This window comes from Dendronephthya gigantea, unplaced genomic scaffold, assembly GCF_004324835.1.
Source record: "Dendronephthya gigantea isolate DGI-Jeju-01 unplaced genomic scaffold, DenGig_1.0 000001F, whole genome shotgun sequence".
In the NCBI taxonomy this organism is placed as follows: domain Eukaryota; kingdom Metazoa; phylum Cnidaria; class Anthozoa; order Malacalcyonacea; family Nephtheidae; genus Dendronephthya; species Dendronephthya gigantea.
Window position 1 is genome coordinate 440,277 of NW_021163011.1, and position 129,514 is coordinate 569,790.

General features: G+C 36.3%; 14 protein-coding genes across 16 annotated transcripts; 8 read left to right on the forward strand and 6 right to left on the reverse strand.

Annotated features, from left to right (window-relative positions):
• Positions 1-863: 863 nt before the first annotated feature.
• On the reverse strand, positions 864-6,552 carry LOC114525511 (transcription initiation factor TFIID subunit 9B-like). Its single transcript, XM_028546892.1, has 6 exons — positions 6,128-6,552; positions 4,654-4,838; positions 3,850-3,986; positions 3,306-3,440; positions 2,346-2,651; positions 864-1,666 (listed from the first exon to the last, which is right to left on the reverse strand). Exons 1-6 carry the CDS (start codon positions 6,142-6,144, stop codon positions 1,454-1,456), a joined length of 993 nt encoding a protein of 330 aa, XP_028402693.1. The 5' UTR covers positions 6,145-6,552; the 3' UTR covers positions 864-1,453.
• On the forward strand, positions 4,866-17,812 carry LOC114525521 (mediator of RNA polymerase II transcription subunit 4-like). The gene is made up of 9 exons (XM_028546904.1): positions 4,866-4,963; positions 5,912-5,990; positions 6,693-6,747; positions 7,170-7,285; positions 7,501-7,558; positions 7,698-7,784; positions 14,957-15,139; positions 16,538-16,587; positions 16,807-17,812. Exons 1-9 carry the CDS (start codon positions 4,875-4,877, stop codon positions 16,942-16,944), a joined length of 855 nt encoding a protein of 284 aa, XP_028402705.1. The 5' UTR covers positions 4,866-4,874; the 3' UTR covers positions 16,945-17,812.
• On the forward strand, positions 9,279-11,031 carry LOC114525501 (synaptic vesicle 2-related protein-like). The gene has a single exon (XM_028546881.1). The coding sequence runs from the start codon at positions 9,454-9,456 to the stop codon at positions 10,945-10,947; it is 1,494 nt and encodes a 497-aa protein (XP_028402682.1). The 5' UTR covers positions 9,279-9,453; the 3' UTR covers positions 10,948-11,031.
• A 17,769-nt stretch (positions 17,813-35,581) lies between the features above and the next one.
• LOC114529021 (lysophosphatidic acid receptor 3-like) lies at positions 35,582-36,790 on the reverse strand. The gene has a single exon (XM_028550751.1). The coding sequence runs from the start codon at positions 36,681-36,683 to the stop codon at positions 35,685-35,687; it is 999 nt and encodes a 332-aa protein (XP_028406552.1). The 5' UTR covers positions 36,684-36,790; the 3' UTR covers positions 35,582-35,684.
• Positions 36,791-43,144: 6,354 nt separating this feature from the next.
• LOC114530420 lies at positions 43,145-49,062 on the forward strand. The gene is made up of 5 exons (XM_028552041.1): positions 43,145-43,212; positions 45,270-45,764; positions 46,194-46,499; positions 48,657-48,947; positions 49,001-49,062. The coding sequence occupies exons 1-5, from the start codon at positions 43,152-43,154 to the stop codon at positions 49,060-49,062; spliced, it is 1,215 nt and encodes a 404-aa protein (XP_028407842.1). The 5' UTR covers positions 43,145-43,151.
• Positions 49,063-58,759: 9,697 nt separating this feature from the next.
• LOC114528043 lies at positions 58,760-64,473 on the forward strand. The gene is made up of 8 exons (XM_028549641.1): positions 58,760-58,897; positions 59,340-59,645; positions 61,088-61,378; positions 61,648-61,723; positions 61,838-62,138; positions 62,336-62,390; positions 62,527-62,841; positions 64,026-64,473. The coding sequence occupies exons 2-8, from the start codon at positions 59,363-59,365 to the stop codon at positions 64,358-64,360; spliced, it is 1,656 nt and encodes a 551-aa protein (XP_028405442.1). The 5' UTR covers positions 58,760-58,897; positions 59,340-59,362; the 3' UTR covers positions 64,361-64,473.
• A 2,606-nt stretch (positions 64,474-67,079) lies between these two features.
• LOC114528657 lies at positions 67,080-74,303 on the reverse strand. Of its 3 annotated transcripts, XM_028550340.1 has the most exons (6): positions 74,143-74,303; positions 72,794-72,880; positions 68,970-70,180; positions 68,369-68,423; positions 67,820-68,262; positions 67,080-67,524 (listed from the first exon to the last, which is right to left on the reverse strand). In XM_028550340.1, exons 3-6 carry the CDS (start codon positions 69,002-69,004, stop codon positions 67,230-67,232), a joined length of 828 nt encoding a protein of 275 aa, XP_028406141.1. In that variant the 5' UTR covers positions 69,005-70,180; positions 72,794-72,880; positions 74,143-74,303; the 3' UTR covers positions 67,080-67,229. The 3 variants fall into 3 exon arrangements, with proteins under 3 accessions (XP_028406141.1, XP_028406133.1, XP_028406150.1); XM_028550332.1 differs by having other exon boundaries at positions 72,794-74,303; XM_028550349.1 differs by lacking the exons at positions 72,794-72,880; positions 74,143-74,303 and having other exon boundaries at positions 68,970-69,142; positions 70,118-70,690.
• A 126-nt stretch (positions 74,304-74,429) lies between these two features.
• On the forward strand, positions 74,430-76,022 carry LOC114528578 (cannabinoid receptor 1-like). Its single transcript, XM_028550246.1, has one exon. It carries the CDS (start codon positions 74,701-74,703, stop codon positions 75,634-75,636), a length of 936 nt encoding a protein of 311 aa, XP_028406047.1. The 5' UTR covers positions 74,430-74,700; the 3' UTR covers positions 75,637-76,022.
• A 1,055-nt stretch (positions 76,023-77,077) lies between these two features.
• On the reverse strand, positions 77,078-85,141 carry LOC114528137 (WD repeat and FYVE domain-containing protein 2-like). Its single transcript, XM_028549739.1, has 11 exons — positions 84,934-85,141; positions 84,741-84,808; positions 83,791-83,864; positions 83,296-83,350; positions 82,119-82,269; positions 81,311-81,423; positions 80,636-80,868; positions 80,257-80,358; positions 79,635-79,765; positions 78,690-78,798; positions 77,078-78,368 (listed from the first exon to the last, which is right to left on the reverse strand). The coding sequence occupies exons 1-11, from the start codon at positions 85,086-85,088 to the stop codon at positions 78,327-78,329; spliced, it is 1,233 nt and encodes a 410-aa protein (XP_028405540.1). The 5' UTR covers positions 85,089-85,141; the 3' UTR covers positions 77,078-78,326.
• Positions 85,142-85,314: 173 nt separating this feature from the next.
• On the forward strand, positions 85,315-95,077 carry LOC114525940 (deoxyhypusine hydroxylase-like). Its single transcript, XM_028547403.1, has 14 exons — positions 85,315-85,482; positions 86,455-86,534; positions 87,742-87,803; positions 88,829-88,857; positions 89,442-89,484; positions 90,998-91,078; positions 91,352-91,431; positions 91,840-91,956; positions 92,135-92,180; positions 92,515-92,566; positions 93,108-93,160; positions 93,500-93,571; positions 93,641-93,697; positions 94,309-95,077. The coding sequence occupies exons 1-14, from the start codon at positions 85,430-85,432 to the stop codon at positions 94,414-94,416; spliced, it is 933 nt and encodes a 310-aa protein (XP_028403204.1). The 5' UTR covers positions 85,315-85,429; the 3' UTR covers positions 94,417-95,077.
• A 5,823-nt stretch (positions 95,078-100,900) lies between these two features.
• On the reverse strand, positions 100,901-106,923 carry LOC114529940. The gene is made up of 8 exons (XM_028551510.1): positions 106,205-106,923; positions 105,091-105,482; positions 104,083-104,249; positions 103,093-103,259; positions 102,583-102,740; positions 102,217-102,349; positions 101,829-102,036; positions 100,901-101,236 (listed from the first exon to the last, which is right to left on the reverse strand). Exons 1-8 carry the CDS (start codon positions 106,550-106,552, stop codon positions 100,977-100,979), a joined length of 1,833 nt encoding a protein of 610 aa, XP_028407311.1. The 5' UTR covers positions 106,553-106,923; the 3' UTR covers positions 100,901-100,976.
• Positions 106,924-108,886: 1,963 nt separating this feature from the next.
• On the forward strand, positions 108,887-110,166 carry LOC114528679. The gene is made up of 2 exons (XM_028550359.1): positions 108,887-109,380; positions 109,625-110,166. Exons 1-2 carry the CDS (start codon positions 109,326-109,328, stop codon positions 110,101-110,103), a joined length of 534 nt encoding a protein of 177 aa, XP_028406160.1. The 5' UTR covers positions 108,887-109,325; the 3' UTR covers positions 110,104-110,166.
• A 2,797-nt stretch (positions 110,167-112,963) lies between these two features.
• Positions 112,964-114,441, forward strand: LOC114527909. The gene is made up of 2 exons (XM_028549629.1): positions 112,964-113,194; positions 113,857-114,441. Exons 1-2 carry the CDS (start codon positions 113,140-113,142, stop codon positions 114,306-114,308), a joined length of 507 nt encoding a protein of 168 aa, XP_028405430.1. The 5' UTR covers positions 112,964-113,139; the 3' UTR covers positions 114,309-114,441.
• Positions 114,442-119,621: 5,180 nt separating this feature from the next.
• LOC114527381 lies at positions 119,622-125,513 on the reverse strand. The gene is made up of 7 exons (XM_028549015.1): positions 125,243-125,513; positions 124,553-124,719; positions 124,236-124,402; positions 122,957-123,114; positions 122,697-122,829; positions 121,341-121,554; positions 119,622-119,966 (listed from the first exon to the last, which is right to left on the reverse strand). Exons 1-7 carry the CDS (start codon positions 125,494-125,496, stop codon positions 119,707-119,709), a joined length of 1,353 nt encoding a protein of 450 aa, XP_028404816.1. The 5' UTR covers positions 125,497-125,513; the 3' UTR covers positions 119,622-119,706.
• Positions 125,514-129,514: the final 4,001 nt, after the last annotated feature.

Genomic DNA, 129,514 nt, shown 5'->3' on the forward strand with positions numbered 1-129,514 from the left:
CTTGACTACAGCAAAATGTATCCATTCTCTTTGGTAATTGCACGATGAAGAGGCGGAGAATTACTTGCCTACGAGAAAAACTTTCGCGTTCTTGCAATGTATAATGAAAAAATTTGGCGCATGCACGTTAAAAGGATCATATCAATTGATGGCATTGAATTGGCTAACTGAGGAGGAAAGGCCGGTGCTTGCTACTTGCTAGCGTGCATGAGTGCCCATGATTTTTTGTTGATGCTTATGGTTTATCCTATATAGTTTATGGCTTTATATTTGATGTGTTGGGTTGGTATAACAGACGCTTTTCTTAAAAATATGATTACATCGTGAGAGGGAGTTTCCTTGATAAGCCTTGCCCCCTGCCCCTGGCTATAAATTACTATTGAAGTGTGTTGATTTTATCAATAATAATATATCGGTTGCACAAATCACAATTGCATGCCAGCAAGCCTACATTTCAATTTCTGCTCAATCGTTTCCTATAGTTCACACGATGCCAGTATACGAACTACTTCACAGTAGCAAAATGCAAGTCTCACAAACGTAACAAACTTTCCATGTACTTAAAACTCGATAAAACGAGTCTCCCTCCATTCCTCTACTTGCACACTACCATATATTAACGTTATCTACAAATAATCAAATAATGTACGAAAGTAATAAACTTACTATTGTAGCGGCAATAAAGTTATTATTAGCAAGCTTTAGCAGTGACTACGAGTACGAATACGAGATTCGTCATTCTCGTGCGTTGTTTGCTTACGCCATCAGTCAAAACTCGTAGTCGTTAGGCTTTCGAGTACGAAGTTTATCAAAAAACTCGTACTCAAAAGCCCGGCGACTACGAGTTTTGACTGATGGCGTAAGCAAACAACGCACGAGAATGACGAATCTCGTACTCGTAGTCGTACTCGTAGTCACTGCTAAAGCTCCCTAATTGCCGCTACGGCAAATAACTATACGTAAGGAGCTACTGCAACGAAATTTTCGCTCCCCGCTTTATTGGCTCAACTTCTCGCTTTCTTGTTATATTCACGTACAGCATGCATGTTATAGTTTTTCTTATATATTGCATGTATTTAATGGTGAAACTTTTCAATTTTAGTGTAACCCAACAGAGACATCGTGCAAGGTAGTGCTGTTTTGAGCTTTTTGATTATGTGAAATAACCAAGGTTTAAAAAGGCTTACATCTACATGTATATTTATCATTTCTTTTCCATTTTCAATCAAGCAAACCAGGCTTTAATACTGCATAAGGTAATGTAAGATTGAGATCATGGACTTGTTCCTCAGTTGCATGATCCTTCACATGCAAGGACAATATATACTTATTCTCCTGTCCATGGCCAAAATTTGGTTCTATTTGTCAAATCCAAGTTTGTAGGAGCAAATTATTCCAAAATACACTAAAAAGAGGTCTCTCCTGTTATCCTCTAAATATTTGGTTTCTGCAATCATGCATCATAGTCGTCATCGTCTTCTCCCTCTCGTTTCCTCTTCAGCGATGAAATCAAAGCCTGTTGTTGTAAGCTGCTCGCTACCGTTTCGTCCATACTTGGTAGAGCCGACACAGTTGTCATCGATTTATCGGGTCGAGGAGTTGTCGTCGTGGAAGTGGCACCTGCGACGTTTCCTTGCCAGGTCGCGGCGGGTTTGCCACCACTGACCTGTAAAAATAAGAATAGGTTGATGCTAATTATCACTCAAATACTTGGAATCTTATATACTGTATCGTTTGGGTTGGTGAAGTTTGATGAAGTGTTCAGGAGCACTTCTGAAAAAATGGACGCCTCAAATTTGGCAAAATTTTCAAACTTTGTTTACATCAATCATAAGAGAAATATCCCAGAGTAAAGAGTAAAGTATAACGGTGATTTTTTGTTTTTTATTAGCATGATAAGAATTAAAATCGTAATTTTTAAATTTTTTATAGGCTTTATAGCGATCTTTTCGGACATAATTTTGCACCAGCCTTTTATTTTATGCTTTTGCTAGTACTTTCGTTTAACTTTTCTATCCTTTTTAGTTTCCCCAGGGCTGTTAATTTGTGTGCAAGTACTGCTCCTCCATTTTGTTTATTTTGGCAAAATAATTGACTGTGTTGCAGTGCAATTGATGAAATAAATGAACTCATCTCGACCAATCAGTATCAAGTAATTTTAACATGCATGCCAATAAAAGGACACTTATTTGAAGAGAAAACTATTTTCGAGCGAAAGGTTGATCTCATTTAGAGCTGAAAACCTTTAATTATGATGTTACATGAAAGACGAATCTTCCGATCTCCCTGCGAGGCTTTTCTTGCGCAGACCAAACTCAGTGTGGCCGTAAATCGTTAATACATACCCGAGTAACTGTTGAAGTAGCTGTTGGAACAGCAGTGGTCAGGTTTGGGCTGGGTTTGTTGATGGCGTGGGTAATGCTCACAACAGGCTTGCTTGCACTTGCAGCTTGTGCGGTGAACGACGGTTGTACTGTTTTCACAGTCAACGAGGACGTCGGAGTTAGACTGGTCGCGGAAACACTCTTAACTGACGGCGACACGTTGAATATGGGTTGCGTGATTTTGATTCCCGGGGTAGGACTCGATATTGGGTAATGGGGAAGTGTCCGCGCAGGTACAATGGGTACTGGTCGGGCCTGCTGCTGTTGCTGAAAGCGGAATAAATTTAAAAAGTAAATTTTTACCATGTACAGTAATGCATGTGATTATTGCATGCAGCGATCATGACTTTAAGCTCCATTGTCGACAAGCTCATAGTTGTCTAATATTGGTCGATCTTACGTTGATCGATATAATGGCATTTTCAACATAGCCAAACAGGAATAATCATGAACTTTGACTCCAAATATCAGTTTTACCTTAGGTAAACCAAAATCACCTAATAAATTAAACACTATACCTAAATCCTACTAAAGCTACTCTTTTATAGTTTAAAAACTACGGTGACTCGAAAAATCGACAACACCTTTATTTATTAGTATTTTTTTTATTTTGTAAAATTTTCACGTCGTTCAATAAAATTTCCTTTGAAGTTGCTACTGGCACAAACGTAATAATTTTCGTCCCCATTTCCAATGGTGGTATTTGAAGCCGAAATTTGAAAGATGATAAGGATTCTACAGTAGATTTTGCAAGAAATAATGTTTAAGAGGAATACCAAATTACCACATAAGCTTTGATTGAAAAGTAGTCATCCATGGTCCCAGGTGGCATAGCTATAAGCTGTCGTACGGTTTATGTGTGAAACGCAACCATACTGTTGCACTAAAACCAAATTGATGTACAGTGTATTGGTTCAATACCTTCTTTTGCTGTTGTTTCACGCGGTAATTGTTGGACAGCAAACAATAGCGATCGGGAGGCAAACGTAAACCACTTCGTGGTTGAATAAGGGGTAGTGGTGTGCTGTTCTTTTGTCTTGCAATCTCCATTAAAAACTACAGCAGGAATTCAAAGTGTGTACATATTAATTCATTGCTTGAATATTAAAGTGAAGCATCAAATGTGGTACAAGTATTTGTTTTTCATTTTATGAAGTTAACTGTTATACCACATTGATGCACCCTGGTTATATTGAAACTGTGAAAGCAATAAGCAGTTAGAGGAGCAAGGAATGAGGATTATTAATTATTCAAGTCTTGGTTGAAGTCTATAGGGTACTTGGTAATACAACAGTATCATGTCAAAGAGAAATAGAAATATCCCAAAATAATTTTCATTAAAATGAAGTTGTTATTGCCCATTTGGTATTTGTCAAATGAGATATGTAAAATGGTCGGTGTATATGAAAGTTAAGGACACCTCAGTACCTTGCTAATAGCTTAAAATTACAAGTTTTAAACCTACATCTCTGGGTGGAGGACTAGTAAATGAATTATCCATTCTTATTTGAACAGCCAGTTTAATGTCATCTGCATCTATCTCTTTTTTATTGGCATGGTTACAATAAACCCTGGCATCTTCCAATACATCAGTAACATATCCTAGAAGTATAATTCAATGTAAATTACGCACAGGTGATCAGAATAGATTGATTCCAACAATATAATAGCATTGGCAACCATTGAACTTAGCCAGTCTAGTAAGACAGCATTTAAAGTAATTTTACTAAAAAGAACTAGTCAATGAGGTACTTTCATTTTTTGCAGCACTACACAAATTGATTGTGAATTAGGACAATAAGTTCCTGAATAAAAACTGTTATGTAATTTGCAGACAAAGCATGTCCCTGATTGGCCAACTGGTGTGTAATCTTTCTTCTTAAACTATATGTTGTAATGCAATTTCCTGACTTACTAGTCACCTTAACTACTTTGTCCCAACACATACTCTTTTTGAAGGCTTAAAAGGAATAGAGAGTAGGGCCACCCATGACTCAGCCAGTCATACTTAATATTTTCCTTATTTTTATGCAATTGAATTGACTAGCCATGGTGGCCATAGTAGTTTATTAGAACTGCCTGCCTTCATGATCATGCTGTTTCCATTGTTTCCATTCGAGGCATAAAAACAATTAATTAAATACATTTTTACTAACATATAACTGCACTCTGTAATATATTACACTAGCTTTTAACTGCTAATTTGCTATTATAGTCTATAGACTATAGGCAATAATATTGCCATTACAGCTTTCCCCGATGTACTTACGATAGGTAAACTCCAGCATCTGATTTATTACCCTAGGCTCATAGTCTTCTACTCCCATTTCTTTCAAAATCGCTTTCATTGCCCTAGCATCCCTGGGAGTGCTTTTTGCATTGTTATCCTTGTTCTCTGCCGATGTCTCACCGGACGCCATGTTGATCTTTAGACGAAATCGGGTAAAACGTAGCCTGCAAATCCCCGAATTCGGGCAAATAAAATGGAATATGGAGGACGAAGCAGAGAGGAAATTAGAGAACCGAAGTACAAAGGAAATATTGCTTGAGCTCCTAGACGAATTTGAGCGCTGTTCTGGGTGAGAAAATGAAAGATTTGCTAAATTTGTTGCTGCAAGTCATTGTATAGAAAATAACTTTGGCCAACTGAGCCAAATAGAGCCAACTGAGCCAAATAGAGCCAACTGAGCCATTTTACAATTTGGACTGTTGACTCTGTTGAGCATGTTCGAAGCTCTGGCCGTTAGATGATGATGGCAGCAGGCCAGTTATTGTTGCCCTAAGCAACTTAAGGGTGGTATCTTGCTATAGCTTACAGCCTTTCACTACTGTGATTACTCTCAATTTATTGGCATGGCACAGCTAAAATGGGTACCCATACCTGAATTTTATCCGTGCTTTGTCTTAGTACTAGTAGCCTGAGCGCAGGTGAAATGCAGTATGGCTACCTATTCTTGCTGTTCCGTGTTAACTAATTTAGTCTAATTAAGTTTAGTTTCAGCAGGGCTGAGTGCAAGGTTATATGCAAATTGTAAGCTTAACATTTGAAAATGGGCTCATGCTACTTACTTGACACATACTTGTAAAACTGTTACCAGTAAAGATAAAAAAATCTTAAGCACCTACCTTACTTATGAGGTGTGAATGAGGGTAACATATGTTCAGTTCAATGCATTATAATCACCCACTTTTTCATTGAAAGGAGAAAAAATTCTGTCCCTTGCTAGGTAGTGGGACAACATTTTGAGGGAGGGCATTTTGGGCCCCTGACTTAAGAAAGAACCTAAAATTACAGCAGCTTAAAAAGTGTTAGGCTCGGTGTATTATTCGCACACTAGTCGAAAGTACCAGTGACAGTCACCAGATTTTTATATCTAAGATACGTTGATATTGTTTGTAAAAAAGTTTGCCCGGGGCCCCACATTTTCGCTCGGCGGCCCTGCCCACACAGTACAGTTTTCTTGGAAATAAGTTGAAATAAATTTAGAAAATTGTATTTATATGATGCTGCATCTCTTATATTTCAGTGAGTTTTTTGAGGATGTTTCCAAAGTTGCCACCCAATATGTTCCACCAAAACAGCCAAATGAGCTGTTTCATTCGAAGGTGAGTCTGCCAACAGGGACATCATTAACAAAACATTTTTAAGGACTAAAATTTTGTGTAAAATACCAACCTCAGAAAACTAAATGTCTTACAGCTATCCAAAACACCCTATGTAATAGATGTAATAACTGTCATACTTGTACTTGTACTGCATATATGAAACTGTGAAGACTTCGTCAGCTTGTGTAAAACTCCTCACTCTGTTTTCCGTAGTTAAATCATAGTTAAATGCACCTTGCTGCAATGGTAATTCTGTAACAATGATATTTGAAGTTGGCCTTTAATATTACCAGCCCCACCTTTTCTTCGTTTTCAGCTAATCAGGCCTATTAAATCACTGCATGTGTGTTTACATTTGGCTACAGACCATTCAGAACGCGTAAAATGATGTTTTCGCATAGGTTTTTGGACATAATTTATAATGCAAGCATTTCAGTTTCTTATCAAAACACACGCCTGCCAGACTTTTTCCAATATTTTGTACTTTTGCCAGTATTTTCGTTTTCCTTTTTTTAGTTTCTCCTGAATGCAAATATCTTTTCGCTATTTTGTTAAATAACGAAATGACTGTACTGTATCTATATATATATATATGTAGCTCATCTGTGACCGTAGTTATACTCTACTCCTCTTGACCATGCAGTCAGCATCCAGTAATTTCATTTTGTTACTAATAGTAAGATAATTTATTTTATATTTTAGGCATTAGAAGGGTTGATTGAAAAACACAACCAGCTTCAAGATGTTGCTCAGAAAGGTAGTTACTTCTGACTTGCAACCGCACAGCAAAATTAATGAACAACATTATCTTTAAAGTAAATCATCAAATCATAGAAAGACCACGTATATTCTTTTATGTGCATGCAGAACTTTCGGTCATTTACCAGGGCCTTCACGAGTGTCTGACAGTGATGAAGTTGTACTGCCAATCACGAAAGCCGGGCTGACGGACCGAATGCTCTGCAGTCTGCATATATAAATCTGCGTGGTGATGCTACAAATTGATGATTGCACAATTTTAATAGTATAAAATTGGTGTTTATGACATGTTTTTCAACCCGACATTCGGCTGTATACTTTGCATGCATAAATCAAACAGCGGAAGCCGCGGAATATTTGTCAAAATTAACACTAAAATGACGCAAATTAATATCATTATGCTTGTCTTTCCAAATGAAGCCCAAGACCAGCAGAGTCGACATGTTGAGATCACGAAAGCGAAGGAAGAGTTGGGAAAGAAAAATCAGGAAATTTTACAACTTCACTCGTTGCTGAACGAAACAGAACAATTACTGGTATACATGTACACCTACGGAAACGTTTTATAATAAACATACTTGCAGTGAGGTGTGTCCGGGATTAACGCACCCTGGGAGGCTGAAGCTAGCTTACCTGCTCGGGGCCAATCAGAAAGCCGCTTTTACACAAGGCAGGATATAAGAATGTTTGCCATTTTGTCTTCTGGCTTTTCACGTCTTCCTGTACCAAATTTGCCAACTTTCTTTTTTAGTCCAATGCTTTATTCCAAGCAAGGAAGAAATTCACGGCGATCCAGACGGCGACGAAAAGTAAGACTTTGTGATGGTTTTCCACTAGGCTCGATTTTTCGACAAAACGAGAAGATCGAGATAAAATGTTCCATCGCAAAATTCGGTCTAGTGGAAAACTGCCCTAAAGCGAGCTCCTAGCTGCATCTTAAATTTCTAGATAAAATAACGTCTGAAGAATTGATCAAGTATGCTCACAGAATCAGTAGTAGTTGTGCTGTCGAGGCTCCATCGAACTGGACACCTGGTAAGTTTATTTCAAATAGTTACGTTTTATTGCAGCGATCGAGTCTTCGAACGATGTACTATATATAAGGGAAGGGAGCTCTGAGCTTAATCTGTGTGACAGGAATGCGCAAGAGAGAGATCCCAGCAATTTTTCCACAACTGAAATTTATTTTAAAATATGTGCCTCCTGTATTTTAAAGGAAGGCTATCGCAACATTCTGCATGGAATCTGCCTGGCATATATTTTAGGGGTTAGGTGTCAATTGGGACGAAAGTCCTGTTCCTTTCCCCTGTCACAGACACAGTATTGTCTGTCTTGTTGTGTGTACTTGTATATGTAGTTGTTTGTATTTTTTAAAATGTGACAAATTAGGGTGACAATGTGATTAATGCGACACAATTCGAACCAGAGCATGGCCATGGCATGTCTGCATCACGTAACCAATCCTCATCTGCACAACTGCAGCATCGCGCTTGAATGATTAACTTGCTGTATGCAAATTTGAAATAGTGTCACATTTACTTATCGAGGACAATGCTCTGTGGAGGAGGTAGAGGACAATAGTTCGTGTGAAATGGTAATAAAACTAATCAGGTTAAGCCTTTGATGTGATGCGCTTTTTACTTCGCCTAGCCGTGATAACTTCATGGATAACTCGCTCCATGTAAACAGGCTCTCACTCGGCTCAGAGATTTGGAATTAAGGCATTATCTCATTGTTTTAAAGTCATTAGTTCTTGTCGAATACGCTACGAAATACGCTACGAAATACGCTACGATATGGTTGAAGCGCAAAACAGGCCTTACACCGTCCTAATTCAATGTCATGTCACAAAGAAGTACAACAGGGCACTCATTCCAAATTGAAAATGTGCAAAAGACAAAGCAAGAAAATTTTCTTTTAAAATTATTTTGTTTTGTCTTGTGTTTATGCCGATGCTTGCGTTGCCCGTTTTATTGCATCTATCGTTTTGCCCTGTACCACAGTGACTGCTAGTTCCAACCTTGACACCTTTGTCTGTCGATTGCAATACATATTATAGTTTACATTGTGGCTGTATCAAAACCAAAATGTTTTTAAATTTAGAAGCTCTACTCGTTTAGGCTTCCATATTCATTTATTCAATTTTTGCATGACTGATTTCTTCGACAGCGATTATTTATTTCCGTCAGGCATGAATATTTTAATATTCAGGTAGCGTCTTGTTTCGATTTCTCTTCAAATATTTGGTTTTTGCCCGTGGCCTTTCGGTTGGGTATGACTGGAAATATTCGAGAAAGCGATCCACGGAATGAAAATCAGTCTAAGAGTTCTATTTTATGAGAGAGGAAATTTTGTCTCATAGACTCAACTATTTTTTTTTTAAATATGTGCACTCAAGTCTGTATTTTAAAAGAAGCGATCGCAAGAAGTTGATCGCGCGACATTTTGCACTGGAAATCCGCTTTAAAGCAGGCATGCCGCTATCATATATGACATATTGACCTATAGGTCTAGGACATCTGAGGACCGTGCAGAAATATTAATTAATAAACCAACCTCGAGTGCACAACTGTTACTTCACGCTTGAATAATTAACTTCGCTGTATGCAAATTTGAAAAGTGTCACATTACTATATTCGTTTGGTTTATTCACCAGCTTTATGTGAACAATATTACACGTTTTGATTCAACCAAACGATCCAAAATGGATCTCCGGGCTAAACTCAAACAGCTTTCACAATTTACACGGCGCTCAAGAGCGAGTTCTGAGACGAGGGCAAGGCAAAGTTCGGATGATGTAAAGTACAAACCTATCGATAACACAACAGACAACGATGCTTCAGATGTGAACGGTGATCTTTTCAAATCACGTTCAATCGACGACATTCTAGATGATATAGGTTTGAGGTTCTTTCATTTCAAAGCATTTGTGATACTAGGGTTGCTGAATATGACTGATTCACTCGAATTGTCTATGTTGTCGGTCATACTTCCAAATTTAAAATCGATGTGGAATATCTCGTCGTTGCTGACCGGCATATTGACATTCGCGTTGTCAGCTGGACTGGTGGTAGGATCTCCGTTATGGGGCTGGGTCACGGATACGTACGGCAGAAAGAGAGGATTTATCGGTAGTTCAACCTTCATCATCGTTTTCGCAATCGCAAGCGCGTTCTCATTCAATTATTACTGGCTATGGATGAGCCTTTTTTTTGTTGGGTTTGGTGTGGCCGCCGTCTCGCAGATATACGTTATGAGCATGGAATTATTTCCGCCCAAATACCGGTCGATATTTTCGACGCTAAATTCCGTTTTCTGGACATTGGGCTTTCTGATTTCATCGCTTGTCTCGATTAAACTATCGGTGATCGGTTATCGCTGGGCGCTAGCTATCGTGTGTTTCCCGACCGCTATTTTCCTTGTATGCGTTCTTTTTCTCCCAGACTCGCCACACTATCACCTGGCAGCCGGAAATGAGCAGAAAGCTCTGGACGTTCTGCAGGATTTTGCGCCCGAAATGGACTTGAGTTGCACGACGCTCAGCCATGGTCCCGAGTTAAAAAGGGCGGATATCACCCGGCTATTCCGGTCGGGTTATTGGAAGATAACAACGTGCCTTTTTGTCCTTGCTTTTACCAGTATGACGACGTATTACGCTTTCGTATTCACCGCGTCTGATATGGCGAACGTTTTGAATAATGCGAACATGACTATTGGCGCAAAAAACACTGAAATCGTGTATTATTCCAGCGGTTATTTTTACTCGATAATGGCTTGGATGAATTTGCCCGAATTGGCGATTTTGTTTATAACTGCACTAGGATGTCACATTTTTTCTGTAAAATATGTGGTGCTCGCGCTATTCGCCCTCGCAATTATGTTACAGATCGTTGCCTTGTTTCTCGTTAGCCAACGGACTGCATTACTTATTGTCACGATGTTATCTCGAAGTCTGCTTATGTCGGAAACCACTGCTTTGTTTATATATGCTTCGCTCCTATACCCAACAGAAAACCGTGGGATTGGTGTTGGAACTTGCCTATCTGGTGGTCGTATGGGCACACTTGTAGGACCTTTTATATTCGAGACACTGTTTGAGCGAGCATATCACAATGGAATTGTTTTTAGCATTGGTATCTTACTATTAGGCTCTATAGCAACTGCATTATTGCCGTCGCATAGCGCTACACTGAGTTAAAACTCATCATCGTTTATTTCCCATTTACACTACACTCCAATTACACCACACTCAATTTATTGGCACGGCACGGCTAAAATTGGTACCCGTACCCAATTGTTTCAAGCTACCAAAAAAAAAGGCCGAGCACGACACCGCGGAAATTGGTATAGACTTAGTCGCAATTCTCAATACTTAGACTTCAAACTTGGTGAGAAAAAAGTTTATAAATATTCAAGAAAATAGATTTGAATCTTGTACACGGTAAAAACGAATTGTCTGAATTTATAACTTTAAGCCTCAAAATGGTCGTTTCACATGCAGCGGTCAGATGTGTATGATGAGCTGGGTACCCTAAAATGGGTACCCGTGCCCATTTCATCCGTTTTGGTAGCCTGAGCGCTAATAATTTTGGGCACGGGTATCCATTTTAGCCGTGCCGTGCCAAATGAATTGAGTGTAGTGTAAACGGGGCTTAGATGTGCCTTAATTTTTGCGCACATTTAATTTCATATAATATATCTATTCCTAATTATACTTATTCAGGTACCTACAACCCCAGTGTGTTGTGCGCATTTATCTATTTTATTTATGTATTCATAATTATATACTTATTTTATAATTATACTTATAACTCTATTTCAACTGGAACGATATTTAGAATAGAATTAGACTGGAAATGTGTCCCTGACGGTTATTTGGTAGCAATCTTTGAAGTCAATTTGAAGCCGAACTCGGGATCGGTACTTCAGTGCTATAAAGATGACAGCACATGCAGATATCGCTCCAAACTTAAAATCTGACAACGTTAATATATGCATACAATTGTTACCCTTGTCGCTGTTCTTTTATGCCAATGAGTACAACACACAGGATATATAGAAATGCACTCCAAAGTTCTTTTAATTATTACAAAATATCTGACTTCGTCTTAATCAAAGGAAGGCTTGTTTTTCGCTTCTAGAGCCTATCACACAAAACTAGCGTCTACACGCAGTCGCACACACATGTGTTCTTCTATATCATCTATCATATATCTCATGCCTTTTCGTCTCTTCATCAACATTCAATATTTCCGGTTCGAAACCCTAGCATCAAGACCTAACACAATATCAACGGTTACACATTAAAATAAGCATAATTACTATTACTAAATACTGATATTACTCAATATTATATTCGTACAGTCATAATTTGTACCCCCCGTCCACTTTTCCCGGTAAATCTAAGATAGTCTCAAAAGTGATATCTGGGACTGGCGGGCTCCATGACTGGCGGCATCCTTTCAATCCATGGCGATGTTATATACTTATTCCGCATAAATCATTTACAACATTACTGAAGAATGTAATTTAAAAATAGTGTTGGCTTGAGTAAAATGAGCTTATTTCTGCTCATAATGAGTGAGTATATTGTTTCGTAAAGTTCTTCTATTCCAAGGACGGCGGAAGATCGTTAGGTGGCGGGGTGAGGGGGGGGGGGTTGGGGTGAGTCTAATATTCATATATTCATGTTAGCAGACCGTAAAAACAATTAATTTCAAAAGGTATTAACGTTCTAACGGATCCTAAGGCTCACATCAGTACGATAGCACACCAGCACTTACACTATATTTTTTGCCCGCTGCCGATCGGTAGGGATGGAGGCGGTATCCGAGCGAAACGATCGGGCTAGGGGTGAAACGGTGTTTCTTTTGAGTTTGCTGTTTTCGGCGCAGATAATAACTCAACGAACCATGCTATTTTAACGGTACCTCCTCCATCCCGTGATCAGCTGTCACACGTGAGTCACTGAAGTGAAACCGTGGAATAAACGATACGAACATCAAAGTACACACACACACAAAAAAAATACCTGTAAATGTGGCGATCATTATTGAATTTACCTTTACCCCAAACACCAATTCCACGACCAAAACGGGTGTGAAAAGAACTGTGCTTAATCCTGCAAAACAAACTAACAAAAAAAACAAACCCCAGCGAGATTAATAAGACGCTTCTCCCGTAGAGTTCACAACATCGCGTGAAGTCGTTAGGGAAACGGGAGGGATGGGTCACGCAAGCAACTAACAACTCGATCAGGCAAACTGGGCTCATATTTATACTCACCGGAGGGGGCAAGTAGCCGACCGGACAAGCGTCCTAAGACCCGAAACACTACGATACGAAGACCCGTATAACATTAACTTCCTTTATTATTTAATAATAAATACATTTAATAATGAATATTATCTTCCGCCGTCCTTGATTGGTCGAATTTTTCATTGCTTCATTTTATTAAACGAAATCTATCAATTTCCGGTTGATTGGACGGCTATACTACTATATTAAGCACGTCACACAAGTAAATTATAGTTGTTGATGAACAAGGTGGAATTTCGTTTGAAACTAACTAGAAAGTAAAGTCTGATGTCGTTAAATCACTTCTTGTGGTTTCGGAAGCGTTCTTTGAAGGTTGTCGAGAAGACACTTGTTTTCGAATGGGCATTGATCAGGATTTCTGCAGTTGCATTTCTTTTGGTTCCGGTTATTCTTTTGTTCAGTCCGATCTTTTCGAAAAACCTGTTTGTTATGTTTCGAAATAATGCTTTTCACGTTGTTTAGACAGCAGTAGCTAACTTTAATGGAGTTACGGTTGAAAAATTTGTGAAGGGTGGATGTTGGAGGAAAATGTTTATCGACTAGCTTAAGGAAATCTTTCCCAACATTCGCACGTACGTTTTTACTGAATGGAGGGTTGAACCAGATGTGTTTCTACCTCGCTTGCATCTTTTTGGTGCATGTTGATAATGGTGCATATGGTTGTGTTGATTCTTTGTGGTAACGAATTTCGATATTATAGTTGCTTTCCTTCAGAGCTTTGCTGTAAATAGCGGCAACCGAGTTAAATGCTTGTTGGTTGGATGACAGCGATAAAATCCTTCGACTGATGGATAAAGATAGTTGTTTGGTAATACACGGGGGAGGATTTGACTTTTTATGGATATACAGCGGGCGTTGTTTGGTTTTCGGAAAGGCTTCAAACACTCAGTTTTGAGGTTCAGAGTAACGTCGAGAAAATTAACGGTTTGGTGGTTGACTTCGGCAGTGATTTTAAGTCCAAATTCTTGGTAGGCCTAGACGTCCATCTGCTAGACGTCTATTGTTGCTTTTGATTAAAGTTAGCCCGTGGTCTCTGTATAATCCGATATTATTCTTTCCGAATTTCAAACTGAGGGAATTTAGTGCAAAAATAGTTATATCGCGCTTATATAGTTATAGTTCCTGTGCAAACTGCGACGTTTCAACGCACCCATACACGACCACGTTTTGTTAAACGGCGAAAAAGCAGCGATATTATTAAAATAGGACCAGAATCTACATGTATTAAATATATTCTTACCCCAATTAAATCTAAATTTAATGGTTTATTTGTTCCTCTTGGAGGAATTTGCCGTATCATGCGAGCGAAATCAAATCGCGCATTGGAAAATTAGCCAATGATTTCGAGCTGATTTGCTGATTTGTCCCTTAAATCAAAAGTTGGTCTATTATGCAAATATTATAGCCAAATATTATCTCTTTTTTTGTTTTACAATACAATTTATTGATTTATCACAATACTTGGTAAATAGTACAATTTGAAATTATTAGAACTTAGCGTAATTTAAAATTCACATTTTGTATCCTGAATGGTGATTGGCTATAGTTGTATATACTGGAGTGATTTTTATTGGCTGTAAGCAAGAGCGCAATTACAACTGGCAAATGGTGCAATTAACTCCTCTTATCCAATGAAATTGCAGCATTTGCTAAATATTACAGAAGATGTATAATATATAATTAATTGAATATCGATAATTAAGACGATACATAGAATATTGATAACAGTTTCTTTACTTGAACAAGCCAAATTTTCATTTCCTTTGGTGATTAAAATCCATGCCCTAACAAAAATACCTCCTGAACTCATTCAAAACTTCTGTGTGAAAGTTGTGCGAAAAACGTCTGTTACATACTTAAATTTTTGGGTCTATCAAAACTCTTTGTAGGTGATCCACGACGTCCATATCCACTCGACATTGAGATGCGCTCTGGATTGTTGGGCAAAATGCAAGAGCGGCATGTTCCTGGGTCGCAACCGATGGAACAAAATATTACCACGAATCCGACATCATCCGAACTTGACAGGGCTTCACCTTCGCTTCCGCAGAATGGAGAACAGGATGTTTCGGGTAAATAATGTTTTTATTATTTTAACTGTACGAATGTCCTTGTTTTAATGAAATCTATATTTTCAAACTGGTGAAGCGACATGCATTTTGTGGCGTGTATTATGCTGCATGGCTTCAATATGTAGGTAACTGCGAATAGTTGTGACCTCTGACTGAGTTAAACTACATGCATTTACTCAGCAATTCACTCCTGTGTGCATTGTGTACCATAAAGCGGCGCTCAATTACCAATATGTTCCATTCATTTTGAATTCAACTTCAGTTGTGTCCTGCATTCTTATGAGTTGCAATGTCTAATTGACATTAAATGAGACGAATCCCATCTTCAGCAGTGCAGTTTCACAACAGTAAGTTGTGAAATAGTAATGTTGATTGAACGGAATGCATGTAATTTCTCACGCGAATTGCAAATGTCATGGTCAAACCTCGACGTTTGTTGCCATGATACATATGGGATTATATCGTATCTCTATTAATAGCAAGTATAAAAACCCACACAGACCGGACGCGATATGGCAATGCGCGCAAAATTTTAGGTTTCTAGAAGCTTAAAAAATTATTCTATATTGTTATATTTTTCAAGATTTATATAGGTTGGATTTCCGCTTGCAGAGAAATGGTTCGCTAACGAAATATTTTCATGCATATTTTCTTTATGACGTTTCGACTCATAATTTGCTGAATTCGCTAAATCAGTTTATTGCCTTTTGAAACTGAAAATTCCCGTAGCGTTGCCGAATCACATCCGCTGTGTGGACGTTAACGCCCTTGTTTCCACGAAACATATTATATAAATATTGAAATGGGTATAAAAACGTGGTAATTGCACTCAGTAGCGTAGCCAGCCTGACGATTTGTCCCGCCATGCTAATACAGGGTGTCCCAAAAAAAAGTCCCCCCTATTGAAATGAAGCCTTTGTTGATTTGAATGCATGATCAACGCAGTAGTGTGTAAATAGCATAGTTATTAGGTTGAGGCATTCAAATAAAGCGTCTTGCTTTCAATTGGGTTTATCATAATAATAAGGCAATCAGATTCTAACAAAGGCTTGATTTCAATAGAGGGGACTTTTTTTTGGGACACCCTGTATTTTGGTGTTCACTGACTGTGAAAACAATACATTTCTAAAGAAATGAATAATTATGATAACTCGAAATTTACATAGCGGGACAAAATCGTCAGGCTGGCTACGCCACTGATTGCACTTCGCGGCGTGCAGTCTAGCCGTGATATTAAATATGTGCTTATAACAGTTCACCCGGGAAATTTTGTAATCATCTGTTTCATTTCAAACCAAACTATATTTTGCATGTTAATACGTACTACGTATCATTAATTCTAGTCTACTTTACATGTTTGGAGAACTTTTTATATTCTTTGCTTGATTGCATGCTTAGATGTTGGAGGGACAACTTGGCGGTCGGCGTTGAATTCCGCACAAAGTGAGGTATGTTTATTATGTCGTTTTTTATGACCAAATGAGTTGGTTTATGTGCGATTATTTTATTATAATGTAACACCCATTTCATTAATAATTTTCACACCACTTTCGAGAATACTGCAAAGTATACCCTGCTTCGAAGTTATATATTTGTGACTGGAGTCTTTATAGCCCCAATTTTACTTTTTGGTAAACGAATTTAATGCTCCATATTATATTTCATAGACGAACACCGTAGGACAGTCAAGTTTTTTAGACACCGGTATGCACATTGATATTTCTAATGGATTGATGGGAACCACCCGCGATGAACTTGAACAAATGAGTACATCGTCATCATCTACATCTAGTGACAGTCCTTGATCTAATGCCACCAATGGACAAACCCATTACCTATATAGACATCCGCATGCTATATTATACATATAGTCATTCTTTCATGTATAAAACCCATTACCTATATAGACATCCGCATGCTGTATTATATATAGTCATTCTTTTAAACATACGCGGCACGTTCATATGCTTGGGAATCTGCCGTTATAATACGAACTTATGACAGATTAAATCTTTTACATCTGTCGAAGAGATGCAGATGCTAATTTTATGTTACCTAACTTTATAGCTACTAAATTTATTTTTTACTTCAGCTGATAATATAACAACAGAAGATATGTTTCGATGATCTGCAAACATCGAGTCTTATGTTTGGCTAAGGCAATTAGAAATATCTTTAAGAAAATAACTGTGGCCCCATGTTAGATCCTTGAGGAATGCCACTTTTTCAACAAAACTTGTTGCTTTAACAGTATACGTGCCTCACTCGTCTGCTATAGGTAGGATTGGAATAACCTATAAGTTCGTTTACTTTAATTTCTTCGAGTTTTAACTTTCCCTACGCGGGATTTATGCACGGGTATAACCGTGTCAAATGCTTTTCTCAGGTCAAGGTATAAAACTCAAGGTATAAAAAATGTATTCATTAAGCGTCTGACAGTTATTATTATGTACCTATCCATCGGTCATTAGGGAGCAGTATCTGTGGAATTTGTGAAGATTTTCGTACTACATGTGGTTCAGGAAGTCTACTCTATATCCACACTCATTTTAAAGATAAATTGTTTCGTCATTTTTTGTTAAAAATTGGTAAAACAAATTAAATTTGGACTATAATTTATATGATTCTGGATCAAGCTTTTTTACCCACTGAGTGCAGGATATTGATCCTCAATACAAACATTTTTTTTACTGTCTAGCGACAACTTTTTCTAAATTAATTTTTTTGAAATAGAAGTTTCGATGCTCTAGTTGCTATAAACAAGTTTTTTCTACTAGTTAAATTTGTTAACACTCGCCCTTAATCGCGTCAAGTGCTTGGAAATTACAATTTCTTGAACTTCCTGCCTATATAGATACACTCCTTAAATATGTAGTTCTGAAAATGCATGTTTCTTGGAACGCTCGAAATATACGGGGTGTATCAACAAAGAAATACCCCGTGTTAAAATATGTGGAATTTAGCCAGTTGAATGCCTTTATTATTTTGCTAAACCCGCGGATTCGTAAAATTTTCATCGTCAGCAGTCACTATACATAATAATACATCGACTGCGACTATCGGTGATTAATGTCAACCTGTCTATACAGAGTGTCCCGAAATAAGGTATCCTTAACAACGCGATATATTGTAAAGGCACACAAAAAAATCACCTGCTGCATCTGTACCTAGTTACTATACCTTCGTATAAACGTTCGCGACTAACCTATACTAGTCAGGTTGAAGCATGTACAAACCTAGCGCTTTTCCGCATTGCTTAAAAGTTAGTTTGGTTGGATCGTCAAATTTTGTACTTTTTCATCATGCGCCAAATTTTTTTAAATTATGTAATAATAATCAGGGAAAATATATTTTCGTTTTATGTCCAATAAACCTAAACGGGATAATGATATCATATACTGAGTTTGTTTATTAAGCAAAGATCAGTTGCTTTGCGGAACCAAGGCAACATAATAAGCTGTTAAAACAAGAGGAAGCAACTGATATTAACGAGGAAGTAAGAATATATGAGATCGCAAACATTGAGTACAGATTTACATACTTATAGCATGCGGTAAATTGTTTAATACATACCAAGCATTTGAGTACCCAAATATACTTTGAGTACACAAATATGTACTGAGTGATAGTGAAACATTTTCCTAGAACTGTGATTTAACCTTTTCGGTTTCCATACAGCGAATTTTCTGGCAGGGAAGTTATGTTGCAAAACAAAAAAGATTTAACAAAAATATAGAAGATCAATACAAATACACTCACATAGAGCAGTATATATATATATATATATATATATATATATATATATATATATATATATATAATATATATATATATATATTATATTAATATATATAATATATATATATATATATTAAACATATTTTAAAAAACAATTGTTGAATAGAACTAATTACTTTGACTTTGTGCACGGCTATTATTTGATAATGTCCTGCTTATATATTTACTCATACTGCTATTTCTATAGGCATTTCATTCATAACAAAGTTGTCAGACACTCACGAGTGTCTTTGGAAATATATTTTCAGGCTATATAGATCTGTGGTCTCCTAGGTTTTTTACGACTAAATAAGGCCTGTTTCAGACGTCGAACTTTTCATGTTCCGAGTAGAATGCCAATTTATTTGAATGCAAATCAAAGACTTTAACCCATTAACATTAGATTCGGCACATGAAAAGTTCGACGTCTGAAAGCTTCTAAGGAACAACTATGTTACGGTGAGTATACATAGAGATACAGCCGACGTCTAACTTATATAGGTCTACTGGTAAATAAGTATATTCGTGATGTTTCACTAAATCATTCTCGCTATTGCGAGATTATATTTGTTCAATATTAGCATAATAGAATCATAATTTTGTCGAAATCTTTCAGATTTATGCGTGATTATAGTTTTGCGTAAAATACAGTTCTGCCAGACATTATCGGTTATTTTGTACTTCTGGAAGACTTCTTCGTTTACCTCTGGTATTTTTTAGTATACTGCAGTTCAGTTAGTGAAATAACTGTACTCCTCTAGACCAGTCAGCATCCAGTAATTTTATCATGCTTATAATAGCAATGCATGCATGGTAATTATATAAATTTGACAAAGTTTAGACAATTTATAAATTTGACAAAGTTACCAAAATGCTAATTAAGCAAGCTGGTTTATTTAAGGGGTTGCATAGTTTGTTATAGAGTTTCCAAGAAATGTTGTTATGTATATAGAACAAGATTATATGATATCTGTGATGGATATAATTGTTCGTGTCATTAGGGTTATATTTCCACATTTTCCTATAGTGAAGTTTTAGATAAATAGCATCGCAACAATGGGCGACTTGCGCTTTAGACTAATTTTTGATAAGAGTAACAAGAAGGAAATAAATCATGACAGCTAGAAAGAGCATACTTAAATTAGTGCAAATTCAAAGTTTGCGAAATTCTGTAAATTGCAGCAAATATATAGCCATGCGAAGTTGGCTTGTTCTATATACTTTTGCGTGTATTAGGTGCGGAAATGTGTAACTTGTTTAGTATACAAAATTAGTCGACTTCCCTTGGCTATATTTTGGGTAATTTACAACGATTCGCAGCCAAACTTGTCAGTTTTACTAATTTTAATAAGCTCTTTCAGAAAATTTCATTTTTATCGCAGTCTAAAAGATTTAATCTAAAGCGCAAGTAGAAGTCTGAACCTCTCAACTGGTTTACATAAGTCAGTTTTCGATGGGTGAAGCGTTTAAAAAATTTCTCACCAACAATTTTTTATACATATAAAGATATAATTATAGCGATGTACCATTTGTTATTTTAATATGACATTTTGAAGTATAATACGCTTCCTTTTTTGTGGCAGTGTGAGACAGGTTGCGCGTGTTAAGGTTAACATAAGGATGATACCAGTTATCCATATGACAAAGCAATAAATCTTCAGCAAATCCTCAGCGTTGAGATAACGTAAAGGTTATGGGTCACCAAAATTAGCAAGTCAAGTTTTAGATAATAGCGATATTGAGATATTTAAGTGGTTATCGTTATCGTTTACTATTTATGTCACACAGTTTCCTTTGAAAACTTTGGTTTTCACTAATTCCTTATATGGGAACATCTATTTGATTGTCACGAACGTTCATATGTAAAAGCTTTTTGCACAGTTTCCAACCTTTGTTGCGTAGTGGTGGATTTGCCCAGAAGAAAATAAATGAATTCACTGTGGAGTTCATTAAGATCAACGTGAGTGTCCAAATTTTAGCATGAGCTACGCCCTCAAGAGCCTCAACCCTGCCGCTAAACGCGGCTAGAACTAACGCGTTTGGCAGGTTAAAAAAAACTGTTGAAAAGACAACAATTACGCACATTTTTGCGAGGTGTAAATCGTGAGAAAAAGGGACTGATTTCAGCGGTCGGATAAAGTAGCGTGGCTCAACTGGATTTAGCGTCGATGAACGTAACCGCGAATTCCGACTTTTCTTTGCTTTTCGATAGATTGACAAATATATGAAGAAAATTCCTCCCAGGGCGAACACTGTAATGGCTGTGACGAAAAATTGGATGTCCATGCCAAATATTGGGGCGATTGCTGTTCCTATGCTGATGAGCCACAGGCAAGCACAGAGCATGAAGCATCTCTTATTGGTCACGTGTCCCATGTGATAAAACGGTCGGCATATTGATAGGTACCTTTCGATATTCATCACAACAAACGTGAGATATGACATTCCTGATAACATGACGGCCGAGGTTTGGTAAACCATTTTGTAAAGACATTTCGAATTCTGAGTTACCTCGGCCATCGCATTCATCACAAATAGTGGATGAACTATTATTGTCACGCACATGTCATTGCAAGATAAAAGCATTATCATAAAATAGGATACCTTGTTTCGAAGACACGGAGATTTCCAGAAAACCGCCACGACCAGAGCATTCATGAATGTTCCGAGAATAGCTAAGATGGCGTTCACCAGACAACCGCATGCGCTGTTTATGATATACGACGTCGTCGGCCTAAGAACGGTGTAAGTCTGGAAACAAAATTCAGTCACCTGCCCACTCGAAGAAACATTGTTTGCCATTGTAGATTTTGGTTCTGTCGTGTCGATTGAAGTCAGATAACAGGTCTATATGACTGCTTCTGTGTTATATCATCCAAAAACATGTTATTATCTCGTTATATATAATGTTCACGTAACTCTCATTAGAGCTACTACATACACTAATCAGCTATCCTACAGTCTGATTGGCTGAGCTTACGTATATATCGGCTTGTTTATGGTGGGTGGCAAAACACAATGGTCAGTTGTTTTGCTCTTTCTGTAAGCCGAGGACAAACATCTAAAAAACGCTTCCGGAGATCACAGCGCCAAGAGAAACATACCAAATCAACAAGATTTTGGAAGGAAATAGAACTGGTAAGTAAAACTGACGAAACAGGTTTTACTTTGTTGAAGTAGGCTTTGAATTGAAATACATACATGCGTCACCTGTCTTGTGCCTTGCCCCATGACCATGTGAACTTTCGATCGAAGCATGCATGTGTTCGCCGGAAAGGTGAAAGGGGCGACATCGGGTATGACAAGTTCAATGTTTTTCTTTTGTTTCCAAAACATCCGAATTGCTTTTTATAGATCTATTGTACCAGATTAGCGTGAGTCAAACGGGGACGATATGTGAATGTAACGACCATATCCATGGCCTTGAAATGCGAACATACGATGGCATCACGAAGGCAAATGGCTATTATAGATTGAGGTATATTTTCCATGAACAACGTTTTGTAAAAGCTACAAAATAACAAGTACTTCGATAAACAACAGATTGTTTGTAAGTTGGGCAAAGCCAACTCGAATAATAGCCATAAACATGCCCTTGGAATTTAATAAATCGCAAATGCCGTCTTAATCTTTCAGTTGCATGGTAGCGCGTTGAAGATTTTTCCTACTTAATTTAAAACACTTGACGGATTATGGTGTCTGAGTCTTGGATTACACGAGCGAATTTTCCTGAAATTTATTTATTAATTACATAATATTAAAAAAATGTCCAGTCTTGAACTCGTTAACCACACTTTATGACACTGCTGTATAGTGTCTAGGTCAATTAACCAAAGCAAATTGCATGGTTTTACGAATCAATTCAGCAGTTAAAGCTTGCTAAAACCCCCCGTGCTAAAACTAGGCTGATAATTTCCTATTTACGACGCGATTTTAAGTCAGACTATATTTATACTAAACTATATTTAGCGATATAAATGTTGCAAACTACAATACTGATTATGTATAGTTGTTTATTTCGACCCCGAAAAGTTCGTAATTATCCAATGCAGAAATTCTTTTCCACGCGAAAAATGTCAAGGCTTTCATCAGGGAGACGGGGAGAGCCTTTTCTAAGAATATTGATGTCAAAGACAAGATGCGCAGTGCAACACAAGACATTTATCTTTTCCAAAAAATTTTGTGTGCTTTCGCGAACACACGAATGGAATTATCATACATGAAGTACCGACAAATTGTTTTCATTCCTGACAAACGCGATGTCAAGATCCCCGAAGGTCTCGTTCACCCAACACACGAGCAATTTAATTCAAACAACGCATCATGATCAAAGAACGTACATCATATAGGATGGACGTTCAATTGTTATTTTTTATTTTTCGCCTTTGCAAAATTTCCATTTCGATTTTGCTCCCCAAATCCATGAATTACAGATGGTTATGAATTGTAATATCTGCGACTGCACGTTAGCAGATTTAGTTATTAATTTGTAGACTGACCCCCAGTGCGTATCTTTTTGATAGTTTTTGTTTAAATCTTTTTGTAAATTTGGTTATTACTGAAGTGAGTACAATGTTTTAGTAATGTGCAAACGATTTAGGCCGAAGCAGTGCCAAATGCCAATGACATTTTTCTTTTCCGAAGCACAGAACAATTGCAACTCCATGATTTGCAATTTAGCTATGCTGCCGCTAGGATTTAGAATGAAATGACAAAGTTAAATAATTAGAGTGTTTTCTTTGCATGATATAGCGTATATTGTAAGTATATTGAATATCTACTAACACACGTAATGCTTAATGAAAAACAACCGTGCATGCATTTCAATTTTTGAAATATTTATTACTTACATTTTCTATCTAAGGTGGTTGATTAGCTACCGTGTTTATATAATAATTATTATGTTTTGATAATAATTACATTGTAAAAACAAGGATTCATTTCATTTCATCCTCCCAGCTTTAAAGTATTTAATGCATTATAATTATATTGATATTATCGATTCAATTTTTACGTAGGATGATCGTGTGTTAAGAATGCAAGTCGAAAGCCTCTCTCCTCCATTGCTATAGGAATGGAAATTACATATTGGCGCATACGGTCATGCATTTGCTTTGTTTTGCATTCAATTGGACAGATTGCCATCACTAATTTTTAATTTAAAAATATTCGAACATTTCATAATAAAAAAATTGTTGCTTTGAAATAAAGTGTTTCACCGAAAAACAATGATTGATAATGATTGCTCTTCCATACCAATCTTCCATGCAAATAATTGCTCTTTCATACCATGCAAGGATTTCTTTAATAAATTTTCGTATTTCGTTTTTTTTTCAAACTTATGGTTTGCACGTCTTCATCCAAACTCTGCGCTTTCGAAGAAAATCAAAAAGACTATACTTATGCCCAGGATTTATTTGTCCACTTGAAAGACAAGCAATAATCGAATGTATGGATGTCAACAAATCGTTTATTTAGAAAAAGATTCATCCAATGTCAACCTCTAACGCTAAAGTTAAAGTTTAAAACATTTCTTGCACAATTTCCAACCGTCGTTCCGTAATGGCCCATTGGCCCAGAAGAAAATAATTGAATTAAACGTTGAGTGCATTGAGATTAATGCCAGTGTCCAGAGTTTGACATGAGCTATACCATCAACAGCCTTGACCATGCTGCTAAACATGACTAAAACTACTGCGTTTGGCAGATTTAAAATAAGTGTAGTAACTACAACAATTACGTACATTTTTGCAAGTTGTAGTTCGTGAAACAAGGAAACTGTTTTATCAGGGCGACGTAATGGCGAATTTCTACTTTTCATTGCCACTCGATACACCGACGAATATATGAAGAAAACGCCCCCCAGAGCGAGAACTGTTATGGCTGTGACAAAAAATCGAATGTCCATGCCAAATATTGCGGAGGTTGCCGTTCCTATGCAAATGAGCCACAGACAAGCGGAGAGAATGAAGCATCTCTTTTTAGTCACGTGCTTCATATGAAAGAAGGGTCGACATATTGATAGGTACCTCTCGATGTGCATGACCACAAATGTAAGATATGATATCCCCGATAACATAATCACCAAGGTTAGGTAAATCATTTTGTAAAGACATTTCGAATTGTTAGTAATCTCAGCTATTGAATTCAGTATATAGAGCGGGTGAACAATTACTGTAACGCATAAATCATTACAGGATAAAAGCATCAACATGAAGTAAGACACTTTTTTTCGTAGTCTCCGAGTTTTCCAGAAAACGGCCACGACCAACGCGTTCAGAAATGTCCCAAGAATTGCTAAAATGGCGTTTACCAGGACTCCGAATACGCTGTTTATGATATAGGCTGTCGTCGGCTTATTCACGATAAAGGTGGTAAAGCAAATCTTTATTACTTGCCCGCTGTTAGAGACATTGAGTTCTGTCGTGGCATTTTCATCTGTTGTCTTCATTTCGAAGTTCTGTCGATCTCTCATCGGATTTGGCAAGAGTGAGCATGTACAGCTGATCAGAGCTTATTGCATTAAGCTTTTCAATATTGTGATTATATATCACACATATATGCTTTGTTTATAATTATAATTATACACTTCTCGCCTATGGGACGAGCAATACAGCTTTGTTTTAGCCGGAAGAGGGCATATATACATAGTATATTATTAGCTATAGTATATATTATTACTTGCACTGTAGCACAAATATTTTACGTACTGTATTATATGCCACGCATGTGATCGAGTTTTCCTCCGTTTAATAGTATGCTTTCTTTCGCCTTTAGGGATTTAATAACATTTTCCCTACAGATTTATTACTTGGGATTAGGTGAGGATTACATTTTAGGTTTAGGGTAAGAGTTAATGCTAATCACCATAAACCTAATAATTTATAAGACCTAATTCAAATCCTAACCTGATCTCAGGCATTAAATATTTACTGAACATGGAATTATTACCCTTTTTACATGTTACCTTCGCCTAAACCCTGGCCTTGATAAGTTTACACGTGGAGAGCCTTTAGCTTTGTAATAGAATTGTATATTGGGTACTTCCGATCTTTAAGGCTGGCAGAAAAGCCCCGCAGCTTGGTAACTATCCGAGGGGTAAAAGACTTGGGGGACTTGGTATAGTGGTGTTGTCAAAGAATTGGTATAGGAATATATAATGTATTATGTGAGCTATGTAAATGATACTGTGCGTTACAGGCATTGAATCAGTACATCACCAAAAGTATTTAGTTTGACTGTGTGGAGTCTCATGGAGTTTTGTTTTGATGCGTTTAAACAATTTAGAATGACTCGTGAATATTCAGACACTATTGGGGGTATTAAGCACTCATATTAATTACACGGTATATTCATTATGAAGCGATACTGTATCAGATGCTAGACAATAGTAGGCCTTTCCCGATTGTGCTCGGCAACTGTTAAGCAACTTTTTAAGATTTGAATAACTGTTCTGGTTTCCAACTACCTGGAGCAACTTTCGATTTTTTGGTTAACAGGAAGCAACTTTTAGGCTTATAGATGTCATGATCCATAATGCTAATTGCACACTATTTAATTATTAAATAAAATCTAGACTATTAAACTAATTATTTATTCACTAGCACAATCGGGAAAGGCCTGGACAATAGCATGTACCACACTGACAGCTATATTGTTTTGTTTTTTCGATATTAAGATCGATTTTTAAGACCATTTTGGAGTACCAGGATTGAATTAAGATGGTTTAAACCCTAGCTACATTTCTATTAGGAAATTGGTATGTTTTGTTAATGGAAACAACGTCCAATCTTAGGGCCGTTATTGCCTTCACTTTAAATCATGCAATAATCCCAAGACTGTCTTTAAATATACAGCTCCATACATGTATGCCGATAATACGCAGGTATTTGCACCTGCTAACCGTGAAAATCTCGCGGCCGTTTTATCATTATACCTGGTGCATTTAACATTATACGTGCATGGTAGTTCTATTGTTATACGTGGTGCTTTCAACAATATACGCGGTAGTTTTATCACTAAACGTGGTGTATTCAACATTATACGCGGTGATTCTATTATACTATACGCTGTATAGTTCTATCATTATACTTGGTGCATTCAACGTAATACGCGGTTGTTTTATATTTAAATAATGCGTGGTGCTTTTGATATTATATGTGGTAGTTTTATTATTATACGTAGTGCTTTTGACATTATACGCAGTAGTTTTATTATTATACGTGGTGCTTTTAATATCTATATACCTGATAGATCACTCATTGCTCTCATGTTTTCAATCGGGCTTCCGAACCAAACATTCCACATTGTCCTTATTAATACAAATGCATGAGTGATAAGTGGATTGAAAATATAGACAGTGGAGAAATAACCGGATTAATTTCAGTTGATATTAAGAAAGCCATTGGCTCTATTGATCATAAAATATATTACTAAAGAAGTTGCACGAGCAATCTAACGTTCAAAATTTGGAGCTGCAGTGGTTCCAATCTTACTTGTCGAAACGCAGTCAAGTCTGCGTGGTTGATGGCTATACATCTTCAGCCAAAGAAATTTTTATGCGGATTCCCACAGGGATCTATTTCGGGACCCCTCTTGTTCTTATTATACATAAATGATTTGCCAGAATGTTTAAAAAACACAACTCCTGGCCTGTATGCCGATGATACGCAAATATATGCGTCTTTTTCAAGTTTCTCAGAACCAATAACAAAACTTAATCAGGATCTAGAAAATATAGTCAAATGGCTCTCCCAAAACAAATTACAGCTTCATACAAAAAAGACAAAAGCAATGTTTATAGGATCTTCTTATAATTTGAAACACAAAGTTGAGAGTGATCAAGTAATGATTAATGATAAACCTGTTACTCGCTACTCCTCTTTTCGTTGTTGGGGAGTAGAACTAGACGAAAAAATGAGCTGGGATAAGCATATAGATGCAACATGCAGAAAAGTTGCCTCCAGCATTGGAATTATTAAAAGAGTAAAACAATTGTACCGTACGAAACTTTACAAAATTTTCATAATTCTCACGTGCTCCCATATTTTGATTATTGCTCTCCTTTATGGGATAATTGTGGAAGCCTTACTCATTGAAAAATTGCAAACACTACAAAACAGGGCGGCAAGAATTATGACAGGGGCCAACTACGATGTTAGATCAACAGATTTGCTCTATGTTATGTCGTGGAAGAATCTGAATGATAGACATAAAATGAATAAATCTATTTTGATGTTTAAAATACTAAACAACCAATCATATCCCCTAACTTAAAACATAAATTTATTACCAGGGAGACAAATATGAGCAATTATGATCTTAAAAATGGCGACATAAATCTCTCCCTTCCTAAACCAATTAAAAAAGAGTTTTGGTTACAGTGAGGCTGCGCTATGTCTACCAAAGCAAGCAACGCAACAGAAACAAAATCTTTAGGTATCTTTAAAAATATGATAAAATAATGTAACTACTGAGTCAGACATCGATTATTCCTAGTTTTTATCTTCTTTAATACTTACATTGCACGTTTATTCATTTATATTATAATACTATTTTTAATACTTGCACATATGTATCTTTAATCTATTGTAATTGTGTGACGCCCCTCACGAAAACCATCGATAGATGATGAAGGTAGCGTGGTTAAATAAAGTTTTATTGAATGATTGATTGATTCATTGATATGCATTCGCTCTGCTTTCACTATTATATGCGGTAGTTTTGTTACTTAATGCAGTGCCTTTGTCTTTATTTGCGATACCAGGACGAAAACCAGTGCTTCCATAAATTGAACAAAAATTTCACAAACAACATGTTTAAATTTCCATAAAATTTCTGACGAAAGGAATCAATTGTTTATTCGGAATCAAGAAGAGGCAGTATATTTTAAGGCATTAAAACTGTTTTCTTTCAGTTTCTAATTTCAATTTATCAATAGTGTCATAATAATTCCAACAATTATTACTATTGTTTATTCACTTTCAAAATTGATTTTCTAAAATTTTCTAAAATGTGTTAACACGCTGAAAAAGCCTTAAAATGTTTACTAAGACGATTTTTTTCGTTTTTAAGCGCATTTGAGCGCATTTTTCAAACCGCCATTCGAGTCGAAGTACGTCAGGTTATTCTTTATGCTTTGACGAAAAGGATAAAGTAAATCAAATAACCATAGCCTAATGGCAAAGACAATGGTTTCCCAAGGGATATATCGATTATTCGAATCCCACCATCGCTGTTTTTCACGATGAACTTCGTGAAAAGGATAAAGTAAATAAATTAACCATAGCCGTTCTGGACAAGTTCTTGTAGTCTAGTGGCGAAGACAATGGTTTCCCAAGTGGTAAATCGATGGTTCGAATGCTACCATAACCGTCTCTCATTATGAACGTTGTGAAAAGGATAAAGTAAATTAAATAAAGGTAGCCTTTTCATTTTCAGCACAAAATCTTGTAATCTAGCGGCGAAGACAATGGTCTCCCAAGTGATATATCGATGATTTGAATCCTATCATCCTTGTTTTTTTTATGAACTTTGTGAAAAGGATAAAGTAAATTATATAACCATAGCCGTTCAGCACAAGTTCTTGTACCCTAGTGGCGAAGACGATGGTCTCCCAAGTGGTATATCGGTGGTTCAAATCCTACCATAACCGTTTTTCATTATGAACTTCGTGAAAAGGATAAAGTAAATTAAATAAACATAACCGTTCAGCAGAAGATCTTGCAGTCTAGTTGTCAAGATGTTGGGCCCATGTGTCGACTGTCGAAAGTTCAAATCTCTTTTTAGATGGAAATTTTCGTTACTTATATTACGTGATAAGGTTATGGAGAATACGTTGGTGCAAGCTTCCGGCAATCGCCATTTAGCCTTGTGGTAAAGTCGTGGGCTATCAAGTACAAGATCGGGGTATCAAGAACAGGATGGTGCGTTTCTCGTAGCGAAAAGAAAAAAATGGCATATTGCTCGTGGGAGGTTTATACTCGATTTAATCTTTGGAAATCAAAGTTAATGTTTAGGGAAATCAGGGGATAAGTAGGGTGAATTTAGGGGTATATGAGTAAATTTTTTTTGTTTCTAATATCAATTTAAGTTGTTTATTCACTGTGAAAAGTGATGATCTAAAATGCGTCAAAATGCTGAAAATGCTTTAAAATGTTTACTAAGACGAATTTTTTTCGTTTTTAAGCGCTTTTGATTTGTTTTTTATTTGAGCATTGAAAAATTCGTAAATTTCAACGAAAATTAACGATTTTCGAAAATTTTTTAAACCGTGTTACATGCTAAAAATGGATTCAAATGTTTACTAAGGCTAATCTGTTTCGTTGCTGAGCATATTTGTTTTGGAGCAATGAAAAATTCAAAAATATAATTTCGACCAAAATAGTGAAGGATACGCATCCCTACCATTTTGGCCAAAATTGATGATTTTTGAAAATTTTCTGAAATGTCTTAACATACTGAAAACGTTATACAGCCCTTACCGAAATTTCGAAGTTAATGAAAGACAGTGCAGTTTTTTTAGTTTCCGAGCCCTGAATAAATATGCCAAATCTATCAAATCAATAAGCATTCACTAATCGTTGCTTTATAATGGAAACGAAGACGTTGTGACGAGCGGATGGTACAGTGTAAACGCAGCTTAAAAGTTCTTCGAAGAAACGATTAAGTGAAATAAAGAACAGTAGCATATTGACAAACGATGTGGTCGTCAAGTAGTTGTTAAGGCGTTGGTCTCTTCAGTCCAAAGGTTTCAAGTATTAGATTAGCGTATCTTATATTCGACGAACCGGCTAGACCAGCTAGTATTTCGACTTTTTATACAACAACGTCTTGAAATAAATAGTCAATGTCTGTTTAACTGGATATTTGCTTCATTTGCGATTTCAGATGTAATGCTTGTTGCCTCATGTCATGATCATACGAGTTATATATACATTTAATCGAGTTCATATATTAGAGACAGGAAATTCATCGAAGACGGGAAACTCGTCTGATGTGAATTACAGACGGGTTTCTGTCCGAATTTTCCCGTATAAATAAAGAGTCGGGTAAGTTGAACAGGAATCCCGTGTGGAAGAGAAACTCGTCTTCAATTCGCAATTAGATGGATAAATCAGACTGAGTTTCAGAAATATTAGCACGGTCAAGGACGGAACAAGGCTAAGAAAAATAAACACAATTATTATCGTAATGATTAGGCATTACCCGAACCAAGCATCACAGGTATAAATTTTCCAGATCCCAATTCACATTCAGACCGGTTTTTACGGCTATCAACTTTCCAGTCTCAGTAACATGAGTATTCGGCTTTTCTTAATTCTTGTACTTTACTTTGAATCTACTTCATTAAAAATACCAAACAATCGCACCGTAACCATTAGCTTCACTTGGCTGCATATAACAACTAACTTATGGAAACAATAGTGCTTAAGGCACTTAATATATACCTGTATGTGATATTTTAGCGAGAACACAAATGGCTACAATTAGGTTATAAGCTACGCCTAAGATACAATTGTGTGCGTGTTTTAGACAAGAAAATAAATCATGAACAATAAAAAGAACTCTTTTAAATTGCTATTTCATTTGAGATCTTACCCATAAGGTATTCAGTAATATAAAAAAGTACAACCATTCATCGCAAAATCGTGCGGTCTACTGGTAAAGGCATTGCTCTCCGAGTTTAAGGGCGAAGGTTCGAGTCCCAGATGGGAATGTTTTTTTCTTCTATTTCATTCAAGATCCTTCCAAAAAGGATTAAGTAAAATAAAAAACTCTATGCTTGCACCACAAGAACTGGTGGTGTAGTGGTGAAGACGATTATCTGCCACGTATACAGTCGATGGTTCAAGCCCTGGATAAACCGAAAAAGAACAAGGTAATAAAGCGAGAATTTGTGAGTGTGAGAGGAGTAGAACGAGAGGGCGAATATGCCCTCGCCTTGTGCGAGGAGTAAACTGAGGGGGGTTGTCTTCTGCTGAACGGCTATGGTTATTTAATTTACTATATCCTTTTAAGGAAGTTCGTTATGCAAAATGGTTATGGAAGGATTCGAACCACTGATTCAGCGCTTGGTAGACCATTGTCTTCGCCACTCGACAACAAGATCTCGTGCGGATAGGCTATGGTTACTTAATTTACTTTATCCTTTTCACGAAGTTCATGATGAAAAAGGGTTATGGAAGGATTCGAACCACTGATTCAACGCTTGGTAGACCATTGTCTCCACCACTAGACTACAAGATCTTGTGCTGAAAGGCTACAGTTATTTAATGTACTTTATCCTTTTCACGAAGTTCATAATGAAAAACGGTTATGGTAGGATTCGAACCATCGATTTACCACTTGGTAGTCCATTGTGTTAGCCACTAGACTACAAGATCTTCCGCTGAAAGCCTGTGGTTATTTAATTTACTTAATCCTTTTGACGACGTTCATAATGAAAAACGATTATTGTAGGATTCGAACCATCGATTTACCACTTGGTAGTCCATTCTGTTAGCCACTAGACTACAAGATCTTCCGCTGAAAGGAGGTGGTTATTTAATTTACTTTTGACGAAGTTAATGAAAAACATGTTGTAAGATTCGAACCATCGATATACCACTTGGGAGATCATTTTCTTCCACTAGACTGCAAGATCTTGTGCTAAACGGCTATGGTGGTTTAATTTACTTAATGCTTTTCACGAAGTTCATAATGAAAAACAGTTAAGGTAGGATTCGAACCTTCGATTACCACTTGGGAGGCCATTGTCCTCGCAACTGGACTACAGGATATTTAACTGAACGGCTACGGTTATTTAATTTACTTAAACCTTTTCACGAAGTTCATAATGAAAAACGGTTATGGTAGGATTCGAACAATCGATTTACCACTTGGGAGACCATTGTCTTCGCAACTAGACTACAAGATCTTGTGCTGAACGGCAATGGTTTTTTAATTTACTTTATCTTTTTCACGAAGTTCATATAATAGAATACGATTATGGTAGTATTCGAACCATGGATTTACCACTTGGGAGACCATTGTCCTCGCCACTAGACTACAAGATCTTGTGCTGAACTTTTATGCTTAACGTTATTTAATTTACTTTATCCTTTTCACGACGTTTTCGAACCATTACAATGAAAAACATTATGCAAGCATAATTTAATCCTTCCGCTTATAATTAAGACATGCGTCTTCTCGAAACAGGACAAGAGAGCGAGAATCGATAAATGTGTCACACAGTGGATGCGACTACAAACGCCGAAGGCTTAGTGTATATGACATTGATCTATGCGGTGATTGTGGTATTATCATTCGTTCACTGCGACTGCGCGGGGTTTCTTTCTTCTAAATTCGACTTTTTTATCGTTTTCCAATAGCGTTTAATAACCGTAAAGTGTCCTTTTTCACTCACTGCATTTACTATAAGCTAAAACAGATTGATTTAGTTAAGAAATGATGTGAATAAAGAACAGTCTTTATTCTTGATTTAATGCAATAGTACACACATCACAAAGGTTGATAATTAAAGTAAATATATTTACTTTTTGTACTCATATACCCCTATATTCACCCTACCTATCCCCTGATTTCCCGAAATATTAACTTCGATTTCCAAAGATTAACCGAGTATAAACCTCCCACGGGCAACATGCCTACCATTTTTTTTCTTTTACCGCCACGAGAACGTATCATGTTATATTAATAACGAAAATTTCCGTCGAAAAAGAGATTCGAACTTTCGACAGTCGACACATGGGCCCAACATCTTGACCACCAGACTACAAGATCTTCTGCTGAATGGTTATGGTTATTTAATTTGCTTTATCCTTTTCACGAAGTTCATAATGAAAAACGGTTATGGTAGGATTCGAGCCATCGAATTACCACTTGGGAGAACATTGTCTTCGCCACTAGACAGCAAGAACCTACGCTGAAAGACTATGGTTATTTAATTTACTTTATCCTTTTTACGAAGTTCATAATGAAAAACTGCTATGGTAGGATTTGAACAATCGATTTACCACGTGGGAGGACCATTGTCTTCGCCGCTAGACTACTAGATATTGTGCTGAAAGCCTATTCTTATTTAATTTACTTTATTCTTTTCACAAAGTTCATAATAAAAAGACTGTTATGGTAGGATTTGAACCATCGATTTACCATTTGGGAGACCATCGTCTTCGCAACTAGACTACAAGAACTTGTGCTGAACGGCTATGGTTATTTAATTTACTTTATCCTTTTCACAAAGTTCATAAAAAACAAAGATGATAGGATTTGAATAATCGATATATCACTTGGGAGACCATTGTCTTCGTTATTAGACTACAAGATTTGATTTACTTTATCCTTTTCTCGGGAGCATAGAGACAAACGGACATACTTGGATTCGGACCCCCAGAGTGAGACATGGGAGAGCATTACCTTCGCCATTAGACCAGGAGAACTTCTGGCGATTTACTACACTATTTTATTTTACTCAACCTTTTTTCAAATATTTTACATAAATGTATACAAGTTTACACCCAATGACATGACTTTAGTCCTTCGCCTCATGAATGCGTTACTTGCCAGTCTAGATTTCATTTTATTGCGGTTGTTGTGGTTACTCCTATGAATTCTGGTTGGTGCTAAACTAGTATTTTTAATGTTAAGGCCTTGGCATGATTGTTCGGTTCATCGGCTGATACGACAGGTGGACAGGCCGCCGTTTTCGACCGTTATATAAGAAGAAATAAACATGTAAATTCATCTTGCATACTCAAGATTTAAGATAACAATGACTTTCGAATAAAATCGAAATGTCACCATGCAACATATCTGTGCATCATTGCACTAATATGAAATTTAAAATAATCCAATTGTTAGGGTTACTATCAGGTGCGTTTTATTACACAAATATTGCTAGCGGCAACAGTGGGGATCTAGGGGTGTGCACAATAAATTACTACGGCTTAAAAACGGAATCGCATTGGTAGATTTTAATGTAAAAGTATTCTTTTCAAATCTATAACCAATAGCGTTGTTATTAAGGTGTTTTGAATTTAAATGAAGCTGTGTAATTTATTCTGCACACCCCTAGATCCCCTACTGAGCAGCAAGCCAGGGCTTCTTGGAAATTTTTTTGAAGGAATCGGAATGGGTGGATTCCAAAATGTTTTTACTCTATTCTTTCTAATAAAGTTTAGGCTATATCTTTCAGAAAGTCTTACGAATGTTAGCCGTGCAAAAAGGCTAAGTCGGGCACGTGCCCCAGTGCCACCTGGTTATAGGCGAAGGTGATTATATGCATGGAAATTCTCCATGCATTCACTTTAGTTAAGTTTCCTGGAGAGCAGTTTATGAATAGGACTGCTGTACTGCTTACTTATTCTTCGTTAATAGTTATTGGGAAAGATTTATTAAATTAAATCAAAGGTAATTGTAGAAAATTCGGGCCTTTTAGGCGATAATTACGGTTTTCAAAATGGTGACGAGTAGTTTCTGTCTGTGAGAGATATGAAAAACAATGAATTTTATGCTTCGCGATCTTGTTCTTCACAAAAGACCATGCTTAAAACATCTCAAAACTCGATTTCGAATATTAATTTCCGCTTATATATATCAGCTTATTTTACAACACTGTTAACACGAGTTCTAAAAATGTGTTTTCTAAAGTTATCTTTTTAGAACACTCGTCTGATGAACTCACGTTATTAGCTGGATCTATTTACTATGTATAACTGCATCCTAATTATTTTATTTCAATTTTCAGTTTCGTCCCAGGAAGCACTCACTCAGTGTCACTACCTCTAACGTTAAAGTTGTAAATCTTCTTGCATAACTTCCAACCTTCGTTTCGTAATGGCCCATTGGCCCAGAAAAAGATAATTGAATTAAACGTAGAGTTCATGGATATTAATGTGAGTGTCCAGACTTTAGCATGAGCCACACCATCAACCGCCTTGACCCTGCCGCTAAACATGACTAAAACTACTGCGTTTGGTAGATTTAAAAGAACTGTAGTAAAGACGACAATTACGTACATTTTTGCAAGTTGTATATCGTGAAACAAAGAGACTGTTTTTTCGGGTCTGGTGGATTCTTCTGATTCAAACGTGTGTGTTGTTGAGCGACGCAACGGCGAATTTCTACTTTTCTTAGCCACTCGATACACTGATACGTATATGAAGAAAACGCCCCCCAGAGCGAGTACTGTTATGGCCGTGACAAAAAACTGAATGTCCATTCCAACTATGGGGGCGATTGCTGTTCCTATGCTAATGAGCCAGGAAATAGCGGAGAGAATGAAACATCTCTTTTTAGTCACGTGCTTCATATGAAAGAAAGGTTGACATATTGATAGGTACCTCTCGATATTCATGGCAACAAATGTAAGATAAGATATCCCCGATAACATAACCGCCGAAGTTTGGTAAATCATTTTGTAAACGCATTTCGAATTGTTCATCATCTCAGTTATCGAATTCAGCATATACAGTGGGTGAACAATAACGGTAACGCATATGTCGTTACAGGATAAAAGCATTATCATAAAGTAAGACACTTTGTTACGTAGTCTCCGAGTTTTCCAGAAAACTGCCACGACCAAAGCGTTCAGAAATGTTCCAAGAATTGCTAGAATGGCGTTCACCAGGACTCCCAATGCGCTGTTTGCGATATACGCGGTCGTTGGCCTATTCACGATATAAGTCCTAAAGCAAATCTCAGTTGCCTGCCCACTGCTAGAGATATTGAGTTCTGTCGTAGAGTTTTGATCCATCGTGTTCATTTGGAGGTTCTCTCGATCTGTGGATTTCACAAGAGTATATGTTATAGTGACCTTATAGTTTATCACAGCTTATTGAAGCGTTCAAAGTTGTGATTATATCAAGATTGTCTTAAGTCTATGTAATAATACGACTCTTCGCCTGTCTACGGGCGATGTAGTTTTGATTTAGCCGGAAGTTAGCAATTAAAGGCTCATTCAGCTATGACGCAGTGAGTTATGTTTCGAATATAACCAGGAGCAGGGTGGCAGCGTCTTCGAACAACTTCGCTCCGAATGTGGTATAACAACTGCCTATATATAAAATAGACAAAAACACTTCTCGACGTTTCGATTAACTAGCATTAATTAGCGGGGCAGATTAATTAAGGTCGAAACGTCGAGAAGTATTTTTGTTTACTTTAGCTTTTCTTGTATTTCTGTATTTTAATGAAAGCCCAAACCTATTATACCTATTATATGGACTTGTAGTGAAGTGAATGAGACCCTTCCGGTAATCACGTCAGAACTTCACCGTTTCCAGTTTAGAACCACCTTATTAAATGAAACGGTTTTACTTTTACTTTCAAAAAAGTTTTACTTTCACGAGCTATTTTGGAATTCGTTATAATCGGTCACACCTATAAGCGTGACATACGGAAAATATCCGCACTTGCAATGTTTTTGTGTACAACCGAACCCTGCATGTATTGGGCGAAATGCATGTGTTCGAGTCTCACGCCCTCGGTATATTCCTCCATGTCACCTAACCTTCATTGGAATTTACATTCGAAGAGTCCTTCGTTTTGAGGAAGAAAGCAATCGAACCGTATATTGGTTACTTGCATGTAAGTAACGTCATATTTCATATATTATTGCCGTCCGCTATATCTAACCTCGTACGAGGTTGCGCTGTGTCTTGGACGGCGTGCAACGTTTGTCTGCGAATTGTTGAAAATTACGGAAAATATAGCCACGCAAAGTTCACGAATTTTGTATACTTTTGTATTACGACCGGAAGTGTGTAACTAATTTAATTTGCCAACTTCGCATGGCTATATTTTCCGTAATTTACAACAATTCGCAGCCAAACTTTGGATTTGCACTATAATTTAAGTAAGATCTTTCTGACTGCGATGATTTATTTTCTTCTAGTTTATTATACTTCGATCAAAAATTAGCCTAAGCAAAAGTCGTCCATTGTAACAATGCCGTATGCGCGTACAACCTAATTTCCGGTGTTAAAGGTTGGTATAAAAGCGCAAAGCCTGTTAACAATAAGAAACTAAAACATGGCGAACTTTAGAATATACAACCAAAGGCGTTTAGAACTAGGTTGGCTATGATTCAAATCCTACAAGCACGCGTCGCACATTCTTCATATATTCATTCAGCTACACCAAGAACTGACTTCTTTATGTTTTGATCCATGGTCTTGGCATATATATTATTGTTTCAGGAAATACAACGGCAACCGCAACGCCCGCATTTATTTAATTTGTTGATCCGCTACGTTAAGGCCCACGCAGACAGGACGCGAATTGGAAACGCGGCGCAAATTTTCAACGTTTTTTATTTTTCAAAATCAAATAAATTTTAACCTATCATAATATTCTTGTATAATAACATAGCAATAATACATTTTGACTGACTTCCAGAACTTAATTTATATTCTTCAAAAGTGCAAAGTAAATGGTCAGCTCTCAAGCTCTACCTCGTTAACCTGTGGAGTCCCTCAGGGTAGTAGTTTGGGGCCATTGCTATTCCTTATCTATATTAACGACCTACCAAATTGCTTGAATGTATCTAAGCCCAGAATGTTTGCAGACGATACGAGTATAAGTTATTCCGCTTATTCATTGGACAAAATGCAATTTGTTATTAACCGTGAATTAGAAAATCTGAATAACTGGCTTACAGCTAATAAGCTTAGTTTGAATATTGTTAAAACGGAATTCATGATAATAGGATCGCGGGAAAGAATTAATACTACCGATAACGATATATCTATTTCCATTAACAATCGTGAAATAAACAGGGTCAATGTTTCCAAATCTCTAGGTATGTATATTGATAGTCACCTCTCGTGGTCAGAGCATATTGACAAAATATCCAAAAAGGTTTCTTCGGCTATTGGAGCGTTAAAGCGCGTAAGACCCTTTATATCGCGCAAAAGCGGCAGTTCAGCTTTATTTCGCTTTAATACAACCACATTTTGACTACTGCTGCTCGGTTTGGAATGAATTAGGGGACACACTTGCAAAAAATTACAAAAATTACAAAACCGAGCAGTTCGAATCATAACGAGGTCAAGTCATGATGCCAACGCTTGTGCTCTCTTAAATCACTTGCAATTAGATAATCTCTTTATACGACGTAAAAAATTGAAGTCTCAGTTGATGTTTAAAATGTTAAAAGGAAATATGCCTCCATATTTACAAACCTTGTTTTCTATTCGAAATTCTGAGTATGACTTTAGAAATAATCAATTTAAATTAAATTTACTAAAACCACGAACGAACTATACCTAAAACGTAGCTTATATTCGCGTCAGGTTGCCGCATCGTGTCCGATCTGTGCATGTTGGCCTTAATAATTTATAAAGGTTTTAGGAGCACATAAATTAAATTCCGAAAGCAAAATTTGGAATCTATGGACGCCAGAGCAGTCAAAATGTATTATCGTTAAGTAATCTACAACAATGTAATGATAGTTTTTGACTTTGAAAAATTAAAAACCTTGAAAATAAAGTCGCTTCGCGCGAAAAATATCGCTCATGGAAAACCGGCTTTAAGGCGGATTTCCACTTACAGCGAAATCGTTCGCTAGCGAAATATTTGCATATTTTCTTTTGAATTGAGAACAGTCAAGTCGAACTAATTTATTTATGCTGTTAAAATTCAAAAGAAAACATGCAAATATTTCGCTGGCGAACGATTTCGCTGTAAGTGGAAATCGGCCTTTATTCGTACTTTATTTCGCGCGACTTTAATTTCACGCTTTTGCCGAAGCCACATTCGCAATTTTTGATGGACGAAAAAAGGGCAATAAACTTCGCGAAATATTTCAGAAAAGCGTTAAAAATTTAAACTATACATCTTCTCAGTTAAGCAATTCCACAACAACAGAGTCTCGCACACTCCGTGGTTATTTAATAACCTAATAATAAAAGGCTAATCCTTTTCTCGAAAGTCATAATGAAAAGAGGTTATGCTTAGATTCGAACCATCGACCTATACCGCTTGGGAAAACATGCATCGCCTCCACCAATACACTACGACATCTCCTGCTGAACGGCGATGATTATTTTTTATTATTTATATTATTATTATTTAAAAAGTTCGCATTTAAAGTTGTAAGAAATACTAAATTACAATGCGAACTAACAATTAAAAATGGCGTGCATAGACCTCGACATAGACTACGCTTACACTTATACTATGCACTACTTTAGAGATAGCTAAAAATGATTGTATTTGTTAATTCCATATTCAATTCCACTATTTCTAAATCTTTGAGCTCTACAGTTAAAATGATAAAATTTATCGCCATTCTGTCTTGTTATTCTTGAGTGAACTTTAGGTGCTATGCATTTTATGTTCATGATTACTCAACGATGTGATAAGATTTACACAAAAGTCATCGGTCATCCCTTCGACTTTCCAGGGTATTAAGATTACACTCCTCCAAAGCCTCCTCATACGACAGTCCTGGAAGGATTATTCGAAGAGCCAAATTATTAAATGCACTGTATTCAAGTGTTGATTTTTACATTTGCATCACTCTTTAGATTAACACTTCAAGATGGTGCATGTAATTCACTTTCCCTTTTTCCTCAAGGCCATCAGAGAAAAACATTTATGCTTAGATTAAAAGCATAAACTTACCGACGGCATGGGAGACCGTTATCTTCCCAACTACACCACGAGATATTTTGCTGAACGGCGATTACTTTGTGTATTCAGAATCAGTTTAAGCTTCGCAAAGGATTAACAAAGATTTATTCTTTGACGTGAGAGAGATTCCAATTTCGAATGTGATAATGCATGATCATAAAACATCCCTGGGAAAATTATTCTGAGTGCACGTTTTCTGTATATTCTCGATGAGATCGGACTGGTTCACCGTCAGATTCGACCAAGCAGGTGCGGCGTATTAAACGAGCAATAGATTTCCACCTGTTGATCTTATGAACGAACAATGCATTTCCACCATGTCCGATTAACGAAGACAAGCCCATCGTCAAATAGAGGCAGAACGCTAGGTGAACAACGGGGAATGATTTCAACCGTAGCGTCATCCACTTAATTTGTCTTTGCTAGTTTTTTATCAGCGGGTTTTTGGAGGATCTAGATTTAGATGTGGAGGATCTTGGAGGATCTAGATTGAGATCTGTTCTAAGATTGGATTCTAAGATCTAGATTTATTAACGATAGCATTATGATCACTTGAATCTATTGGAGACACTGGACTGAGACCCTGTCCACACGTATCCGGATATTTTTGAAAACGAAGGATTTTTTCTCCGTTTTTAAAAAAATTCGCGTCCACACGAAGCGTATTCGAATCGTATTTGCCCGTCCACACGTAAACGCTAAAACGAAGGAAATTTGATATCGCCATGCATGGAGTATGCGCATTTCTAAGTAACATGAGCGCTTTCAAACGATCGCAGATAAAAACTATGTTAACTTGACGGAATTTAAAAAATTCCGCGTGCTTGCTTTGGGTTCGCTTTATGCTCGCTCTTTCTTAAACTAAAATGACTATGCTCGCTCTTTCTTGAATTAAAATGACTAAATGACCAAATCTTCGTGGTCTAGCTGGTGAGACGGGAACATAGGCGTACGGGCCTAGAAATTTTGGGGGGGGCGGGGATATTCTGCCCGACGAGCGCCGAGACCGAGAAAAACAAGCATAGTCCAGAGGTCTGCTCCCCCGGTATTTTGGAACGTATAAACGCTGAAATACCATTTTCTGCTTGGGTACTATGACGAAACTTTAACAGCCTTCACATTATTTAGGCAATTTGATAAGTTGATTTCCACTCATAGCGAAGATTCGTTTTGCCGAGTTTAGGCAGCGGCGTAGTCAGTGTTTTTTGTCACTGCATTTTCCGCGTGAGATTTTGCAGAATAAAGTCAGGATTCTGAGGTCTATCAACTTCGATTAAATCTCGGATTAAATTTTGCACAGTTGCTATAAAAGTTAGTAAAGTTACAAACTTACAGAACGATAGATTTGTTTCGTAACTACATGGTGAGTTTTGCTGCGCCAATCAGTTGTGGCACATAGGGTAGCCAGTGGCACAAACGGAAAGCATGTTTATTTCAATTATTTTCGTTTCCTTTAATTCGGGTTTACGTAAGCTGCAAGCATATATATTCTACCATATTCTACCATATTTGAGGATTCTTAAAAATTTTTATGTAGTTTGTAGACCAAATTCACTTAAGTATAAATTGCCCGACTCGTAAATACAAATTGCCTGACTAATTAATATTTCTGACTAAACTGGGGGTGCTGCCGCCCCCCCAGCCCCCCGCCTCGTACGCCTATGGACGGGAAGCATCTTCACCATAATTATTCATTCGCTTTTTTAAATACTCTCCGTATGTTGAGGTTTAGCATAGTTACATGAACCTTAATGCATGCTATTAGACTTGAAATTATGAAATAGGCAAAAATAAAACAGCCAAGCAATTTTAGTTCACCATATTGAAGAGATACAGAACACGCGCCGTTAATGGCCCGGTATAGACTGGATCCGATTATAAACGTCATCGAATTCGAAAACCCGTCCACACGTAAGCACGAAACCGGCGTTTTCGAAAAACTCCACTCAGGAGAGCGTTTTTGAAAACCTCCGTTCTTGGTTGGCGAAAACGCCGGTTACGTGTGGATGCAAGGCCAAAACCGGATAAAATACCATCCGATTTTAAAAATATCCGGATACGTGTGGACGGGGCCTGAATTGGCTGGATCGTCAGCGTGGAGTTTAAGCTTCGCGTTCATATGCCATACGAATAAAAACGTTCACGCTATTAAAGAATAAAGGGAAAAATCAATGCTGCTTTCAAACTGTAATACATCGTTTGGCGATAAGGAGAATAGTACGAAGCAAACGCGTGGAGAAATTCAAGACATTTTCGACTCTGATGTACAAACTCTTTATTATTAGCCGAATTCATGTTAGAGACGGGGAACTCTTAGACGGGAAGTTAAGATCACCCGTTAAGGTTTAACCTAAGCGTATATTTTGTTGATTTTACAATTTCATTTGCCTATTCATAGTAATTGGGTCGAACACATAAATTCCAGAATCTACTCATATAGAGACCACAATTACCAACAAATAATTATTTTGCATCGCTTCATTAGCGATCGACCTCCTGTTATGCCTGCCATACGCAGCTGTGTTTATATATACTTCCGCATACATACATATAACTTCCCACGACAAATAACTTGGCCAAACTGTTATTCCTTATTATGAAGTTTTCATCATTTCACATTCATTTTGTTGAACTGATAATAACGTTCTCTTTGCAAGGTACGTATTTTGCTTTTGCACAACCACTATTTGCATGTATAATGGAATTATACCGTTCGAGCATACGAATAGATCAAGATACGGCGTGTGGTATAATTCGTATATATTCAAGATTCAAGAACTCGAACATTAACTAACGTTCTAAATAGGATTGCAGGTAAAATAGAGAATGGTGGGAAATTGTCAGTAAAATATCACTGACATGAAAACAAAATCGTCAACATGAGGTTAAAGCTTCGCGTTCATATATGCTCATAAGATTTAAGCTTTGCGTTCTTATAAAAAAATCACAAAAAAATCACCTTATGAGAATATAAAGAGAAAAACTCAATGTTAAATGCTTCTTTAAAACTGCCTTTAACTTCCTTAAAATATATTGTATCATGTATGCGTATTTATTTGATTCTTGGATGTGTAACAATTATTTTCATTGGCAACATTTCCGTGAACTAAGAAAACATGTTAATAACCAAATCAAGTTCGCTAAATCTATTCCAAGATTCCGTGAATCGAAATAAAGAGAAGCTCTCCGACCTTTGGAAAACATTAAAATTAATGAACTAAGTAACATCTCGCAATAAATCGGGAACACACCCGTCGTGTATAATCTCTAAAGGCAAACCCGTCACTAATCAAAAATCTATAGTAACAATTTTAAACGAGTATATTTCACGACTATATATTGAGACACATTATCAAGCTTCAATAGACTTTAATAAGCTGGAACATGAACTAAAAAACGCTATTTCATTTCTTTACTTTAAGAACCTATTGAAAAGACGGTGATCGAATAATTTTATACAGTTTGGCTATAGCTCCCTTTCCTTCTTCATTCCTGTACCATTTTCCACTCAATATCTTTCTTCCACATCATATTCCAATTTCCTCATTGTATTGTATTATATATATAGTATTATATTGTATTGCGTTGTCACCTACAGCATTGTATTGTTTGGCATAGTATGGGAAGGTATCGTTGAGCATTGTATTGTATTGTGTTGTGTTGTATAATTATATGTGTTGCTGTAAATAATGCATGTTTAAATTTTGAAATCATGTAACATATAAATGGAGGAACCCACTGAAAAACACCTCGGTGACGTGGGTATCCTGGTTAAATATGAAGTTAATAATAATTATTATTATATACTACTTGTCAAAGTTTTGTTTTCGTAGCGTTTCATTGGTCGAGAGCGAAATGCGAGAGTGACGAAATTTTGATGTCGTCAGTGCGACCCCCTGCGGTGCCCATTTAATGCCCACTTCATTATTTTGTATAATTCGTCCATGTTTGAATCAGTTCTATTTTTAAACATGCAGTTTTTTATATATGAATAAATCAGCAGATGTTATGTAAAAACAAAAATTTCGTTAAAAATAATCTGTACGCTTCGTTGGCGAATAAATTCGTTTATTATAAATCACTTGTCAGTTTGGTGCCCGTAGCGTTTCATTGGTCGAGAGCGAATCACACGAGAGTGACGAAATTTTGATGTCGCCTGCGCGACCCCCCGCAGAGTGAGATAACGTGTTATATCATGGGAAATAACAACTTTTATCCATTCGAAATTATGTCTTTTATGAATAGATATTTCGTTGTTTACCTTGTATTTTGGTTTTTCTTTGACAAGTGGTATATAATAAAAATCTTATTTACCAAAAACTCAGAAAACATTATGTTTTGTGGACCCTCGACCATCGATATTTCACTCGGCTTCGCCTTGTGAAATATCGACAGGTCTCGGGTCCACACAACATAATGTTTCCTTCGTTCGCAGTAAATAAGTGTTAATTGTCTTTACGGACTGTCAGATAGGTGATAATCATAACCTAGGGTGATACAGGATGCGATCACAAAAGATCGAACATTCATGTTTATTATATGGGCATGGTAGCTACTATGCATTTTCACACACATTGGATGAAAACTGAGTTCGTTCCTGAACCTGTAGCTGCTGCATGCTTCGCGACGACATGAAGGATTTCAAATGTTGTACAGTTCGTGTCTTCCGCATGTAATTTTTATAACATTTATTCGTATGATTATTTTGTTTCAGGTTCTGCAGGTTTCTTTGTGAAACATGTAAACTCAGGAATGTGCATAAATGATACAGGACTAATACAGAGCAAAAGCGCCAGTTGGGGAAGCGTGTCACTCTTAACATTTTCAAACCATTGTTTGGATCCAGCTTCGCAGTTTCGGTTTCGGGAAAATGGCGCAATGTTAAATTTGAAAAGACAAGGATGCCTCGCTGCTTATTTTAAATATGGTGAGCCCGGCTATCTTCTAGATATGCTTTACCTTTACGTTAGCGAAAATTTGAATTTTTCTGCTTGTGCTTATGATCCAAGCCGAAACATTTACCGTCCAATCAATCAGACCTCTTGGGGAGGTTTATCTGTGTACTATAAAGGACATGAAAAGAGCTCATTTCAGACATGGTGTGTCGTCCCTAAATCTCACGCAGAACTCGCCAAGAATTATGGGATAGAACCATATATCGTCCTGACAACTTCATGTGTTGAAACGACAGATAAACGATTTAATTTTGGTGAGTTTTGCTAACTTTTGCAAAAGCGCCCTAGCTGAGTCTTATATTGCTTTTGCATATATTACATAATACTCGCGAAGTATTGCCAGTGGGAATCATTAATATTTTGCACCATTTTAAGGGTATAACAGTATAAATTCTCGAATATCCATTCTTAGTAGGTGCTTAAGCACGCATCGTAGTGAATAATAGTTTTTCAACATACAAGCGTTGAACAGTACGCTAGCCTTCAACATGAATTAACTTGCTATTCTTTTTTGTTATGAGCAAGAGAAGCGTCAATGAAATCCATCAAAGTTTCGTAGTAATTTGCCTATCCTATGAATATTACTTTGCTTTGCATGACTTCCCCAGATACCAGTCGAATATTATAGCTTATGTTTGAACAGTTTTGTAACAAAAAATAAATCAACGTCACCTCATTCCAAGGCACGGTGACATGTTATGGAAAGATGGTAGAGAATGCCAATTGTCCTAAAGATCAGCATTACATGGTGGTCAAGACTGCATCTTATCGTGGATTAGCTGCAGGAAAGATATGCGGCCAAAATTATGATTACAGTTGTGATGTCGATGTGACATGTGTTGTCAAGAGAGAATGTGACCGTCAACACGAGTGCCAAATGACTGTGGATGAAAGAGTGTTCCTCGACTATGCCGGTGCTTGCCCGGGATTAACAAAATATCTCTATTTCGAGTATCAGTGTGTTGATACACCAAGAGTCCATTTGTGTGGTACGTTAAGGTGGCTCGATACAGTTTTAAAAAATTCCATCGTTCATCACTTTGACACGTTCAAACAACGCATTTTTATGATTTATTCTAGAGATATTGGGGGTTTTATATTTAAGAAATAGAAAACATTTTCCGTGTTTCTATACAGTTTTAGTATAATTTCAGTATTGAAAAATGGCCTTTGAGCATTCTGATTGGCTCCCTCAGCAGTAACTCTGAGGCAATAGTTACTGCTCAGAGCAGTCTGAGCAGTAACTATTGCTTTTCCCCAAAAAAACACGGCTGAAAATACTCAAAATCAAAATTATATTCATAAAATAAACACGTGTATCAGTTGTATTTATAAATAAAACTTTTTCAATACTGAAATTATACTAAAACAATTAGTCGCCTCAGGCTCGGTGATTACAAGTCTATATTCACTTCGCCTTCGGCTCAGTAAATATAGGCTTGTAATCACCTCGCCTTCGGCGACTAATTGTTAAATAGAAACACGCGTGGGAGTTTGGGAGAACGAGAAATAATCAGTGGGAAAACGAGCCCGTAGGGCGAGTTTTTCACGCTATTTCGAGTTCTCCCAAACTCCCACAAGTGTTTCTATAACTGTATAGAAACACAGGAAAAAAGTTTTCTATTTCTTTTATAATATAACTCAATAAAAAGATTTTGTACAAATATAATAATTCGATTCAATTACAAATTCTCATTACATCGCTTCGCTTGTCAAGTTCGGCGGGAGAATTCCCGTGTTTCTATACAGTTATAGAAACACGCTTCTCGACCAATCAGCACGCGCGTACTATAAATGTTATATTATAAATTTTGATGTTTCTACTTTTGAATCGTATTAGTTTTAGTAACAAATCGCCGCGCTATGGCGACATACGTGTACAAAATTCACTCCAAAATGGCCAATTGCCTCGGATAGTTGGAAAACAAGCACGGTGACCCCCAATATTTTTTCCTGCATTATTTTACTTAAAAGAAAAACTAACAATTAGCAAAATATAAAAAATTCTATAATGGCAAAAAAAATTATCGGAAAAATGCCATTTTTGCATTTTTCAAAAATGTGGCATTATAGAATTTTTTTATATTTTGCTAATTGTTAGTTTTTCCAAGTAAAATAATGCATGAAAAAAAGTAGGGGCCACCGTGCTTCTTTTCCAACTATCCGAGGCAATTGGTCATTTTGGAGTGAATTTTGTACACGTATGTCGCCATAGCAACGCTACACATAGCGGACGATTTGTTACTAATCACTAACTAATCACGATTCAAAAGTAGAGACATCAAAATATATAAAAAACCCAATATCTCTGAAATAAATCATAAAAATGCGTTCTTTGAACGTGTCAAAGTGATAAACAGTGGAATTTTTGAAAACTGTATCGAGCCACCTTACGTTTGTATGAAACGGATCTCATCATACCGTGAGGTTTTGGACACATTGCCTTGCAACGCACTTTTGAATTTTTTTTAATTATAAAAATTAATGACCATTTCGATTTCTCGAATGGCAATTTTAAAGAAGCTACACTATTCTTTAAATATTTGCGAACAAAAACACATAGCTGCCAGCCCTGCCACACCTTTTCAAGAAAAGATCGAATGTTTCCAGCAAAATATTTTGGATTCAGTGTCATAAAAAGTCGCAATTGAGCATTATTAGCGTTAACCATTATTAACGATATCAGTGGCGTATAGCTCGTGAGCTTGGTTCTCAAAATGTCACCGAAAGTCGCGATGTATTGTTTGTGGCTTGGGAGGAAGATTTATTTAAAATAACAAAGCACTTCGTCTACGGTCTATCGCTGTCATATGAGAACTAGGATTTTGTATAATTTCTTCGTCACCTGCACAAACAAAAACATCGCCGACTGTTGGTGATGCATGGACGTGGCTTTACGTGGCATGATAAAAGCAAAATATTCGAAGGATTTGAATTTATGAGGAGCTACTATCAGTATCCATATCTCATCACACGATCATCATAAAATAACGCGTGATTAATGCATACTCTGATTTCATAATGTTATATTTACGTTAGGAAATAATTTTCATTTGAAGAAGTACAAGGATATTCCGATTTCTTTTTGCTTCTGATAATAAAAAAGCAACTCTCATTGCGATTTCATTTTCAATACTTCATTCTAGCCCCAAGCGGTCCTCCATTGAACATAAGAACTACATCAAGAAGCACATCGTCGTTAACTTTCGTCTGGGACTCTCCTGAACAACGTAGGGAAAATGGTGTCATTCTCAGTTATACTGCGTGTGCTTCAGAGTCGGAGGATGGTCCTTGCTTTCAGACATTTGTAAGAGCAACAAGAAAGTGGGACGTTAGAAATTTGAATGCATCAACAAAATATTACATCCGTGTTCTTGCAAGCAATGAAGGCGGCGATGGAAACTATAGTGAAAGTAAAGGGTTTTTTACGAATGGAAGTAAGTTCAACAGGATTGTGCAATCCTTGTCATTTTGTTTGTTATGTGTTTAGGGACATTATTGACATCAGGTCCAGAAACTGGTTTAATCTTGAAAAGGCCAAAAATCTATTAGATTGTAAGTAAAACATTTCGGTACGATTCCGGTATGACCTTAGGAAATTCATCCAGTTTAGCCATGACTATTACGGTTTCCAAAATTTGAGAATCAGATAGATTGTTTACAAAGCATTTCGCTGTTTTCCGGATCTATATTTCTTTACAGGAGCAACAATGGGGGCGACAGCGAATACAGCAAGTACACTTGCATTTTCATTAGAAATTCCTTCAAAAACCTTTGTGTAAGTTTATCAAATTACGTGATCGTGGTCATTAGTCTTAAAACTCGGAACAATCATAAACAAAATCAGGCTTTATGCATGGTTGTTTAAGTGAACCGTATGTTTTGGTTCTGCAGGTATTTGTATGTTGTCGCTTTGAAATTGAAAGAGGGGGAAGAAATAGAATCATCAAGTACATACGAGGACAATGAACTGGTGACATATGCTGAGGCAATAAAATCTCGTCATCCAATTCCTTATATCGCTGCTGTGATATTCTTCAGCGGAGTTAATGATAAAAACTTTATACTTGGTGATGGCAGTAACACAAGTGATGCTACAACGGGAAGAGGATTTGCCAAGACTGGATATTATAATGGCCCTTTAGAACCTGGATCTAGTTACAGTATTTTTCTGCGGATTTTTCTTGGTGACAAGGTATTATACTTTTTATGGGATATCAGCTTCTACAAAAAGAACTTTTCTGATACTTTATTTTAACAAATAAAAATCATAGCGGTTGTAGAACATCTTTTTAACACACATTCGCAAACAAAAATTTGATAATTACGTATTCCTAAATCCTAAGGTATTAGACTCGCATAGTTCCACATATATATTCACTCGCATATACTATTAGGAAGATTACTACTCGACCGATTGGAGTGCTTCTTCAAAGACCAGTGAATATGCAGGTATTAACTCTTAAACTGGCTATATTTTAATTTTTTGATGAGGATAAAAAAGATATAAAGATCTATGACTATATATGAAAAATCTATCTTATCTTATGTTATTATATGCCTAAATGCCCAATTTGTTCCTTCTCAGGTGGACCTCGTGTGTTATTAAACATGTCAAACGGCAAAGTAACTGCGAAACAAGGTGATCTTGTCAATCTGCTGTGCTCTGTTCAAGGCGAACCTCCGATTACTTTCCAATGGGAGAAAGACAAGAAGGCGCTAGACAGTTTTTTCGAAAGTCACGAGTCCATAAGCAGTTCTTTTCTTGTTGTACCAGTAAAAGATCAGACAGGTTTTGGAAAATACATTTGTCATATTCGCGATCGATTTCATACTGCTAATCACACAATCTGGATCAACAAACTTGAAAGTACAAGTACTGACGAAGTGTCAGGTATCTCAAAATCATTATAACAGCCGAATGGACCTTTGCGCATTAATGAATTAAATTTGTGGGATAGTGAACGGATAAAATTGGTACGGATGAAATTTGACTAGCTATTGGGAAATCAAAGTTTTAGCCGTAGCAATTTTTCCTGTAATCAGCGGCAGGGGCAGACTGGCGTATACATGATTTAGCGGGAAAACTAAAAAGGGGGCGCCATTTTTAGTTCTAACATGAACAACAGTTATTGAAAATGCGTGTGCTGCCATGTCGCGTTTAAATTTAATCGCTACAATGTTGAGTTTCAAACTGATACATGATTTAGATCAGATTATTTTTCCTGTGTTTTACTTCAATGGTTTTATCATTTCCTCCATAATTTTCTCCAAAATGCAGGGGCGCGCACCGAGAAATTTCCCGCTATCCCTGTGGGCCAGTTCGCCCCTGCCGTACCGTACACCAAAAATTTTGCAGTAAAAATGGGGCTTCAATCCTGAATGCACGGCACACAAAAAACTTTACCGAAACATATTTCATCAATATAGTTTTGATAGTTTTGAGTCATATTAAACCACGTACATGCAAACAGAATATTGTATGGAGTTAAGACCTGAGATTTACTTATTTATCAACAGTTCTGATCAGGTAAAGTAATCCTATTTGTGAACCTCAAATGACCTTGCTGAATAATTATCTTTTATACAGGTGAAGAAAATACTAAAGTGAACCTCGTTGGAATTACAGTGCTTGCAGTTCTCCTCACAATATCTCTAATCGTATACATGCCTGCTTTGCATATCAATATCGTCGTCTTAAATTGGCAAGCGCGAATGCAAGTTTGGAGAACGAAAACAAAGATAGAGAAAATTCGCAAGATTGCGAAAATCGTGAAAAAAATGACGAGAATTATGAACCTGTGCCTGTGGTAGTTGGTGCATCGCCTTATACAGCTCCTGAAATCACCGGTGATGGGGAATATGACGATCATGTGTATATATAGTCATCTAAATGAAGTTCAGAATGACTACGAAAATCAAAAGGACACTGGAATGTAATAAATTTGCATTTTAAATAACGTATAAGGAACCTTAATTGTGTAAGACAGGCTAGTTCGGGATAGAAGGGTTTCTTAATAAGCAATTGCACTGACATACATACATAAGGCGAACACAAAGATGCTGAAAATATGTATATGCATGAAGATATAATCGATTATAGTCGATTTTTTTAGTTTAAAATAACTGCACTTTGTACAACTTTAAATGCATTGATACGCAGGGACGTTTGTAATAAAGTGATAAATTGGGTATAGGATTTGATAACAAAAGCAAATGAATCAACTGAATAAAAAGTGAAAAGTATATATGCATTTGCTTTGAATATTTTTAATCATTCATGCAATTTAAAGCAACCATGTTGGATATCGATTTCTAACTTCATGCATGTACGCATATATATGTCATAAAAAATGCAAATTATTCTCAAGACATCTTGAGAATATAATATTTTATTCACGCATGCACGAATCGAGTGAAACTGTAAATTTTCGACTTTCATTCTATTATTACCTTGTAATAGCCGGTGAGAACGAACAAAAAATGAGAACAGTGTTGAGCATGAGAACAGTGTTAGCGTGCATAGCTTTTTGCTTACTCATGCATGTAAATCTATAAGTTTGCTAAGGTTCATCGAATATATAATATATAATATATATAGTTATAGTATTAAAGTATATAATGCTATTATAATCATAATTATACATTCAAGATGTCTTGTCAATTCAGGATTTGTTTTTTACTATGGCCGCATTGTGTTTCTATTATAGTCCTTGAAGTTGTTTGGAATTTTGTTGTGTTTTTTGTTTTTCTCTATGGCACAAAATTTTGTAACAAGAAAGTAAAGGTGCACTATAATTATTCGTAAAAATGCCATAATGCATCGCCTCCACCAATACTCAGTTCTAATGAACAGTTGAAATACTTTAAAAACTGTCACGCAAATCATCGCTGCATATGAGTAGGGCACAACGTAACGTTGAATAAAGGAGAATGTCACGTTGGCTGCTAATAAACAACAATAAAAACTCGGCGCGCGGCGCGTTTGATTGCAAACAGCAGCAATGGCGGGAAAAAATAACGCATAATATGCTTTATTATACATTATAGTAATAAAAGCAATTTGATTGGCTAATAGTTGACAGATAAATCGCGCTATCACGCAAAATTCAGTTATCTGCTAGCAGATAACTGAGTTATCGCCTGCGGTGGTTAACAAGTGGTATTTATTTGGATGTATTTATGCATTAATAATTTATGTATTTTTGGATGTTGCTATCAAATAAGGTTTTTTATTCATTCGTTAATACTATGTTTACTATTCTATATATATATATATATATATATATATATATATATATATATATATATATATATATATATATATATATAAAAAGAATATATATATATATATATATATATATTATATAATATATATTTATATATATATACAGTCGTAATCATTAAGGTTGTCACCTGGAAATATATATAAATACCTATAAATATCGACCACGTGATTGTACTGCATACGTTAATTCTATGGAAAATCGTTGGAAATCTATCTTGATAATTTCTTAAATCTCATATAGTCTAGGACCTGTAAAGGAGTTTGTATGCATTTCATTTAGGACAGATTATCTCAACTGTTTTAGGGTAAAATGACCATGGCGGCCAACATGGCATATGTGCCAAAATGTGAATCCGGGACGAAAGTCCTGAAAATGACCACACGCAGAAACGGCATAGTCGACTTAGCTCTAAATCCTGAATTATCAAAGCAACAGTCTTTCTAAATTGTTTATATGGTTCAGAATGGTTGCTTTTAGGGGTGGTCACTGGAGAGTGAAATTAGCCTAAGTTTCATATTTTACAAGAAAATGAATGTTTACTATTCCAGGTCAACTGCTAATTATGCATAAAATTACAGTTTCACCTGGCAATATATATATATATATATAATATATATTATATATATATATATATGTATATATATTCATATATATATATATATATATATATAATATATATATTATATATATATATATATATATATATATATATATATATATATATATATCTAAATATATAAAAAAATTATAAATTTAAACTATACATCTTCTCAGTTAAGCAAGTCAACAACAACAAAGTCTCGCACACTCCGTGGTTATTTAATAACTTAATAATAAACTAATCCTTTTCTCGAAAGTCATAATACATGCATCGCCTCCACCAATACTCCACGACATCTCCTGCAGAACGGCGATGATTACTTTTTATTCTTCATATTATTATTATTATTATTTAAAAAGTTCGCATTTATAGTTTTAAGAAATACTAAATTACAATGCGAACTAACAATTAAAAATGGTGTACATAGACTACAATTACGTTTATACTATGCACTACTTTAGAGATAGCTAAAATTACTGTATTTTTTAATTCCATATTCAATTCCACTATTTCTAAATCTTTGAGCTCTACAGTTAAAATGATAAAATTTATCGCTACCCTGTCTGGTTATTTTTGAGTTCACATCACGAACTTTAGGTGGAAACAAGCCATGCAGTTTATGTTCATGATTATTCAACGATGTGATAAGATTTACACATAAGTCATCCCTTCGACTTTCCAGGGTATTAAGATTGCACTCCTCCAAAGCCCCCTCACATTCATGACAGTCCTGGAAGGATTATTCGAAGAGCCAAATTATTAAATGCACTGTATTCAAGTGTTGATTTTTACATATGCATCAGTCTTTAAATTAACATTTCAAGACGGTGCATGTAATTCACTTTCCCTTTTTCCTCAAGGCCATCAGAGAAAAACATTTATGCTTAAATTAAAAGCATTAACTTACCGACGGCATGGCCGCATGGGAGACCGTTATATAACTTCCCAACTACACCACGAGATCTTTTGCTGAAGGGCGATGATTATTTCATCTGCTTTATCCTTTTCTTATAGAACTAACTGACCCTACACTTGGAAAATTGTCAAAGTAGAAATTTATGATATATATATAGGATTGAAGAAATACTATTGGCTAGCTTAAGACACGTGCTAAAACGTGCTAAAGAAACGCTATTGGCTAGCTTAAGACATGCACGCGCTAAAAATATCGTAAAATTAATTGTAGTTTTTATTATTAATCAGAGGTGGATTGTTTATGATCTATGATAAGGGATTACTTTGTGTACTTGGAATCAGTTTAAGCTTTGCAAAGGATTAACAAAGAATTATTCTTTGACGTGCAAGAGATACCAATTTCGAATGTGATAATGCATGATCATAAAACATCCCAGGGAAAATTATTCTGAGTGCATGTTTCTGGATATTCTCGATGAGATCGGACAGCCTCACCGTCAGAGCTTTGGGTTCGCTTTATGCTCGCTCTTTCTTAAACTAAAATGACTACAGTATGCTCGCTTTTTCTTGAATAAAAATGACTAAATGACCAAATCTTCGTGGTTTAGCTGGTGAGACGGGAAGCATCTTCATCATATTATTCATTCGCTTTTTTAAACACTCTCCGTACGTGGAGATTTAGCATAGTTACATGAACCTTAATACATGCTATTAGACTTGAAATTATGAAATAGGCAAAAGTAAAACAGCCAAGCAATTTTAGTTCACCATATTGAAGAGATACAAAACACGCGCCGTTAATGGCCCGTTATAGACTAGATCCGATTATAAACCACATCGAATTCGAAAACCCGTTCACACGTAAACACGAAACCGGCGTTTTCGAAAAACTCCACTCTGGAGAGCGTTTTTGGTTGCCGTTTTCCGTTCTCGGTTGCCGAAAACGCCGGTTACGTGTGGAAGCAAGGCCAAAACGGGTGACGTTTTTAAAAATATCCGGAACGTGTGGACGGGGCCTTATACGCGTATTTAACCTAAGCGTATTTTTTGCTGATTTTACAATTTCATTTGCCTATTCATAGTAATTGGGTCGAACACATAAAGTCCAGAATCTACTCATAGAGACCACAATTACCAACAAATAATTATTCTGCATGGCTTCATTAGCGATCGACTTCCTGTTATGCCTGCCATACGCTGCTGTGTTTATATATACTTCCGCAGCCTCGTCCCCGGCGCGTGTTTTATTTAATCGGTGTTATAATCTGATACTTCCGCGCATACATACATAACTTCACACGACAAATAACGTGGCCAAACTGAAGCGCAATTCCTTATCATGAAGTTTTCATCATCTTGCATTCATTTTGTTGAACTGATAATAACGTTTTATTTGCAAGGTACGTATTTTGGACAACCAATATATGCATGTATAATATATTATACAGTTCGACCATACAAATAGATCAATTGCGTGTGGTAGATAATTCGTATATATTCAAGATCTAACTACTACCTATGGTAGAACTTGCACATTAACTAACGTTCTAACTAAGATTGCAGGTAAAATGGAGAACGGTGGGAAATTATCAGTAAAATATCACTGAAATGAACACAAAATCATCAACATGAAGTTTATAAGCTTCGCGTTCATATGTTCATGGAATTTAAGCTTCGCGTTGTTAAGGCGGTTCTCCATTACGTCCGCTGTGAAGCGAAATTTATGACCATTGCGAAATACATGACCACGCGTGACGAGTCACGAATTTTGCGGCTTACTCGAGCGAAAAACATGACGATTGCGAAATCTATGATTTCTGCCCAGATTAGCTATATACATGCAGATATGAAACTGAAGCCGAATCGAGTCACACGGTTTTTTGACCAATGTGTGCATGCGTAACCATAGGCAGCCCAATGGCAAATGGTTTTATTTGATTTAAAAATGTACACTTTGATGAAATTCACACATATGTCATTTATTTACATGCTAATATACTTAAATCCTGTTACTTACGACGGGCGACTTGCGTGTCTGACAAGGCAATGTAGGTAGCTATTATATAAGTATAATATATCCTAAGGTAGGCGACTTCAATCACAATATTCACATGGACACATGCAAACAATCCGAAAATACTTAAATTTATCCCTAAAACTAAGCTAAAATAACAAAAGAAATGAAATCTACGATAGTTTTACTATACACTGACTATATTTTAATAATTAAAATAAGTTATGGAAGCGAGAAAAATGCGAAACGTTTTTGATATTTTACTCATTTTGTTCACTCAGACTTGTTACTCATGCAAGTAACAGTCTCAAACATTTTCAAGTGTATTTGAGAGAAAACTGAATAATTTTACCTTAAAAAACATCATATTCGCCCTGGAAACGTGTACATTTGCGAATGCGCGCGTTCAGATCGCGCCTGTGCAAGGTCAATCGAGTTTATTAGTTTTTTCAAAATCTAATATTATTTGTGATTGTCGGACGTCCATGATGACAGCAGCAACGAAGTAAGAAGGGTCTGAGCTTTGCTGTCATTGGTTGGAAGTGGGTCAAATTGAATCGATCATAAAACAAAAAGCTATATTTGATTGAAAAATACGAATATATGATTTCTAACTCCATTTTATAAAAAGAAGCCAAAATAAGCCAGATAATAAATTTAAGCCAAACGAAGTTTCAACCTCGCAAGCCAGGCTCTTTTACCTACGCTCCACGGCCCACGCTGCGGCAAAGACCCTGGTCAAGGCTGGTCATGTGACCTCCCAAAATATGGGAGGTTTTTAATTAGCGCTTAGTTCATATTCATGGGAGGAGTGGCAAAGTCGATATACCATTTCTGCTATTTTTAGCACTTGTCACAATCCAGATGACTTTGTACTAACGCAACTAAAAATAGCGGTTCACGCAATAAACGAAATAAATACAGCTAGTGTGGCGCAGCAAAAAACTAAAAAGAGCAATAAACCGAATTTAGATTCAAGTGCTATGTGTAGACTGTATCATCGTCGATAGAATCGGTTTTAGTATCGTCACAAGTTCAGTTGATATTCAATACAGACACTCGAAGGCCTGTCCTATCTTCTAAATTTGGGCGTTGATGAGCGAATTCAGAGGTCAAATAACAATAACGACACAGGTTATTTCGCTTTGCGGAAGAACAGCGCTCAATATTCAGTCCTTAGAAACACGCTGTTTTAACTGATATGATCTATGCGCTACTTGTGTCCCACCCATCCCCACACGGGAGAAGCGTAACAAAAGAATCACGTGACCAGCCTTGACCAGGGTCTTTGCCGCAGCGTGGGCCGTGGAGCGTAGGTAAAAGAGCCTGGCTTGCGAGGTTGACGAAGTTTGCCTAGGCCAAGCGCAAGAAAAATAAGCCAAAATCGAGAAATTTGGCTTCAAAAGAGCCAAGTTGGCAACCCTGCCCGAGCTCTGTCGATATTTCACCAGGCGAAGCCGAGTGAAATATCGATGGTCGAGGGTCCACAAAACATAATGCTTTCTGAGTTCTCAGTAAATAAGTTTTTTTTTATATACCACTTGTCAAAAACCAAACTACAAGGTAAACAACGAAATATCTATTCATAAAAGACATAATTTCAAATGAATAAACAGTCTAAAGGTCGCACGTCCAGGTGCGCCGCACGTGACTAAAGTTGTTATTTCCCATGGCCATGAGACAACACGTTATTTCACTCTGCAGCGGTTCGCGCTGGTAACTTCAAAATTTCGTCATTCTCTCGTTATTCGCTCTCGACCAATGAAATGCTACGAACACCAAACTTTGACAAGTGGTATATAATAATAATTATTATTATCTTTACGGACTGTCAGATAAGTGATATAAACTAGGGTAATACAGGATGCGATCACAAAAGATCGAACATTCATGTTTATTATATGAGCATGGTAGCTACTATGCATTTTCACACACATTGGATGAAAACTGAGTTCGTTCCTGAACCTGTAGCTGCTGCATGCTTCGCGACGACGAGAAGGATTTCAAATGTTGTACAGTTCGTGTCTTCCGCATGTAATTTTTATAACATTTATTCGTATTATTTTGTTTCAGGTTCTGCAGGTTTCTTTGTGAAACATGTAAACTCAGGAATGTGCATAAATGATACAGGACTAATACAGAGCCAAGCCGCCAGATGGGGAAGCGTGTCACTCTTAACATTTTCAAACCATTGTTTGGATCCAGCTTCGCAGTTTCGGTTTCGGGAAAATGGCGCAATGTTAAATTTGAAAAGACAAGGATGCCTCGCTGCTTATTTTAAATATGGTGAGCCCGGCTATCTTCTAGATATGCTTTACCTTTACGTTAGCAAAAATTTGAATCTTTCTGCTTGTGCTTATGATCCAAGTCGAAACATTTACCGTCCAATCAATCAGACCTCTTGGGGAGGTTTATCTGTGTACTATAAAGGATATCAAAAGAGCTCATTTCAGACATGGTGTGTCGTCCCTAAATCTCACGCAGAACTCGCCAAGAATTATGGGATAGAACCATATATCGGCCTGACAACTTCATGTGTTGAAACGACAGATAAACGATTTAATTTTGGTGAGTTTTGCAAAAGCGCCCTAGCTGAGTCTTATATTGCTTTTGCATATATTACATAATACTCGCGAAGTATTGCCAGTGGGAATCATTAATATTTTGCACCATTTTGAGGGTATAACAGTACAAATTCTCGAATATCCATTCTTAGTAGGTGCTTAAGCACGCATCGTAGCGAATATAGTTTTTCAACATACAAGCGTTGAACAGCCTTCAACTAGCGTTGAACAGCTAGCCTTCAACATGAATTAACTTGCTATTCTTTTTTGTTATGAGCAAGAGAAGCGTCAATGAAATCCATCAAAGGATTTCTTAGTAATTTGCCTATCCTATGAATATTACTTTGCTTTGCTTTGCATGACTTCTCCAGATACCAATCGAATATTATAGCTTATGTTTGAACATTTTTGAAACGAAAAATGAATCAACGTCACCTCATTCCAAGGCACGGTGACATGTTATGGAAAGATGGTAGAGAATGCCAATTGTCCTAAAGATCAGCAGTACATGGTGGTCAAGACTGCATCTTATCGTGGATTAGCTGCAGGAAAGATATGTGGCCAAAATTATGATTACAGTTGTGAGGTCGATGTGACATGTGTTGTCAAGAGAGAATGTGACCGTCAACACGAGTGCCAAATGACTGTGGATGAAAGGGTGTTCCTCGACTATGCCGATGCTTGCCCGGGATTAACAAAATATCTCTACTTCGAGTATCAGTGTGTTGATACACCAGGAGTCCATTTGTGTGGTACGTTAAGGTGGCTCGATACAGATTTCAAAAATTCCATCGTTCATCACTTTGACACGTTCAAAAAACGCATTTTTACGATTTATTCTAGTGATATTAGGGGTTTTATATATTTTGATGTTTCTACTTTTGAATCGTATTAGTTTTAGTAACAAATCGTCCGTTGTTATGGCGACATACGTGTACAAAATTCACTCCAAAATGACCAATTGCCTCGGATAGTTGGAAAAGAAGCGCGGTGACCCCCAATTTGTTTCCGTGCATTACTTTACTTGGAAGAAAAACTAACAATTAACAAAATATAAAAAAATTCTATAATGGGAAAAAAATTATCGAAAAAAATATCATTTTGCATTTTTCAAAAATGTGGCATTATAGAATTTTTTTATATTTTGCTAATTGTTAGTTTTTCTTCAAAGTAAAGTAATGCATGAAAAAAAATTGGGGGCCACCGTGCTTCTTTTCCAACTATCCGAGGCAATTGGTCATTTTGGAGTGAATTTTGTACACGTATGTCGCCATAGCAACGGACAATTTGTTACTAAAACTAATACGATTCAAAAGTAGAAACATCAAAATATATAAAAACTCCAATATCGCTGGAATAAATCATAAAAATGCGTTGTTTGAACGTGTCAAAGTGATGAACAGTGGAATTTTTGAAAACTGTATCGAGCCACCTTAAGTTTGTATGAAACGGATCTCATCATACCGTGAGGTTTTGGACACATTGCTTTGCAATGCACTTTTGAATTTTCTGTAATTATAAAGATCAATGACCATTTCGATTTCTAGAATGGCAATTTTAAAGAAGCTACACTATTCTTTAAATATTTGCGAACAAAAACACATAGCTGCCAGCCCTGCCACACTCTTTCATGAAAAGATCGAATGTTTCCAGCAAAATATTTTGGATTCAGTGTCATAAAAAGTCGCAATTAAGAATTATCAGCGTCAACCATTATTAACGATATCAGTGACGTATAGCTCGTGAGCTTCGTTCTCATAATGTCACTGAAAGTCGCGATGTATTGCTTGTGGCTTGGGAGGAAGATTTATTCAAAATAACAAAGCACTTCGTCTACAGTCTATCGCTGTCATATGAGAACTAAGATTTTGTATATATTTTCTTCGTCACCTGCACAAACAAAAACATCGCCGACTGTTGGTGATGCATGGACGTGGCTTTACGTGGCATGATAAAAGTAAAATATTTGAAGGATTAGAATTTATAAGGAGCTATACTATCAGTATCCATATCTCATCACACGATCATCATAAAATAACGCGTGATTAATGCATACTCTGATTTCATAATGGCATATTTACGTTAGCAAATAATTTTTATCTGAAAAAGTAAAAGGATATTCCGAATTTTTTTTTGCTTCTGATAATGAAAAAGCAACTCTCATTGCGACTTCATTTTCAATACAACATTCTAGCCCCAAGCGGTCCTCCATTGAACATAAGAACTACATCAAGAAGCACATCGTCGTTAACTTTCGTCTGGGACCCCCCTAAACAACGTAAGGAAAATGGTGTCATTCTCAGTTACACCGCGTGTGCTTCAGAGTCGGAGGATGGTCCTTGCTTTCAGACATTTGTAAGAGCAACAAGAAAGTGGGACGTTAGAAATTTGAATGCATCAACAAAATATTACATCCGTGTTCTTGCAAGCAATGAAGGCGGCGATGGAAACTACAGTGAAAGTAAAGGGTTTTTAACGAATGGAAGTAAGTTCAACAGGATGGTGCAATCCTTGTCATTTTGTTTGTTATGTGTTTAGGGACGTTATCACTGGGTCCAGAAACTCGTTTAATCTTTAAATTTTAAAATGCCAAAAATCTATGAGATTGTAAGTAAAACATTTCGTAACGATTCCGGTATGACTTTAGGAAATTCATCCAGTTTGGCCATGGCTATTACGGTTTCCAAAATTTGAGAATCAGGTAGATTGTTTACAAAGCATTTCACTGTTTTCCGGATCTATATTTCTTCACAGAAGCAACAATGGGGGCGACAGCGAATACAGCAAGTACACTTGCATTTTCATTAGAAATTCCTTCAAAAACCTTTCTGTAAGTTTATCAAGTTACGTGATCGTGGTCATTAGTCTTAAAACTCGCAACAATCATAAACAAAATCAGGCTATGCATGGTTGTTTAAGTGAACCGTATATATTGGTTCTGCAGGTATTTGTATGTTGTCGCTTTGAAATTGAAAGAAGGGGAAGAAATAGAATCATCAAGTACATACGAGGACAATGAACTGGTGACATATGCTGAGGCAATAAAATCTCGTCATCCAATTCCTTATATCGCTGCTGTGATACTCTTCAGCGGAGTTAATGATAACAACTTTATACTTGGTGATGGCAGTAACACAAGTGATGCTACAACGGAAAGAGGATTTGCCAAGACTGGATATTATAATGGCCCTTTAGAACCTGGATCTAGTTACAGTATTTTTCTGCGGATTTTTTTGGGTGACAAGGTATTACACTTTTTATGGGCTATCAGCTTCTACAAAAAGAACTTTTCTGATACTTTATGAACAAATAAAAATCATAGCGGTTGTTGAACATCTTTTTTAACACACATTCGCAAACAAAAATGTGATAATTACGTATTCCTAAATCCTAAGGTATTAGACTCGCATAGTTCCACATACTCACTCGCATATACTACTAGGAAGATTACTACTCGACCGATTGGAGTGCTTCTTCAAAGACCAGTGAATATGCAGGTATTAACTTTTAAACTGGCTATATTTTAATTTTTTGATGAGGATAAAAAAGATATAAAGATCTATGACTGTATATGAAAAATCTATCTTATCTTATGTTATTATATGCCTAAATGCCCAATTTGTTCCTTCTCAGGTGGACCTCGTGTGTTATTAAACATGTCAAACGGCAAAGTAACTGCGAAACAAGGTGATCTTGTCAATCTGCTGTGCTCTGTTCAAGGCGAACCTCCGATTACTTTCCAATGGGAGAAAGACAAGAAGGCGCTAGACAGTTTTTTCGAAAGTCACGAGTCCATAAGCAGTTCTTTTCTTGTTGTACCAGTAAAAGATCAGACAGGTTTTGGAAAATACATTTGTCATATTCGCGATCGATTTCATACTGCTAATCACACAATCTGGATCAACAAACTTGAAAGTACAAGTACTGTCTGTACTGACGTAGTCTCAGGTATCTCAAAATCATTATAACAGCCGAATGGACCTTTGCGCATTAATGAGACAAATTTGTGGGATAGTGTTCGAGTCTTACTTTTAAACATGCATGCGCTTTGAGAAAAATTATTAGACATCTTTTAATCTAAGTAAACGTTTCGATAATTTAGACAGTTTATTAATGGTAGTGTCCGAAGGAAAAACTAAATTTACACTGCATGTTTATACATCGTTGCATTCAACAATAACATAATGTTTTTACTATTGGAGAAGGTTTGTCAGTCTTAAATAAAGTAGTTATTTGATATCTCCTTTTATTCGAATAATTATCAATTGTCCTATGTCAGACGCGACCGAAATTGAAAAGGAGTCAATAAAAGTGATTTTCAGACATGCTTTCCCAATACCCCATAAGTTAGGATCATCTATTTAAACCAGCAACCGAAATGTAATCAGTCTCAACTCTATCCGTACGAAACCTAAAATTAATCATGCATGAATAAAAAATGGTACGATTATAAAAATGAACCGATAAAAATTAATTAGTACAGATGAAACTTGACTAGCTATTGGGGAACCAAAGTTTTAGCCGTAGCAATTTTTCTAGTACCGCAGGGGCGGACTGGCGTATACATGCATGATTTACCAGGAAAACTAAAAAGGGGGCGCCATTTTTAGTTCTATAACTTGAGCAACAGTTGTTGAAAATGCGTGTGCTGCCATGTTGCGTTTAAATTTGACCGCTACAATGTTGAGTTTCAAACTGTTACATGAATTAGATCAGATTATCTTTCCTGTGTTTTACTTCAATCATTTCTTCCATAATTTTCTCCAAAATGGGGTGCCAAACAGCGTGTAAATCAGGGGCGCGCATCGAGAAATTTACCGGTATCCCTGTGGGCCAGTCCGCCCCTGCTGTACTGTATACCAAAAATTGAGCAAAGTGAAAATGGGGCTTGAATCCTGCATGAATGCACGGCACACAAAAAACTTTACCGAAATATATTTCATATAGTTACATTAAACCACGTACACAAGCAGGATATCTAAAATTACCGCGAAAACGGAAAAAAACCCGTTATTCATGGAGTTAAGACATGAGATTTATTTATTTACTTATTTACCAACACTTCTGATCAGATAAAGTAATTCTATTTGTGAAACTCGAATGACCGTGCTGAATAATTATCTTTTATACAGGTGAAGAAAATACTAAAGTGAACCTCGTTGGAATTACAGTGCTTGCAGTTCTCCTCACAATATCCCTTATCGTACATGCCTGCTTTGCGCATCAATATCGTCGTCTTAAATTGGCAAGCGCGAATGCGAGTTTGGAGAACGAAAACAAAGATAGAAATTCGCAAGATTGCAAAAATCGTGAAAAAAATGACGAGAATTATGAACCTGTGGTGGTTGGAGCATCGCCTTATACAGTTCCTGAAATCACCGGTGATGGAGAATATGACGATCATGTGTATAGTCATCTAAATGAAGTTCAGAATGACTACGAAAATCAAAAGGAAACTGGAATGTAATAAATTTGCATTTTAAATAACGTATACGTATAAGACAACTTATTTTTGTAAGACAGGTTAGTTCGGGATAGAAAGGTTTCTTAATAATTAAGCATGCAATTACACTGACTGACTGAATACATAACGCGAACACAAAGATGCTAAAAATATGTATATGCATGAAGATATATAATTATAGAAACACAATGACCTTGATTTTTTTAGTTTAAAATAACTGCACTTTGTGAAACTTTAAATGCCTTGATACGAAGGGACGTTTGTAATAAAGTGATAAATTGGGTATATAATTTGATGACAAAACTAAAGAATTATTTCTCCCACACTTAACGTAGAGTTGAGTATGGAGTTAGATAGGGGACAAAATGTTAAATATCGAAGACCACTAATAATATCGAGTGACGCTAATTTTGATATTGAGCACCGTTTCATGATGTCGAGGCACGCTTCATATTGTCGAGTTGAGCATTACGGTACCATCTGAACTGCGGCATTATATCAGAATACAACTTTTACTTCATGTTGGGAATGTTCATATATAAATTTCACAGGACAACAAACATTCCCAATTTCCATTTATATCATTATGTGATGCACTCTCGACCACGGATTGCTATCATCAGCTGAGGCAATCCACGCGCTATCTTTTTCGCCGTCTATCGGCTCCAATCTCAACCGGGCATTTCTAGCCCGTGACGTTTCACTTTTCTCTGATGACGACGATAACTGAGGGTTGACCATCAAGGTTTCCAGACCAAGTGGAATTAGGCGGACACAGTATGGCACGAAATCGTCGTTATTATTGCCGTACGACAGCGTGAACTTGTCCACAAAGTATGCACTACCTGGACTACACTTTGTGTTCCAATGCCAATAATTTTAGCATTGGCTAAGAAACAACTTTAATTGAGCCATAATTCACGGTTGGATGATAATGCGATCCAAACTTTGACAAATGAAACCAAAATTTCATATTATGTGAAACTAGCACTTCATATGTAAAGTTTCACTTTTCACATGTAAAAACTAATAAACGTCATACACGGTACAAATTATTTGATTGGAGACAAAAATTTAATGTACGAATCGTTTTACATATATAGGAAAACTTCATTAAAAAATTAAAATTCATATGTGAAAGTAGCAATTCATATTATGAAATTTATTTTTCACATGTGAACGTAAAATTTCATATCATATCTAAATAATTTCATATGTGAAACTAAAATTTCATATGTGAAACCAAAATTTCATATGTGAAACTAGCCTTTCATATACTGAAATTTACTTTTCACATGTGAAAATAAACGTCATACACAATTTAAATTATTTCATTGGAGAAGCCAAAAATTTCATGTATGAATTGTTTTTTTACATATAGGAAAACTAATATTAAAAAAAAAATTCATATATGAAAGTCACCTTTCTCATGTAAAAATCAAATTTCATATATGAAGTTTTTCATTTCATATATATGAAAATGTTCATTTCATATATGAAACTCCTATTTCATATATAGAAATGTTATGTGAAATTTTTGTAAGGGTTGGTAGCAAGGGGAAATTCAGTAAGTAACAAAATTAATTTAATAATGCCAATAGATTATTTGTGAGGTTTTCAACAAAGGTAGCAAGGAAATTTAATTACCTCCCTGACTCCCTCGATCCTATTATACTGATCGATCATCCATGAAGAAAAAACTCGTAGAAATAAAAGTGGACACGGTTTTATAAACGTCGTAGATTGTGTGCAGGAGTGTGGGTGATTAAATAGAGCCAAATATACGCTGGCAAACAGACGGATCGCCAGTCGTACTCCTTGGGAACAATTCACGCTGCGTGATGGTATCAGTGTGATATTAATAAAGGCAAAATTCGCTGTGAAAAGAGTATTTTTCGAAGCTGAATTTAACTGATGCAAACCTGTTTTATAGTTAACGCGTGGCCGTGGCTCAACACGAGAAACCCTCGACATACGACTCTCGAATTAAGAGTCTCAAATATAGGTGTCAGAGTGTCACTGTTTCAGTCCATATATAACACTAACAGGATACAGACTCTGATTCTTTAAAAGAAATATGCTCTTTTGAATCTAGACTGTGATGGGAGCAGTGTTTTGATTTCGTTATTATTTATTGGTCAGGGGCCGGTTGTATCAAGCCCTAAGCGGTGGTTAAGTTCAAAATAGAAAGCAAGTCTATCGTTTTACTCAACAAGCAAACAAAATGTTTTTAACCTTAATACAAAGATACTGTTTACAACTACATATTTAGTGCATAATATTCAAGTTCACTCATTCAATATAGAGATGTAAGAGCGTTATTTAATTTTGACTTATCCACCGTTTAAGCTAAACGGGCTTGATACAACCAGTCCCTGTTGTTCACGTTATCATACTAGAAGAACCGAGAAACAAAAGCGAATTTTCAATAACGATTTCTTCGAAAAATCCTTGGCAGACTGGCCCAGACTATTCGTTTCTTTCGCTTTTCAATGTGAAGAAAGTTTCTAAAGCAAAGTAAGATTATTCTGATTTTTACGTTTGTGCGAAAATCAATATTACACAATTAAAAAAAATTGGAAGGGAAAGTCTGGCCCTTTTTACGAATACTGCACATCAACCTGCACGAAACTTTAATCCTTTTTCGCGTATTTTCTTTGCAAAATGCAAGCAACGATCTTGTGTCTAAATTATAGGCAATATTCTTCCACAATTCCTTAACTTCTTTGCCAGATGTATTTTTCAAAAATTCTACATGATTTATGTTTATGCAGAAATTCGTCCAAATTAATTCTACTCTACCCTTTATAAGTGATGAAATCATTGAAATGATTATAAAAAGACGAAGGTTGGAATAATGGAAGTTCTTTCTTTAACGAATGCCAATTGCAGTACCAAAGGCATCTTTCCAGCGATCACTTGAGGTGTACGTGCCACATCCTCCAAAATGAATCTCGGTAAGGAAAAAGAAGTTGTTGGGCATCTGACGGTGACCGTAAGAGGGAATTCCAGTGTTACGCCAGTCTACTGCGACACCACGTTGTTCATAAACAAGGTTTCCACTATGATAACTGTTAATGCGACTTTCGCGATGGTTGGGGAAGAACGCAAAATATGAGTTTGGATTAGCGTCACAGTTTCTGAAAGCCACATTTCTGCCATTGGATCTAAAGCAAGATTTTTGATAAATGGAGATTAGAAGAGTTTAGTTATCCTCAGTGCATGGTAGGGCCTATATATATATATATATATATATATATATATATATATATATATATATATATATATATATATATATATATATATACATGCATTTCGCTTTCGTGTTGCTAGTTCGTAATTAAAGATATGACATATATACCTAAATCCTAGCTCTAGTGTGTCTTAAATTAAATATAATTAAATCTCAAGTGATGATTGTTTTAAGATGTAGCTGTGAAATGAGTAACATGTCCATGATACCTGAATCCTTGAAAACTCTTGGCTTTCGCAATGGATGCAGGTAATATACCAAGATAGATATAATCACCCAGACCAGAGTTCAGCGGACGTTTATAGCCTGCAAAGTTATGCATCCGTACCCCGATTTGTTGTCTGGAGTAGCCTGGAAGTTGGGTTATGAGGGTGAATGGTTGTAGGCCATCTTTTCTTTGAAAACGAAGAAGGACTTTTGACTTGTCCTTGAAAATTTGTTTTATCAGGCTTGGGAGCTTGAATCGCCTAACAGCCTCACGCGGTATGAAGGTATATCCCCCACCATATTTTGCCATCTCGCAGTAGACTGTGATCACCGTGTTATCCACCAAAATGTCATAAAGACCGCTCAGTGCATGGGGTGCGCTTCTTTTTATTTCAAGACATGATCGTTTGTAGGTTGTTGAAGTCACTCCAGGGCTTAGTGTTGCCTTCAAAATGAAATAGATTTCAAAAATCCTGACAGTTTGTACTTTTGCTTCTTTTATAATGATTTGAAATAGATCATACTTGCATTGGTTACCGGAGGCTACTTACCATGAACGCACCAGATACATTGAGTAACAAGAGAAACAAGGCAAGACGATTCATGCTGAAAAAGAGAAACGAACGTCTATATATACGTGTGGAGCGCTTATACCGCATCATGTAGGCCTACCCGCGATATTTACGTGCAGTGTAGTGATTTGAATATGGTCAGCAGAAAAACAGGAACTATTACCAGTATCGCCAGTTTGATTGAATTTATTCCCCTAAACCAATATTAAGGCCTATTTAGACTACACGATAAGTTGCATGCAATTTAATTCTGAGGAATGCAAAAGAGTGCCTATATTCCACAATCTATATATATTCAATTTTGTTCAGGTTAAGGTGTTTGTTAAAGTGACACATGCATGCATTTGTACGTGTGTTCGTACGTATATATATATATATATATATATATATATATATATATATATATACATATATATATATATATATATATATATTATAATATATATATATATATGTCGCAATGCATGCAAAACCTTTCGAAGTTTATCTCATTTAGTGGCAGGCACCTGCATGTGTTGATTTCTTCAAATCTTCAGGTTCAATTAATATATAATTGTTCGTATAAGTTAGCTTATCATACCTGCTGGATGGAGTTTTCTGAGTTTTTCTTCTCATCAGATGAATGTGGTCTGCATTTAGATCAACCTGGACTCAATATGCGAGCAGAACAGAGAACACGGGCACTTTAATGCTTTCTCGAAGAAAGTCTATAATTACTTCCAACTTCCAAGCAAGTTAACAAAGGATATTTGTCTAGACGACATTGAAATAAATTATTTCTTTATATAATTAACTTCCTTGTCACTCATTCTAAAAGTTAATGAAAGAAGTTGAAGAAGAAAGGAAGATGAAGTAGATACCAATTTAGGATGATATATTAAAGAAAATTTATTTTGCCTGCTAGGCCACGAACATTCAACGTATTTTCAACGTTCTGATGTGCAAATTAATTTAAAATTGAGATGTTTCTACGTTAATTATGGGTCAGGTGTTCTACTCACTAGCCTTCATACAGGATGTTTCAAAGAAAGAAAGGCCTTCGTAGAGGATGTCCCATGGCCACTTAAGAACCGGCAAATATTTATTACATATTGAGCTTAACAAAAACCCTTTTATGCAAAGCTTTTTATCAAAGACCTTTTCATGCAAAGCGCGCCAACAAAAAATTTTTTATGTCTTGATGACACAAAATAACAAAATAGCTGCGGTGGAAGAAGCCATGCATGAGTTTATGAAGAAATATTAATTATATAGTTGCGCTAATACTTGCGATATTTTGCCTCCTATATAGGCCTCAAAAATTCAATGTATTTTCAACTTTCTAATGTGCAATGCAATGTTTCTACAGTAAGTTAAGGGTCAGGTTTTCTACTCACTAGCCTTCCTACAGGATGTTTCAAAGAAAGAAAGGCCTTCGTACAGGATGTCCCATGGCACCCACTTAAGAAGCCGCAAATATTTATTACGTATTGAGCTTAACAAAAACTCTTTTATGCATGCAAAGCTTTTTATCAAAGACCTTTTCATGCAAAGCGCGCCAACAAAAACTTTTTTTATGTCGTGATGACACAAAATAACAAAATAGCTGCGGTGGGAGGAGCCTCTGAGTTTATGAAGAAATATTAGTTAGTTGCGTAAATAGTTGCGATATTTTGCCTCCTTTTGCCAACTTTCTAATGTGCAATGAAATGTTTTTACAGTAAGTTAAGGGTCAGGTGTTCTACTCACTGGCCTTCATATACAGGATGTTCCAAAGAAAGAAAGGCCTTCAGAGAGGATGTCCAATAGCCACTGAATTAACGTAAAGAAAAAAAAAATTATGTATTGAGCGTAACAAAAACTCTTTTATGCTAAGCTTTTTAATCAAAGACCTTTTCATGCAAAGCTTTCTAACAAAAACTTTTTTTATGTTTTCAGATGACACAAAATAACAAATTGAAATAAAGGTGTGTTAAAAGTTGTTGGTCAAATACCACAATCTTCCACCGCTAGCTGGGTGTTATTGTTTTTGAACATTCATATTGGCGAACATACTTAAAAGCAATAAATTCAGTTTTCTTTAGTTTTGAATTCAATTGATTTCGAAAATTTTTTTTTTATATTTTGTGATAATTTCTTGCTGCCATGAAACAAGAGAGGTTTCACTAAAAAGTCAAATACCTACCCTTTTGTACCAGGTAAAGATTGAAGTTGCCATGAAGACTAACTGATAACTACTATATTGTCTTAAATTATAGATGTCTCAAATGGACGACTTGCGATTTTGACTAATTTCTTACCTCAGCGATAAAAAGTACATTTTCTGAAAGAGCTTACTAAAATTAGTAAAACTGCCAAGTTTGGCTGCGAATTGTTGTAAATTACGGAAAATATACCCATGCGAAGTTCACGAATTTTGTATACTTTTGTATATTACGGCCAGAAGTGTGAAACTAATTTGGTTGCACATTTCCGCACGTAATACAAAAGTATACAAAATTAATACTCCAACTTCGCATGGCTATATTTTCCGTATTTTAGAAAATTTCGCAGCCAAACTTTGCATTTGCACTAATTTAAGTATGATCTTTCCAGCTGTGATGATTTATTTTCTTCTAGTTACTTCGATAAAAAATTAGTCAAAAGTGCAAGTCGTCTATTCAGGAAGTTAAAAATCTGATATACTCTATATTTGGCCCAAAATCAGAACAGAAGGTATGGCGACATTTAGCTAAATGCTATACCATGCAAATTGTTTTTGATATAAATATTCCATGTTCGGGTAAGCGGGCACATGACGTTTACAACTTCCTATATACTAGAAATACGTGCATGCAGCAACCCCTCGCTAATTCAAACCAAGGCAAGGGCGCTTTTCTTAATACGGTAAAAACGGCCAGAACGGTCCTGTTGTATTTCAGTACAGACAGTCTGTCATGCAAATTACTGGTATTTTACAATTTAGAGTGTTTTTAATAACAAATCTGCATGTTTATCGTTATTTACATATGCCTAGTACAGGAAATATATATATTTTTAACGAAATACTCTACTTCAGCACAACTTCGATTCAAAATGACCTGCATGTCATGACCTGACCATTTTGGCCGCCTAATATAGAAAGCGCCCGAAGTACACAATTTCCTGAGCTAAACTGACCTAAACCGCTTATAATTTTTATTATGAAATGACTCAAAACTCAAATCAGTCCATACTATATTTTATCGAGTATGTTATGGCTAATGCTTCCATCATTCGGTACAAAAATGATCATAAAGCTATAGTGAAACATTGCATGGTCGTTCAATTTTTCCATGGCGGCAAAGCCAGCAATTAAGTAATGGTTTAAAATTGAAGTTCGGTGACAAGGCTTGGTGACATGTTAAGGAAAGATGGTAGAGAATGCCAATTGTCCTTAAGGTCAGCACTTCATGGAAGTCAAGACTGCATCTTACCGTGATTAGCTGCCGGAAAGATATGCGGCCAAAATGACGATTACATGCAGTCGTGAGCTTGATGATTGTGGATGTATGAGGGTCATCGACTATGCCGATGCTAGTCGATGACCGGGATTAACAAAAGTCTCTACTTCGGTCTTCGAATATCCATGCTTTGATGCACTTTACATTTTTTGTCATTATAAAAATTAATGACCATTTAAATTTCTAGAATGGTAATTTTAAAGAAGCTATACACCTACATACAACTTAAATATTTGCAAACAAAAACACACAGCTGCCAAACTGTTTCATGAAAAAATCAAATTATGTGTGTCATCATAAATGGCGAACATCATTATGAGTTCAATATCAGTTACTTCCTTGTCGTGATTTTAAATTGTCAAATGTTTCCAGCAAAATATTTTGGATTCATTGTGATAAAAAGTCGCAATTAAAGTGCCTATATCACTTGTGGGATCTTAACGGATTTGAATAGAGCTTGAAAAATTAGTTTATAAGTTCTACAACCCTTTTTGATATAATTAAATAGTTTCGGAAACATTTACATCTAAACATGAGGATTTACCTAAATTTCCGTCGTGCTCGGGGGCCTGGGACTCAGGAACCGAGTTCTTGTCAAACATATTATAATCAATTGTAATTTTACTTCGATCTTCCAAAAACGTAAAATATTTTGAGAAAAACTCGCCCAGTTGCTACAGCCATACACAACGCACCGTTCCCGCATTTTTTTCTTGAAAAGCGCAAACTATATTGCCAGTGAAACTCTTCATGCTTACATTATAAAAGACGGCGTGTTCGCAAATCTTTCCTGAGTCCCAGTCCCCCCAACCGACGTATTTTCGAAACTATTTAATTATATCAAAAAAGGTTGTAGAACTTATAAACTAATTTTTCAAGCTCTATTCAAATCCGTAAAGATCCCACAAGTGATATAGGCACTTTAAGCACAATTAGCGTTTACCTATCATAACGATATCAGTGAAGTCTAGCTCGGTAAGCTTGGTTCTTATATGTCACCGACATGTTTGTGGACGGGGCCGAAGAAAATCTATTTAAAATAACAAAGCACTTCGTTAATCAGAGACTACAGATAAGGTTACACATGAGAACTAGGATTTTGTATTTTTTCTTCGCCACCTGCAAAAACAAATACATCGCCGACTATTGGCGATGAACGTGGCATTCTACGATTTTCCGGCGAGAAAACGATGATAAAAGTAAAATATTGGAAGATTAGACTTTAGAAGTAGCTACAATTGACCATAACGAAAAAGATGGCCGCATGTACATTTTACCAGAATGCATTGTAGGTATTAAGAATGATTGACTGAAAAAAGATGGCAAGAAAAACACATTATAATGACGTGAAATTTTAACACAGCGAAGAAAATAACTTCTTGTTTTATGCCTGTCCTTTACAAGACGTCAGTTCGCTTTTTTAAACGATTTCCGACCGCAATGGATTCTGTTGAAATGTACATCCGCCATCTTTTTTGTTATGGTCAATTGTCCCAGAATTCACTGGCTTCATCAGTAAGTAAATTGACCAGCACACGCTGCTTTTACTTTTTATCTTTATTTTAATCGCGACCAGTGTGTGTGGGGCTTTAGAAAGGAAAGTACTTCATGAGTAATATTGGAGAAATGGTCCACTGCGGAATATTATAATCAGCGATGTTTTGCGAGATGATCGGTTTTGACAATATAGCTGTACATGCACCTGTACTGTGCAAGAGTTGTATGCTTGGCAACGAGCCGTCAAACGTTGGCGAATTCGCGAGTTCGTTGCACGAGGACAAAACAAGTAATAACGTTGCCATTTCTTAGGCAAAAAAATATGTGTTTGAGGTTTTATCTTCGGTTGCGTCATTAAGACGAACAGAGGCGCCTCACCATGCAATAGCTGAAAACCTAAATATATATATATGTACTCTGTCATCATTATAAACAACTGCAAAGATAATTATGTAATATGCTGGCCTACACAGCTAGGCTAGTAATATGCCAAATGTATGCCAGTACGTAGGGGTTTAAGGTTTAATTAAGACGCATTAGCCGCGTTTTCACTTTTGTCGTACGATTTTAGGCCGGATAATTCGTGTCGAATGATTAATATTTTTCTGTCTGTTTGCTCGTGTTAACATACAGACGAACTAAATGAATAAGATGACGAACTATATCATTCTTTCGTTTGCCCAAGTTCGTCTAGACGGATGATCTGCCTCTAGTATAACTATAAATCAGGCAGTCAAAATTAAAACTCGCGGTAAATTTGAATATGAAAGGCACCAGTAATAAGTAATAACTCACCCTGCTCATGCAATTCAGATGTAATTTCTTTCGCTTGTACGACACAACACTGTTTATATGGACCGCGTTGACTGAATAAGACTATGGCCCATATTTCAACTACATATATATAGCAGCTCTAGTTGCATGCTGATGCATGCATGCAAATCCACGTTGTTTAGAAACGCAATGCGGGATGAAACTAATGAGCATTATTTATTTACCGACAGTCATATGTTAATTACCAACTCAAGCATTAAAACCTTACAATCAATTCAATTCTGTCAACTCCCACTATTTTGCACGATTGGTGAACAATGGTCAAAACAGGCTTAATGCTTAAGCTAGAGCCGCTACAGCCCGTTTGATGATCCGAATTTCAGCAATTAAATACATGGTGGAAATCTTTCACGCGGTCATTATGGCGGCATCACACCACAAGAATCTGTGGGGAATATACAAAGAAACAGCGATATTTTAGTCGTGTTGGTTCGTTTACACCTCTCAACCAACAATAACCAACAACAACTAAGGCACTTTGATTTGCTTGTGTGCCAAAGCAGCTCATATAAGCGGAGAATGAACATTACAGACATTTCGAAGGGAGCAAACGACTCTTTCGAGTTGGAAGAAGAACCGTCACTCGCAGTCAGTTTGTTTTTGAGCGAGACAGAAATCACCTGCTTAATATTTTTTCTCGTGTTCTTCGGGTTAACGGGATTCATACAGAATCTCGTGGTGATTTTGTCAATTAGCCTGACGGATGGTTTCTTGGACGCCCCCGCGAACATCTTCGTCCTGAGCCTGGCTTGTGCGGACATTTTGGTCTGCGGCGTTTCCGCCCCGCTGTTGATCTACAATTGCTACAACTGGATTTTTACCACTTTCGTAACCCTTAGCAAGTTCATTGTTGTGGCGACAACAGGAAGCGTGTTTCTCATGACGGTAAACTGCTTCATCTCGACTATCAGGCCTTTGAAGTATTCAAGAATTATGACACATAGACGTGCCGTGGCTATGGTCGTGATGATCTGGTGCATTGCTATCCTGGTGTCGGTATTAGCGATTATCGGCTTAAGCTATAATATAAAATCCATCGTCCACATTACGCGCTATTTTCTGATTTTCTACGTTACCTCGTCGTCCGTAATGTACCTCTACATGTACTCTCTGGCGAGAAAACATCGAAAAGAGTTAAGGAAGCTGAAGTACGCCGTTGCGGGTCACATCCAGAAGTTTTCCAACGAATTCAGAGCATTGCGTTCGTTGTTTATGGTGGCGGGAAGTTTCGCAGTGTGTTGGCTGCCGATGACGATTGGATTTTTCTTCACGAACAATAAAACCCAGCCGGAAAAGTTCTATCGCACCTTCTGTTTTACAGCTCCGTTGGCTGTGATAAACTCGATCCTCGACCCGACCATTTACTATTACAGAAGCAAGGGATTCAGACTTTCGTTGAAAACACTCTGGAAGCGCTTTCAACACCAAGTATGGTCACTGAGAGGATGGTGCTGAACTCGGAACGTTTACAGTTTTTTTCATTGATATAATATTGATGACATAAAGACCATTACCCATTGACGTTGCAATGTGCTTTTCACAGAATTCCCACCAGTGCATGCATATTATGTGATTTGTTTTGACACAGGATCCCTTTAATTAACAAAACGAAAGCGAGCAAAACGAAACAAGACCATTATTCGACGCCTTATCGAAAAATTAGGTTTATTGTATGCATGAAAAGTTTATCAGAGACAGGATACTTAATTAACTTGCATAAGCTACACTATTGTATACGCTGCTTTTTCAAAACAGGCATGAATTTTCAGTACCTTAATTTTTACATGCCCTGATAAGAATTTTTTCAGCAATTAGCTTATTTTTTCATTGTAGGATTTAAAATCTTCGGGTAAATAATATTCTGTAATAATAGATTGGAATTTGTTTCAAAACTTGTCCTTTTTTGGCTTTGTGTATAGACTATAATATAATTTACTGAAATATTTTATCTTTTCCTTTAAATTTTTATTGTGAATTGAAAATTTTATTATTTTTTTCTATAAGGTTTTTAAAATTTCATTTTTAAATTTAAGTTTACAATATTCAATTGAAAAAATTAAAGATCCATAAAATCGATAAAATTAATAATTCTTCATAATAGAAAGATGGCGGCGAGGCGTTCAAAAATATAATTCTTATCACCGTATCCTAATATGTGTCACAATCATTAGTATCGGTGCCTTTCACGAACTTTTGTGTCTGCATGATGTTTTCTGTGAAATATATAAAATTTACAAGAAAAAGAGCATGTTGTCACAATCTGTCCGTTCGCAGCAACAGTAACGTTTGCCATGTTGTGTATATATAGCTATATAATTGGAACTTTAAGTTTAACAATTTTAAATATTATTGTTTTTTTGCTTTCTACCCCTGTCTAGAGAAAAATCCAAAGCAATTCCAGATATTCAGTTTTGGAAAGGTGTGCTGCTGTTTTCACTATTGATATACGTGTGTTTTCTAGCACAGCTTTATCGCTGTGTAATGGAACATATGCACCATGCATGGTGTGTATGAAAGCACGACTTCCTTGAGAACACGCCTTAGAACGTGTTAACTGCGTGTTTACACACCTTTGGACCTGCTATATGCACACCTTACGGTGCGTTAAACACACCTTTAGGTGTATCAGCAAACCCACCTTTTGATATGTTGAAATTCGAACATACCTTTTTCTGCGTGAATTTTTGCGGTACGGCAATAGACCTTTTTCATAATGACGTCAAACGCGGAAAGTCTGATGTTACACGAAGTTTGATTGGCTCGATAGTTTTGCAAAGCCAATCAAATTTCGTAGTAAATCAGACTTTCCGCGTCTGACGTCATTATAAGAAAGGTCTATTGTTAATTCGAACAGATTCTTAATTTCATAATTAAAAATAATTTATTTCGTTCTAATCTATAGTTGAAAGTTCGCGGTAATTGTAAAGCACTTTAAACTTTAAGCAAATTTTTACAAACTTCAAGAAATTAAATGCGCAATGTACGCGTCCCTTCCTAATGGGGACCTTATAAGATGCGCCAAATCTACGACGCGGACGTAACATGAAATCAGCCGGAGTTGTATAGAAAACCAGTTTTAATTAATTTAACATACAGCTCTGACCTTGTTTACCAAAAGGAGTCCATAATTTTTATTCCTATTGTGAAACTGTGGAAATGAAGACAGTATTACTTCACGTCCGCATCGTCGACTGCCAATTTTTCGGTTTACAGTGCAGAAGTGCCTCGAACCCCAGTTCATTTGCTAGGATCTCTTCTACGTTTATTATATAATTTTCGCTAAAATATCATGATAGGATTCTACCCACAACTTAGGGTTTACATTTCAACGTATATATATATGTATATATGCCCTATATTCGTACAAATATGGCCGCTACAACATTGCTTTCTGCCGAAAGTGCCTGCATGCCAAATACAACAGTGCATGTAACCATGTAGTCTGCATGGTCCCAGAAATTTGAACACTGAATCCGCTATATCCGTACGTTTCATGTAAGTCAAACAGAAAACTTGAATAAATGAATGTCCTTAAGGCTATGCGCTATAAATCGATTTTTCATCTAGGGAATAAAAGGAAAATTTTCGGAAAGAGCGTGCTATAACATTAGTAAAATTGCTAAGTTTAGCCGCGATATGTTGTAAAGTACGAAAATTACAGTCAATTTGTTTCACATTTCCGAACGTAATACAAAAATATACAAAATTTGCCAACTTCCATAGCCATAATTTTCGCATTGCGCAAAATTTTGCAATTATACTAATTCAGGTATGCTCTTTCTAGCTCTGCTAATATATTTCCCACTTGTTGCCCAGGTTTAAAATTAGCCTATAGCGAAAAGGCCCATTAGCAATATATTATACATAATTGATATATTATAATTGTCGAGAAAAACAATTTTGTGGCCGCCATTTTTCTTCATATAGGGTCTAATGCATAATCGTATGTAAAAGTCTATGAATTATCGTTATTTTCTCAGATAAGACATTTTAATGAGAACACCAAATTTGTGCTGAATGCCAAACGGTAGGTGTGGCTACCTACTTGCATATCGCGTTGCCGCATTGTTAATTCAACTAACCGTTCTCAATTTCCATTCATCAGGCGCATGGGCAGGCATGCACAATGCAATGTTGGATCAAATCTACTTTTGCGAAGGATTGATTAATGTTGACACGTCCCAAATCTGCAAGAAAAAGCATATTAAAATAATTGTTTCATAAAGAATTACTTGGCACAATGTTTAAAGTAAGAGATATGGAAATAAAACGCGTGTTGAACGAATATCCTAGCACCTGACAAGAAGCTTAGAAGAACTTGAAAAAAGATTCACACCAAGAAACTCATTCTAAAAAGACATTGAATTTATGTCCACTTGAAGCATTTTCGTGCTCTACGATGCTGAATCGATCCTATCTGATGGATATTTTATGCATGTGTATAGCTGCGTATTTCACTGGTAATATATATACTGCATGCGAGCTAAACACTGGGCTATATTTCATACCTTAACTATTCTGTCGCTTCCACACGTTAAAAGTTTTCCTTTTGTAATATCGATGCTCACATCCAGCACAGGATGTTTGGTGTTGTGGAATAAAGCCATCGGTCGGCGACTATAAACAATTGAAAGAGCAACAACAGAAGTGAGATTGGATTTCAGGTTTTTTAGAATTATAGAGTTTGATACCAGTATATATAATTTTTTTGTTCTTAAATGAACATGCTTAAAATACTATTAGCACGAATCTATTTGCAGGTATAATCTCAATGAATCAAAATTAAGAATTATATGAAGTGAATGATAATGTCAATTATTCTTTTTATACGGGATTTTCAATGTTGAAAATGTAAAACTGACTCCTTCGACAGTTATAATAATTATCCATTACTAACGCAGTATTTGCAATCACGTTATACATATTCCAGATTATTAGGTACATCAATATGAAATTCTTTTTCTGAACACAGCGCACTTCCCATGCATCCCCGGAGCCGGGAGGGTGAGCAGAAAGAGTGCAAATTTATGTATCAATCCAAATTTAGGGGGATTATATACGAAAAGTATATGTATCGAGTTAGTGTTTGGAATTTAGAGTCTTCTAAGACTCTTCAAACAAACATTATATCCTTACCAGGGCTTCGTCAACTTATTTGCATATAATTATACTGTCCTCATATAGGGGGTCCACATATCAATGACAAAAGAGAAAGGCAAATAATTTTTGAAAAGAATGCATAATATATCCTATTTACACAGATCCCTTCCTCCCTCGTGGTTGTCATTTCGAAAGACGTTTCCTTCAAATGTGGAAGCTCTGAATTTAATCTTAGCTATATCCCTGTTGTCGTGACCCAAAAAACCCCTGGTGACTGGTCTCCAACTTCCCCCCTAGTTCAGAGAATAAAGAAAATATAGCAACTTGTATTCTGCTTGGCAAGATATACTCACTCTTCATTTGTAATCGTTTCAAAACAGGTCAGACATACACGAACATCGTACTCATAGCCAAGTTTTGGTAACGTGGAACGTTTTTGACTGCATTTATCACACGCAGCCTTTCCACACTTTCTACAATGGTGCTGTGTAAGTAAAAAACATTATAGAATATTCAGAATATTATAGAATATCACAGAATGTTCAAGTAATCAATAGAGTAGGAAACAATCCAAGTTACTTGTGGAATTATACAAATATACAGCAACCAAGGGTGCTCGATTACTGAATACTGAATAAGTATAACGCCAGTATTCCGAAGGTTTGTTTTCTGTTTGAAACCGAGAATGCAAAGGGCCGTCTATAAAACGGTCTAATACATTCACTTATAGTAATTGATGGCAACAGGTATATTTTGTGTGCGTGCATAAGGGAAACGGGGTTTATGGAAGCTGTTTTAAATCACTTAAATTCTCAGATCTTGCTCATCGCGACAAAATGTAATAGCATGCAACTAATTTGTACTATCATGAAAAGAGTTGTAGGTATAGTTCTACATGTGAAACTTTAGTTTCTATTCTATAATATAGTCCAATGTGTTACACACATAGCTACATATATATAGAGTCCAACAAACCTGTCGTAAACCAAGCTGTTTTTGATCCCACATTTGTTTAAACGCCCAGAAAAACGGACTATTGCAAAACTGGCACATGTCACTTTCTTTCCATTCCGGTGTCTGAAAAAGCAAATCGATCGGTTCACGGTTTTAAATTTAATTTTAAATTGTTATACTTCTGTGTAATTGTTATAAAATACTGTATTATTTACCAGAATATTTAAACTATTGTGGTATGAGCTTGAGCTAGGGTAAACCATACAGTAGGTAACCTAACTGTACCATACAGTACTAGCTAGGACATTTCGAAGGTGCATGGACTTAAATTTTTGCATTTTTAATTCAAAATCAATTTACTTGATTCAAAGTTTAAACACATGTCGTAAAAGTGGTATACCTCAGTTCTTTTGGCGGTCATATCCCATATACCCAATATACCATCACTACTGATGCTGAAAAGGCGCTTTGAGTGCGATACACAGCCCAATCCGACAACTTTTGAGTGATGCCCTTGCAGTTCAAGCGCAGTGCCCTTGCCACCACCAATGTCCCAGACGATCACAGAATTATCAAAACTTCCGGAGAACAACTGCTGTTTATCTGGATCCCATTCTAACGATCCAATGCTTCCTGTGGAAAAGCATGACATATTGTTTTTGCTTGCTGTTTTAGATGTATTGATGTTCCGATATATTTGAAGCGGGTTCATCCGACTCATCTATCCGAAAACTCGAGATATGAGGTAATTCTCCGGATAATTTCCTGAAATTTTACGCAATGGACTAACGAGGAGTTGAGCAAACGGCTAAAATTTAGCAACTAGCCGAAGAAAGAGTCAATCATGCAGACATGAGGGGTTATAGAAGTCGAAATCTTACTGCAAGTGGAAGTAGGCTAAAGCGACCTAGTTTTCACTAGTTCTCGTGATTAGCTCGTACCAGAGTCTTGCGTGCGCAAGATAGAAGAGATTAGGAACGAAGCTGAAGAAGCAAAACCCCCCAAGGTAAGGGCATTGTCATGCATCTGAACGCCGAAAAACCGAGACATTTTGAAACGCCTGCCATGTTCTAACCTGAATGGCCTTTTAACGTAGTTTTAAGTGAGACCAGATTGTTTTCCAACCGTAAAACGCTTATAAGGCCACTGTAGTCACCTACAAAAACATGTTTCGTCTGTGCATCGAATCTGTGGTTCAGGATTAAGGAAAATAAGCTGTAACACGCGAAAGGGATGTTTGTGTGCAGCACAATTTGAATTTGATGCACTAACGTTGGAGTGTACGTTTATAACGAGCTAACATTTCTAATGTTTTTGCTCAGTACCTAAATTTTTACAGTCAAGCAAATACCTTGGAGTATTACATAGCTACTATTTTTACAATGCCCCTCTACATTACAGGGTGATGTAAGGGTAGTCACACCAAAATTGCTGCCATTAGTTTCAATTATGGTAAATTTCGTACTCGAAAGCCAGACGAATACGATTTTCATCAGATGGCGCAGCACCCAGCTTGGCGCGAAAATGACGATCTTGTCACCGTACTCGTTGTCACTGCGAAAACTCCCTATTCTCGAGTCGCGAGGTAAAAGACCAAAATAAAATTAGAAGAAGACATCAAGTATGCGTTAACTAGCTCGGGCTACGTGACGGGGAAGGAAAATCATATACTTTGCATTGAGCTATATTGACATACTTAACACACCATCGCGCACCTGCTGTAATTATTTGCGACGGTCGACAATAAGTTATTTAATCGCAATAGTACAATTCAGCCTAGAATTAATCAAGGCACATATTACAGTAGCTGCATCCGACGAGCACGCTAGCAAGTTCTGCAACTCGACACGATGTGTGTGGCGTACGTTTGCACAAAAGGATACTGTACGGATGTACACCATGCCTGCGTTTGATAACCACCCACCCTCTTTCCTTTTTTGGTCTCGTGCCACTGGAAGTATTTATCTCGACCAACACTCAGTACCCACTCGTCCTCCAGGCTGAAGCAGATTCTCGTCACCCTTCCCATGTGCGCTGAAATTGAATTGAAATGTTATAATAAAGATATTAAAGTAAATTAATTACCACCAAAGAGAGTAAAATTGCAGCACTTGTCTGTTAACAAAATATCGTAGTATACAGAAGATGAAGCCTTGTGATGGTTGCAAATACAACCATGTTGCGCGTGGTAATCGGCATGAAGCATGGTAGCTAACAGTTTCTAAGCGCACTGGTCAAAAGATATATGAGAGTCATTTTTACACTTTGGCTTATCCACCGTTTCGAAACGCCTTTCGAACAACCAGCCCCTGGCCTGGAATAGAATCCAATGCAAGACATTAGCTACAAGTCTATAATCTCATACCATTGCCCATATTGTCTAACAAAGTTTGCAATTTTACTAATTTAATATGCTTTTTGCTTTGGCATTTACCAACGTTTGCATTAAAAGAAAAACGCGACTTGCTGTAATTTCCTAAGAAATCAATTTTCTTTTCAAAGTGCGAAAGATTTAGTTCCCTAGAAATTTTAAAATTGTTGATTGAAATTGCTGATTGTCAATATGTTTCCATCCTTGAGTATACAGTAACTCGGCATGCAGTAATCCTTCTAGAATACAAATTATGGCTATTTAAAAATTAAAATTCCTAGACAACTAAAGTTATTTGCGTTTCAAGTGCAAAATGGTTTTCGTGCGAAATTCCAACTAGCGTTTTTTTAGCTGCATATAATTTACTTTAATATTTCGGCAAAACTTCGTACCGATTAACGCTGGAAATCACATTTGAGAATCAAAAACTGACAAAATTCATACGTTCCACGTTATTCCCTCCCCTAAGTCAACTGCCAGTATATGGCCTAGGTTATGGCTAGTTTTTGGCTGATGGTTTGATTTATTTGAGTGGGCTCTATGCATTAATTATAAAAAAGCTCTACAAACCCAACTACCCTAAACAAAACGTAATTTTTGCAACATCTGCACAAAGTTGGTGATTCTGAAGACCAGAGGGAGTGAAAACAATGCTCATGTCTATCAGTAAAGTTTGTGAGGTTACCCACCTAAATAATTCCGGGAGTGATTTAGTCTGTTCATATCTTTTGAAAGAGTGAACTCCTAATGGAACAAAAAATATGTACATACACTGCTGGTATATTCAATGTGTCTGAGCAGGGCCGTAGCTAGAAGCTTAATTGGGGGGGGGTGTATATTCATACATTTGTCTTATGCCTGACTGATTTCTTTTGTACGCTATTGTTCCTATGGTATATAAACATGAATATATGAATATACCCCTGCCCCCCCCCCCCAATTAAGCGGTCTAGCTACGGCCCTGTGTCTGAGATTGATCATTATTAATTGTGGCATATTGCAGGGTGATTCTCCGGTCACACACCTGATAATGCTATTCTATTTTGTTACATGGAAAATAAGAAGCCTAAAGAAACAGTAATGTCACATGTGTGAGCAGAGAATCACCTTGCAGAGAGCAATGAAAATCTCAAGGAGGATTTTAACTTGCATATGTCAGTATCTAGATCACTGCTCATACTTACAGAGATGGTTCCATTATCAAGACCAACAAACACCCTTCTCGATTCGCCATGATAATCCAAAGAGCTGCAAGGCTCTGTTGGTGGTGAATAATATCATATATGATATAGATTTTGGTGATGATGTTCAATAACTAAATATATACTGATAAACTCAGCCATTAATCTATCTCTGCAAGAATTAATTGCATGATTATACTGATGTCCAAGCGAATGGTTTATCAAGAAATTCACAGTAGACTGGCTGTTGAAATAGCATTGTCACACACTCTAAAGTTAAGTGACCAAAACATAAATTAAGATATTATTTACACAGTGAAGATTAGCAATATGACAGTGCTATACTCTACACTCCATACATACTTATCACTACATAGTACAATAGAAGCGAAGAAAATCAAACATTCTGATGAAAAAATCATATGTACCGGGTAAGAGTGAAAGAATAAAAAGTCTTGATTTCTTTATAGTGTTTGCAAAATATTATGTTGTAGTAAATAACAAACTTGAATCAACATTATTGCCTTTATCACCCGAACAGACTGAACTTAATTATTATAAAAAAAGAATGTAAATTGATCAATTTTGCAATTAATATCTGAAGGTTTTAATGCCAAAGGGTAATGACTGTTGAAATTCACCCTTCGTTAATATGGACAGATTTTTATTGCCTATTTTGCTATATTTTTTGCACAGCTTTTACACAGAATGCAGCCAACCAGGATAGATAGGGGACAAATACAGGTATGCCCTATTGTCTCTCAGCAAGTATTTTCAAATCAAGATTAATTGTACAAATGAATAATATAAAATAAAAATATAATTCATTTCTGTAGTTTGATGCATTGAAAATATATAAGAGTTTAACATACTATTGTATATATCTCAATATACCAAATATCAAATTTTTATTTAACTATTGCAATTAAGATCAATCTCTGGATTATTCTTACCAGACATCATGTGACATATACTAGGCCAGTACTGGCCACTTTCACGCTTTATCCACACACGAACACTCCTTGTAAATGAGAGATGTTTGATTACGAGTGGCGAGCGAAAGAGGAACATGTATAAAATTATATTGTAAATGTATGTCGACATGCTCATTAAGTACTTCATTGCCTGTAAGAAATATAATCCTACCGATCATCAGAAACTGTAATCACGGCGTCTTCGTGAGGGATAGATCTTGCCTGATTTACAACACCACTACATCCTTCGAGTTTGTTTTTTAGAATCGGACGGGGATTCTTCTTCTTTGACGCCTCGTCAACTGAGTCTTCTATTTTGGCAGCCATTTCCGACTTCTGTAAATCCGAAAAATTAATTTTGCCAATTTTGTCAACATTACGTAGTTTCGAAAGCAGTATCCATCAAAATTCCTCAGATCTTTATCTCATCTTCCTTGCTCGAACCCCATTGCCAGTTCTGGGAAGTTAAGGAAAGTTAATGGTAATCCTTAATATTTTCCTAGTTTCGTACCTCAAATTTCCAGAGAGGAAATTTCGACCAGGTGGTTAAATCTGAGCCGGTTGGTCAGCTGCCTTACGACACATAACAAATTGTAACAAATTTCATGTGTATTCCAAATTCCAATTTCCAAATTTAAATCTGATATATTTTAAAGAATTTTAGCGCAATGGGCGAAAGTTTTGTTGAAGCGATCGGGAAACAGTTTGTGGACGAGTCCAGGTTTGTTTTAGAGTTACGTTAGGACTTGATGTTTATACACAGTAGCCATGTCAGATCTTCCATGACCATGTGTCTCAGTGGTCATGTTATTGTCTGATGCTACAGATTTGTACAGTATGCTGTTCATTTTCGTGTATAGTCGAGTTATTCTATTTTGTTTGCATCAGGCATGCCTTGGAATTTTTAAGTTCTATGGTTCTATTCTAAAAATGATTGATTTCTCACCCAGATTAGATTAAAGTTCAAACACCACACATTGGTGTGAATACTAGTTATATATCTTCAAAGTCAATAATTGTTGTTTTTAAGGCCCTGCTTATACTATATTGGATTCTTATGGCCACAAGATCATCTGAAAGCAATTTAGCCCTTTGGGGTAAATCATACTTTTGGTTGTAAAACTCACTTTGGCAGGTTAATTTTAATGTTGTGACCATGGGAATCCCATATAGTGTAAAAAGGGTGTAAATGCATGACATGTTGACAGCTGCCCATAATGAACCCCTGAGGCCATGCTACACGGTGCAAAAAGAAGAATTGCATTGCAAGTTGCAAGAAAAATTGCACTGTGTATAAAGGGCAAATACATTTTCTAATCCTTCTGACAACTACATATATACAAACCTTATACCAAGAACAAATGCAGATCTCCAATTAACTTCCATCTGCTGATCTGAAGTGCTTTGAAATGAAATATTCCTAAACACTTAAAAGGAAACTGTGATATTGATGTTTCACAAATGATGAAATTAAACTGTCTGCGTGGAATATCATTTATGTTGTCCCAATTGTCTAAAATGTGAAAATGGAGGTTAAAATTCTTTGCTGTGTTTCTATGTTATGCCATTTTACTATATATGCTAATTTCCACATTAATTGTCCAAGCTTATGTCATGCATGTGTCGAAAACAAATATAGTTGTCTGTATCAATCAAATTTATTCAAATGTGTTGCCTTCATTTTGTCTTATAGCTCTTTAGCAGATAAGTTTAGAGCTCTTTTTACACTGAAGAATACTGGAGGACATAAAGCTATTGACTGGATTTGTAAAGGTTGGAATTCTATCAGAAATCTATAAGTTCCTTCATATTACTGCATGTTAAAACCTACCCGGCTTTGATTTGAATACTGATGGTCTATAAGTACCCATATATTGTACCCAAATGTAATATGTAATATATATATATATATATATCCAAATGTAATTGTTTGTAATGGATAAAAGAGTGCTCAATACTAATTACAAGTAGAGCGAGTCATTTATTGAATTTATCTTGAAATATTGTCGTCGCTACACGTGAAACACCGTGTAGCGACGACAATATTTTAAGATAAATTCAATAAATATATATATATATATAACAGGAGGTCCGATTTTAGTAAATCTATTTTGAGACATGTGCCCATCAATAAGGCCGGCTTCTTACTTATTACTTACGCGTTTTTCATACGCACGTAAATTCTAAACGACTAAATCAGTTTATATATTTTATCTTTGGAAAACTATATATATTTATATATAATGAATAAATGGAATTCACTTCATTATCCGGGGGTTTTTAGTATGCGAGTTTTTGATTTAGTGGTTAAATTTCTTGTTAAATTTTTGCAATTGTTGGATGTGGGAAGAGTCTGTTTCTAATACGGAACGTAGTCTAATTAGAAGGAAAGTTTGTCAATTCATAAACTTGAATATGCCAGGAAATCATTTAGATTTTCCGCATTTTGTAAAGATTTATAACGATCTCCCTAAACACTTACGTTTGGTTGATAAAGAGCTTAAAAAGCTATTTAGTGAACATTTGGGATGATATGTGGCTTATCAAAATTTTTATTTATTAGATATAATTCATCTTTAAATTATATCGAACATTAAAAGCATATAATTTGAGTTTGGGTTGGCTAGGTTTCTGGGTGTAGGCAAAAATCAATGTTCGGAAACGTCACAGCGGGATATAAGACTTGTTCCTATACTACGTTCTGATGTTGCCGTGTATATCTATTGTGGCACAGACAACGGCAATTGTAATCCTATATTTCTTATATCAATAGAAAAACAAAGAAAAAATATTCTAAAAAGTATTTTTGTGCAAGCGTTCATTCATGTAGTAATAGGTTGTAGCTCTCGACCAGTCAAAACGCATAAAGTACTTTCAGTTTCATGATTATATATAAATTCATGCATTAATGAAATAAACTTTTTACTTCTTTTTTTAAATTCCCCCAACTGTGAAATATTTTGCATTGTGTTTGATGTAGGTTTCGAACATGATTCGGCCTTACTGAAACACGAGTGTGCCTATTGTCTTGGTCAAATGCAGGTGATTATCATTAGCTGTGACTTTAGCTTTGTATATTTATCTTTCAATATATTTTATTACTTGTCAGTATTTATATATTCAATGTGCTTTGTAGTTTTTCTTAATTATACCTTACTTTCCTTGCTTCGCAGGATCGAGGTATTAATGCTTTTAGGTAGCCACTTGACTTGCCCTAGTGTGTTGTCCTGCTTTGTCCAGTTTCGTTTGGTCTTGCCATAGGTAGCCCAACAATCAGGTTTTTGATGAAACAGGACACTCTTGCCAGTCTCAATATATTTTGACCACGCGCTGCATTACGTACGTCACTCGGGTCACGTATATAGTATATAATTACATACTAATAATTTTTATATATTATATACACAAGCGCCAGATATGAGGTATGCTGCAATTTCATTGGTTGGCTACTAGACAGATATTAGCTCATATCTGTTTAGTAGAGAAAGTAAACAAAATGGCGGAAAGATTTGGGGAGTTGAGTGAAATAGAAATCCAAGCCTAGTTGATAATAGCACACCAAAATGCACCGAAAGGGCGACAAAGTTTGTGTATATACGCGCCTCGGCGGCTATCAGCTCATATACGACTCGAGTTCGCAGAATAACTGTTAAGTGTATACTATATACGTGACCCGAGTTACGTACGTAATGCAGCGCGCGGTCAAAATATATTGAGACTGGAAAGAGTGTCTTGTTTCATCAAAAACCTGATTGTTGGGCTACTTATGGTCTTGCATGTCTTGTAAGCTTACACGACGTAGTACCAGACTTTATGTTAAGACGTCTGTTGTCAGTGATCGTTTATTAATGCTCTTGTCTTACCGTCTTCTTGAATGATTTACATACTACAAATAGAATGACACCTGCATGCAAGCTCGAGATATGAAGAATATTTGACAACGACGGTGACTTTGACGTCGAGAAAACAACGTAAAATTCATGTCTTGCTGTCAATACCTCACTTCAATTTTTTGTAGCTATATTTATTCTTAATTTTGATATTATATTTTTTCCCATCTTTTTTAGGACGAGTATGCCATACCGTTCTTAATCAGGTAGGAGATTGTTATCAAATTTTTTCTGAAATCCCAGCGCTTCGAAAGTTTGTAAAAAGGTCTTTCTCTTTCAAACGAATATGAAGCCATTGACTTATGGGATTGTTAGCTATGTTACTCGCGCTTTTGTTTTTTGAACATTATGATAATGTTTTCTACCTTGCATGCATAATATCGTCTTAAAATTAATGTATCATTTATGTTTTATTAAGTCTGAACTTTCTTTACATGCATGAGGTCATTTCTGTTGACGGATAACATCAGTATAATGATGTTTTAGTAAACTTAAACAATGATGTGTTTTTACGAAGAAATATGGAGCAATATACTGATAAAAGGTCAATTCTATTTTCATGCCAAATGAAATTCCCCTTCATCCCTCTGTTTTCAATGCAGGTTCTTGCATAGCTCTAATAGCTTTGTAGTCAAGCTTTTTTCAATGCATGGTTTTATGTTTACTATAGAAATTTCTTCAGCAAAAAGACCTATAATGTATATATTCCTGTATAGCCCTTTTGCAAACAAAATTCAATTCAGTTAAATCAACTCCGACTATACGATGATAATTTGTTCCATTTCACCAGAGTATTAGAGGACAGAAATCAGGAACCTATGGTTAGACACGAGGTATGCAAACATTGCGCTTATTCATTTTTCTGCTTTATGGGATGCGCCGAGTTCCATAAGTTTCTGTTTCTTATACACGTAATTTATAGTTTGTTCAGATCGACTTTTGACAAAGAGTAAGAAAATTTAGAGTGAACCATGCCGGCCGAACCAAGTGAAAATATACTTAAATCGTCAATTTGCAGAAAAAACCACGTGTATTTATTCCGACATCCTTTGAGACAAGTGCATGGGTTTTTTATTTATAATCTTAATCTTAAACGATGATTACAAGCCAGTCATGCATGTCTTATGAAATTTTTAAGTTTTATCAAAATACGCTCCACATAGAGTGCTCTAATAACATTCTTGAAATTTTGCATTTGAAATTTTATTTAGTAATTAAATAATTAATTCGTAAACTAACGTGGTGTTTTTTACAAAATTGATGATTTTTAATGGTAATTGCCCTGAGTGGAGTGCAATTTGGTGTGAAATCAAACGTGTGATTACAAAATCGCACGACTGCGAAGCGGGAGTGTGATTTTTAATCACAAGTTTTATTTCACACCGAAATTGCACGACACGAAGTGCAAATGTGCAATTTCCACTTTATTATATTCATTTTGAAATTATACAAAAAATTAAACAAATTCAATACGATTTATTGCCTGAAAGAATTGTAAACGATGTAAAATGTGAGTAATTTTCATCTATTTTTTGTCAAGAAATTTTGCAGGGGCCAGTTGTTCAAAGCTGGGTTAGCTAACTTAGCTTAACCCTGGGTTAAAGAAAATCTTTAAGTCAATATTTTTGATCGCTTTTTCACAAAGTTGAATATCTTTTTCCATAAATATTTTCTGGACCGACAAAAGCCATATTTTGTAAAGGTTTTAACGAACAGCGGTTCAAAAGCACTTAAACTAAAACAGTGGATTAAAATTTAACCCAGGGTTAGCGCTAACCCAGCTTTGAACAACTGGCCCCAGGGCATTTAAAAATTCAAAATAATAAAACTTTGTGCCATATTCCCCTGTAATTTGATTGGATAGTTACACTGAAATACTAAATCTGATTGGTTATTGCTGTGCAGAGCTTCAAAGCCTTCAATTGTATTGGCGTATAAATGATGTGATTAATGCTCAAAAATAGTGCGATTTGGGAATTAATCACACTATTTTTAACCAAACAGATTGCAAGAAACACCATTGATTTCGAAATGAATATAATAAAATTATTAATTCACCATGCAAAATTTCAAGAATATGAAAATATACTGTTATGAAAGTTATGCATATAGAAACCATATAATTTATCTGAAAATCCATTACTTTATCATGTTGCTCGTTGATTGTCCACCTTTAATTTGTCAAAATTTAAAAAAAAAAATTTTGCTGACTTTTCAGACACATTTAACACTTCACATGTGTTTTATGTGCAGGTAGTGCGAACCTTTTTTGTAGGTTCGGGCCATGTATTACAGTAACACCGGGTACAAAATGTGACTTCATAAGTAAGTGACGTTTCATTTTAGGCAGGTGAAGCTCTTGGTGCAATTGGTGCACCTGAAGTGATCGATGTCTTAACAAAATGCCTAAATGATGAACAGATCGAGGTACGTTTCTTTTCTTACCTATAGAGAATAGAAATTAAAAACAGCTAAGGTCTTTCTTGAACAATTTAAAAGTCAGCTACCTGATTAGATCTTAGTGATTTTGAAAATTTGAAAAAAAGGTAAGGCCTAATTGGAAATATGTTTGGGTCTTTCGTATGAATAGAGTTTCGTTCTTATTCCAGTATAAGTTTACGATTATAATCGCAAATTCGCAATGAAGATTTCGAACAGAGCATTGTTTATTTGCTTTGATGTTAATTTCTTGCCATGTAGGTAGCCGAGACGTGCGAATTAGCCTTAGAAAGAATAAAATGGTTGCAGGAAAGACAGACACATGAAAAAGATAAAATAAGGTATAGATTGTAGACGAACTTTATTAAGACAAGCGTAATTGATAATAGCGACAAGCTTCACTTGTACATTAGAGAGGTTGAGATACCCCGGTTGTGGTGTACGGGTATGGAAGCCTTAATTTGTTCAATGAATTTGCATCAGTGTTTCTGATTCCAATGAACAAATTATGGCTACCCTCACCCGTATACCGAAACCGGGGTATCTTAATCTCTCTATTGTTATAAGTGTCGACCGATGTTGTTCAATGCTGCACAGCAAACATCGACACGTGTGTGTTCTTATCTTTTGTCGGGTTGGCAGAGACTTTCTAAATCGGGTTGATTGTATTATTGTACAATCACCTTTTATGGCGGATATAATGAACAAGCAATTATGAAATATATTTAAATACATTCTTTTCACAACAGTTCTAATCCGTACAGCTCGGTGGATCCAGCACCACCTGATCTCAACTCGTTAAATGACACCGTTTCTCTCAGAAAAGCCTTACTAGATGAATCACTTCCCTTATTTAAAAGATACAGGTAAAATTGAAAACAAAAATACACGAATAATTGAAAACAAAGATATATTTGCTAGGAATGTATATTCGCGGTGCAACTATACGAATAGCATTTCAATGGTATTATAACTATTCACTTTATAAAAGGTAACCTGTACATACCATGCATATATAGATGTCTAATTTTTTTTTTCTTCCAGGGCATTGTTTTCCCTAAGAAACATTGGTGGAACCAAAGCTGTTGTGGTAGGTGTGCATACTTTGTTAAGGCGGTTTTCCGCTAGGCGGAATTTTTTGATCGGACGAAATTTTTCGCTCGATTCTCTTCTCAATTGTGACCGGTGAAGGGAATCCGCTACGGTCGAATTCTCACAATTGAAAAGAATATCAAACGAAAAATTTCGTTCGGTCGAAAAATTCCGCCTAGTGGAAAACCGGCTTCATACTGTACACCTTAATGACTGAAAGCAATAAACATGAATTGCTAATTCCTGGAACAAGTGAGAACTTTTACTGCCTTTTACATCAAACTTAGAACAAATATCGAATGATAATTAAAGTATCATATCGTTTCGTACAGGCTTTGGCTGAAGGATTACGGTGTAACAGTGCTCTATTTCGTCATGAAATAGGTATGTTGAAAAAATCTAAATATAAAATGTAAATTAGAAAAAAAGATAATACATTAAAAAGGACTTAAGCGAGAAAAAGGGAATTTGACGGCATGAATGTACGAAAAATTTCGTGTACTTAATTTTGTATTGTTATTGAGTAGTTCACAAGTTGCCAAGGCGCCAGTGACCAGTGGCTTAGCCAGCCTGACGATTTTTCCCGCTTTGTAACTCCCGATTTCGAGTTCTTATAGTTTTTTGTCTTCACAGTCACTGAACACCAACATATTAGCATAGCGTTGCAAATCGTCAGGCTAGCTACGCTACGGACAGTGAGACGACTGTTTAAATTGTTGTATCTAACGTAATTCCTTACTTACTATCTGCTGCTGCTACTGTATATATCTGTCCTCTATATGTTATTCAGTGTCACTGTAGCGTTGGGCGATTAGATACACCTGCCAAAAATAACGAAAACTTCTCTCCTTCGCCCCTTTCTCACAACACAGTGGTAATATTTACCTAATTCATGATGTTTGAATTTGTTTTTTTGTCTCTTCAGCTTATGTTTTGGGTCAAATGCAACATGAAGCCTGTGTGACGCAACTTAAAGAGGTAAGCTGTAGTTGTTGTATCGTTTCTAATTGCCACTCTTAAATTCTGCCGCCATTTTGAATTGGTGTTAAATATCACACCTGCGTTAATATAACACCAAAGACTTGGTGTTATTTCGACAATCTCACTGGGTATAACACCTCATATTTCACTCTAAAAATGTTTCGCTAGTTCTAAAGTAACGCGAAAATGCAACACTTTCATGTAACACCATTGGTGTTAAATTAGCACCAATAAAGGTGTTATTTTAACACCTTTAAATTTACTGTACTGTGAATGATAAATAATAACATTTTCGCTTATATACGTAATTTGGGATAATTGGATTGTTTTCTATAGTGCCTTGAGAAGAACACTGAAAACCCAATGGTACGACACGAGTGCGCAGAGGCGCTAGGCGCTATCGCAAAGGTAAGTTTAGAAATCGCGGAGTTGCAAACTTGATGTTTTATAATGGTCGAGTTATACTTGTCTTTGTAGGGGGAATGTCGTGAAATTCTAGAAAAATTTGCTCAGGACAAGGAACGTGTAGTTAAGGTAAGTTACCTTAAAAAACAAAAAGTAAAGTTTTGTTAACCCAACGCGGGGTTTGTGTGTAAAAATACCACATCAAGGTTTTTGCTGCGTCAACAAAAAACAAGAAACATGGAAACGTCTGGTTTCATGCGCAAACCGCGGAATAATTATTGGGTATATTCACGCACATACCGAATAGTTAATTTTTGTATAATAGTTGATAGATATATTGTATAATATCATTCAATTTATCCGTATCAATTTTAACCGTGCTCGGCCTTTGTATCAGTAGCCTGGCGCTAATGAAATGAACCAATACACTTCTGTTTCCGTGGAATCCCTCTAATCCGGAAAAATAAATGGACTGCAAGCGCTGGCAAAGGTTTCTGATTCCAAAATAAGTTCTAATTCATTATCTGTCCATGCACGAGAATATTTTTTACTTTTTACTTTTTTACTCTTCGTTGTCCACCATTTTGTTTGTATTTTGAATCAATCCGATATCGTGTAATCAAGACTAATCCGATACCTTATATTTGTATCTAATCAACGTAGATAATCCGATACGAAAACTAATCCGGTATCGTGTAACTGAGGCCTTATAGTATAGTAATCTCAATTTTTTTTCCCAGGAAAGCTGCCTGGTGGCGTTAGATATGCACGACTATCAAACAAGTGACGAACTGGAATATACTAAGACCATCGATAATAAGACAAAAGGCACTGTCGGTTCTGAATAAAAGATGAATTTTAAAGTTGGATTATAGTTAATTAATACTCAATTAAAAGATATAAATTTATCAAGGAGGTTTATCTAGAGGTAGGTCAGCTTTTTATATAAATTATAGTGTGAGAAAAAATCATCCACGCGTATACTAATGCGAAAGTTATGTTTGTGTATACATCTTGACCGCACTTTGGTAGTGACTTTTTACCTTTAATCTTTAACCTGAGATAATATATCATATAAAATAGTACAATTCAGGACTAATATTGCGAGTTACGTTTAAAACATGCCCGCCGGGGCGATAAATTTGCCATTTTTTTGGCATCGTGAATAAACATTACTCAGTCAAGTCATTGCTATTGATGATGCAAAACTTGAGGTCAGGTCATAAGCTTGATTCGTTTCACCGCGCGATACAAAATCTGTATACGTCGTCTGGATGTCGGATCTTTGTTTCGAAAAAGATAATAATAATATACATATTTTTAATAACGAAGTTATTAAAGTTATTCTTTAGAATGCTCGGGAAATTAAGTAGGCAAAACTTGCAAGAAATGCTTTTTAGTGCGAAGTTTCCTTCGTGTGAAATTTTGCAGTAGCTATATATAATGATGATGAGCGAGCTGGATTCAAATTATTCAATCAGTCATAGTTTAAGCTTCCTCAGTTGTGATCTATCATATACGTGAGTTATGTACATACTTATACTTTTGTAGACTTTTTAGATTGTCTGTTTTGCATGTCCAACCTTAAAAATTATTTTCGTAAACGTTATTAAGGTTGAATAAAATCTAAATTAATATGTTGTAGATCAGCGCAGCACACCGGAAAACTTGTTCAGGGCTCATCACACTATTCCAAGAATTGATTATATTGACGTATTTCGCACTCCAGTGGTAAAGTTTGAGTGATATTTTTCTCTTCTGCCAGGGGACAAACGACGTTCCCTTCAATGTACCGAAAGCGCTATAAACAATAGATAAAAAGGGCACTTAACCGCTAATCTTTTGTCTTTCATAATCCATTTAGCGCTTGAAAAGAGCTACGTTTGCCACATGGGGGCTCGGGAAAACGAGCCTTAAAAAGCAAATTGAAATCAGAAATCACTATATATTGACCATCTCTTTATTATATAGGCTTAATTATCTTGATAGCAATTTCTCTTTAGATAAATTCATTCTAATATGGCTAATGCAAGAGAATACTTAATGATAGGCTCATTAGAGTGCCACATTATAAGTTTATTGTACTTGTATTCTGTAACGAGATCGAATTTTCGTATTGGGAAATTTGTGATTCGCGCGTCGTTGTTTGAACTTTCCTCGTAGATTACCTACGATACCGAACGTACATTCGCCTTTCAATTTCATTTTGCCCAATTTTATATGAGTACGTTTCATCCTTTATATAATTTCGAGTCCTTTCAGCTTTTTTATAAATCCATTCTTTTATTACATGCAATGCAGTTGTTACTTTTTTGAATGTGCAGTGTTTGAATGCATGCAGCTTCATGCGGCCACATATATTTAACAATTATACCACGAGGTCGAGTCCTATATGAGCTGATAGTATATTGTTTTAGAATATAGCTAGTGTAAATACCATTTTATGAGCGAAATAGATATTGCATAAAAAAATTTAACTATCGGCTGTTGATTTAATTTGAACGAAAAGCTATACTTTTTGTCTGTTTTACTTACCCCAAAATTTAATGTCTGGAAACTGAACTTTCAAAAAGTGTTTAATTTCCTCTTCATCACTCCTATGCAAAATTATCGGCCTTTTTTTTTGCTACTCACCATGTATATGAGCTAATATCTGGTGAGTATCTCCACCAATCAGTAGGGAGAATAGCTCATATACAGTGATTAGCTGTATTATAAATATATATATATGTATAGTGCATGATATTTGCTAGCCGTCCAATATCACAGTCGATAGCTGATATCAAAGTGCCCTTTGTTCGATAGCTAACAACCACTTCGACGTCTTGCGTGCGACGTCTTGCGACGTCTGTGCCATCTGTTATTTTGTGATGGATAACCGTTCGACTACGACGTATGTCCAAAGCTCCACGGAATCGACATTTCTTGTAAGTTTCACTGCAACCCAATGCGCCATAGGTTTGGTGGGAAACGCTGTGGTGATTTATTATCTTCTATGGAGCGAGAAACTTTCATTCACTGCATCTGAAAAGCTCAATTTGAATTTGGCTCTGGCCGATTTCGTCGCTTTGAGCACGTACGTTCCCTGGCGAGCCTACATTTTATACTTACGACGTCCAACCAAGAATTCGCCTTACTACACGTCACTGTTTGTTGCCTGCATCTTCTGCACAGGGAATTCCGTACTTCTCGTGGCTCTGGCCAGGTTTATTTTGGTCTTTTTTCCGTTAAAATACAGGGCAATTTTCTCTGGTAAAATTGCCAACCGCCTGATCGTCGCGTCATGGGTAACCGCTCTTACGTTAGGCGTCGGACATCGGGTCAGCTTAAAAGATATGATGAATTGCCACAGTGAATACGAGTTGTTTTTATCGTGTTTGTCCTTTTTTCAACCCGTGGCAATTTTTACCTTCTACGGAATAATATTACGATCAACAAAACTGACACAACATGATTTCACGCCGCGGTCGATACCATGGACAGTGTACGCGATAGTTTTTCTATCCCATGCAACGTTTCTGCCGTACACTGTTTTCCGTTTTGTTTCGACAGCTGATAAGTATTTGACCACCAATCAAAAACGCGCTACGTGGCGATGGATAATGGCTTTCAGTTTTGTTAATTCGTGTTGCAACCCTTTCTTGTATATTATAACAACGAAGAAGCTGAGAAGAATGCTAACGTTTAGCCATTCGAGTGAAACCAACGTCAACCAGGATGTTCAACTTGCCTGAAACTACGTGCGGTTGCTGCCTTTTTATACCAGTGGCAGTGGCACTCTAGTATACTTACAAAAAAATAATCAGAATTATTATCTGTATATTCGTTTAGGTATATTGTCTTTGTGTTCTATAGTATAATATAATTAGTATAGATATATTTATTTCGGTTTTGCGTTGCCCTTAGTCTAAACTAGTTTTTTGTAATAAAAAATGTACTTGTGCGTAAGTGATTCTAAAAGTTCGCTCGCGTTTTTAAACTCTTCTCGGAAATTACATTCCTACTCCCAATAAATTTGGTAATCGTGTCATGCGAAGGCCCTATTTTGTGTGAAATACTCGAAGTCCGCTCCGAAAATGTGGATCTCATGCAGCAATGACTAGTGACTACTATATGTGAAATTTAACTCCCACTCGTCCAATACGAATGTGCATGCGCCTTTACAGAGCAGAGTCTGACGTGATAAGTGTCAAGCAGATGCGAACCGTATAGACAACAACATAAAAATTATTTCTACAACATTATATAAAGCATTATACTATTCTATCAACTTTATGCCGACATAGCACTCGGCGCGGGCAGTGATCACCGACAGTGCCTGCTTGGCCGACGGTTTGACCTGCTTGCTATCAGAGTCGTGCGGCTAAAAGATCTTATGTCTAGCTGATACCGCCGCTCCATTTAGCTACGTTATTTAATTCTAAGGCTATCAAATTGCACCTGCTCATTTCGTTAAGATATCCTGACAATACTTCTTTTTGGCTTGAAAATAGCAACACCTTTCATGAGATCATAAACTATTCATATATATACATTTCTTTTTGTGTCGATTTTTTTTATTATTCAAGAGTATGTGCACGCTTTTGTAAAAGTCACCGTCGTGAAAATTTTTAACATTAATTTTTTATTCGTATTATACTATTTATTCTAATAAATAATGTCAAAAAGACAATGTATTCGCATGGTTTGAAAAACGCAATTTTCCATGGGCTTCAACCAAAACAGGCAGAGACATAGGATTTCTGGCAGATTTCTAGCCTTTCTGATTTCTCGATTACGAAATCTCAATGGGTTAGATATATTAAAATATTATACCTCAAATTAAAATTGGCGAATCAAAAACATTATATGTACCATGTGACGAGGAGATTTTTCGCAGTATCGAACCGCAGTCCTCTATTTCCGAGCTAGGGGTGTGACCACTGGTTGTAACATTAAATTTATCACACTGTTATATTAGATTTATCTCACGCGACGTCTCGCGAGGACTACACGCACCCAGTGAAAATAATGGCGGGAATAGTTTTGTTGTTTGTTTGAAATAAAGTTAATAAAATAAATTCGTTATACGGTAATTTTTTTACGCGCCTCTTCGAGTACTTTTACTAATTTATAGAATTACTTTTCTCAGCCTTTGTACTGTATTATTTTGGCCATTCTACATGCTCACAATTTTTTTCGGGATATATATCATTTATAGACCCTCCGCTCGGGGGATTCGGCAAAATATTTCCTTCAGTAATGATATTTCTCACGGACAAAGCCCTCGGATATCATCACTTCAGGAAATATTTCGCCGAATCCCCTCACTCCAGGTCTATAAATAATGAATATTTAATGAGCCAATCAGAATGCAGGCTCGAAATTTATACTAAAGGATATTATACGGTTGCGAGAAGATGTGGATTTTATATTTGAGTGGCAAAAACAATATCTCACGAGTGAGCGCAGCGAACGAGAAAAAAATGAAAATGAAAACAACAATGAAAATGGAAGGATATTATTGAAATTCGTTATGTCACCCCTCGTTATGTAGTGGAGCATGAGTTCTACGAGTGTAGCTACATGTTTTAGTTCTCAGTTAAACACCCCTGTCCACATAATTAAATCTAGCATCACGGAGAAAAAATTCTGTGTAGTGTCGGTGCTCCTCGCAAGAATGGTTTTCATTGGCTGAACTTTACAATACATTTCTGTTTCAACCAATAGCATAGCTTTGTTCTTTAGAAAGCATAGAAAAGCATTATCCAATAGGACGAAAGCTTTCGAGCACTGCGACATGTCCCAAAATTTTATTATTTATATTACTATAATAATAGTAAACGAACACATGCAATAGAATTTCCCTCAAATGCTTGTTCTGTCGTAGAAAAATATTCTTCCTGGCAAATTTATGCAGTATCATTAATTGTGAAATTCATGAATAATTAATGAGTCTAACTTGCAATCATTGCGCAGTATTTTGGTCACATGTATACATCTGTAACTTTGATATAACCAATCTTAATTAGTATTCATAACTTTGTTACACACATGCCCTTATATGCATTAAGCTTTATTTATTCATTTCACAAGAACGTTAAAATACTCGCGGCCGATCTGTATGGGATTTACAATGGCTCGTGCTACGCACTCGTATTTTACATAGTACTAGCAAATTTTTAAAGCCATTTTCGTATGCGCCCGCAATTTGTTGGCTAGCGCCGACGAATATTCCACCTGTTGTTCCAGGTTAAGAACATAGGTTATTAAATATTGTCATTGCAGCCATGCATGAATTATCTTTTGTTATATTGCTATTGGAAACTGTATAGAGTAAGTCACGACAGGCTAAATACTTTTTGTAACATCAATTAATTTTATGGTATATTGATAATTCAGCTATAGTATATATTTAAACGTTCAATAATTATAATACGTTTTTACTGAATATCTACTGTGCAACTAACAAGCGATGGTTATAAACGCATATAGGTGTAATAGAAAACATGGTTCAGAAGCAGTAGAAGAAAATTAGTGTTTTGCAGTCCTCGCACTGGTTAATTTTTTTCTTAAAAATTAAGTGATTATTCAATATAGAAACTTCAGGTTTTCATCTCTATAACTGTAAGATATCAATCGAGGCAGGATAAAATCTAAGTTTGACACTCTAAACCATGTTCTTTTTATTAAATATGTTAAAAGTTTAAATCCGACAATCTTATTTACCGTCAATTTCAGATTACGCGCCGAGTTGCGAAGTACGTTAGGAAATTGGGAACTACGTTTCGAATACGGAAGCACTTTGCTAACTTATATATCTACTTCCAATTGTAAATTTGAATTTAAATCGCAACGAAGTACGTTGTTCTTAGCAATTACTTGTTACTTACGGCTTTTCCTTGTGTTACGAAGTGGTTACGTTCCACATTTTTACTTCAAATTGACTCAAATCCTGAATACTTTACGCCTTACGGTCTTTACCCAATTGCTATGAACAACGTACTTCGTTGCGATTTAAATTCAAATTTACAATTGGTAGTAGATACGGAAGTTAGCAACGTGCTTCCGTGATTCAAAACGTAGTTCCCAATTTCCTAACATACTTCGCAACTCGGCGCGGAAAAGTAATTTGAAATTGACCGTAATAGTATTAAAGGATAATCTTATTTAAAATGGTTATATACTAAATAGAGAAGTAGTATCTTTGGTCTTCTCGACTGCGTCTCCTACCGGCGCAACTCTGCCCATGTGACCATGTTCTTACATGAAGATATATATATATATATATATATATATATATATATATATATATATATATATATATATATATATATATATACATATTTCGTAATAACATATATAATATATTTCGTAATTATATACAGTGCAAAAATATGAAAACGTGCAGGGAAGACGGATAAAACCCCTACAGGCGTCCTCCGAACCAGTATTGTGTGGTAGCCAGGTTTGAATTAGCACATGCGTGAGTTGATGGGTCAACGGCTTTATACACACCAAAGATATTTTCATCCGTAACTGAAGAACCAGAGTTGAAATTGCACTTTTGATCTCCGCGATGTGCGTTGATTGAGAATATTTCTGCGTGGGTTTGTGTCGCCCACACGTTGCAGTTGTGACATTCACGTCCCCGGATCTTTATGTAATCAACACGATGGCAAAGTGGGGCTAAAAACAACGTTGAGTTAACCCTCATCATTAACTACAACAAGAACTATAATATATCTAACATATTCACCGTTATAGCTATTCGCGAGAACACAACTAGCTATATATATAGCACACTTGTAAAATTAGCTATTTCCTATATTAATGCCTGGTCCCTTTTCGCATGAGAAGGCTCGGAATTTTAAAAATACAGAAAAATTTAGTGTTCGATTTGCACATGAAAATGGGTGTATTTTACTTTCGATCGTGTAAAAATTTTGCTGATGGCAGATGTATATATATTTTCACACCTGACATCGTATTCTGTGCCCATCCAAACAATCCAAGAACCGTGAAAAGTTAATCAATAACATTGCTGCCGCGCATTATTTAACAACGTCGCGATAACACCAATGATTTTCACCACCGGTATAACTAAGCATCCGGTACTATAATTCTCTGCACTATTCTATATTGCCTTCTATTTTCAAACCTCATTTTACCATCATATTTCCATCACAGTTCAATTTACAAAATCCAAACCGTATCGACTATAAAGAACTGCATCAACGTTATAGGCTATAATAGTGATAATATACAACCGCAATCTTACCAGGTTCGTGTGGGCATTCCCAGTTTTCACTAAACTTTTTCACATCTTCATCAGTGAACGCAGTGTTGTAAATCCTTACGCAGGCGATACGTCCGTTGAAAGCGTTATGGTCCTCCATATTAGCATTAGTTATCGACCCAAGCGTCAACTGCAAGTTGTTTGATGTGCGCAGTTCTTGCGCGGAAGAGCCGGATTTACTTTGCAGGCGCTTGAAAAAAAAAACTCGAAATCACGCTTCTGTTAGTGCTCTATGCTCGTAGTTATTTAACTAATATACTGTCAAGAGCAGACTATGTTTTGAAATTATCTGCGAGGACAAGGCAATTCACAGGGTGGAGGAATCTCAACCAATTGTAAATTAAAGTCGTGATTATACATTATGTTTTACCTGGCCATTGCGGTATATGGATTGTGTGTTTTTATCATAATCATACGTTGCCGCTATGTAATACCACTGCATTGGGTAAATTGTACCATATTGCTCTACGTAATGTATGTCGACTCCTTCTCTGTTGATGGTTCTACAATATTTCAAACAAGTTAATATTTATAATAATATCTTAATATTAATAATATTTCTTAAATTTGGATCATGAAATAATAAGTTTATTAATCAATCTGTAGAAACATCACGTTTATTTGTTTAATGCACGCAGAGCTTTTGGTCCGGCAACCTGGGCCTTCATCAGTGCAATAATGAAGTTACCACTCACTGCATGGTTAGTTAATTCGGAATGCGACTCATGCATGTTACCTGAAGGAAAGCGTCGTTTCTCTTGCCCATAGATGAACACCCCAATTTCCATCTGCAGTCCAACCCAGTAATTGGCCGTATCGTGTTTCGTAAGTGTAAACCTGCATCAGAATCGTAAGGCTATAGCGAGTGTCCAACTTCCCTGAGTTGTCGTGAAGCTGAAATGAATAATGCCATAACATATGTAATTAGGGCGTAACACGTGCATGAAATGACAAATAAAGTAACCAACAAGAATACGATGGAAATCAATGACTTTGTTCTCCTGCGGAAGCTTGTTAAAGGGGAGGGGGGGGGGTATTTTTATATTTTTATTTATGTAAACAGAATGTGAATACAAAAATTTCAAGAGAAACTAATAATACTGAACGTCAATACATGGATATTTGCCCCCCTGCCCCCACTTAACGATCTTCTATGGCCTTTGGTGATTACTGCAACTTGTATGCCTATAAGTTACTTAAGTGGCAGGCTTTAGTCAAATAGTTCCATAGATATTTGAGTTCTTACCCGAATGTATGAAGATGTTAATCCTTGCATTCTAACTGATCCTCCCGGATTGCCCAATGGTCCATCCTCGTATACAGTGTCGTACATTGTACCGTGGTTTCCGAAGCCAGATTTATCCTGTCCTTTTGTAACATTGTCAAATGGATAGAAACCAACCAAACCTTTTTCTATTATTCAAAATATTGATTAATATCGTGAATTATAGATATAATACCGGAGCAGCTTATATTATGGAATCTGTAGGTTCTCAGGCTTTCTAATAGAACTAAGAAGTGTTCTGATATTTAAAGTACATACGAAGCGTGATTCTTTAATTAATATATGCAATAGAGAGGGGGTAAAGAAAACTATAATGGAATTTCTCTGGTAGTACTTTGATACGTTTCCTAGTCAATCGAGATTATAAGTTTCCTAGTCCATCGAGATTATGATTAACCATTTCGAAGTTGTTCAAAACCAGTGATAGTGGCTACATTCGATTTGCAATATATTCCGATTAGTGTCGCATGTAATGATGATATCAATGTATTGATGTTTCGAAGATGGAAAAGTTGTCAAATATGTAAAATTTTCATGAAAATTTCAATTCTATACGCAAAACAAATTCGCTTTATTATCCCTTCCAAGCCGAAAATGTTACATCCATTTGCAATGCATGCAGGAGAAAATACAAAAACCTATGGAAACAGTTGGAAACCCCGGGGAAATAGCAAAATCAAAAATAATTTTTTTGATTTTCAACATCGAACTTTAAGGTTTGAAAACAAAAAAACAAATTATGTAAAAATTGATTAGACGCCTGGTGTAGCATATTTAACTGTCTGGTCAGCCAAATTACAGGAGTGCTTAATTGAAATTCTAAACTGCGATTTTCGTTATCACACTAATTATCAGTAGTCATCAGTCGTAGACTTTTAAGAATGCTTTTTAGGGCTTTGTTGCCAACGATTGCCCTTGTTCGCAACATTCCGCATAAAATATCATACATACCGTTTGTCTCAAAGCTGAATAAATCCAGAGTCTGAAAAGCGTTTCTCACAACGTCATCACTGGTCGATTTCCCGTCTTGAAATGAATAGCCACACGTGGCTTTCCACTCCACTTTACGTTCGCCTTCCATTCCATTCTGGATGCTTTTCATCTTAGCCAACGACAACCTTAAAATAAATTATGAGACGCGTCCTTCAAGTTATTGCACATGCAGATCATTTTGAAGTCTGTGATGTTTCGTCATGTAATGTACATCACGTACGAATGATCCCCAACTTAAAAAAAAATTATACATGTCTTCATGGTACATGCATGTCTTTATTTATGGTACATCTCTGCGGATTTTTAGATTTGGCTTTGAGAAATGCTTTAGGAATTTAAAGTGCGTTTTAAAGATTTGGGAATAGCTATCCTTATAGCTATACTCTATATCCTTATAGAATCCTAACCAATTATTGTATATTGCAGCTTTTTTAACAACTTTTATCTTTGATAATTTGCTTTCCTTGGGGTGTGCTTATTTTCCTAGGGATATGCTAACCTGGTTCGCGCCACCAGAAAATCCTCCATGTTTCTTTATCATGTTTTGCCTAAACTATTCTTCTCTTTGAAGACCCAGAGAGCCGAACTTCGCTTTCATTTCATAAATTGCGGAGTAGCTAATATTTCGAATGGACTCAGTAAACTATATCGGGTGCGGTTTGAGAATACGTTCATAAATAACGATCATATGAATATTCGATATGATACAGAGTTTATCATTTATTAGTTGAATAAGTTATTGGACCATTATTCATCTTCAATAACATAATGAATGCTTTCGAGCATTAAAATTGGAGTATTTCGGCTTTCCCTTGAATATTTTTATATTCTTTCAATTGAAAAAAACCCGCATCCTATTAACGTGTCTAAATTAAGCTAATGTTGTATCTATTGATCTGATATCATTATTTACTATTAAGAAGTATTATTATCGTTCTTCTGTTATTGAACCTTTTAAAGCAGTACCTGTAATCACCGCTACTAGCGTCGTCTTCATTTCGTGGAAAGTCTTCTTTGAAAGGCGCACGTTCATAATCTCCGGCATTGCCCTTCGAATAAGACATCATTAGGGTCCATGCTTCCATCTCGTCCGGCCGCATTTCACAGTAAACGCGAGTCTTCACCATAGTATTCTTTTCCCAGATGTCATAATACCCGGACTTGGCCGTTCTGTCATTCCACAAGTAGTCGAAACAACTGTTGACCTCCCGCTCGCACATTGTCCCGACGTGGTACTCATGTGCGCATGTGCAATTAAATCCTGACTTCCCGCGTTCACCAAGCTCTGTGCATGTTGCGCCATTTGCACAAGGATTGTTGTCACAGCAACGGTTTGAATACGGCTCGTAGCAGGTGTCCTTAAATCACAAAAAACAATGCTGTTAGCATTTATCATGTATTCCTGTCGAGAGAGCGAGTGATTGAGTAGCTATTTGACCGAATGTAGTTAAAATTGTGTAAAATTAAAACTAGGAATCGCTGTCAGAAGCGACATAAAGTAAACAAATTTTTGTTTGAATTTCCACCAGCAAAAAGCCTGCATTAATTAGATTTTCTGAATATCTTATTTTATTTAAACGTCTTAATCGTCTCCTGCCATGCAGTTAAATGATTTGAATTAGTGCAAATCAATGCGTACGATCTTCGCTTTTTCGGTCAGCTTGCAACCTCTTTCGCTTCGTAAATTGTGTTAAAAGTTGTTTTATGACGTGTACAGCATATCGCGTCTACCGCGTTTAGACCTCATATAATCACACAACATGTTTGCCGCGTAAAAGTCGTATATATAGTTACTCTCCAGGTGTAAATGGCTTGGGAAAGGAAATTAACGAAAATTAGGCTATTTCGTACATATTCGTTCGGTTTCGAGGCTGCTGCCGTAGCAACCGGGTGAATCAGATTAATTACCGAATATAAAGTAGCTATATTATAATGTCATTTCATGTCGTATGGAAAAACTGATAACCGAAACCTGTGAAAAATTGCCCCCGGCTAAAAACTACCTCGGAAAACACGTATTAGTTTCGATTATTCAAGCTTCTAATTCTACATTATTAATGAAAAAATAACTTTAACTTACTGCGCCAGAAAGAACTTCCTTGACTTGCAAATGATGGTAGCGCCATCCGGATTTCGGTTCCGTCAACACTGTACTATTATCCGCACTGTTTAGCTCGCATTTTCCTCCACCCGACATCGGCAGATTGAACGACCTACATCTGCAATCATTATCGCAATGCGTAAAACAGTCGGTGAAACTCGTCACCGTAAATCTGGCAAATACGTGTCCGACCAACACTCGGTTATCGAGCGTCAGTTGGCCGCTAAATTCTGCGCGATAACTGGTCTTTGAGCCATGGCATGCCGAATGAGAACTTTCAGGGAAAGTTAGGAGCACAAAAGCAATGACTAAAAACGTTACGGCCATCTCGGTTGCGAATTCAGCCTAAAATGAGCCGCTCGAGTTTCGATTCGTGATGGCATTCAAAATAATTGCTTGTGGTTGAGCAGGTACTCACTCTAGCCTGATGTTTATTTCACTCCAGTCCGGCAATGCAAATGAATCACTATCGTGTGACAGTAGGATATACGAGAGGAAGTTATACTGAAATTCACTGAACGAAAAACAGTGGCAAACTTAGTGGAAATTTCACACTCATTGTGAATCGGTTATTCTTTTTGAACAGGTGTTTTTAACTCGGCAGCTGTTTAAAAAAACAGCAATTGTTGTTGAAAACATCGAAATGTGAAATAAGAACTTGCCCGGACGTGTCTGGATTCGTTTCTATCTGAAAACATTGTCTTGCGTCAATGCTTGGCATGCACCCACACGTATCCGGCGAGTACGAAGACCGTCAGTATTTGCAAACTTTCGAAAACGCTCGACGGAGTGCAAAAGTTTGAATGTGAATGTTCGAAATGGCAATGAATCCGGATACACCTTGGTTCATTGTAGCTGCAACGTTATGAAAAGGAGACGCAAATCAGTGAAATTTGATAGGATGATGTCGATCAAATTGAAATCATTTCGTGCATTATTGTCTATTGAATTGAATATCGTGATCCTAAACTATAGGGCCGGTTGTTCAAAGCTAGGTTAGCGCTAACCCTTGGTTAAATTTTACTTCGTTGTTTCGGTTTATATGCTTCTGCATCGCTGTTTGTTTCAAGACTTTACAAAGTAAGACTTTTATTGCATGATCCACAAAATATTTATGAAAAAATATGCTCAACTTCATAAACGAGCGATTAAAAAAATGATGTAAAAATTTCAGTTAACCCAGGGTTAAGCTACCCGGCTTTTGAACAACCGGCTCTTATTGTCAGGTGGACAATTGAAGAAAGCTTTCCGCACTAAGACGGCCTATATTGCATGTTAAAACTAGAAACGTGTGAACAAAATCGTCAAGAATCGGTCATGATCAGCCTGCAATTGTGGGTGCGTGAACTAAATCTATGTATAACATGCCTGCGGGGTTCTAAGCTGGGCTGCTACCACATTTTGAAATTTTAAGGAAATAGGTGAAGGAAGATATACAATTATTACTAATTTCCATCTCCAGAATTTTTTTTACAATTTCAAAAAGTGGCAGCAACTCCAGCTTAGAATAACCCCGCATGCCTGCCTAAAACTTTCTCACTGCTCCAGTTTTGCCTCTTGCAACGATGAGGGAACTAACACAAGTGAGTGCGGACTTGTGGGTGATCTCGAAGAAAAGTACATGTTCGGAACCAATCATAAAGCTCTTTCACCCAAGGCTTGAGATAAAACGCGCAACAAATCCGAATATTTGTGGACGCGTAAAATTTTGAATCCGCGACAAAATGCTTGCGGATACAAACGAATGAAACGATCAATCCTGGATACATGTAGACAGGATCTTAAACATCAGCAGCAAGTACAATAGCATGCACTTGTTTGATTGTCATATTCGACACTTGATCACGTTTTGAAATGAAATTAATGATAATTGATATTAATTGATGTGTTTAATTGGAAAACAGCTCGTACGTGCGTAAAACGCGCAAGAGGAAAGCAGCCCTCGATTCAATCGGAAACTAGCTATAAGTCATTGTTAATGTGTGTACTAAAATGCAGGCGATGGTTTAAAGCAGTATAAAGGTAATGGAAGTGTACTGAATAGAATCCTTTAAACGTAAGGTTTTGATATAAATCCATAGCCTCCTCCGAAGGCGTCTCTTATGTATTTCTATTAGGCATTTATATTTGGCTTGGGTTAGCTGTGTCGGGGAGTGAGAAAAAAAGTTATAAATGCCTAATATAAATACATAAGAGATGCCTGCGGAAGAGGCTATAATAAATGCAATCGACGCCAAGTCTTTCAATGTTCGCCGCGTAAAAAATGTATATATATATATATATATATATATATATATATATATATATATATATATATATATATATATATATATATACCCGTTTGCAAAAACGTTGGCCGCAGATAGATATATAGATAGATACTCGAAATCTAATTAGAATTGCATATGTTGTGTAATATGATTGAAATCCCATGCAAATGTATTCATATGCAATTCTAATTAGACTTCGAGTATCTATCTATATATCTATCTGCGGCCAACGTTTTTGCAAATGGGTGGATATATATATATATATATATAATTATATATATATATATATATATAGTTAATAATAATATAACTCGGAAGCTGTTTAAAAAAATTCAAATTGTTGTTGAAAACATCGAAATGTTAATTAAGAACCTGCCCGGACGAAGGCTTGGCATGCATCCACACGTATCCGGCGAAAACGAAGACCGTATTTGCAAACTTTAGAAAACGCTCTACGGAGTGTAAACGTTTGAAAACGCTTTCTATAGTGCAAATGTTCGAAAAGACGATGAATTTGGATACACCTGGGTGCATTGTGGCTGGAACGATATGAAAAAGAGACGCAAATCAGTGAAATTTGATAGCGAAGATGTCGATCTCGTACGTGCGTAAAACGTGCATGAAGAAAGCAGCCCTCGATTCAATCGGAAACTGTCTGTCATTGTTAATGTGTGTACTATTTTGGTTCAAGGTTATAAGAGATAAGTTCCGTACTTAAACTCGACTTAGCAGCCAACAAGTGCATTTGTTCACATGAAACTTTCACGACAAGACTGAACACTTCGTCAAGCCTAAGAAGTCTAAGGAGTTTATCAAAATTCATTGAAAAAATGTTCTACAAAGTATCTCTCCTGTTGTGTTTTCTTCAACTTGGTAGCGCGTATGGTAGGTGTTACTTGGTTTTAGAATTAAAGATGTAGCTATATATACGGACATACAGAGAACAACTATGCACCGGTTACCTGAGATCTTATTTGTGTTAATTAAGTAACGAATACTCTAGGAATTCAAATTATTTTGCAAACCATTCCTATTTTGTAACCGGTAAAATGTGAATGTTTCATTCTGACAGACTAGAAAGCATAATGAAAACCTTCAAATTATATATTATCGTTTCAATTATTTCCAGGTGTGTGGCATGATGTTGGCAACGCCTGTGTCGGAGCGAGGGACAACAGTTTTGCTGGCATAACATACAACGGACCAAGTTCCTTTGTTGATGCGGTTAAATTGGTCCACACTTCAGGTTATGTTTCGAACAGAATGTCAACAAAAAGAGTCTCACTCTGGGGTGATCCCAAGTTTAACAAATCCCTTAACATTCTCATCACAGACGACTTGAACCGCATCCTATACCCATCACCCCGACTGACAACCATAAGCAACTATGGTTGGTATACCTTGCCAAAGTACACCGGGTTATCTCCCAACCTGGTTTTCAGTGATAGCGGCGCACCCCAGTATTTCGAGAAAGGCGACAAACTCAGAATTTGGTATGGAGAAGATTGGAGAGGTGGCCGCACAGAACTGGACAACCATGGCAAATCCTGCATGCATGTCAAATTTCATTTGACTGGTTGTAAACATGGCATGCCTGCACTTGGTTAAAATTTAAAATTTTTGTTACTGTTAATGACTATTTGCAAAACAATTTCTTTATAAAAAAAATGTATACCAGTTTTATTTCAATTAAATATATATAATATAGAAATCATTGTAATAGCATTCCATTGTTATAACGTTTCTTATATCCTATTTAGTTTTGTCAAAAAAAATCGTGACATGGAAGATAAGCTAGCATTCGAAAAAATGTATATAGACTCTTCCGCTTTTATCTTTTTCTAAACTTTTTACCACGTTAGAAAATAAAGCCGCATGTGAAGCCACGCGTAAACTTTCGGATAGAAACGAGTCCGGATACGGCATAGACATGCATGCAGGATATATGCAGACATGGTCTTAAACATCCGTAACATGCACATTTACGCTGGTTTGATTTTCATGCATAATTCATAAGTTTTGTAAGTAAATTAATGGCAAGAGTCGGAAGTACTTCTTGACTTTGTACGAAATCTTGCTTCTATGACTATAGTTAGTTACGATTCCCTTTGCAAGCTTTTCACACGCGCTACTAGCGCTAACAAATTTCCTACATGTTGTTTGTTTTTAGCTAGAGGCATCTTTTCTTTTATTCCATTGAAAATCATTCACAGTATAATTTACAAAAAACAAAATAGACGTACTAAATGGCGACATGTTTTTTTATTAATATTTTGTAATACTCGTGACAGTTATTCGTCATCTAAAGTCAGAAATACCTTTATTCATGAACTGAGGGAAAACGTAACTAAAATGGAGGCGATGGTTTAAAGCAGAGATTATAGAAACTAAGAAAGCATGTTTTAGAAGCAGTATAAAGATAATGAAAGCTTATTCAATAGAATCCTTTAAACGTAAGGTTTTGATAATAATAATAATAATAATTATGAAAACATTATTATTTTTCGATTAATTAATAGGAAATACAAACTTGATAAACCTCGCTTTACAGGTAGCTTACCAATCATGAATACAAGAATTGACTCTATATTAATATGTATATATATATATATATATATATATATATATATATATATATATATATATATACATATATATATATATATATATATATATATATATATATATATATATGTATATATATATATATATATATATATATATATATATATATATATATATATATATATATATATTCCTTGACTTGTAAGTGATGGTAGCGTCACCCGGATTTCGGTTCCGTCATGCAACACTGTACTATTATCCACACTGTTTAGCTCGCATTTTCCTCCACCCGACACCGGCAGATTGTCACGCAAATCAGTGAAATTTGATAGCGATGATGTCGATCAAACTGAAATAATTTCATGTATTGTTGTCTACGTATTATTAAATTGAATATCGTGATCCTAAACCATAGGGCCGGTTGTTCCAAGCTAGGTTAGCGCTAACCCTGGGCAATTTTACTCCGTTGTTTTGGTTTATTTGCTTCTGCACCGCTGTTTGTTTCAAGACTTTACAACGTAAGAGTTTTATTGATCCACAAATGATTTATGAAAAAATATGTTCAACTTCATAAACGAGCGATTAAAAAATTTGTGTTAAAATTTGAGTTAACCCAGGGTTAAGCTTTTGAACCGGCTTTTGAACAACCGGTCCTAATGTTAAAGCTAAAAACGTGTGAACAAAATCGTCAAGAATCGGTCATGATCAGTCTGCAATTGCAGGTGCGTGAAAATCTATAATATATAACATGCCTGCGGGGTTCTAAGCCGGAGTTACTACCACATTTTGAAATTTTAAGGAAATCGATAACTGTAGATATACATTTTCTTACAATTTCAAAAAGTGGTAGCAACTCCAGCTTAGAATAACCCCTGTATACCTGCATGCCTACGACTTTTCTTAGTCAACGATAACGTGACTAACCCAGGTGAGTGCGGACTTGTGGGTGATCTCGAAGAAAAGTACATGTTCGGAACCAATCATAAAGCTCTTTCACCCAAGACTTGAGATAAAACGCGCAACAAATCCGAATATTTGTGCATGGACGCGTAAAATTTTGAATCCGCGACAAAATGCTTGCGGATACAAACGAATAAAACGATCAATCCTGGATACATGTAGACAGGATCTTAAACATCAGCAGCAAGTAGAATAACATGCACTTGTTTGATGGTCATATTCGACACTTGATCACGTTTTAAAATGAAATGAAATTTTAAAATGATAATTGATATGTTTAGTTGGAAAACAGCTCGTACGTGCGTAAGACGCGCAAGAGGGAAGCAATCGGAAACTATATGTCATTGTTAATGTGTGTACTAAAATGCAGGCGATGGTTTAAAGCAGAGTTGATAGAAACTAAGAAAGCATGGTTTAGAAGCAGAATAAAGGTAATGAAAGTGTATTCGATAGAATCTTTTAAACGCAAGGTTTTGATATAAATGCAATCGACGCCAAGTCTTTCAGTGTTTGCCGCGTAAAAATTGTAGATATAGCTAATGATAATATGACTCGGCAGCTGTTCAAAAAAATTCCAACTGTTGTCGGAAATTGTGAAATTTGAATTAAGAACCTGCCCGGACGTATCTGCATGGATACGTTTCTATCCGCAAACGGATTGTCTTGCGTCAACGCTTGGCATCCACACGTATCTGACGAAAACGAAGAACGTATTCGCTAACTTTCGAAAACACTCTACGGAGTGTAAACGTTTGAAAACGCTTTATATAGTGGAAATGTTCGAAAATGCAATGAATTCGGATACACCTGGGTGCATTGCAGCTGGAACGATGTGAAAAAGAGACGCAAATCAGTGAAATTTGATAGCGAGGATGTCGATCTCGTACGTGCGTAAAACGCGCAAGAGGAAAGCAGCCCTCGATGTAATCGGAAACTGTCTGTCATTGTTATTAATGCATGTGTGTACTATTTTGGTTCAAGGTTATAAGAGATAAGTTCCGTACTTAAACTCGACTTAGCAGCCAACCAGTGCATTTGTTCACATCAAACGTTCGCGACAAGACTGAACACTTTGTCAAGCCTAAGGAGTTAATCGAAATTCATATATATATATAAAGAATGTTTTACAAAGTATCTCTCCTGTTGTGTTTTCTTCAACTTGGTAGCGCGTATGGTAGGTGTTAGTTGGCTTTAGAATTAAAGATATAGCTATACAGGGTGTCTCAAAAACCCTGAAAACTATTGAAATCACTCATTGTTAAAATTTGAACGCCGTGTTCATGAATTTCAACCTGTGCAGATTTAATGCAACTTATAAAATGCTAAATGCTTTGTATCGCTAGAGAAAGGGGACATGTTGAAGGTCATGGTCCTTGAGATGCACATTTAAATATTGTTATCCATATTTGTAACTTGTAAATATTGTTAATAGATATTATTTTTGCGTACAGGTAAATTTTACTGCATCATACAGTATACATGCATAAAAATGCGTATGGTAAACATTTATACACCTGTGGGTCCCAACAGAGTGCTTAGGCAATAGGGATTCAAACTCTAACAATTGCATTGTTATGAGTGCCTTACAATAGTTTTCGGGGTTTTTTGAGACACCCTATATATACGGACATACAGAGAACAACCATGCACCGGTTACCAGAGATCTTTATTTGTGTTAAATAACGGTAAATAACGAATACTCTATAGGCATACAAATTATTTTGCAAAGCATTCCTAATTTGTAACAGGTTAAATGTGAATGTTTCATTCTGACAGACTAGAAAGCATATAAATGAAAACCGTCAAATTATATATTATCGTTTCAATTATTTCCAGGTGTGTGGCATGACGTTGGCAAAGCCTGTATCGGCGCGAAGGACAACAGTTTTGCAGACATAACATACAACGGACCAAGTTCCTTTGTTAATGCTGTTAAATTGGTCCACACTTCAGGTTATGTTTCGAACAGAATGTCAACCAAGAAAGGCTCACTCTGGGGTGATCCCCAGAGGAGCAAATCTCTTGGCATTCTCATCACCGACGACTTGAACCGCATCCTATATCCATCACCCCGACTGACAACCATAAGCAACTATGGTTGGTATACCTTGCCAAGGTACACCGGGTTATCTCCCAACCTGGTATTCAGTGATAGCGGTGCTCCCCAGTATTTTGAGAAAGGCAACAAACTCAGAATTTGGTATGGAGAAGATTGGAGTGGCTACACTGAAATAGACAACCACGGCAATTCCTGCATGAAAGTGTTCCTTCATTTGACTGGTTGTTAACATGGCATGCCTGCACTTGTTTAAAATTTAAAATTTTGTTACTTTTAATGACAATATGGAAAACAATTTCTTTATGAAAAAATGTATACCAGTTTTATTTGAATTAATTATATATAGAAATCATTGTAATAGCATTCCATTGTTAGCGTTTCTTATATCCTATTTAGTTTTGCCATAAAAAATTGTGACATGCCAGATAAGCTAGCATTCGAAAAAATGTAAATAGATTTTTCTGCTTTTATCCTTTTCCAAACTTCTTACCACGTCAGAACATAAAGCCGCGTGTGAAGGACGCATAAACTTTCGGATAGAAACGAACCCGGATGCGGCATAATTATATGCAGACATGATCTTAAACATCCGTAACATGCACATTTCGCTAGTTTGTTTTTCATAATTCGACACCTGAGCACGTTTTGAAAGTAAATTAAGGGCAAGAGTCGGAAATACTTCTTGACTTCGTACGAAATCTTGGTTATATGACTATAGTTAGTTGCGATTCCTTTTGCAAGCTTTTCCCACGCGCATATATATATATTATTATTATTATTATTATTATTAAAAAATCTTTAACGAGGAGAGCTCCAATCACACAAAGGTGGTTTTCATGGAGGCACTCAAATAAAAAGATGTTTACATAAACACACATACCATATACATAGACACTAAAAAGAATAAGTTAAAAATTTTGAAACAAGCTGATTATTCCAAATATTGTCCAAATCTTCCTCAAACCGTCTTTTGACAACCTGTGATACACTCACTGACTCTACCCGTTCTTCAACAACTTTTTGAAGGAATTTATGGGTATCATCTGCCTATGAGTCCTTGGTAAACTAGTCCATGCAGCAAAAACAGTTTGTGTAGTTAGTCTCTTGCCCCAATTTGTTCTTGGGGTTGGAAGACGGTTAAAAATATTATCTCTAAAATAGTATTTAGTATTACAATCATCCTTATTAGTTAGTTCATGCAAATGTGAAATGTACTCTCCTTTCATAACCCGATGGGCCAACATTGCTCTATAGTTCCTTCTACGTGTTACCAGGTCTAGCCATCCAAGTTCCTTTACTGCTTCTTCACCACTTAGTGTCTGGGCCAGTATCTTCTTTGCAAATTTATTTTGAAAGCCTTGTAACTTCGTCATTTCTGCCTTTATACCCCTGGTTGATCACCCCAAAGAATGCTCATGTAGTCCATATGTGGTAGCACAAGACCGTTAAAATATGCAATCTTACACTTTACATCAAGATGATATTTAATTCGATGGAAAACCGCAAGCCGGTGACCTAGTTTCTTAAATACTTGAGCAAGATGTAATTTCCACGACCAATTTTCATCCAGCATTGCTCCCAGATATTTATAACTGGTTTTCCGTTCGATTTCTTCGTTGTTTATTTGTAATGTTATGTCATTAAAATAGGTCAGCCGCTGTGAGCTACCAACCAACATCATTTTACACTTCCTTGAATTTATTGCAAGCTTATTTATTCCATACCACATTGATATATTATCCAAGTCTCTTTGAAGGAGAGACTGTAGCTCCGTTTCACTAGAACCAACATTATACAGGACCGCATCGTCAGCATAGAGAATCAATTTGCTGGTAGTTAAGCAATTTTTCATTGAGTTCACGTATATCGTAAAGAGCAGTGGCCCCAAAATTGACCCTTGCGGTACTCCCAATTGAACAATCCGGTCCTGAGATTTTTCGCCATCAATGCTGACAACTTGCTTCCGGCTTGCAAGGTAAGATTTGAACCACCGAACAGAACTGTCATCTACTCCTATAATAGATAACTTTTTCAGTAAGATCTTATGGTTAACGGAGTCAAAAGCCTTGGAGATATCTAAAAAAACTAGACCGTTGACCGATCCTTTATCCATTTCCTGCATCACCCAATTGTTTATCTGGGCAACCGCATCCTCCGTCGAATATCGTTTCCTGAAGCCATACTGATGTACATAGATCAAATTATTCGATACTAAATATGAATATAATTGCTGATGAACTATACGCTCAAGTACTTTGCTCAAAACTGGCAAAATAGATATCGGGCGATAGTTAGTCATATCCATATTATTGTCAGTTTTATAGAAAGGTATTACTCTTGCAAGCTTCCACGATTCTGGAAAAATTCCAGATTCTATAGACTTATTAACAAGGTATGTAACCGATTTTGCAATAACTGGGGCTGCGTCTTTTAGGAGTCTAGCTGGGATCTGGTCTTCTCCAATCGCTTTATTCGCATTGAGAGACATAAGGTGTTGTTCAACCTCCTGCATCGTAACATGTGATAAATGAAAGGTTGATTCTACAGGTATCTCAAATTGTACCCATTCGCTCCCTCGAAAAGTGTGATATAACTTGTCTGTAATGACTTTTGCAATGGATACAAAGTATTTATTGAATAAATCTGCAACAATTTTTGGTTTGGAATGCACTGTTTTATTTTTCTCGATGTGTATGGGAGCCGTTTTTAAGTTACTTTTCTTACCCATCAGTTGATTCAGGACGTTCCACGTACTCTTAGGGTTGGTAGACGACAACAACAAATCTTGATAATAATCTGACTCTGCATTTTTGACTTTCACATTAACCAAATTTTTGAACTTTCGATATAATTCAAAATCATAAGTGCACTTGGTTTTCCTGGCCTTCCTAAGGAGACAATCCCTTTCCTTCATCATAGCTCTGATACTAGATGTCACCCATGGCTTATTTGACCCTTTTATTCTTATTTGCTTTAGAGGTGCATGCTTATTTGCAACGTCTAGAAAAAGCCTGTTCCAAGCAAAAACAGCATCATTTACATCGTCAAAGATACTAATAGTGTCCCAAGGGATGTCATTCAGATCATTTATAAATCCCGTTTTCGAGTAACTTTTATAAATCCTGCGTGTTTTAATTTTGACTTCGCTTTTTGCAAACCAGCTTTCTTTACAGCGTATATGATGTTATGATCACTACCCCCAAACGTAAGTACCCCTGACGTCGAAAATCTATGTATCACGTTTACATAGATTAGGTCAATTGTAGTTGAAGAATGTGCGGTGATTCTTGTTGGTTCTTTTATCAATTGAAAAAGCCCATATGACTGCGAAATTTGATGCAAATTTTTTGCATATTTAGATCTTCGCTTACTCGACATGTCTGCGTTAAAATCCCCGGTAATAACTACTTCTTTGTTGAATTCATTAGTTGCAGCGTTAAGAAACATTTCATATTTTTCAATAAACAAGGCATTATCAAAGTTCGGGGGCTTATAGAAAACAGCAAACAAGATATTTTTGGCCATTGACGGACACAATTCAATACACAACATCTCAATATTATCCTCTTCTAGATCACGCCTACGCTTAGAGGTATGATGTTAGATACATAAACTGCTACGCCGCCTCCAGCACGATTTCTATCCTTTCTATGGCAGGAATAATCCGCAGGGCATATTTTCTCGTCCGGAATAGAATCATCTAATCTCGTCTCAGAGACACCAAATACATGAAAGATCTTTTTTTCTAACAGCGAGTCTATATCTATCATATGCCCCAAGAGGGTTGCGATGTTTACATGACCAAATTTCATGCCTTTCATATGATTAAAATTTTGCATATCCTCATCCGAGCAATTTGTACTCTGACCAACAGATTCATCACTTTGATTAATATCAGTATCAATATCAATATTGGGGAACAGGCAGCGATTGCATTCCCATGATTTACTTACATCTGTCTGTTCGAGATACTCGGCTTTCGTCATACTAATGCACTTCGCATGATACCACATATCACACATATCACATTGTATCGCCATTTGGTTTCTTCTACAACCTTTCGTACATAAACAACAAGGATCCGTAACTGGTCCAGGGTTTATATATACTGGTCCAGGGTTTATATAGGATCCGTAACTGGTCCATATATACTAGCGCTAACAATGTTGATGTGTTTATGTATGTGTATGTTGATTGTCATTAGGTAAAAAGCTAAATAGAGGCATCTTTTCTTTTATTCCCGTTGAAAACCATTCACAGTATAATTTGCAAAAAGCAAAATAGAAGTATTAAATGGCTACAATTATTCATCGTCCAAAGTCAGAAATACTTTTATTTTGAACTGAGCCCAAACCCTCACCTCAGTGTGACTGTGATTGTAGCTAATAACTTTAGTCTGCTGTGCAACTAAACATATAATATAGAAACTTTAATTAGATGACGATCCTTCAACCGTAAGGTTTTGAGATATAATTGCAATCGACGAAAGTGAAAATTATGCACTTCTTGGTGCATGTCAAAACGAGTTAAGTTTGAAAAGTGAGAAACACGTTCAGGTTGACCATGCTTTCTAACCATGTTCAGTATTTTCTCTGCTGAATCAATAATTTTGATTCAACTTATTATTATAATTAATAGTAATTTTGATTCTCTTTGGAAATTTGTATGATAAAAACAAATTGATATTTGCTTTATTTATATAGCTATACTGCATGCTATGTGACGATATATGTACAGGGTGCATGTATCAAAAAAATTCGAATCGAAATTTTGCGTGTAATGAATGCAAAACGTATTTGACAGATTTGGTTGATTTTTACACCTTTGTTAAGTTCATTTATTTCTTTTTCAAATGACACGTTGTACGTGTAATTTAGTTGAAAAATGAAGAAGTACTGGTTCGACAAAAAAAGTTCATAAAAATCCCCATTTTCCGCCGATGGGAACTGGACGTTTGTTTTATTGAAAATTTGATTTCGAGCAACAATTTTTAAAAGACGATAACCCGGCCAGTTTTGGTCGTGTCGATATAAGAACGGTATAATCGCAAACTAAATAAGCTACTCTTTGATGCCATATAAAAATCATATCGTTTACTTTAGTATTTTATACACAGCAGCCGGTCAAAGTTGGATTCGAATTTTCTTTATACATGCACACTGTAGAATGTGAAAATTTTGCATCTCGTTTCTTCATCGCTTTTCCTACACCGTCTTGCTCACCCCCTCGTTTCAAGTGACATTGTTATATAAGTGCTGTGTATTTTAAATGTGATTGGTTCATTCGTAGTCACATGACTTTAAATAAATGCAATGTTTCCCGCCAGGGAAACAAGTGAAAAATTGTTGCCCGCTACTTGTCATAACAAAGTAAAGTGGGTTTTTTTTAAATTGTTTTGTTCTTATATAACAAAACACTTATTAATGCACACTACCTTCGGAAATAGTGAGTTTTGTTTTCCCTTGAGTATCAATGTTTCCCTCGATTTCGTCTCGGGAAACATTCAGACTCGTGGGAAAACAAAACTCACTATTTCCCTCGGGAGCATACATTAAGTGTATAATATTTCACGTACTGATTATAGAGCAAAAATATAAAAACATTCATCCATTGAAAACAGATAATTCCTACAGGCGTCCTCCGAACCAGTATTGTGTGGTAGCCAGGTTTGAATTAGCACATGCGTGGGTTGATGGGTCAGAGGCTTTATACACACCAAAGATATTTTCATCCGTAACTGAAGAACCAGATTTGAAATTGCACTTTTGATCTCCGCGATGTGCGTTGATTGAAAATATTTCCGTGTTTGTCTGTGTCGCCCACACGTTGCAGTTGTGACATTCACGTCCCCGGATCTTTATGTAATCAACACGATGGCAAAGTGGGGCTGAAAGTAAAGCAGATTATTTTTATAAATCAGCAGGAGGCGGAATCCTAGCCTTTCCTGCAATCTGATTAGCTGTAGCAGAGGGTGGAATTTTTCGATATCTGACCGCGCGCGCGCGGTCCGGAATCCTATATTTTATGTTCGAGCGAATTAAAGTGTATTTTTTTTGTTTTTCTAAAGTTTTATTCGCAAAATTTTGACCTTTTTAAAATATAGCTATTGACCAAATGATTATCACGATAAATTGGAGAGAATTTTAGTAAATTAAACGAACGAGGTTTTGATTGTTTATGTTTTTGTCGCCATGCACCGGCATTGCTGAGTCAGACTACACATTAAATAATACGATCGAACGCCGCTTTTTGTAAAAAAATAAATACGTTATTTACCGTTTTGAATTGGTCTGTCCGGATAGAGAAATATTTCCCCTCGGTGTTAAAAATGATACCTCGGGAAAATACCTTCCTATACGGACCTAGCGCCGGTAATTCATAACATAACTGTCCAATAAATTGTTATGTCGTGTTAACTGTTATGTCCAGTATATTGTTATGTCCGGTAAATTGTTATGTATATTCAATATAACGATAATAGTAACCATATAGTATTACAAGGTCAAGTTGTAACAATGCCTACGCATTGCAATTGACAGGTTCTTCCTCTGAACGCAATAAATGTAGATTAGATCCTATAAACAGTTCTAAAATAAGCAAACTATGTTCTTCCTTTAACGTATGTCTTAAGTTATGTTCTTCCTCTAACGTAGGTCCTAAAATATGTTCTTCCTTTAGAAACACTATATATATAACCCAATCGTTGGTAAAGGAGAGGTTTTGTGTAAATTTGTATCTCTATTTGTGAAATATATGTATTAAACGTAAGGTGTGCAGGTTTCGCCAGTTGTCGCAATGATTGAATTATACAGTTCCAAGGAATTGTGAGAGTTTCACAACAATAACAGAACATCAAAAAATCCCAGACTTCACCCTCAGGACAGTTTTCCACTGTCGCGTTTTTTGTCCGTACCTTAAAATAATTTAAATAAATAGGGTTGGATTCTGTTGTGTTCGATTCGGTGCGTTTTTTTCTGGCATAACTGTAATTAAAAGAGTGTACGTTACGTGCAAAAAAACGCGACAGTGGAACGCAGTACTGAATTCATTTTGGGAAAAGTTAATTAGCGCAAGCACAAGAATCAAATTCACTATGCTCAGTTATCCGATTACCGTTCCAATGAAAACTACTTTAAGAGATTAACCTTACTATATATTGCTGGCACTCTGAAAATCAGTACCCATGCAAACCCCATTCAGTTTACCAGCACCATACAATTACTATCCCATCTAGCGTAATTTCCAGATATTGCAATCTTACCAGGCTCATGTGGACATTCCCAGTTTTCACTAAACGTTTTCACCTCATCATCTGTGAACGCAGTGTTGTAAATCTTCAGGCATGCGATACGTCCATTATAAACGCGAGTGTCTCTTTGGTAATGATGATTTTTGTAGGTCACTCCACTTGTCAATTGGAAGCTGCTTGAGGTGCCTAGTTGTTGCAGTGAAAATCCGGTTGTTCTTAGCAAGAGCTAGATGGAAGAATATGCAACTTTATTTAAGTACTATATATATAGTTAAAATATGAGCGGCCTATCTGTATGGGTATTTACAGTGGCAAGTGCGCACCAGCTTGTAAAAGGAATAGATTAAGCTTAATGCGTACTAGGGCATATGTGTAACAAATTTATGAATACTAATTAAGATTAGTTGTAACAAAGTTAATACAGATGTATACATGTGACCAAAATACTGCGCAATGATTGGAGGTTATGATAATTATTCGTAAATTTCACAACTTAATATTATAATAGTGAAGCGACAATAATATTTTAACATATATAGTGAGTCAATTTACCGTAACTCAATATTTTCGAATGATTACTGCATGCCCGTGCCCATTGGAGGCGTCTGTAAATGCTGTGATTATTGTGTTATAAGGCCTGGTTCTCATATGTCGCCGACAGTCGGCGATGTATTTTTTGTGGTTGGTAACGAGGAAAATTTATACAAAATAACAAAGCACTTTAGTATCCAGTGATCGCCGACAATGATGATCGCCGACAATAATGATCGCCGACAATGGTCATCGCCGACCGTCGGTGACATACGCCTGAGAAAGGCTTAAGTATACTAACTTCTTATTAACCAAGAAATATCGGACAGAGGTTTTTTCAGTGTACAGACCGAGCTCGAAAAGCGAGGTTTGTACAAAAAGATCGAGGTCCGATATTTCTCGGTAAAGACCGAGCAAGCGAGGTTAATAAAAAATTATTATATGGCAAAAGGCATATATTTGCACTTGAAACAAACAAAAAATGCATGAATTCGTATTAGTAGCCTGGTACGCATTTGATAAAAACAAAAACAAAATATTGAATTATTTAGTTTACCTAAACTGTCTGGAGACGCTTTATTAAAGGCGCAAGAAAAATTGCACCGTGTAACATGGGCTTAATTTCAGAATCAATTAAATTTTCTCATGAGTATTTATTTGTGCCTTTTTCATTCAGAATTTCTCTGTTTTTCATCTCGTAATGGATCGCCAGTAACGCCAGTCCATTACGGGAAAGTAATGGACCGCTGAAAATTCTTCTCAGCCAATCACTGACTAAGCTCCATTTCACCTGAAGTGACGCTTTCCATATAATAATATATTTGGTAATTTCTATACCTTTCCATTGCGGTAAATTGATTGTATTCTTTTATCATAATCGTATGTAGCCGCCAAATAATGCCACTCGTTGGGTTGAATTTGATCAGTTGCCCGCAGTAATCTTATTTTGTAGCCTTGTCTATTTCTGGAGCTGTATAATTGTAATATTTCAAACAAATCAGTTAATGATTAACAATTTAATAGACAGAGAAATTTTCTGCACGCATGGAGCACATGCATGAAGATATGGTTCATTTAAAAAAGATGACGTATACAACCAGAAGTAAATCGTCTTGTCTATTGCCCATAGGTGAACACCCCATTGTCCACTGGCAGTCCAACCAAGTAATTGTCCATGACGTGTTTCGTGAGCGTATATTTGCATCAGAATAGTGAGGCTGTAGCGAGTGTCCAGCCGTCCTGAGTTATCATGAAGCTGTAAGGAAAGTGGCAACGTTAACACCGTATTCGCTTGTTTGTAGAACAACACCCCAACTAGAATTAAAAATTGTAATTGAGATGCTGCGAGTGAATACACGCACTGCCTTTATCTTTCCCCAGTTATCTAAGCTAACAGTAGCAACATAACTGAATCCCATACAAGTTTTCTAATTGACCACGACAATTGCAACTATAAGTATCAGCTTTAAGGACACTGCGAACGTTTTATAAGAACAAAATTTTTGTAGTAGAAGATCCATTGCTATATGAGCAGAAACGACTGTGACCTCCCTCTGAGCACTTGATTGTGCATTTTTATGACGAACAAGACACACTGATATTAAAGAATTATTCAGTATTTTTACCTTAGATACTATATATGAGGACGCTTTATCGAAAGTGAATTGCATTATTTCGCCAAGAGTATTTCGTTAAGAATATAACAGTGAAACGTCATTTCCTGTGCTAGACATGCAGATAACGATATACTCGAATGCAGAGTTCTTGCAACAATCTAAAATACCAGTAATCTGTCTGTACAGAAATTCAACAGGACCGGTCTGGCCGTTTTTACCGTATAAAAGAAAGCACCCTAGGTCTCTAATGTGGGCCAGAGTTTCAGCAAGTTATTTAGCACAAAATAATTATGTTGAGCAGATTCATTCAGAAATAGTCAATAAGACATATTTTAAGAAAATCAAACGTAAAGTGTTTTCGCATATTTTTACTCCGCCTGCGTATGCGCAGCGGTTGAGCCACAGAAGTTGAGCACAGAAGTTGGCCAGGTAACCTAAAATATTTTGACCGAGAAGCCCTGGGTTACACGGTCCACGGATGAATTAGGTACATCAGTTGGCATGCAGGCGGAGTGAACGCCTTGAGCAGGCGTCTTGTTATTATTGCGATAATGTGAAGCACAAAACAATAGCGCAAAAACCTATTCCAAGTAACTCGATTAAGTGCAGCGTACACACGTCTGTCAGATTGACCATCTCGTCGGTCGGTAAGCATGCAAATTGAGCAAGTAAGGTAAGGAAGTTGCTTTTGTTTGTAACATGCTTCATGCTTTGACTGGATGGTTTTAATATAAATTGTATGACGCGTATATATATATACCCGAATGTACGAAGATAAGGATCCAGTCATTCTAGCTGATCCACCTGGATTCCCCAATGGTCCATCCTCATATTCAATGCCGTTCATTGAAGCGTGGTTTCCAAAGCCAGACTTATCTTGTCCTTCTGTGACATTGTCAAATGGATAGTAACCAACCAAACCTTTTTCTATTCAAAATACGAATTAATCAATATCGTGAGTAAACAGGGCAGAGACTGTGCAGGTTTATTATAGAATCTATAGAGTTTTTGGCCTAATTTACGGAAAGAAACGTTTGGCCTGGTTGGCCTGAATCCGGAGAAACCTGTGACGCGTACCGTTCGTTTTAAAGTTGAATAAATCCAGAGTCTGAAAAGAGTTTCTCACAAAGTCATCACTGGTCGATTTCCCGTCGTCAAATGAATAGCCACACGTGGCTTTCCACTCCACTTTACGTTCGCCTTCCATTCCATTCTGGATGCTTTTCATCTTAGCCAACGACAACCTAAACATATAAGACAACGCAACCGTATTTTATGCACAACCCTGAAATTAGCAATGTTTCGTCAGTGATATACTTGCTACACAAATGATCGACAAGAATTCTTTCTTTTTTCTTTTATTGTCAGATGAACTTAAGCCTTTTAGGGCAGTTTTTAACTATTGGCAGAATTTTTTTAAAGATAGCGATTACAATTATTGACAATAAAAGAATTCATCTCTTTGAAGATCAAGGCAAACTTTTCCTTAATTGTGTCAGAAATTTGCGAGCATAAATACGATAATTCGTGCGGACGGAGCTATCATTTGGGCCAGGAAGTCTACTCTCACTCTGAAGACGTTAAACACACAGTTACCATGTTATTACGATCGCGGCAATAGAAGCGTCACGAATATAGATTTTTTCATTTCATTGGCCTGATATGGTCAGTGAACACATGCAAAGTAAGGAGTCTTTTAATGAGTTTTCTAAAATGTTTGATTAACTGTTTAAGCCAATTGACATTGAATCCTTCACTACCCAGTACCTGTAATCACCACTACTAGCGTCGCTTTCATCACGTGGGGAGTCTTCCTCGAAAGGAACACGTTCATAATAGCCATTATTTTGCTTCGAATAAGACATCATCAGGGTCCATGCTTCCATCTCGTCCGGCCGCATTTCACAGTAAACGCGAGTCTTCACCATAGTATTCTTTTCCCAGATGTCATAATACCCGGACTTGGCCGTTCTGTCATTCCACAGGTAGTCGAAACAACTGTTGACCTCCCGCTCGCACATTGTCCCGACGTGGTACTCATGTGCAATCAAATCCGGGCTTCCCGCGTTCACCAACCTCTGTGCATGTTGCGCCATTTGCACAAGGATTGTTGTCACAGCAACGGTTTGAATACGGCTCGTAGCAGGTGTCCTTAAATCACAGAGAACAATGAATTTTTATATCGTGCGGCATTCCTTTGGAGGGGACGAGAGATTGAGTGTCTATTCTAAAGGGTGTCTATTAAAAATATCACCGCTTATGGACATGAAGCTATTGTTCGATAGCGCTATCCACCGGATAGTGATTTTTAAAACCATTTTAAGTGTGCTTAAAAAGCAATGAGATCACAAACTTAAAGTTACCAATAAAAAAAGTTAATCCTAATTTAAGAATACTAATGTTTTCTATTTCTTTTATAATATAACTCAACAAAAAGATTTTGTACAAATATTATAATTCGATTCAATTACAAATTCTCATTACATCGCTTCGCTTGTCAAGTTCGGCGGGAAAATTCCCGTGTTTCTATACAGTTTTAGTATACACCCGACTATTGTCTATTACAAATCCTACATTCTGATGGCTACTCAAGCATTGCCTATTCGTGATGGTGAACGCTTGGGAAAAATTCGCTCGCGCGACCGTATAAAATTGAGTTAATTAAATTATTTTTCGGTGTAATTGCGGTGTATCGATTATTTTTTCGAAATTAATATATCTATGTACATGGTGTATAATAAAAAATTAATATATCTAGGTACATGGTGTTGTCTATGAGCGAATAGTCAACTCAGGCTTCGCCTTGGACTCGTTGTCTAATTGTTTAAAAATAGAATGCCACTCGTTGGAGAATTACATGATGTATACATGTGACCAAAATACTGCACAATGATTGCAAGTTAGACTCATTAATTATTCACAATATAGATTACTTAATGGTTGACGAGTGCATGGTACGATTTTTATATTTTATATTTTGCATAATAAAAATCGTACAAAAAAGCCAGCTATAACGTAATTTGTTTATTATATGAGTCCATAAAGATCAATTTGACAACGACACGCTTTTAATAGTTATACAAAAACAAAGCGAGCTACTAAAATCGAAATTTTATGCATCAAAACATATTTGTTACCGTTCAGTTTCTTTGTAATTTTGTGCAATAGAAGTTAGATATTCTTCCCGAAATGTGCTGAATGTGAAAATGTCTTGAATATGAGAATTATGTTTCGACGCCTTGCATCTTGAAAAAAATGTAAACAAAATGACATACGACAATTTTTCACCTGTGAGGGATATCGTACGTCCAATCAAAATGCCATGATGTATGGCATTTTTCCACACTTCACACATTTCATCATTCTGCTTTGCATACATTTTCACTGCGGAACTCTAAAACACTCGTAGAATTCATACGCTACTGCACGCTTGGGAGTGACATAACGAGTTTTAAAAATTTCTCTTATTATTGTTGTTGTGAAAATACAAACTGTCTTTGATTCGTATATATTGAAACGAAATTAAAGTTAGAAATTCAAACGAAAACACTTAACAGACAACTTTAGATAAGTAACACTAATTTACGCTATAGTTAATTCTATAGCTATTCGCTTTTCGGATGGTCTTTCCAGGCTTATTTTTTATTTATTGAATCAAATAATTTATAAAGTGCATTGTTAATTTTTATCGTTGCATTTCATTATCAGCAAATTGCTAAACCAATATTATTACATTCCTTGTCACTATTATATTTCCCGAAACTAGAAATAATATTATCGAGGAAATTAAACTTTAACTTACTGCGCCAGAGATAACTGCTTTCACCGCCATTGGTACCGCCATCCGGATTTCGGCTCCGTCAACACTGTACTATTATCCGCACTGTTTAGCTCGCATCTTCCTCCACCCGACATCGGTAGATTGAACGACCTACATCTGCAATCATTATCGCAATGCGTAAAACAGTCGGTGAAACTCGTCACCGTAAATTTGGCAAATACGTGTCCGACCAACACTCGGTTGTCGAGCGTCAGTTGGCCGCTGAATTCTGCGCGATAACTGGTCTTTGAGCCATGGCATGCCGAATGAGAACTTTCAGGGAAAGTTAGGAGCGTGACAACGACGAGAAGTAATGTTTCAGCCATCCTGTTTGCGTGTGGCCTAGCTCAGCCTAAAATGAAGCGTTTCGTGGTGACATAAAAATATATTTCCCTGCATGTGGTTGTGCAGGTGCTTTCTGTAGCTTAATTGATGTTATTTCACACTATATAGTGAATGCAAAAAGACTGCAATTACAGCATCGGTGCCTAATGTATGCCATATACGATGCGAAGGAAGGTTATTAAAAAAGGACCCGGACGAAAAAGATTGCGGTGAACATTTAATGCATTTAATTCGATATTTTGTATAATTAGTCCATGTTTCAATCAGCTCTATTTTTAAATATGCAGTTTTTTATATATGAATAAATCAGCAGATGTTATGTAAAAACAAAAATTTCGTTAAAAATAATATGTATCAATTAAATTTCCGACTGCGATACGCTTCGTAGGTGAATAAATTCATTTATTATATACCACTTGTCAAAGTTTGGTGTTTGTAGCATTGGTCGAGAGCGAATCACGCGAGAGTGACGAAATTTTGGTGTCGCCAGCGCGACCCCCTGCAGAGTGAGGTAACGTGTTATCTCATGGGATATCGACAGGTCTTGGGTCCACAAAACACAACGTTTCCTTCGTTCGCAGTAAATAAGCGTTAAATATAGATCAGCCATTCTTATCTTTAGCCCCTGCTGCCACAACATATGCATGCTTGATTTTCCCATTGTTCTTAATCTAGGAATAAATGTTCTTATAAAAAGTAAAAATATTCTTGCATTCCATTCCATAGGGGTATTCTCGCAAGAAAATATGCTCTTGCATATCAAGAACAAATTTTCTTGCATGCCTATAGATTATTATTCTTGAAACAAGAATAATATTCCATGCAAGAATAATATTCTTACCATACGGACAAGAATGTATTTGCTTGCTTTTAGCACAATTTCGCTCAAAGCAAGCATTTTGCTGTCGACATGCATGCACTTCACGTTTAAATTGACCTGCATGCATAGCAATGAAAAGCAATGCATAGTAGCTTAAACCACGCATTGGTTAACATAATTGGTATAAAACCTGGACTGTTTGAAAAAAGGTGACCTTGCAATGTTTGCGAGGCCTAAAAATTTGACCTAAAAATTTGCCTATAAATAGATATGGACATCGGTTTTATTTTTTAACAGGTCTTTATAAGTTATATAAATCATTAGCGGTTTCGTAAAAAAAAACAAAAAGAATTTTTGCTATAAATAATCACCAATCGAAATGCGCAGTAATGTACAACTTTAATTTGGTGCATTCTTCTTTAGTTAAAATATCTATATACGGTAATTAATGACATGCTTAAATATCAATCACGTGACCATTAAACATGGATTATTTTTGTTCACTTTTCTCTTGTTTTTTTATATTGTTCGCCTTATTATGACATTTAAAGAAATTTTCAAGACATGCAGATTTCCTCCAAAGATTTCCCCTAAAATTAACGAATGCAGTGCATAAACAAATCAATAAATCTACAAGTTACGATCTCAAAATTTCATTTCGCTGAACTGTGTTCCACCCTCTACCGCAATACGCGATCATCAAGTGATCGACGTATATAATATATACGGAAATTAAATCTTATTTTATGTCGCTACCAATTGTTTCACGTAAGTCATATTGACGATCTTTAGGCGATAGATCTAACCATATAGATCTATTAATATATGTATTGAAATTACGGAATTATTAGCACAAGAAGTACATTATTCTGTAATTAAGTACGTACAAGACAAGCAGCTTGTATGTATAATTCACAAAATAGTGCATATGGAAAGAAAACACCTAACAATAAAGCTACGTACTTATTACAACTTGCAAATTTTAAGATGTTTTTGTCAATTGACAGTTGTGTAACAGGTATACCCGGAAAAATTATTTTAATTTAATTTATTT

Excerpts from the sequence above, each read along its gene's own strand:
- LOC114525521 (XM_028546904.1), top strand. The coding sequence starts at position 4,875 with ATGGAGGACGAAGCAGAGAGGAAATTAGAGAACCGAAGTACAAAGGAA. Across the intron at positions 4,964-5,911 it reads GAATTTGAGCGCTGTTCTGG|TGAGTTTTTTGAGGATGTTT; the intron begins GTGAGAAAATGA and ends CTTATATTTCAG. Across the intron at positions 6,748-7,169 it reads TCAAGATGTTGCTCAGAAAG|CCCAAGACCAGCAGAGTCGA; the intron begins GTAGTTACTTCT and ends TTCCAAATGAAG.
- LOC114525511 (XM_028546892.1), bottom strand. Across the intron at positions 3,987-4,653 it reads GATGCTGGAGTTTACCTATC|GATATGTTACTGATGTATTG; the intron begins GTAAGTACATCG and ends TTATACTTCTAG. Across the intron at positions 1,667-2,345 it reads CTACTTCAACAGTTACTCGG|GTCAGTGGTGGCAAACCCGC; the intron begins GTATGTATTAAC and ends TTATTTTTACAG.
- LOC114525501 (XM_028546881.1), top strand. The coding sequence starts at position 9,454 with ATGGATCTCCGGGCTAAACTCAAACAGCTTTCACAATTTACACGGCGC.
- LOC114529021 (XM_028550751.1), bottom strand. The coding sequence starts at position 36,683 with ATGAACACGATGGATCAAAACTCTACGACAGAACTCAATATCTCTAGC.
- LOC114530420 (XM_028552041.1), top strand. The coding sequence starts at position 43,152 with ATGAAGTTTTCATCATTTCACATTCATTTTGTTGAACTGATAATAACG. Across the intron at positions 43,213-45,269 it reads AATAACGTTCTCTTTGCAAG|GTTCTGCAGGTTTCTTTGTG; the intron begins GTACGTATTTTG and ends ATTTTGTTTCAG. Across the intron at positions 46,500-48,656 it reads ACCAAGAGTCCATTTGTGTG|CCCCAAGCGGTCCTCCATTG; the intron begins GTACGTTAAGGT and ends ACTTCATTCTAG.
- LOC114528043 (XM_028549641.1), top strand. The coding sequence starts at position 59,363 with ATGGTAGAGAATGCCAATTGTCCTAAAGATCAGCAGTACATGGTGGTC. Across the intron at positions 62,139-62,335 it reads GGATTTTTTTGGGTGACAAG|GAAGATTACTACTCGACCGA; the intron begins GTATTACACTTT and ends ATATACTACTAG. Across the intron at positions 62,391-62,526 it reads AAAGACCAGTGAATATGCAG|GTGGACCTCGTGTGTTATTA; the intron begins GTATTAACTTTT and ends GTTCCTTCTCAG.
- LOC114528657 (XM_028550340.1), bottom strand. The coding sequence starts at position 69,004 with ATGAGAAGAAAAACTCAGAAAACTCCATCCAGCAG. Across the intron at positions 68,263-68,368 it reads ATGTATCTGGTGCGTTCATG|GCAACACTAAGCCCTGGAGT; the intron begins GTAAGTAGCCTC and ends TTCATTTTGAAG. Across the intron at positions 67,525-67,819 it reads AAGAGTTTTCAAGGATTCAG|ATCCAATGGCAGAAATGTGG; the intron begins GTATCATGGACA and ends ATCTTGCTTTAG.
- LOC114528578 (XM_028550246.1), top strand. The coding sequence starts at position 74,701 with ATGAACATTACAGACATTTCGAAGGGAGCAAACGACTCTTTCGAGTTG.
- LOC114528137 (XM_028549739.1), bottom strand. The coding sequence starts at position 85,088 with ATGGCTGCCAAAATAGAAGACTCAGTTGACGAGGCGTCAAAGAAGAAG. Across the intron at positions 83,351-83,790 it reads TTGATAATGGAACCATCTCT|GAGTTCACTCTTTCAAAAGA; the intron begins GTAAGTATGAGC and ends TTGTTCCATTAG. Across the intron at positions 78,799-79,634 it reads GAAACGATTACAAATGAAGA|TCGCCGACCGATGGCTTTAT; the intron begins GTGAGTATATCT and ends AATTGTTTATAG.
- LOC114525940 (XM_028547403.1), top strand. The coding sequence starts at position 85,430 with ATGGGCGAAAGTTTTGTTGAAGCGATCGGGAAACAGTTTGTGGACGAG. Across the intron at positions 86,535-87,741 it reads TATTGACTGGATTTGTAAAG|GTTTCGAACATGATTCGGCC; the intron begins GTTGGAATTCTA and ends TGTTTGATGTAG. Across the intron at positions 87,804-88,828 it reads ATTGTCTTGGTCAAATGCAG|GACGAGTATGCCATACCGTT; the intron begins GTGATTATCATT and ends CATCTTTTTTAG.
- LOC114529940 (XM_028551510.1), bottom strand. The coding sequence starts at position 106,552 with ATGGCCGTAACGTTTTTAGTCATTGCTTTTGTGCTCCTAACTTTCCCT. Across the intron at positions 103,260-104,082 it reads ATTCAGCTTTGAGACAAACG|AAAAAGGTTTGGTTGGTTTC; the intron begins GTATGTATGATA and ends TTTGAATAATAG. Across the intron at positions 102,037-102,216 it reads CCATATACCGCAATGGCCAG|CGCCTGCAAAGTAAATCCGG; the intron begins GTAAAACATAAT and ends TTTTTTTTCAAG.
- LOC114528679 (XM_028550359.1), top strand. The coding sequence starts at position 109,326 with ATGTTCTACAAAGTATCTCTCCTGTTGTGTTTTCTTCAACTTGGTAGC. Across the intron at positions 109,381-109,624 it reads TCAACTTGGTAGCGCGTATG|GTGTGTGGCATGATGTTGGC; the intron begins GTAGGTGTTACT and ends AATTATTTCCAG.
- LOC114527909 (XM_028549629.1), top strand. The coding sequence starts at position 113,140 with ATGTTTTACAAAGTATCTCTCCTGTTGTGTTTTCTTCAACTTGGTAGC. Across the intron at positions 113,195-113,856 it reads TCAACTTGGTAGCGCGTATG|GTGTGTGGCATGACGTTGGC; the intron begins GTAGGTGTTAGT and ends AATTATTTCCAG.
- LOC114527381 (XM_028549015.1), bottom strand. The coding sequence starts at position 125,496 with ATGTGCGAGCGGGAGGTCAACAGTTGTTTCGACTACCTGTGGAATGAC. Across the intron at positions 124,720-125,242 it reads GCTAGTAGTGGTGATTACAG|GTTGTCGTTGGCTAAGATGA; the intron begins GTACTGGGTAGT and ends TTATATGTTTAG. Across the intron at positions 124,403-124,552 it reads ATTCAACTTTAAAACGAACG|AAAAAGGTTTGGTTGGTTAC; the intron begins GTACGCGTCACA and ends TATTTTGAATAG.